At 40.8% G+C, this 144179-nt stretch overlaps 3 protein-coding genes across 42 annotated transcripts in view; 2 read left to right on the plus strand and 1 right to left on the minus strand.

Annotated features, from left to right (window-relative positions):
• The first annotated feature begins 221 nt into the window (after positions 1-221).
• si:dkey-174i8.1 (arylsulfatase I) lies at positions 222-10046 on the plus strand. Of its 2 annotated transcripts, XM_039783182.1 has the most exons (7): positions 3441-3489; positions 4176-4231; positions 4793-4899; positions 5945-6004; positions 6513-6652; positions 7403-7735; positions 7830-10046. In XM_039783182.1, exons 3-7 carry the CDS (start codon positions 4855-4857, stop codon positions 8911-8913), a joined length of 1662 nt encoding a protein of 553 aa, XP_039639116.1. In that variant the 5' UTR covers positions 3441-3489; positions 4176-4231; positions 4793-4854; the 3' UTR covers positions 8914-10046. The 2 variants fall into 2 exon arrangements, with proteins under 2 accessions (XP_039639117.1, XP_039639116.1); XM_039783183.1 differs by lacking the exons at positions 3441-3489; positions 4176-4231; positions 4793-4899; positions 5945-6004 and adding an exon at positions 222-280 and having other exon boundaries at positions 6404-6652.
• Positions 10047-20214: 10168 nt separating this feature from the next.
• On the plus strand, positions 20215-84092 carry camk2g2 (calcium/calmodulin-dependent protein kinase (CaM kinase) II gamma 2). Of its 39 annotated transcripts, none has more exons than XM_039784052.1 (24): positions 20215-20419; positions 21436-21530; positions 45634-45693; positions 47562-47616; positions 49058-49123; positions 50560-50632; positions 54954-55056; positions 55669-55752; positions 55905-55999; positions 58133-58255; positions 58902-58985; positions 59096-59138; positions 59940-59999; positions 63998-64038; positions 64916-64948; positions 66400-66480; positions 70573-70617; positions 72214-72268; positions 75545-75643; positions 76011-76136; positions 77405-77480; positions 77692-77786; positions 79791-80042; positions 82083-84092. In XM_039784052.1, the coding sequence occupies exons 1-23, from the start codon at positions 20355-20357 to the stop codon at positions 80021-80023; spliced, it is 1890 nt and encodes a 629-aa protein (XP_039639986.1). In that variant the 5' UTR covers positions 20215-20354; the 3' UTR covers positions 80024-80042; positions 82083-84092. The 39 variants fall into 39 exon arrangements, with proteins under 39 accessions (XP_039639986.1, XP_039639987.1, XP_039639997.1 ...); XM_039784053.1 differs by having other exon boundaries at positions 72214-72259; XM_039784063.1 differs by lacking the exon at positions 76011-76136.
• An 8264-nt stretch (positions 84093-92356) lies between these two features.
• The window catches only part of LOC120548092 (girdin-like), a 67193-nt gene continuing 15370 nt past the window's right edge, over positions 92357-144179 (minus strand). Inside the window, 34 exon segments of the mRNA XM_039784094.1 lie at positions 92357-94085; positions 94087-94692; positions 95282-95559; positions 95993-96082; positions 97868-97921; positions 98017-98253; positions 99852-99929; positions 103170-103217; positions 103639-103841; positions 104326-104418; positions 104581-104726; positions 104958-105144; positions 105268-105411; positions 105697-105974; positions 107650-107811; positions 107950-108126; positions 108762-108900; positions 109318-109442; positions 110444-110722; positions 111272-111454; positions 112142-112435; positions 113233-113363; positions 113523-113706; positions 114532-114669; positions 116472-116650; positions 117250-117394; positions 117559-117705; positions 118304-118462; positions 119103-119184; positions 123306-123478; positions 124536-124676; positions 124894-124977; positions 125468-125526; positions 132331-132400. Coding sequence (XP_039640028.1) covers positions 93777-94085; positions 94087-94692; positions 95282-95559; positions 95993-96082; positions 97868-97921; positions 98017-98253; positions 99852-99929; positions 103170-103217; positions 103639-103841; positions 104326-104418; positions 104581-104726; positions 104958-105144; positions 105268-105411; positions 105697-105974; positions 107650-107811; positions 107950-108126; positions 108762-108900; positions 109318-109442; positions 110444-110722; positions 111272-111454; positions 112142-112435; positions 113233-113363; positions 113523-113706; positions 114532-114669; positions 116472-116650; positions 117250-117394; positions 117559-117705; positions 118304-118462; positions 119103-119184; positions 123306-123478; positions 124536-124676; positions 124894-124977; positions 125468-125526; positions 132331-132400 — 5802 coding nt within the window. The 3' untranslated portion in view covers positions 92357-93776.

Consider the following 144179-nt stretch of genomic DNA (forward strand, 5'->3'; position numbering starts at 1 on the left):
GTTGGTCTAGATCTGAGTTTTTTGGTGTGGCAATCAATTCTCTTTACTGTGTAATGTGTGTTAGCACAATGTTACTGCTTAAGTTTCAGCCACTTGAATTTGCCTCCACCTTTTTCCCCCTAATGCGCTGAACTGCTGACCCCAGTTTGTGACAGACTGTGCTGCATCTCTCCCAGGACTCCCGCTGTCCTGGGAGAGATGTGTCCTGTGTCATCTGTTTCATGGCACAGAGACGGCATAACGCCAGTTGGTCCCGCATAACCTCTATGTGCTGTCACCAGTGTGTCTCACTCACACACACACACACACACACACACACACACACACACCTGCAGACTCACACAGAACAATGGCGTAACAACAAGTAGGCTATGATTGTTTTAGTTTGTTTTGCTTCTTATTTCTGTTGGAAGCCTGGATTTCAGGTAGTATAATCTGGAAACTAATCGTTGCATGAATAAACATCCTTTATCCGTATTTGTATATTGATGTCACAGTGACCTTTATACTTCTTATCCAGTCCACTAAACTCATATTTAGTAATACAGTATAACTATTAAACCCATAATGATGGTAAAAAATGTCCTTATGGGTATTTGAGATTAAGTAAATAAATACTATATACTATAAATAAAAAATGTGTTTTCTCAAAATATTTTCTGGAATATTTTGTGAACCATCCAAGCCATATCATGGCAATCCATCCAATAGTTGTGAAGACATGTCGCTAAAAAACAAAAATGTCAACCTGCCTGTGGCAGTGGAAGAAAAGTCAGGGGATCACCAAAGTCGGTAGGATTCATTCTCTGGGTACCTTCCAACAGAAGCCACCGCTCTCTGCAATATGCATAACGCCATCCTGTTAGCATGACTAAAAATACTGAAAAGGAAAAGAGATGCTGTCCTCAAGCAACAACATTTTTACGAGGCAACATTTTGACCATCAACATCAGGCAGAGAAAGAAAAGAAAGCTGTACCTGCATATACAGACATAAATCACAGTTTAGATCACACAATGCATCATGTGGTAATGGGTTTTATAGCCTGCTCTTTCTTCACATGTTGACTGAGACCTTACTGGTTGAAATGTTGCCTCATTAAACTTCAGAGAGCTTACAATATTTAGCGTAAAAACTCCCACTCTTTTTCCTTTGTGTGCTGCTGTCCTTTACCCAACTGGGTTTATAATACTGAAAAGACCATACTTTTAGTCTGTTGAAAAAGAAAAGTTTATTTTATCTAATTTGGCAGATTCTCCTTTAAAATTTTGCCTACTTTAAACTGTGAGTAGTTTGAATTAATAAAGGCACCTAATTGCAAACTTAAATACTTAGCCGACGTCCGTATACAGCCATTGTACCAGTCAATCTCAAGTGCTGCAAATTTCCATTCCAACCTTCTGAATTTACTACATATTTCTGAGAAGCAGGGTCCTTCTCTATCGTATTTGCTATCAATTTGCATGCATTATTCCTTAAATCCTCACGGTGGCACTCCCCGCTGACTGTACCACAACAGTACACACACACACATTAACCTTGTGTAATCCCTTTAATTTTTGATGAGTCAAAGCCAGCACTCACTCTCCACGGGGAAAATGTCTGATGGGATGGAACAGCCTGGCCAAAGAGGTACTGTAAAGAGCAGGAGGAAAAGTTTCCCCAAAGTTTATTAACTTGACAGAAGGCCACCAGCATCCTCCGTGTGGGTGGATGGTCTGTTTGATGTGATGAGACTAAGTTGTCCCCCACCCCCTCAGCTTCATCTTGTCAATCCATCGCTAAGTAAGGCGAGGAGAAGAGGGAGTGGATTGAGTTTCTGCCGACTGGAAGATGATCCTCGAGTATTTCAGGAGCAGCAGAGCCAGCCTCTGTCAGAGTCACCTCCAGGGCCAGGAGTGACAATGTTTGTGTGATGTCTTAGAGCCCACGTTTGCCTGTTCACAGAGACAGTAAGCTGTAAACTTGGACCACCTAGCCTTAGATTACACTGTCTGTGTGTGCTTGTATGTCTGTCACCAGTACTTTATATAGTTCCAGGGCACAGTAATGGAAATTGTCAAATTATCCTAAATGAGGTATAAACATTAAGCTGTAAATGTGCTTTGAATGAATACCTGTTTCTTAATTTGTTGCATTTCACAAAATGTTTCATATTTATTGCTGTATGTATAGCTGCTAGCTAAAATGGTACTATGTAGCAGTTATTTGTATAATTGTAAGCATATTGTGAAAGGGCAGTGACAGCAATTAAAACCTGACGTTGATGCTCTCTGTACTAGTTACATTCATAAAAGTGTCAAACTAGAGCTGCGAGACAGTATTAAAGTTGAAGTAGGTAAGACTTATAAAACTAACTTTCTGTCATATTTGCTGAAACTGACCCTATGTTCAAGTAAACTACATGAAGTAGTGCACTGCTCATGCACACGCATTCATTCTCCCTTGTGGGAGGAGGGGCTTAGGAGACCATTTGGGCTTTAGCAGAAAAGGGGGGAGGGACTGAGAAGTTGTTGATGTTCAAATTCTTTGGGTAAGTCCTGGATCTTCACAATCCTACCTACAGCACCTTTAACCAAACAACCTTAGAGCAACACATTTCTCTGAGAGTTGGCCACTATGCCATTGCTTATGTCTGCCTTTGGGAAAACATCTGATGGTTATTTTCTTCACCTACAGTATTTTGCATCCAGGTGCATTTTGGGTCAGTGTATCTTTTGGTCATTAGATTTTCATTTCATAAACAGGTATTAAAATGTTTGAGCAGACTTTTATTTCAAAATGTCACATTTATTTATTTCCCTCTCCCTGCCTCCCTCCGACTCTCCGTCTCTTAGTAGGCCTTACCGGTATTATGCAACATGACCCCACACAAATTGCAACAGAAACTCTTTCAACTGATCTAGTCTCATAAAAGTCTATGGTGCTGGGTCTAATATTAGCTGCTGCCGTTTTCTTCAAGTTGCAGCTAGCTAGCAGCTAGCCATCAGCCCGTTGTGACCTGGGACCCCCGGTGCTGACTGATTCTGGTCCGTGTGTGAAGCTAGTGTGACCTGTGCTAGCTAATATTAGCTGGGTATCAGTTTAATCTGCCAAGCTCGTGTTTTATTCATGGGTGTATTAAGGTTTTATTTCCTTTGGCAGATAGTGATATGGTTTGATGCACTATGCCAGGGAGGCTATCTAGTTGCGTTTAGTCTGATCCGTAAGATAACCAAACTTAATTTAAATATAACATGCAAATAGGGAAATAAATGTTAACGTTACATATAAAATAAAGTCCACTGAAATAAATAAGTAAAACATATGTATTTAGGCTATTGAACTACACTCACCTAAAGGATTATTAGGAACACCTGTTAAATTTCACATTAATGAAATTATCTAATCAACCAATCACATGGCAGCTGCTTCAGTGCATGCAGGGGTGTGGTCCATGTCTAGACAATCTCCTGAACTCCAAACTGAATGTCAGAATGGGAAAGAAAGGTGATCTAAGCAACTTTGAGCATGGCATGGTTGTTGGTCCCAGACAGGCTGGTCTGAGTATTTCACAATCTGATCAGTTACTGGGATTTTCACCCACAACCATTTCTAGGGTTGACAAAGAATGGTCTGAAAAAGGAAAAAACATCCAGTATGCTGCAGGCCTGGGGGGCGAAAATGCCTTGTTGATGCTAGAGGTCAGAGGAGAATGGGCTGATTCAAGCTGAGAGTAGATCAACTTTGACTCAAATAACATTACAACCTCATCCCCTTTTGACCATGAAATGGGAAAAAAACGCCTTGTATTTCAATTTTCAAATTTTGTATTTTAAAACGAAAATCAAATAACCATTTGTTTTTTTGTTTTTTAATACCTGTTTATGAAATGAAAACTGAATGACCAAAAGATACACTGACTATTTTGTCACAGTTTTCTGCAGTCCAAAAAATAATGTTTAAATTCTACAGTAACATCACAACGAACATGGCTCTACTTTTTTGTTATTTGCTGGACATGTTTGTACAGATTGTAGCTCATTTAGCAGAGTACAGTATATAGTACAGCAGTAGCCAGTACTGACACCATGAATACATGTGTGCATATTGTGGACTATTTTAAATACCAAAACAAAATAATATATAAATAGGCTCTTTATTTTGTATGTTTAATAAATGAAAGTCATTTTCAGATGCAGTTTGACACACATTCCCTCCCTTTAGCTCCAGCAACAGAGATCCAGATCAAGTGAGTCAAGTATTCGTTGTCATGAATAAATCCCACCCACTGCTACTCTCTTCTAGTCTGCATCACTGCTTTTTCCAAAACACCAATACACCGACACATATATACACACACACACACACACACACACACACACACACACACACACACACACACACACACATGTTCACACACTATACAAATACACACTTGGCTACAGGTTGCATTCTTTACCCTACACAGAAATTGACCAATTTGTTGCACTGTATAAGGGCTTTTGTTGATAAAACTGTACAGAATGCCCTGAAAATGTTGCAAAAAAAAAGTGTTGTAAAAATGTGCCCTTTTACATAACTTTTTAAATGCTATTTTATATTTGACTTTATTTTCCTTTAAAATTAAGATTTTATCATTGGGTGCCTTTTTAAAGTGCACCTCTGCAGTCAACACAGTATATACAAAATAATCTATAACATGAGTTTTCACTTGTATCACTTTTGTGATATATACGGACAGTTGAGGAAAGAACACAATCCCTTTCTCTCTTCTCCTCAAGAAGACATTTGTCACTTTCCATTTTTACAGCCCGCCCCCTCACAGCGGTAAAACAGAGTTCATGTCACCCTGCATTTCCCTGAGGCAAACTGATGGCTACACCCAGAGACCCAGACGTACATACACAGCAAGACAAGGTGACTGTTCCGTTTATGCCACTTTGTTTATGCTGTACTGTCTCACCTTAGATAGTGAAGCTTTCTTTTTCCCGTGTGCACATTATTGCTTTCCGTCTCATTGTTATCCCCCTTTTTTTCTCCTTTTCAGTATCCCTTTTGTCGTTTTCACTTACTGCTTAATTTATCTTTTTTATGCCATGTATTCCTTTTCATATGTTCCCATTTCTCCCCAATTCTTTCATCTAATCCACTGTAATGTATCACCCCAGCCCACTTTGTCAGCCTCATTCTTACCTCATCGTCATCTTTCCCTCTCCCAGCATATAGATTTCAATCTCTCCAGCATACACTTCACTCTCACTGTGAGCAAAAAGCCTGTGAATTTTCCCACAGGGTGAGGCAACGTTAGTATGCTTCTACGACGTAGTAAATGGACTCACATCTGAGGCATTGATTTCCTCTCAGCATTATGGGAAGGAGATGTCAGTAAAGTGAAGGCTAAGAGCACTTCGGTCAATACACATTCTCATCACAACACCGGATGTTCCTCCGTAGTCGGATTGGTTTTATTGCCCCGGCACGGGCAGTAATTGTCATCAGGTGACTTTATTAGTTGAGCAGTATCATGCAACAAAAGACAGATGAAAGGGGTTATTTGATTTTCATTGGGAATTTACAATATAGTTTGGAATATACAGTACGGGAAATTCTAGTTGATATTTTAGCTGTAGCAGTTGTAATAGCACTTTAATTGCAGTGGCAGTCAGAAAGGAATAGCAATAATGACAGTAGAAATGATGGTAGTAGCAGTAATAATACATTTTGCCTTATTATGGATCAGCTTTTAATAGTCAGTTTCTTCTAAGTTACTATTAGGCTACAATGACTAGAGTGGAAAATTACTTTTTATCAAAGAAGTAGTCCCTGTGAAAACAGTTACAGCGAGTTCAGTGGATTACCCAGAGCAGTGATTGCCAAACGTTTTCTGTCATTTCCCACTTTGAACACAAGCAAAAGGGGTCACACTTGAGTTTGTGTGTCTGTGTGTGTGTTTGTATTTCAGTTGCCTAGGTCTTCCCAGCCATCGTATGAGGCGCCTGAAAATACAGAGGAATGTAGCAAGGTACTGCAAAGAGAGAAGCCTCTCTCGCTCACACACACACATACACACACACACACACACACACACACACATACACTTCTACGAACTTCTTAAGAGACAGCAGTTTTTCTCCACCCACCACAGCAGCTGGCCTCAGCTCAACCCCATCTCACAAAATCAAGAATAAGCCACAGAAAAAGACGACAACTCATACTTAATGGGCAGATAAGACTTTCGGACGAGCTCCTTGGGCACACAGATCTGCCCATTTCTCAGCAGAAGTGATCCGGCTTGAGATTAATTGACTGCAGACTAAGCAGAAAAGAAAATACAGACAAAATCTGACTTTAGTAGATAGCTGGAAATGAGGGGAGGTATCTTTTCTGTGTTTTTCTTGGTGATTGGGGTGACCTTGCTCAGTGGCCTTTCCTGCCTGGGTGAACATGAGTCTATGGATGACAGTTTTGGCACAGAGAAGGTGAAAAGGTTCAGGCCTACACACTTTATCTTTATCATGGTGGATGACCAGGGTTACGGAGACATTGGCTACCATGGCTCAGACATCCACACTCCTGTGTTGGACCAGCTGGCGGCAGAGGGGGTCAAACTTGAGAATTATTACGTCCAGCCTATCTGCTCACCCTCTCGCAGTCAACTCATGACAGGGCGGTGAGTAATTTCTTTATCATTACATAATTGCTAGAATTAGAAAATTCAGTTACTGCATCTGTTCTCATATAATATAATTATGCATAGGCTTTATTGGCTTTTTGTCTTTTGCTAACATCTCTAATGGTGAATTCAGTGACGGGGCAGCTTTCAGTACAAAAAAAGGCCATAAAATAAAAGTACTGCCAAGATCAAGTAGTAAATTATTTATCTTATCTAATCACTAGAACGAAATATATCCATATTCTGAGTTATAGATGGATATAAAAGAAACAAAGAGATAACTCCCATTATACTGGAATAAAAATACAATGTGTTTGATCATGATATTGGTTACAAAAATGATCTGTGTTTTATTGACTTTTCAGTGTGTATATTGCTGGAGAGGTATGTCACAGACAGCTGTCTCACATCATAGCATTTTTAAAACTTAAATGCTACAATTCATCTAATCTGTACGATCCTGAATAAAACACACTGTAAATATATGTATATCTAAGTCTGTTCTGTTGTTTGATACTGAATTTTTATTATTCCCGTGGATAACTGGCCACATATTTTCAGTGCAGATTAAATAGTTTTCTAGTAGAAATGTTGCAGGTTAAAAGTAGGTACCACAAAAAAGTAAATAAAAACATCTCTCCTTAATGTGTAACAGTGTGAGAGTATCCATGGGTGCAATATTTCTTATTCCATCAGTGAAATGTCCCATTATTGTGTTACATCTTATCAATATACCTATCTTGCCAGCTACCAAATACACACTGGACTCCAGCATTCGATCATCCGATCACGTCAACCGCTCTGCCTGCCCCCGGGCATCCCTACACTACCAGAGCGTCTGGTTGAAGCTGGTTACGCTACACACATGGTGGGAAAATGGCACCTGGGCTTCTGCAGGCCAAGCTGCCTACCCACAGGACGTGGCTTTCAGAGTTTCCTGGGCACACTGACTGGCAGTGGGGACCACTTCTCCTATCGGAGCTGTGACGGGGCTGAAGCTTGTGGATTTGACCTGCATGATGGAGACAGGCCTGCCTGGGAGATGGCCGGCAACTACTCCACTCTGCTGTACATAGAGAGGTGAGCATCCAGGTATAAATTAAATTAAACAGATTCACACATACAGAGACAAAAAGCCCTTAAAAACCTTCCTATTTCCCTTCTGTTCAACCAGAGTGAAGCAGATCCTGAGGAGCCACGACCCCCATAAACCACTCTTCCTCTATCTGTCCCTTCAAGCCGCCCATACACCCTTGCAGGTACCAGACCATTTTTTGCACCGCTATGATTCCCAGGAGAATCGTCTCAGGCGCAACTACGCAGCCATGCTGAGCTGCCTGGATGATGGGGTTGGACAAGTTGTCCAGGAACTGAGGACTAGTGGGCTCTATCAAAACTCCGTACTGATCTACTCATCTGATAACGGTGGGCAGCCGCTCTCTGGGGGGAGCAACTGGCCGCTGAGAGGTGGCAAAGGGACCTACTGGGAAGGGGGCATCCGGGCTGTGGCCTTTGTGCATAGTCCCCTCCTGAAGAAGAAGGGTGTAGTCAGCAGAGCACTGATCCATGTTTCTGACTGGTATCCCACATTATTGGGGCTGGCTGGGGCCCCACAGTCCCACCGTGGCCTTGATGGTCACGATGTGTGGGGGACCATCAGCGAGGGCCTACCCTGTCCTCGCACTGAAATCCTTTTCAACATTGACCCAGTCTCCAGGAAGCCTGGGGAACCATATGACAAGGCGTTGGTACTCAACGGCTTTGGGATCTGGGACACAGCCGTAAGGGCAGCGATAAGGGCTGGGGACTGGAAGCTACTGACAGGAAATGTGGGTGACGGGGACTGGATACCCCCACAGGCTCTTCCCGGTGGTCCAGAACGGTGGCAGAAACTTGAGAAGCGGCGCAGTGAGCTAGGGAAGTCAGTTTGGCTGTTTAATGTCACCTCTGACCCCTACGAGAGGTCAGACCTGGCAGAAGCTCGTCCAGAGGTAGTGAAACATCTGCTGACAAGGCTGGCAGAGTACAACCAGACAGCTGTGATGCCCAGGAATCCACCAGATGATCCTATGGCTGACCCTGAGCTCCATGGAGGGGTGTGGAGCCCCTGGCTGGGCCTGGAGGGACAGGAGGGGGATAATGGAGGGGAGGATGGCAGGAAAGAAAGGATGAAGATTAAGCACTGCAAAGTATGCAAATTAAAAGCCCTGTTTAAGAAGGTGGAGTCACGCCTGCAGAGGAACACCCTGTTTTTCTAAATGTCTCATCTAGCTAAATTGATTACACTAAAGGCTTCAGTATGCTTCAAATTAATTAGGTTGTACATGTGTTGTCTAAGCACATCTGAAGGCAAAACTGTTAATACCTGTTCCCATTGGCCACGCTCAAAGTTGGGGCAAAAAGCCTGCGGTGAGGTGCAATGAATCATACAAATGCGGACAACGGCACACAGTCGTATATAGTCTCTCCTCAAAGGCATTCATGGTGTGCACGTGAAAAGTTGCAGAAGTAGTTTGAAGAATGAAAAAAGAATCCTGCATACTTTTTCATCTCCAGACTCCTGGTCAGTCACTGTGTAAGTTGGCGTGCTAGTATTGTCAATTTTGGAAAGTTGCTAAAATTTGCAAATGCAGGTGGGTGGCGTGGGGGGGACTGTTCAATCATCTGGCAAGGACTTAATTTGAAGCATACTGACACCTTTACCAGGGGGAAGTTAAAGGGAAAAGGAGATGGAGACAAACAAAAATACAGACAAGCAGGCAGGTCAGATAGACAAGATAAAGCCACAATCAAATACTGAAGGTCGGCAGATAAACAGGCAGCCTGATAGAAAAGCAGAAAGGGCTGTGCGGCTGGCTAAGCAAGCTGACTCACACTGCCCTGCAGCCAAACTGCAGCAGGGTGACTTTGGGCCGTCGTTGGACTGCGTAAGGAGCAATCTGTGTGTCATTGTGCATGTATGCCTGTATTTGTGAATAGTTTGACTGCAGATAGAGCGCATGCATGTGGAAGTGAGGCCTGAAGAGATGGAAAGAGGATATAAGGGTGACGTCTCGATGTCTCATCTCCTAATCATCCGAGAGAACCCTTCAAGGACGACACAAAGACACCCCGGGGGTGGTTTTTATCAAATGTCACCTCGTTCTTTTGTTAAGGGGTTATACAGATTCACTTCTTTTCATACTATAGCACACTCTTCTGCCTTTGAAAGCCCTTTGACCACCACACAATATCCAGTGCCAACCGTAATGACTAACCAACGAAAGCTCAGTAGCTAATGCTTTCAGTCTTTTCTGGACTTTTAAATGTTAAATAACTCATGTACTGTGTTATGGAATGCTGGAAATCTAATTCAAATTATCTAAATAAAAAATCAATGCAAAAAGATCAATCTTAGCATCTCATGACTTCAGAATGTTTTCAGAAACTCATGGACCAAAGCTTGCTGTGTTGTGGCACAAAACACGTAATGTACTGGTTATAGGGAAAATAGAGAAAGAGTGTCAAATTGGTACACGCTCGGTTTAAACCTACCTATGCTGGGGGACCATAGGCAGGCTGGGGTAACGCATATTAATGTTAAAAAACCTCATAAAGTTAAATTTTCATGCCATGGGACCTTTAAGGTTAGGAAAAAATTGTATAGGAGTGCAATGATAAATCAGCGGGGTACACTTTTAAGGTTAGGGAAACTTTATGATAATTTTTTTTTTTAAAACATGAATTGCAGGTCTGTGACAGGATGCAAACTCAGAGAAGTCAGATGTGTTTAATGCCCATCCACCCCCCAACTCACAACATAAAAGGCACACTACTTCCTGTGTTGGCACTGAACATTGGCAATGGACCTACCTCGTGAGGTGCAGAATCATCTAATATGGATGTAATTCCTACTGTAAGGATACTGGGCTGAAGAAGCCATAGTTTAGGCCATACGATTAGGTATGATGTGTCTGCCTGCCCTGCTGGTGAAGCTGCTGCTGTGCTACTGATCTGTATCTTAATAGGAATGAATCATAGGTGATGTTGCTTGGTCTAATACAACATGTAACATGTAAACAGCTTCAACATTAATAAGTACTGAGTGCAGCATCAGATTCCTTGACCCCAGCCTTTAGCTGTGGCTCTTAATCTGATCTGTGTGGATGTTGATGTGCATCTGTGTGTGTCAGCAAGCAGCAATCCCACACACAGTAGCAACAGAGCTGTAGATTTCTCCTCAGTGGCCTGATAATGAATATTCAACTCTTCTTCACTATTTCTTCCCCATTTTGCCTCCTCCTACCTCCCTGTCACCCTGCCTCCTTTTATTCCTCAGCTCTTTCCTCATCCTACCCACTTGTTTGTGCTCATTTGCGAGATCAAGTTAGAAGCATTAGCGATGTTTTTGCTCAGAGCTCTGTGGCGTGCAGTTAAATAAAAAGAGCGGAGGAGGGGGCTGCAGAGGGCTGTCATGTCTGAAGTGCTTGTAGATCTGATTAAAATATCTTGTTTAGTGAAATAGCCTCACTGCATACATAATCAGAATCAGAAAGGGCTTTATTGCCAAGTATGTTTTTTACACATACAAGGAATTTGTCTTGGTGTTGTTGGTGCATGTCACATTCTCTAGATGTAAGAAGGATAATAAGAATATAAACAATATAACTATACATATATACACACAGTTTCTATTAATAAAGATAGAAAATAAAATGTAAAATAAAATAAGTAAAAAGGAACGGTACAGCAGAGTAGGTACAGTGGCATGAGGAGCCAGAGGTGGAGTGTGGGGAGAGTCAGGGTGGGTTCCGGGCCTTGTTGATAAGGCTAGTGGCGGAGGGGAAAAAACTGTTCATGTGGCGTGAGGTTTTGGTCCTGATGGACCTCAGCCTCCTGCCAGAGGGGAGTGACTCAAAGAGTTTGTGTCCGGGGTGGGAGGGGTCAGCCACAATCTTTCCAGCAAGCTTCAGAGTCCTGGTGGCATATAGGTCCTGGAGCGGTGGCAGATTGCAGCCAATCGCCTTCTCTGCAGACCAAATGACACGCTGCAGTCTGCCCTTGTCCTTGGCAGTGGCAGCAGCGTACCAGATGGTGATGGAGGATGTGAGGATGGACTCGATGATGGCTGTGTAGAAGTGCACCATCATTGTCTTTGGCAGGCTGAATTTCTTCAGCTGCCGCAGGAAGTACATCCTCTGTTGTGCTTTCTTGACGAGGGAGCTGATGTTCAGCTCCCACTTGAGGTCTTGGGAGATGATAGTTCCCAGGAAGCGGAAAGACTCCACAGTGTCAATTTTGGAGTCATCACCATGGGTGATGGGGGCAGGTGAGGCTTACTTCTTTGAAGTCCACAACCATCTCCACTGTCTTTAGAGCGTTGAGCTCTAGGTTGTTTTGAGTGCACCAGGTCACCAGGTGGTCAGCCTCCCACCTGTAGGCGGACTCGTCACCATCGGAGATGAGTCCGATGAACTGTTGGTGTACAGGGGGCAGAGCAGAGGGGAAAGAACAGCCCTGAGGGGGATGCAGTACTGATGGTCTGTGAGTCGGAGACGTGTTCCCCCAGCTTGACATGCTGCTTCCTGTCAGACAGGAAGTCAGTGATCCACCTGCAGGTGGAGTCAGGCACACCAAGCTGGGAGTGCTTCTCCTGAAGCAGAGCCGGGATGATGGTATTGAAGGCAGAGCTGAAGTCCACAAACAGGATCCTGGCGTAGGTTCCTGCAGAGTCTAGGTGCTGGAGGATGTAGTGGAGGGCCAGGTTGTCTGCATCGTCTACAGACCTATTGGCTCTGTAGGCAAACTGCAGGGGGGTCCAGGATGTCTTTGAGGTATGAAAGCACAAGGCGCTCAAAGGACTTCATAACCACAGAGGTCAGCACTGCGACGGGTCTGAATTCGTTAAGTCCTGTAGTCCTTGGCTTCTTGGGAACAGGGATGATAGTAGAGGACTTGAAGCAGGCTGGCACGTGGCATGTCTTCAGTGAGGTGTTGAAAATGTCTGTGAACACTGGAGACAGCTGGTCAGCGCAGTGCTTCAAGCTGGATGGGGAGACAGCATCCGGTCCAGCAGCTTTGCGGGGGGTTCTGTCTCCTGAAGAGTCTGTTGACATCCCTCTCGTGGATGGAGAGAGTCGTCACTGAGGTGGGTGGGGGGGTTGGATGTGGAGGGGGGGACCTTTAAGGTGGGCATTGGTGGGGGGGCCCAGGCCCCTGCTGAGGTGGGGGAGGTGGAGGTGATGCACACAGTGGCTGGAGCTGTAGGAAGATGTTGTGGGGGATGGTTTCAGGACTGTCTTTTTGTCTTTCAAAGCGACAGTAGAAGTAGTTAAGGTCGTTGGCTAGGCGTCGGAATAAAGGGAAAGTTGGAAAATCTTTCAGTTAGGATAAGGCTTTTATTATTGTCAACAAATCCCATTAAAGGACCAAAATGCACTACATTATCTCTCAATACTTTCTGACTTCCCTACTGTCTGTGGCTCTCACGGACTAGATTTATGCTCAAATGCGGTGAGCTAATGAGTATTTACAGCACAAGGACAGTGTATGTACGATCGACTCAAAACAAACCACGATGTTCATCGTAATGAAGAAACATGTTACCCAGTGCAACTGTGTGGATCATCGATGTGTTTTTAACACTTTTGGACAACAATGGTACAATGAGAAACTCAATCTGTCATTTTAAAATGTACTATGTGTAACAATCTATCAACTTTGCAATCTGAAAAGAGAGATGCTGGTGGTTAGGAATACACTTTGTGGATTTGTGTGTCACTGTTTAGCAAAGAGTTTGTATCTGTGATTCTGCAAGGATGTGTGTACCTGAGCGCATTGGTGCAAGATAACAGCTTAAGTATTATTAATGGGTACAGCATATGCGGTCGGAAGTGGACAAAATAGAAATCACATTAGAAACTACTTTAAATTTACTGGCTCACAATTACAAAGGGTGTGCAAAGTTTCATTGCAAACTTGTATAGTAATAGTAGTTGTTTCTTTTGTCATGCACATACAGTACAACTTTATGGATGGAAATGTCTGGAGATTGGTCGGTCTACTTTGGTAGATAAGTATCTCAACTACTAGTCGATGGATTGGATTGATGAAACTTTGTACAGACATTCATGGTCCCCACAGGATGAATCCTACTAACTTTGGTGATCCCTGACTTTTCATGTAGCACCATCATCAGGACAATATTATTTCAATTTATCCAATACTTTGGTTTATGACAAAATGCTAAACTAATGGCATTCCCATAAGCCTCAGCTGTACATTGTGTTTAGTGCTAACTTGCACATGAAAATCTTATGTATTAGCATGCTATCACTCTAAATTAAGTAAACATACCTGCTTAACATCAGCATGTTAGCAAGTTCCTATGACGTGTTGTCCGATCACATCAGAAATGAAACGTTTTTTACATCTGATCCAAAAGGCCACACCATGGTGTTAAAAGCGGGTTGGGATGTTGTTTAAGTATGCGGAAAATGGCGCACATTTTCAGAAAGTCTACCCTGGAAGGCAGTCATAGTGTTGCACTAGGTTGTTCACATGAAAATTGACAGAAAGAGTTGTGTAACAAATGAAAAAGAAGTTCAAACCCTGGCAACATTCTAACCCACACAGAGCTGTCAAACCCCTGTGTCACGTGGGTGTGAATGTTGGATTGTCGGTTTTGGAAAATTACAGAAATTGCACACAGTACTCCCCAAATCCGACATCGGAAAGGTGTTTGCTATTCGAATATCTGTCAAGCAGTTCTGATGGAGTCGACTGGTGCCTCACAGAGCCGCTAGCATGGCTGTAGACTGTTAGTCTTATTAATCCCTCTCTAAAGACACAGTATTGCTCTAGCAATTCAAGAGCTGTTTCACAAATGCCAGGAGAAACTCAAACAATTTCTGTGACCTCCACCTTTTTGAGATGTACTGTACTGAAAATCAAACAACTGGTGGCTTTCTATTCTCAAAGAATATCCATCTACACAGAGTTAATTACTTCCATGACATCACTCCAAGGAGCATTGAAGCTAGGCACTTTGTTCACCTCCTGTATATGTGTGCATGCAACAAACATACACAGAGAAAACCTCACACCATCAGAACTAGACCCCAGTGATGAGATTTGATGAGACTGCTTTGGGTTAACAGTAGGACTGTTGCTCAGAGAGCCTCAGAGTCCCATACATGTGAGAAACTGGTGAAGACAATCGTTAGATGCCCACACATCTGATTCCAAGTATACTGTGATGGCCCGCAGAAATAAGGCACCGTCAGAATATATAAATCACAGAGGAGGTGTCTCACACACACACACACACACACACACACACATGCACACACACACAAGCATGCACGCACACACACACACACACACACACACACACACACACACACACACACACACACACACAATGCTATCCAATACGTGGGAGGGAGCTGTCATATCCACTGTTGGGTAATAAGTTGAAGGTAAGGCTAACTTCAGATCTTAAGATTCTTTGGTGAAGTTGTGAAGTTAAACACAATAGGCTCATGAAATAAATATAACTTTGTAGTTCCTTGAGATGGACACTGTGTTCTAGATAAGGCACACTTAAGTAAATGCAGCCATTTCTTTACACTAATTCAGTGAGACAGAGACTCGATAAGAAGACTCTATTTATTTTCTTGCACTGTAAATTGCAGACTATTACGTGCTGAAATAGCCCTGATGTGCTATTAAATACTTATTTGGGACAATGTGATGGTTTAGTAATTGACAAAGAAAGGTAAGAGATACCCTCTAATGTACTGTACATGACATACTGTTCCCAAGGTTACCCTGTTAAAACCTGAAAAGAGATTTACTGAGTGTCATCCAATCTCAGTCTCAGTGTAGCGCAGCAGCAGATATGAGGTTTTGACCTCTGGGTGTTGTGTTGAGGAATGATAGTGGTCACTCCCTGAGATACACACGCAGGCACACACACACGTGCATGCGTGTACACACACGTCAAATAGGAAAATAGTACAGTGAATTATAAATAATGAGAGGCAATTACCTCATCAAAATGAAGCCTGTTGAGCATGTGTATGTTCTTTCAATTTTTTTCCCGTCCTCTTTTTGTATTCTGACCTCCTCACTTTACAACTCTTGTATCACTCCCTAACCGGCTTCTTCCTCCCAAGGTCTACCTCACCAGGGGTTTCATGGGGTTACAAGATGAGTCTGAGTGGTTGCAAGATTATTAACAGTAAGGCAAAAGAAAAATGTCCTCAGACACACAAAATGATATTCACTTTTTCTAATCTTTGCTTTTTTTCTGTAATACTGTTTCCATTGTTAGGCTTCTAACAATTAGCGTACTTAAATAAAAATATCCAGTTAGAGGTGAAACCACTTTTTGGGGAAATTGCTCAGAACTCATAGGGATATGCAACTTGCAAGTACACACTTCTTCATTTTGTTCAAGCCTGAAAGGTTGAGAATGGCTGCTCTATTCCATTGTTACCACCCACTCTTCAACCTGCCACTGCACAGCCTGTCCAAGACTCGTCTGACAGGCACATCACCAAGAAACACAGCAATTCAGCAATTAATACGACAGTACCTCTGCGCCCTCGCTAATTAGGCTTTCATATCAGAGCGGCTCTCTGTAATTATGGCAGAAACTGGTCGCACTGCTACTGTGCTCACTGCAAACACTCATTAGTCGCCAGCAATGCTCTCTAAACACTGTTGTAGATGTACACTCACAGTTCAGAAGCGAGGCAGAGAGAAAAGAAGAGATTGAGAGTTTGCATTTACACATATTGAAAATGTCAAAGGCATTGTTCTGTTTTATTTAGCAAATAGCTAGAAAAGTCTCTAAGTGTTTGTCTGTTTTACCTCTTGGTACTATTGTACATGCCATCTTTCAGTAATGCTGGCAACAGGAAACAGGACCAAAATGCTGACCCACAGGCAGAGAGGGACGGTTTTAAGGGAACTTTATTGAAAAAGGGTGGCAAGGTTTCAAACTTGAACAGACAAGCAGGCAGAAATGGCCCGTTTTTTGGGAAATCATTTTATTTACAATTAATTTCCTACTAAAAAGATACTAGAATTGAATCAGTCAAATACAAGACGTGGTCCGTTTGATCATATATTTTAAACTAACATGGATGAGAAGTCCTTAAACCTGCAGACTTGTTTGGCAACTTGGGGCTGTGGAAATAAACAGTACAGACCATGGAAATATTATCAACTTAAATTAAGTTGGTATGAGGAACTTTAAAAAAACAGTTGCTTATTTATTTGTCCCACAGTCATGTTTCTGGTGACCTGTTGAATTCAAGCCCGATTTTTACTCTTTTTTTAACTCTGTTTTTGGTCACCGCCAGCCCCTGAGGGAAATATCTGTCTCTTCAGCTGCTAAATGCTCCACTATGTTCACTAGCTAGTTTCTAACTTAGTCGGCAGTTTGGTGTTGGCCAGGTAGTGTACAGTTTTTAAAACGGAAACAATGTTGATGAGATCAGTGCGCCTGAAACCGCAACAGTGAGGGGGCTGTGAAACCAGAGAGTGAGCTAAAAGACACTCTGTAGAGCTGAATGGAACAGTAGAGTTTGTCCCTGGTGACATCTTTTTGTCATTTGAACCATTGTCAAATAAGAACATTAACGAGAGCAGCTTTTAAGTAATCAGAAGACATCTGTAGAGGAAGATGATGTGATATGACCAAAATGATCAGAAAGTACTTCTTCTTTTTATCTTATAGGACTATAAAAACATAAATGTGTCTCAAATCCTATGCAGATCATCGAATCAAAACAGAAATATGAGAGACAAAACATGTTTTGCTGACATACAGTAAGCTTGTCACATTACCTCACTGGAGCGTGTGCAGCTGTGATCACCCACCACAAACACACATATATTTGAACATGGTGCCAAGATGATATATTAATACCCTGCATGAGATATTCATGAAAGCTCAGATAAAGCTTTACAGTGCAGCCGGCCGTTACATAACGTATATAATTCCCTGTCTTTTACAATGATGCTCCAGTTTACAGTTAAAATCCCTAAAACTGCATATGAGTCCGATCGAAGCCTCGACTCCACGAACAGATCTCTGCTGGCTGGTCTAGCTAGAGATAATAAGGTATCAAGGCTCTTGGAACACTGATTTTTGTCTCTCTTTTATTAATTTTAAATTCTGTGGTAAAATTGGATTTTTATAAATCAAAGTGGGCATGATGAAATGGTCATGACTAAATCATGATGACAGTTATGATTGTGAAAAGGTAAGACATTGTGGAAATACTGTGATAATGATGAAGATAGAGAGGTATTCACGGGGAAGCTTTGTCCGCACTATGAAGGCAGATACATGCGGTGTTAAAGGATACAGAGGAAGGCATGGGCATTTAGCTGTGAAGCATATACTAATGCTCTGTCACAGGGAAACAGCCTTAAGGACAACACTAACAGTGTGAGATCATCATTGTGGTCTTTCAACAATGTTGTGCTGAAGCTGTGCAGAGACATTAAAGCGCCTCTCAGATATGGAAACTAAATGATACAATACAATATTGTGTCAATTCTTTAAATATACTCAGAAAAATGTCACATTTCAATGAATAAATCTCCAATCTTTTCTTTTTCAAAACAAAATGTCATTACCAGCATAAATTCAAAGCACCTTTAGAAAAGGTTTATAGCACTGTCAATATTGTAAAAGCTTTAGCTTTTAAAAAGTAAAAAAATATATAGACTTGGTTTGATAGCAAGAGTTACGTAATAGATCTGTGATGTATTGTTCTGTTCTGAGCAAGAGGTTTTACAATGATTTAAATTAACTACAGGTGTCTGTTACAACAGATTTCTTTTGTTGAATATTAATATATAGCCTATATACAGTATATACACATTTGGTTTATATTAGGGAGAAACAAACAGTAGGTGTGAAACAAAATCTAAATAGTTAGTCATTATTGTCTCCTGGTGCCATATTTTAAGCGGTGATTGATCCTCCTTTTTTGGGAGGCCCAGTTTAGGAAATGAAAAACATAATACAGTGGGCATGCAGCTTATTGCTCTGTGCCAATATTAAAAGATTGCGGCATCACATCTCACTACATGGTCTTTGAAGGATGCTGCTCTTTTCAGCTGTTCTGGAATCAGCTTTATCTTTGTGCAAATATGTCAAAGATGGAAGGGAGAGATGGTGAAACTGAACCTGGATCTGCAGCTCCTGGTAAACCAGAAAAGATCTCTCGCGCGGCTTACATCCTACCTCTACCACTACTGCCAGAGAGAAGACAGCTGAAAGAGGTCTCACTCTGCCATTATTTCTGGTTTGAACCAGCATTTAACAAACAGACTGTGTGAGAAGACAGACTGATGAAAGCTTAAGGGAAATACATTTTCCTAGGCTGATGAGCCTAGAAAAGAAAATGTTTATTGTTTTATGTATTTTTTATTTATCAGAGTATTTTTAGGACATCTAGCCTCCGCTAATTTGCAGTCCTTGTCCTTGGTCAGGCTTTTACAAAAACAATCACAGCAACAAACAGTCTATTGAATTCTCAAAGAATAAAATCAAATAAAAACACCATTAGCGCTCACATCTCTGTTGTTGTTTAAGCCATAGTTTGGCTTGTGTGTTAAACACTTTTAGTTCAAAATTCATATTGTCAATAAGGTCATTGTTAGTTAAAGGGATGCGCCACCGTTTGTTGAAATAGGGCTTATCACGGTCTCCCCTAGCTGTAGATAGGTGGGCCAACGCATTTTTTGTGCATTCATTGTTTTAGTCCGGTGCCACACCGACAGCGTCGCCACTAGTTAGCTTAGCGTAGTGAATGGAATCCTATGTTGCCGGTTAGCATGTTGTGAGTAAAAGTGAGCCAACAAAAGACAAAAAAACAACCTAATTACTTGCACTGAGACCAAAAATGTGTTGGCCCACCTATCTAAAGCCAGGGTAGACCGTGATAAGCCCTATTTCAACAAATGGTGGCGTATTCCTTTAATTTTAGAACAAAAAAACAATTAAAGCCACACCTGGCTTTAACTATTATCTAGTGGCATGGCTCTATGGATGGTGATGTCAGTCGGTCCCCCACTTTGGTCCAGACTGAATTATCTCCACCACTATAACAAAATAAAGTTGGAGATTTCTCTGGGTTTGAAAATTGTTGGAAACATTTGGGATAGTGTAAGTACAAAACTCAACAAAATATATAACATAGGTATAGTCATTTTTAGACATTTTAATGCAGAAATGTTACACATTGTACCTTACACATTGTACCTTTGACATCGAACTTTGTTCGTTGAGTGTGACTTAAAACAAACACTTTTACAAAGTAAAATGCTCTCTGCACTACACTATTTCAAAAAACTTTAAGATGGGTTCAAAGTAACGCAATATTACATGAGGTGAGGCATAGTATAAGATGGTTAACTTTTGCAAACCAGTTTTCACTTCCATTTATTATTTTTTCGACACAGAGTGAGTCATCATCCTAATGGAGGATCTTTGTTACTACAGCCCTTTCCCCCCCTCCCTCCCTCCCTCCCTCCCTCCAATCTCGCCTCTCTCCCCTCCCACTCTCTGCTCCTCTGAGCTCGAGAGCCTCTTCCCCCTCTCTGCCTTTTACGAGTTCTCCTCCCGAAACCTGTGCGAGGCGGCCACTGAAGCGCGAGGCGATTCCCCCCCTCTCCCCTACAATCAGTCAACATGGCTACAGTTGTTACCTCGACGAGATTTACAGACGAATATCAGCTGTACGAGGAACTCGGAAAGTAAGCAACCGTCACCGCCGCCGCTCTTGTTGCATTCAGTGTGTGTGTTTGCACGTTTTTTCCTCCTCTCAGCTGCTGCTGCTGCTGCCATTGTGCGCGTTTACTTCAGTGTTGACAAGGCAGGAGAGCTGCTGTCAAAAAAACAGGGAAGGGTAGGAGAAGCACCTAAGCAACAGTAAGCTGTAGGCATTTTCATGTTAGCACTACAAATGCGTGTGTATAATCTGTTGAACGTGTAGGCTATTTAAAGGTGTATGTCGTACCTCTGTTGCAATATTTGTAACGCAAAAGGTGTGAAACCTCCGCGTATTGGACCAACTTGTTTGACAATTTATCTGCACGCGTCGAAAACTCGTTAGCACGCATCCGTTGACTGGTGGCATCCTCGCGCTGCTGTTAAATCATTCAGCTGTTTTCGTGCATTTCTAAGCGGACTGCAGGGCTACTGTAAATGTAAAGAAAAGGAAGATAAGGCTTTGCTGCCAGCAAGACTGTAGCGGTTGCACCTTTGGCTATGCGTATCACACACGTACTGCATTCAGGATTAAAACATGAAAGGACACAATTGTTGTGTTACGTTACAGTGTATATTCTGGTAACATCTAATCTCTGCGTGTGGCTAATGGAGCTGCTCCACCTTTCAACACAGCCGACCGCATGAGTTTAAAGGAGGCGTCTGTGCAAAAATGCAGCCAGGCAGAGAAGACACGGTTCAATGTTAATTCTACCTTTCAGTGGCTTCATTCTCCTGTACTCCCGTTAAGAATGAAACAACCCCTGTCACACACTAGTAGCCAGGATCTCATCTTCTCACATCTTATACACAGAATATCAGACCGTATTAATTATGCAAAATGGATTCCTTTTCCCCTCTCTTTAGCTGTATATGATTCATGCATGCCCTATAGTGTGTGACAAGTTTATGCACTTTCCCCTGCCACACACCAACGTGATGGGAAGTTTTGTTATGTTTTGAAATGGTTTCACTGAGCTGTCATCGATTTCTTCTGCTCCAGGGGTGCCTTCTCAATCGTTCGCAGATGTGTCAAGAAGTCCACCGGCCAGGAGTATGCTGCTAAAATTATCAACACAAAAAAGCTCTCAGCCAGAGGTAAGTAGAGCAGATGCGTAGCTCAGCATTACAGTCCCATTAATTTATGCAGACTAAAAGCTGACGACGTTACACGTTGCTGTAGTTGCTCCATGATGTCGGTTCAGCTGCAGGTTTGGTAGTTTATTTCCTGAAGAGCAGCGATCCAGGCGCTCTGTCCTGTCCCTGTCAGCGTGGATTCCTGAAGAGCTGGCAGGGCTGGGCTGTTGCAGTTTAAGTTGTACAGTGAAGTTCAGTGGGCTTAGGCAGTTGTGTGCAAACATTTTTGGTTTGTTATGGTTACCATTAGTTTCTTGCATCAGCTTGACCTTTAACCTAAAATATCCTTTTACAGCAGCTCGCAGAATGAGATAAAGGAAAGTTCTGGGGTCTTATTTTAATAGTTTTGGCCACGGTTTGACCTGGTTCGACTTTGACCTACTGGACTTGCCGTAGTTGTGAGTGCACACAGTTTCCCTTGGCTCTGTGTTTGTGCCTCTATTGTATTTGAGTCACAGATGCATAGTTGTGTAACTCAAATGTAATGATAATACACAATTGGCGTACATTGGGGTTAAGTAATTCTGTGCAATGTGTAGGGGTGTCATGATTTTTGATTCTAAATCGAAAATCGATCGAAATGAGCTTTCGATTTTGATCATCGAAATCAAAAGCAGGATCTGCCTTTCTCCAATTACAATTACAGTTAGCAGTTTCGGCCAGCCTGTGTTTCTGTGTTCACATGCAGCAGTTTAACACATGTTGAAGTATCACCACCTGTGCTACAGTATTTGTGGCAGATTTGTTGATTGTCATTGTCATCAGTCTGCCTGTTGCTCTGTGTGTGTTCGTGTCATGGCGTTCCTTCTGCCATGTAGCTGAATCCAAGCATTTCTGTCTGTCGATGTATTTTATCTTTTTTGTTTGCACATGAATTCCGTTGATCCTTTACTATATATCTCCTCTTGTCTTGGTGTGTGAGCATGTTGCAGACTCTGTGTGGGCATGTGCAAGCATCAGAAGGTTACACCAAAGGTTGAGTGATGATATGCAGTGCAGATCAGGGCCACTTCTGGACTGATCGGGCTGCTCTTTTCCCAGAGGATGCAGGCTGAATTGCTATGTCTCCCTCTCTGTCTCTCTCAACCCCCCCCACCCATGTCATTTTCCTTCCTTTTGGTGTTGTTTTCTCACTTCCTCTCCCCCCTCCCTCCCTCCTCTGTAAACAAAAGATTGATTTAAGGAAATATCTTAAAAAACCCATCTCAGGAGGCGATTTGTGTGTGTGTGTGTGTGTGTGTGTGTGTGTGTGTGTGTGTGTGTGTGTGTGTGTGTGTGTGTGTGTGTGTGTGTGTGTGTGTGTGTGTGTGTGTGTGTGTGTGTGTGTGTGTGTGTGTGTGTGTGTGTGTGTGTGTGTGTGTGTGTGTGTGTGTGTGTGTGTGTGTGTGTGTGTGGAGGGCTGTGTAGTAACCTGGCAACAGCAGGGGTGAAACTCTTCATCCCATAGGCTGTCTGGCAGCGAGACGTGTGTGGGGGTGTCTCTGTGTCGTGGTCACAAACACACACGCACATAGACGACTGCTCTTTTCTCACATAAAGCACAGTTTCATACATTTTCTCTCACCTACCTAACAGTTCTCACACTTAACTATATGCGTACAAGGCCTGTCTGTACACAGTTTCACATTGTGAAATACACACACATTAGACACATATACATACACACACACACACACACACACCCACACACACTACAGAACTGAAAGAAAGGCGAGGAGAAATGTGTCACTGGGACAGTTAAAGAATGAATTTTGTTATTACAACTTAATTTGTAAGAAATACAATTGTATAAAAAACTTATTTTCATTGTTCAGGTCATTGTTTTTTTTTAGGTCATAGTAAATTTGCACTCGCCAAGTCAATTCCTGAAATCTGGGAATGCAGCAACATCACTAAAAGGAAATCATATATGAGGCAAGAAAGACGAGCAGTCAGGCGATTGGACAGGTTTTAAACAAACCCCCAGACTGGCCAAATTGATATGGAGTGGAAAACAAAGACGAATAGTACACTTATTCACCAAACCATTTGTTAACTGACACCTACTTTCCATAGTTTTGCGCGTACACAATTTTCGTTTGTCCACAGCATGTGCCTCCATTATATTTGAGCCACAGAGCTAATGATACGATAAAATCTGTTTGTCAGTGTTGTCAACATTCATCACAGTGTCCTTGGTGGTGGTGAGCCTGCACTGTAATATACTTTACCTTGAAATAAAGTGGTTTTGGTAATCTGCCATAACTGTTGCTTTGTTTATAACGTGTTCTATCATCTGATTACTTGTTTCTTCTTCCGTATCAGACATCGTTGTAGCAATATTGCGGTGTTCCCTCATCTCCGCAATTACTTCAAGTACATTGTAATCATAACTGATTGAAATGTTGAACAAAAATAATCCCAATTCCTAGCCAATATAACAACCATTATCAGAAATGTCTTCATTTACAGTAATGAATGTTGTCTCCATAAACACACACAACATTAATTTGTCAGGATTGCCCAGCACAAGCATACTGCAGTACTGCAGCAGCCGGAGGTTTAGTGCATTGCTCTTTTGGCCTTTTTACAGCTCTAAATGAACAAATCCATGATGATGATCTCTGCTTATGTGTTTTTTGTTACAGTTTTCAAACACTGAACATACAGTTAGTATATTTGCTTTGGTGGTTTGACGTTTGTGTGTTAAGCCTTATTCTGTGTGGCTCAGGGAGAGCACATTGGCTTGCGGTGAGGTCAGCAATTATGGCTGGGTCATGTGGTGTCGCATGCATGCGCACAGTCGCTCAAGTGTCACACGTGTGTGAATGTCACTTCCACTGACATTCACACACGTGTGCATCAACATCACTGCACATCGTTAAGAACACACTACATTTGGTAACGGTTGTAGTTTAAATTTCATCAGTTAAGTCATTTTTTTTCGATTATTGATGCATTTTCTTTTTTTTTTATGAACCTTGACAGTATATTATCTTTAAAACCAAAAGTTCAGTTTATTAATTCTAAAAAAATATTCTTAAAAAGATGTAGAGATCACGAATAAGGATTATAGATTTCAGTGATGGATACAAAAATGTACAGATAATGCATAAGAAAACAGGAAAAAGCATAGAAATGTTAAGACCAGAAAATTACCAGAGGTACATCTTTAAAAAATGTTGATATTGCAGTTGATAGGATAGCAAAGCTTAGTGTACTTTTTACCATACTTTAAAGTTTAGTGTTTCGGCTGAACATTTGATTAACTGATTGATCTTCATTTTCAGACCCAGTCAGATAAGAAGATCGATACCGCTCTCATATCTGTCAGTTTTAAGGCTTCAGCCTGCTGCCAGGTAGCTGAGCTTAGTATGAAGACAGGAAAAAAGGACAAATAGCTAGCCCAAAGTAACAAAACATGCCTACAAGCACCAATAAAGCTCACTAATCAATAGGGGTGTCACGATTCTATTGTAATACTTTATTTCACAAGTGACTTCAACATCAGTTAACAGAAGTAGATAATGATGACAACTATTGTTAGCCTGAAGCAGCAGTAACTGCCTGATAAAACCTGTGGGAAGCAGAAGTTAAGAAGGGAAGTGTGCTCAAAAGCTTATGTTAGTGTTGCCTTCGTGGTAGAGGGCTCTCACATGCTCTCATGCACACTCTGATGAAAAGGGGAGATCAGAGTGGTACAGTCCTTTCCGTGGCTTTTGTGATGAGCCATGACTTCTGTACATCTTGTGTAGAGGCTTTAATCCATGTTTGTACAAAGATACAGAAGTCAGTGGTTTGATTTTAAGAATACAATAAAAGGAAGTTTGAAAGATATATCATATCTCTTTTCTGACAGGATGTTACAGTAGCTCATCTCATTGTGTAAAACCCAAACCTTGCATCTACATGTACAGTATATTAGCAAGTCAGCATTTGCTTTTGACCACTTAGTTTTCGTCTGCAGCTTTCTATCTATGGAGCTCACTGTCACTCTTCACTTCTTCTGCTTTTGCAGAATCCACTGATTATGTTGCACTAAATCTTCTAGTACATGTTAATGGTAAATGAAACAAAAAGCACAGCAGTGGGCTGGTAAAGGTTTTCAATACTGAGTCACAGAGGGCTGACATTTTATTTAAAGAAATTCAGTGATGTCAAAATGGGGATTTCATTATCATTTATTTGGAGTGTTTTGCTCCGTTTTTGGTCTCAACCAACTCCTGAGGGGAATAACTCTGTAGCTACTATAAACCAGCTAGTCGCTAACTGTGTCTGTCTGCCATTTGGTGCTAAACAGGTAGTGTACAGTGGGTTTTAGAGCTTTCTTACTGAAAACAGCTGCCTGCTATGGCCGAGTACAGAGAAAATGTACACACAGTTAGCAGATTTATATCGTAAAATGTATACATGTCCCAGCTTTGTTGTATAATGGCAGTTCTCCCAGTAAATGTAAACATGTACAATGTTTCACTTTAACCAAACAATACAATATGTTATTCTGAACTCATTGAGTGTCAAACTCAGGTCTTACTATATAAAAACGACACTGTATGGACTAAAGCATGTTGTGTACCTGCTCAGTCAGAGTTTTTGGTTTCAGTTGCAGGATTTACTCTGTACATCTGAATCATGTCTGTTAGTTGTTAGCCACTGAAGCTGTGAGCCAGCAATTGTCCTCAGTGGCGCCAAAATTGGTACTATCTCAAGGGACTGTGTTGATGGAAGCGTGTTGCTACAGGTAACCGTAAGAACACAAGCTGGGAGGCCGGTTATATCAATATAGCCATGGGTAACACTGCACAGTAGTTTATAGGACTATATGACAGGTTTTACAACTCTGGAAATGACACAATGACATTTTTATCCTCTATCCCACAGTTGTTAGGTAAACAGTATAACTGAAATATCTACTAGGAATGTGTACATGCATGTATTTCATGGACTAATGTATATGCTGTACTATGTACTGTATATACTAATGCTAGCTAACGCTAAAGCTCAGCCAAGGAGGACGCCATTAATGTTTACATCTTGCACTGTCACAAGCAAGAGCCTCTAGTCCATGAGTATGCTTCCTTCTGCGCAGTGATATGGTTGTCTGGAGTAGTTTGTTAGAAATAAAACTTTGGATCTGTGGATTATCTTGAGTAATTGGGTCATGGTTTCTGGAAAGAGATATTTGCTGTTGAGGTTTTCAAATGTATTTTTACAAGCCGAGTGCCATCTATTTGAATCATATTCGAGAGAAGGCAGACATCTCTACGGCCAATATCTCCAACACTGGGCAACTCGCACCAAAACAATTTAGATCGATAAATAGCACTGCAGGTAAGAGTAAAAAATATGTATTTTTGATTTTGGGGTGAACCTGTAAGTGCCCATCCAATTTTGGCTCAGCATGTAATCCTGTCATACAAAAATTCCAAAAACTCTGGTTCCAGATTCTGAAATGTGAATAGTTGCTGCTTTTCTCAGCAGTTAATTGAATATCAGTTAATTGAATTCAGGCCCAGTATTGAATGTAGGTCACCCACGTTTGGCAGTGCTCAGAGCCCAATCACTGTAGTTATGCAGTCACATAGTAAATGGAAGAAAATGGACTTGAAAGTGTAAACATTTGCTCCAGGTTGCGTTTACCAGTCTATTTTGCGAGTGAAACGCGAGCTGTTGCGTGTCCTTTGTTGACAGCTAGATTAGTTGAAATAGGAGCATATCTCTTCGGTCAGGCAAGAATGAGACTGAAACACACGGCTAAAAAGCTTTCTCCATAGACACGCCGTAACACCCAAAGGAAACCATATCAACTCTGTTTTTGGTATTTTTAGCTACAATTACGTGTCATGTGTTGTGTGTGAAGTGAGTGTATTTTTACACTGTTATTAGGTAAGGCCTTGTGATGTCCGGAAAAGGGAGAATGAGAAGGAGGGGAGGGGCTGGTGGCACTCGTCCCGCTGTTGAATTATTGAGGTGCAAGGCTGCTCTGCTTTCACTGAACGTGGACACGAGCTGAGAAGTGGACCCTCAGTCTCCTTTCTTTGCTTCCTTTCTTCATCAGATTTTTTTTCATCTGTCACCCTTAGCCACATTCTATTCCTTTTTTGTCTCTTCCTTCCTCTTTCTAGTCCTCTCCTCTACATCGCAGGCCATGCAGACAGACAACGTGTGTGTGTGTTTTCAGGCTTTTGGTGGGCTTCTAGTGCACCCACTGGAGGCTGATTGGTGCAGGCAGATGAACGTAGCAGTGCAGCGCGGTGAATGTTTAATGGGACCAACTGTGAATATTTGATGAGAGTGAGAGAATGAGAGAGTCATTTATGGAAAGAGAAAGATGTAGATATGGAAAGAGAAAGTGAGACGGTCAGGGTTACATGCTCCAATGCAGAAATAGTGCACTGTAACACTTGAATGGTGTGAGTCCTTCCACAGCATGCAAACCTTCCAATTTACTTCTCAAGGCTTAGAAACAACTGTGTGTGTGTGTGTGTGTGTGTGTGTGTGTGTGTGTGTGTGTGTGTGTGTGTGTGTGTGTGTGTGTGTGTGTGTGTGTGTGTGTGTGTGTGTGTGTGTGTGTGTGTGTGTGTGTGTGTGTGTGTGTGTGTGTGTGTGTGTGTGTGTTTAATATTCATCATGCCGTCTTTTCTCTTATCTGCTCAACATTATCCCCCATGACCAAAGCATATGGCACCAGATGGGAGCATATACTGAAGTGCTGGACAAGGAAACTGGGTGCTGATTGTTACTTTTGAGGGCATTCATTTGTCACCAGAAAGTTAATCTACAAGTCAGTAAGAGGTGTTTGGTGTTCTAAGCCCCCAACATCATGGTTAGGGTTAGGTGCCTTGAAGTCAACAGTCGCAGCGCTGCCTTGAAGTCCACGTTGGGGGCTTTAAACGCCATTGAGCTCAGCAAGACTGCAACAAAACAATAGGAAATGTAAATATAAAAATAGTAAGCAGGGTTCAACGTTAAGGTTTTTTTTTTTCACTTTGGACTGTTTGATGGAAAAAAACAGGGTATTTGAAGACATCAGCTTGGGCTCTGGAAAATTATAAACTTTAATAAAATGTTTTATAAACACAACAACTAATTGATTGAAAGAGAAAATAATTGGGAGATCAGTTGAAAATTTAAATAATTGTTAGCTGCAGCCCTACAGTGTTTACATCCATTCTGCCTGCACTCCTCACTCAAGGAAACTGGCAAGTTTGTTTCAAAGAGAAGGCTTCCTGCCAACACTTCATTGGATTACACTACATTAGAGAATCACAGGTGTGTGTGCTTGCGTGTTCATCTGTGTCTATGTGTGTGTGCGCGCATCCTTGTCAGTTGCTGTCACATCAGTGTGTGTGATTCATGCAGGAGGTCTTGTCCGTAGGTCCTTCAGTGGGAACAGTGGCAGAAAACTTGTTCATGTGTGGAGCTTGACGAATGTCCTTGACTGAAAGAAATTGCACAGACTAGAGCGTGCAGATGCGCATACTTTTATTTCTGTTGTATTCTGGCTCCAACATCTCTAACAAACATTTAACTTGTGCAAGAAGCGTGCTCACTTCCAAGTAGCTCTCGGTCACCAGTTTATTTGGTTGAAGCTTCTTGAGGAGGTACAGCACCAGATTCATATTTAGTTGTGAGATAGGTGCAGTAATTACACTTCACAAGTGAAGCAGGTTATGTCAACAGTGAAGTAATGCTGTTCTCCAAATAGAGAGGCTTTTTATTGAGAGTATTTATTGCGGCAGTTGGATGAGTGAAAAGGCAATAAAGCAGGGCACACACATGGGAGAGGCATCCAGCAATAAGTGTGTGTGTCTGTCTGTCTGTCTGTCTGTCTGTCTGTCTGTGACAATGAGATCCCGTCAGGGCGGTAAGTTCTCAACTACGGCAACTGTTTCTAAACTTTCTCTCTACCTCTCTGCCTCATAAAAGTACCATGTGAGCTAAATGAAAATCAAATTTATTTTTGGTTTGACTTTTACCCCCAAAGAAAGGAAGTAAGAGGTTAAGGAAGTAAAAGTGAAAACCAAAGCAAACAACCGATTGGTTAAACTATATAGTATTATTATTTTGCTGATATATTTTTAAACCTAATTTTCACACAGACATTTGTATCATTAATCTTTATTGTAAATCTCATTTTCATCTATTTTTTGATATTCAAAATAATCACTGATTAATTATTGAACAATAACTATGTCCAGCTGTGTGTATATGTGTAAGTGTGTATAAGTGTGTCTGCGGCTCTCCAGGCTCTTCAGACATGCCAGGGGAATAATCTCTTCCTGAACACACAAACTCACACTGTCATGCTGTCAATCAAGCAGGGTCTCCATGGTTACAGCTGGCTCACATGCATCCTGTTCTTCCCACCTGACAGCCAAGATTACATAAACTTGGCCACCATATTCACTGGGTGTCATGCACAATGCATAGTAACATAGTGCAGTCCAATTCACCATGTAACTCTAAAGTCCTTAAGCGACATTCACAACTCCCAGCTGTCAATCAGACAAATTTAGGTTTTCCATAAAATAGACCTCTGTAGCCCGCTCCTCATATCTGCTTGAGGCTAGCAGCTCGAGGCTACATTAGCCTCTACTAGCACGACCCACCCATGTGTTGCATTGTGGGTAATGTAGGTGCCAGATTGTGACAAGGGAGAAGAGTGCATGGAATAAAAAAAGACTGCTGCATCAATTTTGATTCTTTTTAAATTTTCCATCGTAAGTTAGTTATAGAAGTGGACTGTATTTGGGCATATTCTCAAGTCTTCCTACTGCTGTCTGTGGCACTCCCCAAGCCCATTGGTTCCTACTTAATACCCAAATCTTTGAAAATGGGTCACAAATATGTAGTTTCCTTTTCAGTAATACACATATCGTTCTTCTTAGTTTTTTGCACTGAAGTGTATTTGATCCGCCATTAGCCTTCCTGCGTGGTGTTGAATATTGAGGTGTGAGGTTGGAGGACGTGTTTTAAATAGGTGAAGATCAAAATGTAAAAGCCTTTTGAGTAATGGGAACAACATGGAAAATAAATCAACTTAAAAATATTTTAGACAGAGTGGATGTTTTGATTATTTCAGCCAGTTATGGTTGCCTTAAGGGGGAACTTTGGTATTTCTCAACCTGCACACTATCTTCCCATGCATTTATGTGTAAGTAACTAATGTAAACAAAAATATTTGAAATTGGTCCAGTATTGAGCGATAACACTGTAACCGGCAGCTGCGAACCGGGCTGCGATGTAACCCTATGGGGCAGTAGCAACTGGATGTACGTCCACTAAAAGTGCACAGATTGTTATTATAAGTTTCTGACTACATTATGGAAAGATGGTGAAGTCTCGTTCTGAAAAGCGAGGTGACCTGTTGCCGGAAGACAGCGGTGTGGAACCGTAGATGTATAGTGTGGAACGTGAGTATAAAGCGAGGAGTGATCTCTGTATTGATTTTAAAAATCGTGATTATCATTTTGGCCATAATCGTGCAGCCCTATTATGCAAGTATATTCACACACAACATGGTGATCTCTGTAAATATTTGTTCACACTTTGTTGCCATTATCTCCATTTACATTAAGGTTTATTTGCACAAGGCCACTATTTTCCCAAGAAGAGGACGATTGACCAGTCACTCACACCTCTTTTCTATGCGGTTCCTGGTCAGTGTGGTCTGTCAGTTGTTTCACCTTAACAATTGACACCTGCCTGCAGGCTCTTAGCCAAGTTAAAATCATTTGATAATCTCTGCTGAAAGCTGCTCTTCAGCTCTTAAAACAGTTTTTAGCATCCCAATAAAATTGTCGAATGGAGTGTGGCGTGTGGCTACATCATTTGGTTAAAGTGTGTACTCCTGTTGATTGGCACACCACCACCGCAGTTGGTGTGTTTGTGTCTGCTTCCAAGGTTACAATCAAAACATTCTTTCATAATAAAAGACTTCTCACAGTACTTATGTTCAGGGCCCACTGCCTTGACACACTCTTGTGCCCGTGTGGGGGACGCAGGTTTTGTCAAGGCTTTAGTGGAATGAAGCACAACTTCTATTTGATCACCAGTGGATTATAATTACAAAATGAGCTGCCACAACAACAGGGGTGTTTGATATTAGCACTTTTTCCAGTGATCCAGGACTAGGATCATTTTTTATTACAAAATAGTAACTTACATCATATTTTTCTCCTTAATTGGCTAAAATTAGATGCTTTTTATCTTTACGTTGGTATGTATTTAATTAATCAAGCCATACTATGAAAAATTACTTTTTATATCTGTCATTGTGTCCCATCCTTCCAGGTACACTGCAAATCTTTATTTAGGTAAAAATCTTTTAATCACTTTTGACCTGCAGGACGACCAAACATTTACATTTTTAAACATGGCTACAGCTTTAACAGCTGAGCAATACTTTCAAATGAAATTATAAATGAACAATAATTATTGAATCACTGGCGAGTGGCCATGATATACTGTATATGTAAGCAGAATAATCAATTCCAACCTGTGCAACAATAGAAAACACTCCTCAGAGGAGAGATAACAGCACACACAGCTCATTGCTTACACAAAGCGTTGTAAGCCTGCACTGTGTCAAGTCCATACAATGTCTGATCTGGTGTGTTAGGGTTAATATTTGCATATACAACAAACAGGACTTGTTTTACAACATCGTGGTTGCTTAATAGGAATGGTAGAGAAATCTGGTAAAATAATGTAATTATTTGCTTTTGAGGAGGAGTAACTCAAGGCTGTACAATTCACTGCGTAGCTGCTGTCAGACTTGATCCTCGTCAGCTGTCACTCTTTACACAGCTTAACTGGTTGGGTTACATTTGTGTTGTACTCTGGATGTGTGTTCATGTGTCGCTTCAGGTCTTACAAAAAGGACTGGCAGCCTCAACACACAATGGAGGCCATTATCCTTTCTCTGGGAATAACCAAGAGATAAGTCAGTGTATGTGTGTGTGTTTGATCAACTCTCAAAGCTGGTCATTGTCAGGGTTGAAGCATGACTCCCTTGAAACAGCCTCTCATCAGTGATTAGTTATCACTAAGCGAGGATCAAGGCTGCACTCTGACACATCAAGGCCGGGAACTCGGGCAGTGTTATTTATGTGCTGGAATAAAGGTGCCACTATTTTCCTCCAGATCTATTCTTAGTACTAATTTGATTCTCATTCTCAACACATTTCTTTTTAACGTTCCTACAGCCAAATGCAATATGGACATGCAGTTTTGAAAACACTGCTGTCATACCTTGAATCCTTCAGTAAAAGCTGGTATTCAAATATGGCCACCACAAACAAATGATGGTTGATTATTAATAAAAGCCAAGTTTAAAAAAAAGAAATATTGAGGGGTGGTGGAAATAGTTGTACTCAAATAGTTCACATGGTAATGAACATTTCCACTAAAAGATGACGCCACTGATTCAGCATTGCACTCCTGTAAAATTGTCGGACAATGCAGCAGAACCAGACATATCATATTTTTTCCCATGCATTTTTCTTCTTTGTCAAAACCTGACGCCTACATTACCCACAATGCAACCCGATTGCAGACAGTTCAGTCGGGGATTCGTGTGAGTTATTCTAGCAGCGAATATTGCCTTGTGCCACTAGCCTCAAACAGAGATGAGAAGCGGGCTACAGAGGTCTGTTAAGCTCACTTCTTTCTAACCCAGCCCCAACAACGCTGACTCAAGTTACATTTCTTGAGGCAATTTATCAGACCTCACACAGCCCCCTCTGGAGCCACGAAAGGCTGTATACAACGTTTTTCACATATGCATTACTACCAGAGGCGCAACTACCCAGTGTCAGAGGGGTTTGGTTTGGGTTTCTTAAATCAGCCTAGTGATGGCATCAGATAAGACAACTATTATGCAGTTGAAATTACATTCACATTTGGGATTTTAAAAAGTACAAATATGGAGAGCCACTTAGCACAGGCCTTTTAAAAGAGAGAGAGAGAGAGAGAGATGTGACCCTGTAATTACAGCTTCCATGTCACCCAACAGATGTAACTATAGCCTGTATATCTGACAGCACAGCTAACATGAACAGCTAATGGTAAAACAAAATCTATTAATGATTCCATGGTAAACCATGTTATTAAAGTTATTGCATAAGTTATGTTTTCCAGCTTCTTGTCATTTATTGTGCATGCTGCCTTATATTTACCAGTTGTTATTTTACATTAATAAAATTGAGATATGTCATGCATGGGATGAGTACCATAGGGTTTAACCAAAATCTAAATGTAGCTATCGGCAACATTGGTTTGCCTTAAGCTAGCCGTAAACCCCACTTTAGCTGCTAGTGTTAGCAAACACTAGCTAGTCTGAGAACAGTCTGTTATAGGGTGACCAGATGTCCCAGTTTGACTGGGACAGTCCCGATTTTAAGTTGCTTGTCCCGAGTCCCAACAAAAGTCTGTCGGGACGCTAAAATGTCCCGGTTTACACCAACCTCTATGAAATTTCCCGGTTAAACGGTTAAAATGCTGACAGCTAAATGGTGTACAAGTGTGACTGTATTGTAGAGGATTCCAACAGCAGGACGTAACAGTCTGCCGCTAAAGCTATGAGCTAAAAGACACAAACTAGCTAGCGCTTGGTCACTGCTGTTGTTGGAAAAACAACACTGACGTGAATAAAGGTTGCGTTTACTTAAAACTGGTCAAACTCGTGGTGCATTCACAGTTTATTATAAAATACCCTTTTCTCATCTGTTTTTGTCTTTTAACAGCAATTTACTTGTGAAAGAAGTTATTGTTAGAAGTGATTATTACATTGTTAATAAATCATTTATATTCCCCCCTTTTTTTGTGCTGATCCAAAAATTGATCCAATTTGTGACTCATAACCGTGATCCGATCCAACTGTGAGTTTTGTGATCCGTTGCACCCCTATACAAAACCATTCCAAATAATCAAAGTGATGTAAGGCAAAACAGGTTATTGAACTCGTGTCAATTCCTGATGATTCATAAGATATAAAGGAATGAAGTAATGCACAAATCATGAATTAATTCATGCATTAATTCGTAATTCATGTACCCTTCCCGTAAAGTGTTACCATAACTTTAGTTCAAGCCTGTGGCAGCAGTTCCAAATAATTTGTTTAGTGCCATGCAATGAAAAATACATTTTCACAAGTTCAGTGGGTGCATTTTCCAAAAGAATGCTTTAATTCTGAAAAATAGTAAAAAAAAAAAAAAAAGTTGGTCCCCCACAAAATTTACGCAATGTCTTTTCATTTTATTTCTTAGATATGTAGGCTACGTACCAAGAAAATTCATGAATATTAACTGAGATAACCCATTATGTTGTGAGCAGTAGGCCTACATGTGCTGTTGGCAAAATTGAGTCTAATCTGTCTGTGTCTATGTCTGACCTTGGCTGGCGCATGTTCATGTTAAAAAGCGTGTGCGTGCACGAGCACTACGGTCACGCGCAAAGTGTCCCGGTTTTAGTTCCGGTAAATGTGGTCACCCTAGTCTGTTATCATGGATATTTGCAAGCTTCCAAGTTTGGTAGCAAATCTATGCATGCATAGATTTCTAATCATGCATGTACATGCTACCTTATATTTACCAGTTTTCAGCTCAGCAACCTGGGTTTTGCATATTCTAAGCTAACCATAAACCCCCATTTGGCTGCTACATTCCCAGTGTTAGCAAACGCTAGCTAGTCTGTTAACATGAATATCTGCAAGCCTCCAAGCACAGACTTCACACTTTTAAATCCTACCTGTTGCCTTTCACCATCCACTTATTTAACTGCTATCACATCCCTTGACATGCCATCTCCTTTTCCCTCTTTCTTTTTCTAGCCCCCGACAGCTTTCTTGCTTTATCCATCTTTTTCCATAGACGACAACTCACTACTCGTACCTGCTCGCTCAGCGCTCATGGCACCACCCCCCTATGGGATCAAAGAACAGGCGAAGCAGAAAATTTGTGAATGAATGTTTAAGAAGAAAAACTCAAAACAACAGAATAGTCTGTATGACACAACTTTATTGTTGTACTGACTAGAATTAGTGTAGACATGTATCTTGCACTGAATTTATCAAGACAACAGTTAAACATAGATTAGTTATTTTGAGTTGTATAAAACAACACGTGCTTCTGGCAACAGTAAAACAGGCTGCTCTGTGAAGTTGAATGACTCAAACCATGCCACTACTTAAATGGCTTCTTTATTTAGTAAGAAAAACGGAACTTATGAACTCAGTCATAGTATCTGTATAGTCGTTGATTGAACTTGCAACAGGGTCACAGCTCACACAGCTCTAATGCTTTAATTTGACATGACACGGTGAGTTGGCAGAGTAGTTGTAATACATCTAATTTACCTTTAATCTCATGATGTATTTGCTTAGCCACAGTGTAGTTGAAATAACAAAGAGGAAACAAGGACTTGTGGCAGCTGTTTATATTTAGATGTTGTGATGTCAGTGTTTTCACTTCCATGATGCAGTAATGCCAAGTTCATATTAATGAAAAATGAAAGTTTAAAAGGTATTCTACACAAGTAAGCATGCAGAAAATAATGCAGAACAGAGAACATTATGCTTAAAAATAGAGAAGGATACACAGTGTGACACCACATGTTTTGGTTGAGCCCCACCTTTCAAACCCCAACACAGAAACATGCAGTACATTCAGAGAACACAAAAGAATGTAAGAACATTGACTGAGCAAGTCCAGGGGCCTTCATTTATAAAACTGTGCGGCGAATTTGCGTCAGAAGTGGCGTACGGATGAAACATATGTGAGTACGCACAGAAATATTCAAATTTCCAAAGGATTCCCTTTATAAATCACAATCGACTCTAAATGTGGCGCAGCTTTGTTTATTAGATAGTCAGTGAAAGGCCCCAAATTAATATTCATCAATACCGACCTCATGCGCGCAGAGGAAAACAAAGCAAAGGACTTTCACTCAATGTGAAGTTGTAGTTCTTGTTAGAGAGGTGGAAAAGAGGAAAATATGTTTGGAAGGCACAGTGTGGGCATTACTAATGCCAAAAAAGCTGTAGAGTGACAACATGTTGCAGACGCAGTTAATGCCACAGCCTCAGAGGTCGGACCATGGCCCAAATTAAAAAGAAATGGTCCGATATTATTATTATTATTATTATTATTATTATTATTATTATTATAAGTTGATGCAAAGAAACGACTAGCGCTACCCTGAGAAAGTGTTTATGCCACGGGACACCGGAGTTGATCCCTGTTGAAGTGGGACTAGCATGGCGTGGTTTCTCCGAGTGCTCCTCTGTAACGCTGGGTCCAAAACAGCACAGAGATCCAACAGGACACCTCAAGGAAGTCGGAACTGGCTCTGAGGCCACCCGGCCCCATTTGGTCCCCATGCGCCACCCCCCCAAACCCGAAAAACCCCCCATTGTCTTCCCCCCCCCAACCCCCCCCCCCCTTATTCCTTTTTTTTTATAAAAAAAAAAAAGGTGTCGGAATTAATCTAATTGTAAATGACAAATAGTTCTGCGCAAGGAGCACGTAATTAGTAAAACGTTCTATTGCCCCTTTCACAATGGTTAAAACATGCTTTAGACCTGCAATAAAAACAAACATTTAAACAAAAATAAAACTATCTAAAGCCATAAAAATAAACTCTGTGTAAAACACTATGATACTGTAGGCTATATGATGACCATATTAAACGACGTGCTACGCCAGACGGAGACATCGAAAACAGCATCAGTCGATTTGTCCTGTTTATCGTATTATTCATGAGAATAAATTTCATAACATGCCAATATAATTACAGAACATTTGAGTTTTCTTTGCAAATATTTCGTTTGAATTTACGATAGTATCTTGTCTGTTTTTCACCGCAGATGGATCGAACATGTATTTGTGTAGGACATTAATTGTAAGAACGGCTTTGTGAATTCTTCATATCATCAATAAAGGGATTTTTTCGATTTGTTTAAAATAATGGTCTCAGATTCACACAGTTTCACGTGTTTCATCCATCTGCCGTTGGTGTCGCCGTTTCTCATTTCACACGTTTCTGTGCGTACGCCTGGGTCAGAGAGTGTCCGTGGAGGACCCCAATTCTTGCATAGAAAGCGGCGTACGTCTTCTTTTGTGTGTACGCCACCTTTTATAAATGGCCACTGTTCTCATAATCATTTCACTTGAGCAACCGTGCATTTCAAAATACATGACTTTAAATTAAAAATTAGAAACGACTGGGAGCAGCCACGGGGTCAAAACAATTTAAACTTGAATGACAATATTTTGTAGACGAGGCATGCGTGAGAGAATTGCAGTGGACATAAAAGAGCAATTTTTCCACAGCTGTGCAAAGCTGTGTTTATTAATGCAAAGCAGAGGTCAGGACAGCCTCATTAAAAGCAGTGAAATCTGTTTAATTTCTGCATCACTGCATGCTATGAACTGAAACCATCAGGAAAAGGAGGGGAAGCAGGTTCACCTAAACATACCGGTATGTAGCCAGGAGAGAGAGAGAGAGAGAGAGAGAGAGTAGGAAACTGGGAGCTTTTCCGCCGGATACTTAACAAAATAAAACAAATTTCAAAATAAAACACCCAGGTTTATGGTGATTTTGGCTGTCTTGACTTCTCAGCTGTGTAAAGAGCGAGACAGGCGATCAGGCACACAGAGCGAGACTGACGGATGGACAGACAGAAAGACGCACAGAGAGGCATTATCGGAGTGCTACATAGTTTAAGAAATAATAATGCATCATATTTTATTTGTTAAATTTTTATGAGTAGAATCTGAATATGCAACGTTCTCTGTCAGGTAAATGTAGTAGTGCCATGTTTTCCTCTGTAGTACAAGTACACAGTAAGGCAGTAGTATACAGATAGTTGCATATTAAGTGCTTTGGGGTCACTCTGTAAGTTATTTCGGAGTACAGTGGTTGTGGAGAAAGCTACAAGCTGCAATACAGGAGGCTAAGCAATCAGCCCATTCCAAACTGGCATGTTTTGAACTGGCACTGCACTAGTTAGATAAAAACATGCTCATATAGATAAAACCGCTAGACCGGCAAAGGCAGAGAAAACACGACGGAACAAGAGACATATGTGACACAAATTAAAACAATATTGTTATGGAAAGGGAAATATTGTATAAATTACAAGTTATAGTGAGTAAAGCAGGTTAAATGGGTGGGATTTGAATGATCATATGGTGTCAGATGTGTGGGGTCAGCCGTGGAGCTGAAAGCCCTCGCACCCATGGTGCTGAGGCATGCGGTGGGGTGGTTAGTACCAGCTTATGAGAATTGTGACATTATTAATATCATCTCCTCCAGCCCTATCCTCTTTGTCGTGTTTGTTTTAAATCATTACGGTGTTGGCTTTAAGTAGGCGAATAGAGCCTCAGCATTGGCCCACTGACACCAGACTGACCCCTCACAGCGACGAGACGCCTGACTGGAGTCACTTGTTGATGGAGGAAGCTGTGACAGGAGGTGGAAATGATCAGTGTCAGAAACTCGCCTTTGCCATTCTCGTTTCTCTGTATGCCTCCATCTGTCAGCCTTCTCTGTTTCTGTTTCGGTGCCTCTTACTTTCTGTCTCATTGTGTCTCTGCCTCTCTGCTTGGTGATGCAGGGCGGGCCAGGTCACTGTGATTCAGGGCTGTAAGCCGGAGGAGGATTGAATCTATTTATAGTCTTGTCTGCTCTGGGCCACACTGACCCGAAGTCTCTGTCTGTTTTTCTGTATCTGTCAGTCTGTCATTTATTTATCTCATCACTTGGTCTTCCTTTTATCCTGTCATACCTCCTCAGATAGGAAGACATTACCCTCCAGTGTTTAACAAGCTCTATCTTTCTGTAGTTCTCTTGAGGCAATGTCTTCAAGATGCTCACACACATACTTGTTTCTATAAAATATCCATTTATTTTTCTTCCTTTTCTTGGGATAAGAACATAAAATAAATTTCCCGAACCAAACACTGATCCTGAGATGAAATGCAACTAACAGTGTTTTATATATATATATATATATATATATATATATATATATATATATATATATATATATATAAAAAAAAAAAAAAAAAAAAAAAAAAAAAAAAAAAAAAAAATATATATATATATTTTTTTTTTTTTTTATTATATGGATTAATCTAATGCTTTTTGGATTAATCAGTCAATTAATTTGTTTATATAATGTCAAACATGATAACAAATGCCAATCTCAACATACTTGAGCTCAGAGTAATGACTTAGAAGTTCTTAATTTGTTTAGCCAGCAGTCAAAAAAATGAAAATATTAAATGAGGAGGAAATAAATCTTTAGTTAGGGAATCTTTAGTTTTAATGCATTTATCAAGCAAAATGCCAAACATTTGCTGGTTCTAGCTTCACAAATGTGAAGATGTTCTGCCTTTCTTTGTCCTATATGATTGTAAACTTAATATCTATTGGTTTGGTTGGTTTTTTGGGGTCTTTGGCAAGCGATTAGAGGGCGTCACCTTTGGCTCTGAGAAGTTGTGATCAGATTTTTGCTGATAACTTACCTTTTTATATGTTGCAGCTTCATAGCAGTATCAATGTATAATTGGATCTGATTTAACTTTCTTTCATTTGGACAGAAAACATTTTGAAGCTTTGATCAGAGACACACCTAAGTTCATCCAGTAGTTTGTTTTTCTCAGAAGGGAGAGAGAGAGAGAGAGAGAGAGAGAGAGAGAGAGAGAGAGAGAGAGAGAGAGAAAAAACAAAGCTGAGAGCCATGCTTTTAGTCTTCATTGACGTCTGGAACGTCGCTAAGGGCTTTAAATGGAATTACTAGGTTATTTAATGGCTTTGTTCGAAAGAAAACGATGTGAACAACCACACACACACACACTTCAGCCACTGAAATGCACATAGATGATCATGATGAAGTTCTTTCAAATAGAGAAGCTGTTCTGTGTGTGCTAGTTGTGTCTAATCAGCAACTCATCATGCTAATATCCTGCTATGCTTACAGTGCAGGTTGCCAGGTCCAATCAGAAGATGGAAAACTGTACCGACCATGGTCTTTTGTTGAGGCAGCTTGTTCTCTGACAGTCCCTGGAGGACTTTGACGGAGCAGCAGACTGACATGCTGACTATTTAAAGCCTGGTAGTGGCAGTTATGACCTATGACATACAGGGCCCTATTTTAACGATCTAAGCTCACGCCTTGAAGCACCTGGCGCAGGTGCGTTTAGGGCATTTACAAATCAAATTGTGCTAGTTTAACAGCGGATAAAAGGGTCTGGCGCATCGTTCAAAAGGGTTGTACTTAGTGTCTTAATTAATTCATAGGTGTGTTCATTTGGGCGTAACATGCAATAAACCAATCAGAATGTCATCTCCCATTCCCTTTAATAGCCATTGCTTTTATGATGGCGGATTTGCTGCTTAATATTTTAAATTTTTTATCGTGTGTGTGTAACAAGCATAGTGTGCACGTGCTGTGGACGAGCCTAGGTGCATTTTATTAACAATAATAACAAGAAGAATAACTTTTATTTATAAAGCGCCTTTCATAAAACCCAAGGACACTTTACAGAAAGGAGGTTGTAGGCTCCAGGGGATGTAGCATTTCGGATAATGTGCTGTTAAAATAACAATGAAATGCTACGTTATTGAATTTAGACCAGCTTTAAAATGGTCAATGGTGTGATAATTTTCAGCTGCCTCAAGATAGCAATAAGTTATGATATATTTTCTATTCTTTCAAAATACTTAGTATATGGTCAGGGAAGAAAATATATCTGGTTGACAGGAAGTTTGGTACTACTAAAAGTAGAAAAAGAAGCCATGTGTGTTAACTGCTACATTAAAGGTGCTCTAAGTGATGTGACACGTTTTTTAGGCTACAGCATTTTTCGTCACATACAGCAAACATCTCCTCACTATCCGCTAGCTGCCTGTCCCCTGAACACACTGTAAAAAAACACGGTCTCTGAAGACAGCTCAGGCTCCACAAATGGCAACAAAAACAAACTTCTTTTTTTTTCACCTTTTAACGCCAAATTCAGCAATAAAAGCTGCAGACAGTGCAGAGCAAAAATGCCACAACCACGACCACTTGTCAACAAATAGAAAACTATCAATGTCAAAGTGTTTTGGGCGTGTTTTGGGTGTTTTGTTTGTGTGTTTACTCTCTGTGCTCAGTTAGTTGGCATTTATCGTAAATTATTGTCTGTCTCTTTCCCTGCAGGCAGAAGTTAATTGATGTACATGGGGGGAGGGGGTATGGATACTTTTTCAAACAGTGGATGTGGGATGAAAGAAGCCATCTATCCATCCACCCATTCATCCACTGCTCCAGTCTGCTCAGAGCTTCTAGATGAGATAGTAATAAGGGGGTGGGCTGGATGGATAAATGAATATGATGATGTGACACGCCGTCGCTCATCACTCAATCAAATTGGGCCAAGTGCTGTGTTACTGTGCTTTTCGGAGCAGACCCTATGATATCACCGCATCTCTCCGGAAAGATGTGCAAAGGGTGTGTGTATGTGGGTGGGGATTGTAAAGGCAGGCAATTCCTACGAACTGAAAGAAACGTTACCAAGGAACGTTACACACCAGTTCACTTTTAAAATAGTTTGAATGCTTTTACCTGGTATTCTAAATTGGTCACTTCTCAATTAATGTCCCAAACATTGTTGTTTTGGTTTGGCATTTAGAGAGCAAGCTTTACACACACCCTGTAGCCACACACTTTAAAACTTTCTATCAGTTTTTGAGCTTCTTTCACAGTTGGATACAACAGCCTAGCAATAAATCCTACCTTCATGAAGGTTATAATGTTCAGTTTGGTGAAATTGTTTAAGAAAGTTGTTGATTCAACCTTCAACCCATTGTATTTCCTGAAGCTGAGCAATATCTGTTGAGGGCCCTAGTGATGCTCTGTTACTCTAATATGTGATATTTGATCTTTAGGCTTGATGATCAACTTGTCCTTTCTGCTGATTTTATTGAAGAATATAATTTTTTTTTCTATCATAAAAACTTCTATTTTTAACGGGGTTACCTTATGTATTTGACAACGATCAGCTTCTGTTAAGCTGCAGTCAATTTCTCTTGTTTCTGTTCTTTTCTATACAATATGTCCCTTTGAAGCCTTTACATGTTCTCTCATCTCAGTCAGTTTCTAGTTTTTTAAACTGCCACGACTGTTTGCCATCACAAGCATAATAAAGCCGTTATCTCAGGCCAGCATTAAAAAAATAGCCCTATTTTTGCAGACTGATCCAACTTCTAAGAATACAAGCAGCTAAAATAGCCTGTTATGGCTCTGAGAAGAAGGTTGTGGAATGTCTGCATAGTGCTTTGATTTCTCATCCTCTGAACACAGGTCAGATTAAAGCGTGCGTGCGTGCGGTGCGTGCGTGCGTGCGTGCGTGCGTGCGTGCGTGCGTGCGTGCGTGCGTGTTTGCGTGCGAGGTCCCAACAAAACCATACCGGATATTGAACTGAACAGGATAGGCCTACACGTCTGAAACATGCAGAATAAATACTGCAGCTGATTGGCTTAGCCCTTATGGGTCAGAGGTTTGGGGTCACACTTGGGATAGCATAGCACAACTCTCCCTGGGGTTTCCTGCAGGAGCTTGTTGGTGGTGAAGGATTTAATAGGAATGCAATGCACCAACCTTTTCGCCGCTAATCAACATCTCCTCCCTTTGCCGACTCTCTCAAGGCTACTAAAAAACAATCTGGAACGCAACAGTTCAGAACCAGCAGATTGAGATTTTTGATACATATTGAGGTTTGTCTAATTAAGATACAGATAACATTAGCCACATGCTTGTAATGGTAGCTTTCCACAAGGACAGTACTATTAGATAAATAGTAATAAATTATTACTGAAGAGAGAGATCACTGATGTCAGTTATCACTGCCTCACTATAATCAGTGCCATGTTAAATACAGAAGTGTAATTTAATTGACATATGTTTTAAATGCTTTGTATGCACACAAGACCACAAATTAGAAATTTACGTGGTAGTTTTACATTTTCCGCTGCCTCTAAGGGCCGCTCAGTGTTTGCTGTGAAGGAAGGAAGTATTTCCTTTTCATTCCAGAGTTTTTTTCCAGCCATTCGGGGAGTTTGAACAAACTGAATCCTTCTCTAACCTCTGTACATATAACTCCATTAGGTTTGTGTGGAATTTCTGGTTTTGACCATTACTGCTACTTACTGTACACCTCTAAGTGATTGATGGCTTTGCCACCAGAACTGCTAATGATTAGGATACCATGTGTTGACTTCCATTTGCATTTAACTTTGTGTACAACACTTTTTATTTTTGCTATCTAGTTTGCTGACTCACCAGGGTGGAACTTGTCACCATACATATTTTCTCCCGACAAGTTTTAACAAGTCTCTTCTCTTGTCTTCTCTTGTCTTCTCTTCTCTTCTCTTCTCTTCTCTTCTCTTCTCTTCTCTTCTCTTCTCTTCTCTTTTCAATTTCCGAAAAGTCTTCGAAATAAACTTTAGTTATTTTTAGTTTAAATTAATTTAATTAGTTCTTGTTTCCATCAGCTGCTGGTGTGAAAATAAATTCAAGGACATGATAAGATTAGATAATTACTCAAGCACTAATAACATCGTGGCATTTCATTGCTGCTTTCCATCATAGATTGTGTTTATGCTATTTTAACAATTACATTTTTTGTCATCTCTGATTCACTTATACATGTAGTGTTTCTATTCGGACATTTTATAAATCAAACGATGAATCGATTATAGGAGGACATAATCTGCAGATTACTATATATTGAAGATTATTACTAGTCGTAGCACTAACAGATACTGACACTGTTTTGGATGGGATTATGGATGTTCAGTGTCTCTCCCCCTCTCACACACACACACACACACACACACACACACACACACACACACACACACACACACACACACACACACACACACACACACACACACAAATCAAACGCACACACAAAAATCAAATGCACATGTGTCCATGGAGGCAGCCCATCTGTCCCCTGAGACCAGCAGCTGGTAGATGGCAGGAGTGTACAGTATGAACTTGACCTCTGACACTCGGCATCAGGAGATGTCATCCATTGTATCTATCCACTGTCCTACAACCAATTGGCTGTCCTAAACATGCAGCTACACACACACACACACACACACACACACACACACACACACACACACACACACACACACACACACAACACACACACACACACACGGATATCCCCCCCTTGCCATTAGAATCATTAACTGGATGCTGATTATATTAAGGCCGGACCCACAAGACTAATTTCACTAAGTGCAAAAAGCGTGTGTGTGTGTGCGCGCATGTGTGCGCGCATGTGTGTGTGTGTGTGTGTGTGTGTGTGTGTGTGTGTGTACGCGTGCGTGTACACAGTATATAGATTTCTGTCTGTCCACTTGTGCAAGCTCATATTAGTTGACAGCCACTGTCTTGGCCTCTTAGCCTGTCTGGCTCGCCATGTGTCTTACCTTTCTGACATCCTGTCTCTGCTGTTCCCTCCAGCTCTAGTCTATTTGATGTTGGTCATAAAATGGCAGGTTTAGAGAAAAAACATTGCTCTGAATTGGAGTAGGAGGAGCAGAAGAGATTGGAGAGGAAGGGAATAAATTGTGTTTATGTGTTACAGTGGCACAGTTAAAAGAAAATGTTTAATCAAATCACATAGTAAGTAGTGCAGGCGTTTCTGAAATCCTTCCAAACAAGATATCAAGTTTTAATGGTTGCAAAGATCTTTGCTTTAGAAAAACTAAACAAATTATTTATTATTTATTAGCACTACATCTGTTAAAAATATGTAGAAGATGTTTCCAGAATGCAAGTTTCAAAAGTGCTATTGAACAACGTGAACTGCAGTCAGATTTAGTAAAAGAATTTAGCCCTTGTTGTGGTGTGCTTTTATGTTGGCTTTGTGTTCTTCTGTGTCCACTCTCTGTGGGTTTCCAAGAACTGTTTTTCCCCTTATGTTTTGGTCACTGTAGCTCACATGTTGGACAAAAAGAAAGTGTCTTGCACTTGTGTCCTTACTGTTTCCTCTCCCTCTTTTCTGTCCTCAGATCACCAGAAACTGGAGAGGGAGGCAAGAATCTGTCGTCTGCTGAAACATCCGAACATAGGTGAGTCATTTTTGAGAGTTTAGTGTATCAGTGGAACGGCTCTATTAATTCAGAACAATGGGAAAAGAAGTAAAAAGCATGGGGTCTCCAGTTGTAGTAGTGGCTGTGACACACAGCTCGTGGAGGCAGTTAAGGTACAAAACCATTAAAGCCTGATTGCCACAACTTGTGTCAAAACTCTCACTCATTCTCTGAGTCATAACTGTCAAATCTGAACACACGTGATACACTTATTTTTAGATTCAGTGTGGCTTACGCTTTCTGAGGATATTATTACTATATGTCCATTGTGCATTAATCTGCTAAGAAATCTTGGAAGAAAAGACTCTTTTTATAATATTATATTACTATCAAACTAATTCAGTGATAGTTGTCTGCACCACCATGGGTACATTGCAAACAGGAACTGCTAATTTGGCAAATTCCATACTGCCAATTTGCCAAAATGTCCCTGTAGCAATAGATTTTCAGGTAAACACAAGGCTGTAAATTTCTTTAAATGTCGTACATCTGTGTTACGTTTGAGTGTCATACAGTGTATCTAAGACTTGAGTTTCATGATATCTTTTACTACTGAAATTAACCCAGACAATAGGCAGTGGCCCCTTGAGAAAGAGGGAAATGGCAAAGTATCTTTGTGGCAGAATGTCTTATCATACAGTTGTGTGCTGCCCAGTGCGTGCACTCTCTCTCTCTCTCTCTCTCTCTCTCTCTCTCTCTCTCTCTCTCTCTCTCTCTCTCTCTCTCTTTTTTTTTTTTTCTCTCTCTCTCTCTCTCTCTCTCTCTCTCTCTCTCTCCCCCTCTCTCTCTCTCTCTCTCTGTGTGTGTGTGTATGATAACAGCATAATCAGTATGGTTTCATATATTTTCTCTTTCTTCTCCGTCCCACCTGATTCCTGCTTCATCATCGTCTATTCTTCCTTTCTTTTCCTCCCTCGGCTGCTCTTTTCTTATCTTGTTCTCAAGGGGAGAGCTTGTCAAGTTTTCCTTTCTCTGAATATAAGCCATCTGAAGCAAGAAGAGAGTAATATCTAACATTTCCAGGCGTAATTTAAAGCACCTTCATCCAGCTTGACACAAGCAGGTTTTTATATCTAACTGAACACCCTAAGCTGCTGGTTAAATAAAGCTGTTGGTTAACAACTTCTCCTGTATGAAAAAATATGCTGATCGATGTTTCCTACCCGCTTTTGTGCTTCTTTAACAGAAAGAAAATCTAAAAGGAAATGACCAGTATCACATTAATTATAAATGATTAAAATATGGCAACCATTCTGTCATCTTTGTCGTCCAAAAGCTGATTCCTGCTTGCCAACAGGCCAGGTGGCACTCAGGCTTTAGAAACCTACTGTCGATAACTAGAGTGGATAATTTCAGATGGGCAGGGAAAACTGTGCTGCTAGAAAACCGGTATCCTCAGAGGACCATGTATCACTTGACCTTGTGTGTGTTTGTTATGATTGTGTAATAAAATACCATAAGAGCATTGTGCTGACTTGTGTTAAGTGTGGATCTTGTGCTTTGTTCCCACTGGCCAGTGATCAATGATGTATTGATCGTCTGCCACATCAACAATAAGTTATCATTTAAAGGTTACAAAATACACAATGAAGGTTTTCCTCAATAACAAGCTTTACACAATTGTCACAAGGTATTTGCAGCAGCACAAGTTAAGTAATTTTGTTTATTTAAGTAACACATAAGTAAGTTATTTGAATCATAAACAATAGCACAAATGTATGTTGCTTCTGCTTCACCTGTCCTTATTCATCAATCGGTAGAACTAAATTAAACGCATCAAGAGTTTCTGTAAGGTCGTCTTACCTAATGAACTGATTTCTAATTGAAGTCTCTTTCTCCCTCACTAGTACGACTCCATGACAGCATCTCAGAGGAAGGCTTCCATTACCTTGTCTTTGACCTGTAAGTAAATCCCATTAACACACACACACACACACACACACACACACACACACACACACACACACACACACACACACACACACACACACACACACACACACACACACACACACACACACAGGTTCAAGCCAGAGTATTGCTCCAGGATGAATTGCTTCACCCAAGCAACAAGAAAGTTGACATTTTCTCAGCCGTATAGATCAGCTGAAAAGAGCTGCCATAATGGAAAGCTTCATTCTACTCTTAAATCGAACCCTATTTTAATAGTAATTGCACTAAGATGTTTAATAATAAGAGTTTGTGACTGCAACTTCACCACAGTAATTTGTTACCATGTTTTTCACGTGTAATGTACATTCACTGTACTCTCACTGCTCACCATGTTTAGCCCACAAATAAAGATTATCAGGAGAGTTGAGAGCGGCAAGCTTCCTTTTTCATAGTATGAATGTGCCACTCGTGTAACATGTACTATATTCTCTCATGGAAATGTTAGGACTGTCCCATGAAAATAAATATCATTTGTTATGTAACGTTTTACGTATATTCCCCAACTCAAAGTATATTTACAAAAAACTGTATTTTCTGATTTAAGTTGCAGCCAAATTACCTAAAATAAACGGGTACGGTCATCTTGCCGCACATTTATCTCTGCAATTGTTTCACCACTTGAAAAGTGATATAACCGTATCAGATTGTGTTGGATAGAATTCAGCATATAATTGTTCAGGTTAAAAAGCTGTGCTGAATAGGTTTTGCTTAAAGTTTCATGTCAAGCTCGTGTTTACGTTGGTGAAACAATCCATCAGTTTTGTATCTGAGGTGCATCAAAACCAGACCTGCAAGTCTTGAAGAGGGTGGTATTATCAGCAACCAGTTCAGTGGCCTCTTAAAGCACCACTTAGAGCACATTGAACACATTGACACAGAACATGTTGGATCTATATGGACGTTTCACCACAACATCAACATAAAAACCTTCAGCGAGTGTAAATTAAAGGACCAGTGTGGAGGATTTAGGGGGATCTAATGGAATATAATAATCATTAAGTTTTCATGAGTGTATAATCACCTGAAATTAAGAAGCTTTAAATGAGCCCTTCATATCTACTTAGGGAGCGGTCCTCTTCCGCGGAACTCGGCATGATGTTGCATCACCATGTTTCAACAGTAGCCCAGAACAGACAAACCAAACACTTAGAGAGGGCCTATCGCATTTTTATAGGTTCTACTACAAGCTTGGAAAGGAAAGGGTGAAAGGAGGGCTCAATGCCACTAAATCCTACACACTGGTCCTCCAAAACAAAATGCCAGATGAAAAAAAGCCAAACTGGTATTTGTTTTTCCATTTGTAAGAGCGATTTTCATTTGTATCAATTGTTTTTGTGAACAGAAAGGAGAAATAACCAAATCTCTATTTTGTGTGTGTGTCTGTCTGCAGCGTCACTGGAGGAGAGCTGTTTGAGGACATTGTTGCTAGAGAGTATTATAGTGAGGCAGATGCCAGGTACAGTATCTCATCATGCTAACGTGTGAACATGTTATGTAGTGAATATTTAGTGTCACTAGTACATTTTGGTGGTAAAATTCTATGCTGCCAAAGCAGTGACGTTGGGTTATGATAGCATAAAATGCCATTTGCCAAATCTGTGTTAATGTACTTGGTGCTTTAGTAGCAGAAGCTATGCTTGTGGTCTGTGGCAGTCCTATGAGGTTCTTTATTTTTGAGTGTGTGACTCAGGGCTTTTAAATTTAATTCCATTAATAAATAATGACAAAGCTGTCCTAGGTTTTGAAACATTATTTAGGCCCTGTTGCCAGACGTTGCAGTTGGTTTTTGCACGGCAGCACATAACTTGCCTGGAGTGTGCAGGCTAAACCTTATCTAATGCTCTAGCAAATTTTGGTCCGTCATGTGGCATTGCAAAACGCAATTACATAAAATGGTGCATGGTTCTGCTACACGGCTAGCAAAGCATAGACAAGTTTGTAGAAGGACTGCCAGGTAAACGTAAAGCAGACGATGAATCTACACCAAACTACCAAAACAAAGGCAAGACAATATGTAGTGGTGACCACAATTCAGTATGAAAATATTTGTATCTACAAAAGGGAGGCTGGGAGAAAAGGTTTGGAAACAAGTAGTCTATAGAATGGACAATTACCTTTGGGATTAGTTCTCTTCTGATATCTATATGTACAGGTGATCCTACACCAAAGGCTCCATTTGAGTTAGAAAGAATATAGAAAAGAAGAAGGAAAAGGCAATATAAGGTGAAGAGTATTTGAGACCGGGCAAGAGAGAAACTGTGCGGGGGTGTACGATGATAAAGTGAGTAAGCAGCAAAATAGTCTGATGGGCACTACAGTGTATTAGCTGCAGAAACGGGGAGGAGACTCAAATGTGGAATCAAGATGAAGCCTTTTGGGCATGTCAGGAACTTTTCTTTTGATTCTGTCTCTTAGAGAGAGGACAGCACTCTCCCAAAAACTGTCTTTGTGCCCTGACCCTGACTTCACCTCTACTAATCAATTCACTTTCAACTCTATTTACTTTAAACAAAATAATTGTAATTTGAACGGCTCATCAGACCAGCAAAATTGTTATGTAAGCGTAGGTAAGCTTTTCCCAGTTCATAATTCATCTCAGTGTTTTGACCTTGCTGGCCACAGTTGAGAATAAATGTACTTGTATTTATTTTGTTGGATTTCAGGGAGACTCTTATTTTTTCTTTTTTACCTTCCATGTCATATGAATTCACCATTCAAAATGTACATAAAGGGCCAGTGATAAGGAAATTGTGTTGAGTTCAAATATTAAAAAATTCTCACTAAACGTTTTGTTACTCTCTCAGTCTGCACTCCATTGTCGTCTAATTGAGCGTTTGTGAATTGACAGATGTGTCTCTTTTCTGTTTCTTATCCTCCTTCTGTCTCCTGCAGCCACTGCATCAATCAGATCCTGGAGAGCGTCAGTCACATCCACCAGCATGACATTGTGCACAGGGACCTCAAGGTGAGTTGTCATATACCAGTGGTGAATACTCTCTAGTTGTTCTACTATACACACACTCACACAGACATCAGTGTAATGTTGAGAACAACTGAAGAAATGAGCGTCATCCGTCCCTCTTTCCACCTGCTTTCTCTATTCCCCTCTTCCTCTATGTCGGTACCCCCTCCCTTTTTCCCTTTATCCCCCTCTTTTTTTCTCTCTTTGTTGTACTCTATTTTTTTTATTATTTTTTTTTTTTCCCCTCTCCTTATCTCCCCTCCTGCACTGCTGAGGAGTGACGAAAGCAGACCAGCTGCTATTAATAGCAGGTTGGTGGATGAGATGACGCTAAGTGACGATTTCCCTCGCAGCCAGTCTGTTCACCCCTAACAGAAACCAACAGCACATTGACCTCCTCATCTGTGTGATTACATTTTAATAATAATTAGGTGAATGGAGACAGCAAAGCCAATATTGAAACACTTGGATAATTGCACATTTCTTTTATTGCCAGTTCAGAGTCCTAAACTTTATTAGTTTACTTAAAGTGCTCATATTATACTCATTTTCAGGTTCATAATTGTGTTTAGAGGTTGTACCAGAATAGGTTTACATGGTTTGATTTTCAAAAAACACCATATTTTTGTTGTACTACACATTGCTGAAGCTCCTCTTTTCACCCTGTGTGTTGAGCTCTCTGTTTTAGCTACAGAGTAAGACATCTCACTTCTGTTGTATGAGGGCGTGCCACGCTAGCAGCTAGGCGAGCATTATAACGTGTTACAAAGTGACGCACATTCATCACGGAACGTTTCAGGACTGGTCCAGAGCCCTGCATGGACCTCGGACAAAAAACAATTGCACCACTAGGTGGCGCTATAGCAGAGATACACGTTTGGCTCTATAACTCCCAAACCGTACATCACACATTAAAAATACACATTTCCACGCGTTCCCTGAATTCAGCTGAATCTCGTGATATAGGCCACACCCATTTACACCTAGACTTTTATGCGCAAAAAATCATGATTTATCGTAATCCTACTTTTTCTAACTCCTCCTAGACCGTGCAACTGATTTGCACGAAACTTGTTAGGTACCATCTCCAGACCAACCTGACAAAAAGTTATCAAAAGAATCTTTTATCAGATAAAAATTGCGCAAATTACGCACGACCAAATTTGTGTAGCTAGCTACGAAAACACCAACTTTGCCATATCTAATTGGCCACTAGGGGGCGCTACAAGTCCCAAAAGTTTATATCTCATTAAAGGCTCATCCGATTTTTACGAAATTTTGAGGATAAACTAATGTGAGCAACTTCAAATTTACAGTGTAGATGTAGAATGGTTCATGGACCTCACATACCAAATATTACACATATGGACCACTAGGTGGTGCTATAATAACGTCAAATGTGTTTTTGCCTATAACTCCCACATTACACATAGCATTTTAGAACACCTTACATCCACGTATTCCTGGAATCAAGCTGAATCACAGGATATAGGCCACGGCCATTTCCACTAACAAGTTTTTTCGCAATATCGCCCAATGTGCAAAACTAACTTTTTGAAACTCCTCCTAGGCCGTGCGACCGTTCTCCACAAAACCTGGTACATAACATCTCCAGATGGACGTGACAAAAAGTTATCAAAAGAATTTTGCTATGTTAAAGTATGCGCAATTTACAATCAAACACATTTTCGTAGCTAGCCACAAAACACAAACTTTAACATATCTTGACCAAATTAATAGCTATCAGATCAAAACTATATATTATTGTTTGACATCCCACTCCGAGCCTCTTTACCAAATTTTGTGAAGATCGGCCATTAGGGGGCGCTATACTTGAGGTAGAAGCGTTTGGCCTTTTACTCAATGAATGGTAAATTTTCTATTGCATTTCACTACCGACTTTGGAGCTCGCACTTAGTGAAATTTCCTGACTTTTGCCTCACAGCTGTCGTGCTTTGGGTTCTCCTTTCGCAGACTCCGCTGTCGTGGGTTCCGCTTTCGTGGGCTCCGCGTGTCATCAGGGGCGACTCGCGCCGGGGAGGCTTGGACCCTGTCATAACTGCTTGCAGTTCTACTTCACTTTGTAAACCTATAACATGCACAAAAAGATATATAACACAATAAAGGAAAGGGTAGAAGCCAAAAAGCATAATATGAGCACTTTAACAATCTGGTCTATTACTTCAATGTGACAGAGCAAAGTGAAACCATTACTCTAGGGAAAGTAGACAAACATAATTGGATAATGAACAATCTGGTTTTGTGTGTGAGTGGCCTAAATGGATTTTTAGCCTGCATATGAATATCGGTATCGAATAAACTTGGAAAGGGAAGCGCTTTAAAAAGACGATAATGATGATCGATGATGAGGACAGAAACAAATAACCAGTATAGCCATTAATTGTTAATGTACAATTCTTTTTATATGTTTCCAAACTGCATCTGTGCTGCATCATTCTGTGCAGGCAAATATCATTCAGACCCACCAAAATGTATTTTACAGATCCCAAAGTTTCCAAAAATACCAAATATATATGAATTTGGAGAAAATGTGTCTAAAATCCTCTACAAGACATCTGGAATATTTTATTCTGGAGTATTTATATTGCCATTGCATTTAGCAAATGTTTTTGCCTGAATCGACTTACAGTAAGTGCATTATTTCCATGACAGCTTCAATGAAGAGCTGGAACAAGCTGATACAGATTATTTATCGAAACTGAGAACGAGTGCAGTGGAAGATTACTCTTCCAATTTTAAACCTGCAATAACTTAAACTCTGTTTTGTTTCTCAACACTCTCATCAACCTGGTTTCCAGCAGCATGTTGCTTCGTATCTGCTGGATGTGTAAATATGCAACTATTTTCTAACACGTCAGCCACCACAACTTTATACATTTTTTTTATGTGAATGTTGTGTTTACAGCGTGTGCCGCTGCCCCCAAATGGCCAAAAATAATAATCAGTTGTTACTGTTTTAAGGCATTAGTTTCTCTGTGAAAGATTCTTGGTTTTTGAACAAGCCATCCAATCATCTGACTGCTAAAAAGAAAGCAACATCTGTTTTCTTCCCAAGAACTTCCTGGAGATAAAGCTGCCAAAAGTGACCTCACGCATATCATATGTTTGTCTCCTTGTCAAATAAGGAGGGCCACTCGCTGCAGGGATAACAAGAACTAGAGAGAAAAGAGTTGAGTGCTGTTGGCTGGTGGCAGGCTGAGTTACCATGGCAACTGTTGGGTGAGGTCACCCGGCTGCTGCAGCACCAGCGTTCATTATGCCACCTCCCATCTATCTCTCTATCTGTCTCTCTCTTTTCTTCTGTTGCTTTCACTCCAGCTCTCTGTCCCAGTGCAGTTCCCCTTTTTTACTCTCTCTCTTTCCTATTGCTTTAGGTCTTCCCGATATAGTGGAGAAATGATAGGAAGGAAGGAGGGATGGATACATACATAGATAACTTAATGGAGAGGAGAGACTGACAGCTGAGAAGAAATGGACTATAAGCACAAAGACAGTGTCAGACATCTGTCTGTCTGTCAGCATTTTTACTGATGAGGATGGCTAACCACCGCAAAGACTTTTGCCCTCAAGACACACACAACCCACACATCAGTCCTGCCAGTTGGGACTTGTACTATGGAAGATAGGGTCACCACATTTGTAAAGACCCCATTTAGACCTGGTAGAAGTTTAAAACTGAAAATGATGGCAGGGGCAACTATATTATGAAGAAAAAACAAAACAACTGCGCAGCTGTAATCAGTAACTGACCTCGTGCCAAATTACACTTGACCTGACACATTTCCCTAAAAATCTCTTCCTTAAGTGAACTATGATGTAATGAGACACAACTGAAGCAGTTAAGACAACTGAATCACAGTTAATATGTCATTATATTCTGTGCTGAGTAAAAAAAAAAAAAAAAAGTGCTTTGGGGAAGCCTTTGTGGCCTGTTTTGACCAAATCATTCCTCATTCCTACTGTAGATGTCATCAAGTCATGCAGACATTTCCTAAAGGAGGGTACATGGTTATCTCTTTGCCCTTAATTAAATGTATTTATTTTTTACCTCTGTTTGCTACAACTTATTTTGTACTATGCAAAATGTTGAGAGTTTGTCCAAGGATACATTTAACGTGTTCTTACTAAAGGACTTGAAAATTGAAGACCTTTGGGGGGGGTTTTGTGTTGGAAAGGAAAAATACAAAACTAAATTGTGATTTGGCATGTGTCTGTATGCCATTTTTGATATTATATTGACTATAGTTGCAACCTGAGTGAATATATTTAATCCTAAAGAACTATTTATCTTTCTGTGTTGTAGCCTGAGAACCTGCTCCTGGCCAGTAAGATGAAGGGAGCAGCTGTGAAGCTTGCAGACTTTGGTCTAGCTATCGAGGTGCAGGGGGACCAACAAGCATGGTTTGGTAAGAAATAACACTCTGCTAACAACTTAAATATTTAACCTTATATGTATTTATTCAACAGTGTTCACTTTCAGCAGCAGTGTTTTGATGCAGCAGGAAAATCATAATCACTGCTTACGGATATAAGTAATTAAATTAGTGGCAAGCTAGAGTTTGTGTTTCAGTACATTATGATAATAATAATATGCTGTATTTTTGTTTCTTTATAAAATAAATACATCAACAAGAGCATACATTTAAGAGAAAGTATTCAATTTTTTTTAGAATTTGTCCTGGGGGAATTTCTTTTTAAAAGAATTGTCAAAAACAATTTTGTGTGCATGTGTTGAGGAAAGTCTTGTATGTTTTGCATTTTAAACAACTATGTGGTGTTTATAGTTTACTTATAGTAAGGTATTATTGTGAATATTAGTCTTATAAAACAGCAATAGATAGAGGATAGTACTGAATTGTTTTATGTAGTTAAAACATTAAAAAAGAAACCGGACAAGAGGAAGGTGAGGAGCTCAAACCATGCGATAATCAGAAAGAATGATGTATATCATTATTGCGTTATCATAAGAATAGCCATTTTCAGAGAAATCGAGACAAAGTATGTTTGTATTTCCACAGGTTTTGCAGGAACTCCAGGGTATCTGTCCCCAGAGGTGCTGAGAAAGGACCCGTACGGCAAGCCAGTGGACATATGGGCATGTGGTCAGTTAGTCTGGTTTCTGTCTGTTTGTATGCTGCTGAATTCATGCTCTCACAAATATCTATTAGGACAATTATGCCTCTGAAACTACTTTTTACACACTTTTTATATACAGTATGTTCATATAGATTTTGTGTGTTTGTGTGTGTGTCAGGTGTGATCCTGTACATCTTGTTGGTGGGCTACCCTCCCTTCTGGGACGAGGACCAACACAAACTGTACCAACAAATCAAGGCCGGTGCATATGACGTGAGTACTTCCCTCTCATGTTCTTGTAGTTGACTTCCTCAACATTTGTACTTGTGAGCTGCATGTGTGTTGTTTTTGTGCAGAGGTTCAGTGCAATTTGCCTGGAAACTGTTAACATGACATGGCCATGATTAGGATTGGGTACCGAAACCCTACACAACTGGTAGGAATCGGACCGGTTTAGAACGCAAATTTCAGTTCCTCATTTCGGTTCCACTTAATGTGTTGACTGAAATATTTTCCCTCTTATATAAATATCACACTTTCTCTGTAGTCTACCGTTAGCTAGCTGTCATTAATGTCATTTTTCAGTTTTTCAAGAATCAGTTTAGGAATCGGAATCGTTGTAAAAGTACCGGTTCGGCATCGGAATCGTAAAAATCCAAATGATACCCAACCCTAGCCATGATATGGAATAATTCAGTGTAGTGTTGTGGAAATGTTCGGTATACTGATTGAAGACAACAGGTAATTATGGAGAAAGTTTTGAGTGTAAATGGAGAACAAGGGTAATTAGAAAAAGAGGCATGCTTTCCTCTGCCACTGAGGTGAAGGCCACTATTTGAGAATTTACAGTACAGTTGATCCATTATTAATATAAAAATATTTATTAGTGCAGCTTAAATAAATGCCCTTCTTTTATGGGACTCATACTTGCAGGCTCATCCCAGGTTGGCTGACTGTTTGTATTTCTGAAAAGGGATCCATGATGAGAGTTACGGTCCACAGAGTCTGTTAGAGAGCTCCATCTGTGTTCACTCACCTTGAAATCTAATACATAATCTCAATCATAATTTATGTGAATGTGAAAAACAAGCACACCCTCGAGATGAGCCCTACTGGATACCTTTAATTTCAAGTCTCGTCAAATAACACTTTGAATTCTTTCGTGCAAGTCATTTGGAAATTTAATTTGAGTTTTGAATGTTTTACATTTTTTTTTATCTAGCTGTAGAGAAAAGTGATACACTATGACAGAGTGATAAGCTTATTTATTAGATCTTGCCATACTCCTCTGGGAGATAGGAATTTATAACCCGTATTAATTTCCATAATTGGAAGCAACCACATCTAATAAATGTGCGTAATGTGAGCATTGATATAAAGTGACAAGCACACTTGTATTATGACTTGTAATAATGTGCTTCTTGAGAATCATCACTGTCATGCAGATGCCTTGAATCTCATTAGTCTTTCTTTTTGTCAGTAAGTGACAACTGACACTCATGTTTGATAACTAATGTTTGAAGTAAATGTCTTTTGACAGTTTGGTTTGATTTTAATAGTAAACATGTTTGCTGGCACTTTATGCTACTTGGATGGAGGGGTGAGGGCAGCAGGTGTAGGTGAATGGAGTGAGAAAAACGACATTAACTGAAAACGCCTCCTGTTAAGACTAAAGGGCTTCATGCATTGACTTGGCCATCACAGTTTGAAAATGACTCAGCTTTTTCCTTTAACATAGAATCAATGAATGATTTTTTTTATTTGTGTGTCATATTATTGAAATGGCCCATCAAAGAGAGACAAATCCTTGAGTCATTACACATATTGTGCATGTTCCAAAACAAAAGAAAATAATAAAAAAATTTAAAAAACAGGCTAATATTGTCCAGATAAGCGAGATAATCGATAATTGAGTTTGCAGTGTGGGGGGGTATTCAGCAACTGGTTTAATAAAGATCATAAAATTAAGATTAAATATTTTTAGCATAGTTTGAGTACATTAGGAAGTATTTAACATGTTCATGGAAAGCAATAAGGAGATAAGGTAAGGTGAATCACAAAATATTTACTAGGCTTTCAAAAGAGAGAGAGTCCGAGTGGCACGTCTAGCACTTCAGAGCGGAGCAGGTGGAGATGGTGTTGATATGTATTTTAATACTAAGGTAACTGCAGTCAAATGCACTCGTAAATGTCTTAAATAAATGAAAGAAAAGTTCCTTTGCAGCCTGTAGTGATTTTACAGTTCATGAATCGTCAAGTAAAATAAAATTTAATCCCTGTCCGCTATTTGTTTGTGTTAGATATTTATTACATCAGTTGTTCCAGGATAAAATATTCAAATAAAGCATACCAGTGATATACATTCTCAACACTTCTTCCTTTGTTTTTATCTCCCTCTTTCTGCAGTTTCCTTCTCCAGAGTGGGACACAGTGACCCCCGAGGCCAAGAATCTGATCAATCAGATGTTAACGATTAACCCTGCCAAAAGGATCACTGCCGACCAGGCCATCATGCACCCTTGGATCTGCGTAAGTCACACTCCTCGTCTTTAAAATAAATCTCTCATGTAAAACAGTGGTGCAGTGTTCGTGCCATATTCCAAAACATTTTCACTCTCTACCTTTTTAAGGAGTACAACCTCTCTCTCTCACACACATATACTGCCAGAGTGACACTGTAAAATGGCACTGCTTTTCAAAACAACAACATAATCACTTCTAATAGTTTAGTGTTAAAATCATGAACTGCTAAACACAGAGGCCTACATTATGTACTCAAGCAGAATTTGTAGTTTTTGGTAAAATGAAACACATTCAAAGCTCTTAGGTTCATTTGTCTCAGCTTTGCTCAAAACTACATGTAAAAGCTTTAAACATTTGGATACAACATAATACCATGACCATGGAAATATATGGTTGTGATTGGCTGGCAGGTGTCCATTTAAGTCGTATAACAGGACAAAAAAGCTCCAGTAACTCGTAATTCCCATTGCAAAATTTCCTTTAATTCATAAGTGGTTTATTTATTAAAGAAAGACGACGCAAACACGATGTATTCATTTATCAGGACTCCTTGTCATTTGGGTTCGATATAGGAGTGAAAAGCTTTGACATGGTTTACATTGAAGTTAGGTTTACTGTATCTATAATGTTGTCTCCTCTCCTATACGTACAGCAACGCTCCACTGTGGCCTCCATGATGCACCGTCAAGAGACTGTGGAGTGTCTGCGCAAGTTCAACGCCAGGAGGAAACTTAAAGTGAGTGTGGACACACACACACACACACACACACACACACACACACACACACACACACACACGTCAATGTAACACAAATTCTTATTATGTTGATATGTGTGTCTCTCTAGGGAGCTATCCTCACAACGATGCTGGTGACCAGGAACTTTTCAGGTGAGCTTTGGCAGTGATACTAATCACACATCAAGCGATTCAAATAAAGCCGTACAGAGAAGCACTTGGATTTAGAGAAACTTAGATTTTTTAAAGATATTTTTAGTTTTAATTTTATTGGTAATCACTTTGTCCTGATCTGATACCTAATAGAGGCGAAATGATATAAATCGCTGTTGTTCTTTTACTGTCTTTAACTGCAAATTATTATTTGCTTGTCAGCTCTGTCTGCAGTTCTGATGTTGCACTTCAGGGGTTTGGCTTGGATTTCCTCCTTGTAAGCAGTTTGATCACCAAAACACGGTTCACTTTTGACTGAACACCCAATTTGTGGGCCAGACGATGGCCTAGCAAGCTAATGCATTGATGCTCTTGGCCCTGTGTTTATATGCTTTCATGTAAGTAAAGCAGCTCCTGTGGATTACAGCCAACTACTTTCTACAGGTCAAGATCAATCTAAAGAAAGCAGACGAGCCAGACCTCTGATTTGCTTAGCTGCAGGCATGTTTATCAAAGGAATGTCCACGGAAATAAGATTAATAATTCCGCAGTGCAGGTATTTTGGTGCCGAGAAGATTTTCCATCTGCTGCTTCACTTCATCCTAATAAAAAGGAGTTAGGTATCAGAGAAAAAAAATCTTGTCTTCAGTAAGCCTGCTTGATCCAAAAACTTTCGGGAAACCCATGTTTTGTCATCCTTGTCTAATACTCAGAAATTTAAGAAATCGAGAAAATAAAAAGGCTTTAGTGAGGCTCTCGACCCACCTGTGCCTCCACATTGAATCCCTCTCTGTCCAATAGTGGGACGGCAGCATACCAGCCCTGCCGCTACCACCAGCACGGCCTCAATGGCACAGGAAGGTACGTCTGCTTGAGGGGGTGTTGGAGTCGGGCACTGCCAACTTTGTACTCAGGCTATTGGCATGGGGCCTAGGCTGCTTGAACCCCTCCACCTGCTGCCTGCTGCCTGCACACTGATGAACCACTTGTGAATGGTTGTTGTTGCACTGGGTCATCTTAAACATACACAGACACACAAACAACTAAATGGAAACCACAAATGAAGCTCAGCTCTTGACCTTTCAGTACTGCTGCGTGTCTTGATGCTCTAATGAACAGAGCTCCTCTCCAGAACTGGCTATTTAATTTCCTGTGTCGAACACAACAGCCATTTAACTGACACCCAGCATGACCCTCTGACATCCCTCCAACTACCGCAACTGCCACCTAGTGAAACTCTGTTTACACATCTTTGCATTAACGCAACTTGCGCAGGCTGCATATATTTTCCTCTGCAGCATAAACATTGTAACCTTATATAGATAGACACGTCAGCCTTCAACCTCAGTACCCCTTCCAGTTTGACCTCCTCTGAATTGTTTTTTGTGCACAATACTTGATGCCTGCCTGTGCTCACTGCAACCTTCCCGCCGCATGGCTCTGGCACGAACAGCCAGCCAAGCATGTGTATGAGCGCACAGTACAGTATGACAACCTGCATGGGAAGCTGTTTAAACAGAATGCATTCCTTTATTATATATTTTTCTTTGTCTCCTCTCTCCCGCCTGCTCCGTTGTGCTTGTGTGAACAGACAAAACCACAAAAAACCTAAAGGTGTCAGTATGCTTCTACAAAGTGTTTTTAGGATCATCAAGCAGCGTCTGAAACCACCTCCCCTTAGATCAGCATATTTGGGGTCTCCGTCTGATATTTTTGTCACTTTTTGAAACCGACAATTCAAAGAGGTCAAAACTTTGGCAACTATGTATGTATGTATATACTGTGTGTAGTATACAATTGGTATAAAAACAAACTATTACGAGACCAATGTGTTTCTGCTTGTGAGCTTCATGAGGGTCCTCATCATACAACACATTACAAAGAGGATTTGTAATATGGTCATGTGGCCAGTTTTTTTCTAAACTGGTAAGGTTGTGTAAGGGGTGTTCCTAATGATGGACATGGATAACATCATATTTGGTCCATTAACAGAAAAAGTGCACCTATACGGAGGTACCCAACCTTGTATAGCAGAGGACTTCACCCAAAATGAGCCTCTTTAGTGTGGCATACATTGCAAACATTTTACACAGTGCTATATATATTTATTGTATATGAAGTCATAACTGCTAAGATAAAATAGAATTAAATAAAAAGGAGTACTAGAAATGAAATACATTATAAAAACACATGAATGAAGCATTTGGAAATATTTACGAACTTACAAACATTATAAAACATAGAGTAAATACCTAATAACGGAGGTTTTCATTCATGGATTTATCTTTATCTTTTGAGAAATTGACATGCATAAAAAAATATTGGCCGGGCTTAATGACTACTTTGCCTATAAAAAGACAAATTTTATTCAACTTTCAAGTTTCAGTAACAGAAATCCTAAATGCTGTTGGTGTTCCCTTTTAGGTTTAATATTTTTAATATTTGTTATGCTTATTGCCATTTTTAAAACCGACAATCCAACAAACACAGCCACTTCCGAAACTTCATCGGGTGTCGCCCCATTCTATGAGGGCAGCCTTTTAGTTAGACTAGTTTGTATGAAGCATACTGAACCATGACAGGGCGGGCTGCTTGCTTTAAGGCTGTTTATACAGGAATTACTATGGTATTATTAGGGTTCGATGAAGTGGATACTACGCCCATAAGTTGTTAATGATGGATTGCTCTTGATGCTCGATTACAATTGTTAAATTTCTTCACTTCCTGAGTTGCATACAGTGTAAAAGTGAAGAATATGGTTTTAAATTTGCAGAGATGATGTCCTGAACTTAAAGGTTTCTGCTCAGCTTGGGAACTGTTGGGAATGCACTCCTTGGCATCTCTTTAAAATAAAGACTTTTAAGTAGATGCTGCATGTTTATAAGCCACTGTCGCATCGCATGATCCCACCACCTCTGTGAAAATTATTTAAAGAATGCCTTTTAACACACAGTAAAAGCCTTGCAGGTGTTTTGTTCCTCCAGTTGTCATCTTCAGTTTTGTTTTCAGTTCAGATGTTAAGATGCAGATATGAAATAAGTTACTGTTTTCTTGCCTTCTTCATTGCCCTCCTTCCTACTTTATAAATGGAAGGTAAGGGAGGATCATTGGAACATGACTAACACAAAAATGAGTGTTTAAACAGTACATGTGTTTATTTTTAATCTGTGTGCGTGCATGCATTTGGAGATTATAATTCACTTGTGTGTTGGTGTCATTTCTATGCAAGTCTGCTTATAACTGTGGACAGGTGTTCAGGTGCACATGATATTATGTCTGTGTGATCAATGTGGGCTAACACCTAACATGCACTGGTTAGATTACAGTTGGTGGTGTTTGACCTGCAGAATATATGTCAAAAGTTTGAATATTTTTCTTCTTTTTCCATCTTCCACTTTTCACAAAGTCGTTCTAGTACTAGTGGTTAGGTGGAAAAGTGTTAGCTAAATTGCACTGAAATAAATTAAATGATCTAGGAGAGGAACACAAACAACAGGTTGTTTTGGATAGAAGCACCTTGTGTTCAGAAAGTAACTCATTCAGTCATTTATTTAATTCATTAGTTCCTTCATTCATTCATTCATCGATTCATACTTGCTCCCTCGAGGCCCTCAGGAGGGAGTTGGATTTTCTACAGCTCAAACACTAAACCAGGACCAATTTATCACTTATTAGTCATACTGCTTATGTTGTGTACATTGTGACACTGTGCTAAAATTAATGTTGGTGTTCTGGGGGCAAAGAGACTATTATTTTTTTTTTACCTGCTTTCAATGTTTATAGTTTGAACTGCTCCTAGAAAATGTTGACAGTATGGAGGATGATTTTACCCAAAAAAGAAAACAGAAAATGGTTAACTTTTTGTTGATCTACCGCCAGGAATAAATATGGATAAACACAAGTTCAAAATAAAAAGTAAATGGGAAGGGTAATTTCAAATTTGATTGAATTAAAAGTAACATTGGAAAGTAAAAAACACAGTGCTTTAATGTATATTGCTGACAACGATAATATTTATATATAAAACAACTGAAAATAGAACTAGTGCCTCTAAATCCCCAAATGTTCTGTCTTGCTGTTGTGATGTTTTCAAATAAGCAGTGTGTGTCAAAACTATGGAGGCTAATTTCTGCCAGTAAAAGAGAAGAATAGATGAATTTATGCATGAAAAAGTACTCTGTAAATCAAGATTAGGAGATACTGGGTCAGGTTATTAGATTGGATTTGCTAAAAGTTTTTAACTCATTTGACCTAGTTTTTTTTGTATCATAATTTGGATTTACACCTATTGTTGATTCACTGAGTCATAATTTTTGTACTATCTTATAATTCAGTCAAACATTTGTCTAATTTTCCAATCTTTTTTTTTCTTCTTACTTTTCTTGGCAGAACTCTGCTTCCATACAACATCAACAATGTACTGTGGAATAATTGTGGGAGTTGGGGGTGTTAATGGGCTCTATAACAAAATCAGCGAGTGTAGGCCTATATTTTAACAAAATAATATAATGGAAAAAGGATTAAAAAAAAACCTCAGGGCACATACATGTCCAAAAGCAGTTATTTTAATTTTAATTTTAAAAATGTTTATAATTTTTTTATCTGGTTTTCCATTTCAGTTTGCTATTTCTATATCCAGTAATACATATCAAAAGGCCTTAATTGGCCTGATTATCCCCAGTGGTGGAGAAGTAATACTTTGGGGTTTGATTGTCCGTCATACAACAGTTATATGTGAAATCGGTTGGACACACACCAGGCCTGATAAATCTTTATTGGACTTTAGTTTGTCCTGCTGTTTTTTTTGTGCAGTTACGTCTTAGACTGTGTCCTTACCATCTTGTCTCTCTTTCTTTCAGCATGCAAAACCTTACTAAACAAAAAGTCTGACGGTGTGAAGGTAAGTTCTCTGACCCATGAGGGTTTTAATGACTTTACTGCTTCTGTCTTACTTACTCTTCCTATCTTCTGTTGTCTCCTTTTTGGTCTTTCACCCAAACTACTCTCTAAACACATGTACCTCCGATATTATGAGCATATGGAAAAGCAATTCATTTAACTGGATTACTTTTGTGCTCTGGTGCTCCTTTGTTAGTTTTTCCATTAAATGTGATTTTAAAGATTTTTGTAGCTCAGGGAAAATGATTGATCTTTGGAAAAAAATGGCCGCTTGATCATGTTTATGAGTTAGCCATTAAAGGTGGGGCACAGGTAATACAAATGTGAGATTAAAGTAAAAGTAAGGAAAATCGTAAAGACCAGTAGGCTTTTAAAATGCTGTTTGTTTTTTACCACCAGGTTTTTCTTTGATTCACAGCGATTTAAACTACCGTCATGTCTTGGTGCTCATTTTGTTTTGATCGACAGCCAGCGCCAATGCATGCAGTGAAGTGCCATGATCAACAAGGGTCCAAAATAAAATTTCCATTACATATACAGTAACTTAAACAATAACTGAACTATCTCCCACCCCCCCCCAAAAAAAAAAAAAAAATCCCAGAAACATTTTCCAAATAAACTGCACAACCAATGATTTAAATCCTTTAGTTCTCCTTTTAAAAAAATGATTCCCTATATTGTTTTTGCTGCTGATTCTGTTTATCGGCTGAAGCCCTCTTAGTGTCTCATTGTTCCTGTGTAAGCTTGTGCAGCTGTTTTGTTTTTCCCTCTTTCTGGAACCAATCTGGCAGCTTCACTTTTTTACTATTTTGATTAGTTCCTTGTTTCCCCGATGACCCCTTATTTTTTTCCTCCTCCTTTCCATTGCTGTCTGTCAGAAAAGGAAGTCCAGCTCGAGTGTTTGTTTGATGGTGAGATCGGCTCTGTCGTTTTCGTTCATTTTTCATTCTTAGTCTTTTCAAACCTTTTCCCCCCTCTTGTCATCTCCTCCCCTTCTCTGTTCCCCTTCTTCGTTTTCATTTGTTTATTTAATTATTTTATTTAATTTTGGGGTAAGATGCTTGAGGCGTTGTCTATGACAGTTTTCGTCTTGTTCCGATTTCTGTTGGATTTCCTAACTCCATCCCTGCATCCCCTTCTGCCATAAGCGCCACCAAAACCATTTCAACCAATCACACACACACACACACACACACACACACACACACACACACACACACACACACACACCCTTCCACTTATCCTCTTCTGATGTCTAAGATCAGGCATTTTGGCTTACTTACCCTGCCAGCATCCCTGAACATCACAGGAGTGAGGTACATTTTAATCATGGTAAACATCAATATAAAATAATTTCCCCTTCTTCAATTATTGCATATTTATTGTACCCTCATTATTATTATTATTTTTATTTTAAATTTTTTTTTGAGTGGACTTTTTTTCTCTCCCTCTACCTGTAAATAAAAAGGCTGTCTTGGTCACCTGCAGATAATCAACACAGTTGAACTAGATACAGGTCAGGACTGATATACTGACGAAGTGCTGTGTATCTGTAGTAATAAAGTAAAAATACATTTTAATTTTATTTTTACATACCTTCACGCACACACACATACACTATTCTCCACAATTAGAGAGAAACCTGTCATCAAGGCCTTTCACTGCATGCACAGACTTGGACTGGTTATCATTATTATAAACGTATTTTCTGACTCAGTTACGCATATTTTGGCTGTGCTTCTGCCAGAAATGGTTCACCGATTTATGGTGCTTCTTTTAGATGCAAACTTGTGATTTCTCTTTTAATCCCAGCAGATGTTGATTTACCTATTTTTAAAAGTGCTGGGGAAAATACTTAAAATCCAATCTGAAAATATGTTCATTGTTTTAAAAATGCATGTGCTGATTAACTGTTCTGTATTTTTACTTTTTTAATGTTGTGACATGTCTGCAAAAGTTGTAGACATTAAATGCAGGCATAACCCAGGACGCTACACATAAAGAATCCTTCAATCACTCAATACACAGCTTTATAATAGAAAAATTATTTGCGTCAGTTAAACAAGTTAGGAAGCGAGTACACTCACATTGTTGTTGGAGCATAACACTTAATCTAATTCTACTAGTTCCTGATGATCAAAAGAAAAGATTATTTGGAATCTACGTGCTTCCATTTAGCATTGAACCCCAATCCCAGATTGTGCGGTTTTAAATCCTACACACTTACAATATGTTGAATGTTTATATTGGCCGTGCAATGGTTCTATTCCTGTTTTCCACCTGAGATTCCCATCAGCTGGTTTATGGTTTAGGCCCAGTGGGAGCAGCAGGAGTCATTCTGTGTTGTGTTTCTTTGCCCCAGTCGCAGGGAACCAACAGTAAAAACAGTGTAGTAAGCAGCGGCAGCACCAAAGACAGCAGCATGTCATCCTCAGCACCAATGGTACCTCATCTCTATTTGGTTTCTCTCACATTGCTTTTTTATGGCATAATTTCATTGTTTCCATCTTTTAAATGTTTAGTTCTGTCTCCTCCTCATCTTTTTGTGTCACACCCCATATTTAGTGAAATCTTTTCTGTACTTGGTCCTCTCCCTCGTCCTTTATCCTCTGCCTCTTTGCTTCTGTTTTGAACACAAACTGTGATGTTGGAAGTGGATTTGATGACTTTAAAATTAAACCACTGAGTGTCTCTCCTGGCTTGTGTTTTACCCAGACCTCCTTCAGACATGCTCCTATTTATATTTACTCAGTGCATTGCACTGACATGTAGACAAATGACTTTCATTTTTTGGTACAAAAGCAGACAACACTTTAATCACATTCTGCTCAGCCATATCCCAGTGACTCCTTGTTGATGTTTTTCTTTTTAAGAAGAACAGGTTTATGGCAATTTCTCAGAAAGCAGAGCTCAAAAAAGTTTAAACCTTTGCATTAAAAGAATGTCTTTTACAAATTTCTCTTCAATATGTGAATTGTAAATGATGAGGACTTCTGGGTAAAGCAGGAGCTGGAGTGGACGGGTATCAGAGAGATATTGTATGAGGATGCAGCCCCTGTGTTCATACTGTACATGTAATGGGATTAAGCCATGTATATACAACATACAATATAACTTAAAGAAGGCTTTCCCCAGGTTTCAAATATGGCAGCAAGAAAAAACATCTCAACTTAATGAAAGCCAAACCTCTCCTCTTATCAGTCAGTGCATCAGTAAAGTCTACTGTGTCGCCAGTTGCTTTTTAAAACCTGAAATGACTGTTTGGTCCAGCTCTATGGAAAATGAGAGAGGCCAGCACCCTCAGAAAACAAGAGGGCGAAGCCTTTGACCTCTGCCTGCCCCAACCACCCCCTGCAGCAGGGACAGAAGGGTGGCTTTTCTGCAACAGCAGTGAAGGTAAAACACAGGGCTGCAAAGCCACAGAGACAAGCTGCTGGTCAACAGACTAGCCAGCAGTCTCAGTCAGACAATCCCAAGCCGTGGGGGAAACACTTCTTCGCTGCTGTGGCAGCAAGGAGTCGCCCCTCCCACCACGGAGAGGGGAAAAAGAAGCGTCCAGACCCCCCCAGCTTCTCTCTCCACCCCTCCTACAAAGAGGAGGAAGGTTGTAGAGGTTTGTGGTTCAGGGGCCCTAGTGTTTCACAGTTCTCCAGGGGCCCCATCTCAGTTTCTCTCCCAGAAAGTATCCCACTGTCACCAAGCACTTCCACCATGTTCAAAAAGGCAACAAATAAAGCCTGCATTCTCGCATCCAGCCACAGAGCCATGGGCGAAATGCTCCCCTCAAAACAAAATAAAACACAAAATAAAACTGAGCCAATGTCAGGGCCCCTTAATCCCTGCAGGGGGAGCGCATGCTCCTCCCAGGGCAGAACGCTCCCTCCAGGCCGTTGAAGTGACGTCACTGCAGTGTGACTCCAGGAGCCCCCTCTCTGCCAGACACACAAGGTGCTCTGTCGTTCAATCCACCCAGGGAGATTGGTTTGTGACGATAGATCTTTCAGATGCACGTTTCCACATCGCCATTTATCCCATTCGGACTGTTGTTGGCGCCGAGGGTGTTCACCAGGTGTGTGGAGGCAGCGCTGTCTCCGTTAAGGAACAGCGCTATCAGAATATTTCCGTACATAGGCGACTATCTGGTCTGCTCCCACTCATGGGAGCAGGCAATCAGAGATTCCACTACGGTGATAAATCATCTCAGGGATTTGGGGTTCAACATAAACTGGGCAAAGAGCCGAGTAGAACCCGCGCAATGTCCGGAATATTTGGGTCTCAAAATAAACTCCCTCTCCTACCTCATCACGCTATGGGAGGGGAGATTAGCGTCTCTGGTACAATGTCTTCAATGTTCAGCAAAGCTGTTAGGGAGAACAGTGAATGGCACATGGAACCGGAGGTTAGCCCAGGCTCACATAAATGTCTTGGAGCTTATGGCGGTGTTTCTGGCTCTGAAACATTTTCTGCACATTCTCCACGGCCGTCATGTTTTAGTGAAAACAGACAATTCCACTGTGTTTGCGTACATCAACCGCCAGGGCGGCACTCGCTCACTGCAGTTGCACAAGTTCGCTCGCACAGTGATTTTGTGGAGCAGCACGAGACTGCTGTCTCTTCGAGCAACCCGCGTGCCAGGCGTTCTCAACAGGGGTGCAGATATCCTTTCACGGGGGAATCCTCTGTACGGAGAGTGGACTCTCCACCCACAGATGGTAGCACAGATCTGGCAGAGATACAGTCAGGTAGCCGTAGATCTCTTTGCCTCACAGGAAAACATGCAGTGTCCAATGTTCTTCTCTCTGTCAGGCATCAATGCACCGCTGGGTGTGGATTCTCTAGCCTACCCATGGCCGAACGTGCCACTCTATGCATCCCCCCCCCCCTCAGTCTGTCGTTTTATGAAAGGGGCACGCCGTAAGCTCCCAGTTTCCAGGCCCCTGGTTCCTCTGTGGGATTTGTCGGTCGTGTTGGACGCCCTCTCTCATCACCCATTTGAGTCTAAGGAGGCAATAGGGATGAAGTTTGTCTCTCTTAAAACAGCTTTGCTCTTGGCTTTAACCACTGCAAAGCAACTTAAATGCTTGGTCTATTCGCCCTACATGTCTGCAGTTTGCCCCAGGGCTCTCTAAAGTCTGTTTGCGGCCCAACCCAGCCTTTGGGCCTAAGGTGGTGGAGTCAGCATACAGGTGTCCCTCAGTGGAGCTCTTGGCTTTTCACTCACCTCCTTTCTCCTCAGGAGAGAAGCAAATAATTCACATGTTAAGCCCTGTCTGGGCTCTGCACATCAGAAAAGTGGACCAGCTGTTCGTGTCCTGGGGTACTTCCCATAAGGGCAAGCCATTGTCCCGCCAGAGGCTGTCCCACTGGATTGTGGAGGCCATATCATTGGCCTATGAGTGTAAAGGTTGGCAGGCCCCCCAGGGCCTGAGAGCTCATTCCACAAGGGACATGGCTACTTCATGGGCCCTTTTCAGGGGTGTGTTCAGTGAAGGAAATTTATGCAGCGGCAAGCTGGGCTACGCCTCACACTTTTTTGAGGTTTTACAGGCTGGATGTTTCCGGTCTGTCCTTGGCACAGGCTGTGCTGGAGGCTACGCCGCCGGCGTCAGTGTGACTCTCGGTTCAATATGATTTTCTTCAGGAGATTCATGCAGTCCGGTGGTGGTCTATATCTCCCATAGTGAAACACCGAACGAAGTTAGAAAAATAACTTTTAGGTTCCTAAACGTAACCCCGGATTCTTTGATGAGTGAGGTGTTTCACCAACACGTCCCTCCTTGCAGAGCCACGGAAAGAAACCTATCTGGAATGATTTGTAAGTAGCTGGTCGACTGTAATTATATGAGGGGGGCGTGGCCCTAGCACAGTTCGACCTGTCTGTCACAGACAGACATGGTGTCATCGGAGCTTCCACTGTTGGTCACGCCGAGGCGATTCCCATAGTGAAACACCTCACTCTGTTATCAAAGAACCGGGGTTACGTTAAGTAACCTAAAGTTATAGCATTTTTCAAACTATTCTGCTAAAGAGAGAACAGCTTATGAACTGGGATAGTAACATTCTTTGTAACTTCCAATTGGATATTGAAGCAAAATGCATTTCAACACTGTTAAATAACTTCCAGGTGACATAAATGGGGCATAAGATCTGCACTTACTTACATGCACATACAGTCTATCATAGAAACCCTCCTTCTCAGGCTGGCTGGTGGTGTGTTTACCTGTTCACTGCTGTTTTCATGCATTTGGAGACTCTAAAATGATTCTGTGAACACAATGCTGGGGACAGACTGACACTGAGCACCTTGAAATCTACAGCCATCTATTTAATCACCATAAATGCTCCACAGCCTCTGTACTGTAGCTACTGTGCTTGTTTTGGCGTGCGCACATGTGTCTGTCTGTCGTCACTCAATTCGTTGGTATTCCCTGGCATCTTCCCTGGTGCACCCACGCATCCGCACCCCAACCCCCACCCCCACCCCCACCTACACATTTTCTCCCTGCATGGTAAAGTGTCTCCTACCTCCCCCCAGGAAGCCCAGACAACTGTTGTACACAACCCAGCTGATGGCACCAAGGTAAGGCCCTCCTCCCACCACAAGCCACTAACACCCACAGGTAACTCGTGGAGGATTTTCTCTAAATATACTCCATACATTGCTGTCAATACAACTGTAATGACTCTCTACGCTTCTTTGTGCACATAATGTGAGCTGGCTTCTGTCAGCATGTTTCATTATGTCTACTCCTGTTTACCAGAAGGGAGTTGAGTCGAATCCTGTGAACTCTCTAAATCTGGAAGCAGATTAGTACAGATCCTTCTTGTAGTGAGACTAGCTGACATTTTAATCAATGTGAAGGTGCACTATTATGGATCCACTGGAATAAATGTAGAGTGTCAGTGTTTTATTGTAATCAAATATTAAATAAAAAAAACACCATACTGCTTATCCAGGTCTCAAATGAACTGGGATAACAAAAAGTTAATTGTAAAGATTAGAATACATGTATTAATTCATTTATAGATATAACAAGGAAATAGAATTACTAATTGGCAAATTTAATGATATGTTAATTATAATATGTTTTTGTTTGTTTTTACCTTGAGTTTATTAAAGTGCTCATATTATGCTTTTTGGCTTTTTCCCTTTCCTCTATTGTGTTATATATCTTTTTTGTGCACGTTATAGGTTTACAAAGTGAAAAAGCCCAAAGTCCACCCCAAAGGGACCATCTCCAACAGAAAACACTGTTCACAAACTGCTCCAAACAGCTCTATTGTAGTCCAGCCTTTACTTCCGTGACGAACGTGCGTCACTTTGTAACACACGTTATAATGCTCGCCTAGCTGCTAGCGTGGCACGCCCTCATACACTGCTTCTGATTTGGGTAATAGTCCTTACCTAGCTACTGCATATGTGCGACTCCCAACAAAGATGGAACAGAAGTGAGATGCCTCACTCTGTAGCTAAAACAGAGCTCAACACATGGGGTGAAAAAAGAGGAGCTGCAGCAATGTGTAGTACAAAAAAAATATGGTGTTTTTTGAAAATTAAACCATGTAAACCTATTCTGATATAACCTCTAAATACAATTATATAAATATTCTGGTTTTACCCTTCAGGTCTATACAGCATCACAGCTAATTTAAAATGTATAAAAGAGAAAATCCTACATGTACAGTCTTTAACAGCAGCACATGCACACTGACAACTATATACTATATCAACTACTCATGTCAGACTTTTTATTAAACATGGAACCAACTTCCATGCTGCTTGTGCAGTTATGTTGGTGTACAAGCTTGCAAATTGACACTTTGCTCACAAAGGCTTGCTTCCTCTTGAGGAGCAGTTACGCACCGACATGCACTGTTACAATCAGTCACACAATTTCAAATTGCTCATACCCTTTGCTGCTCATATATGTGTGGCTCTCTGCACTTCTCCTCGCTGCTGTCCTAGCTGGTTTGTGCTCCTGGGAGGGAGTTGTCCACCCGTCCATCTGTCCGTCACGTTGTCTATGTGTCCGTATGGGCGAAGTGTGCAAAGCTTTCCAACCCTGTTTCACTTGCACATTAAAACATTATTTGTCTTGCTATTTCCCTTTTCTCCCCTCATCCATCTTTCTCTTTTTCCAACTCCTTTCTCTTTCCATCTCTCTCTGTGTGACAGGGCTCCACAGAGAGCTGTAATAACGCAGAAGAGGAGGAGATGAAAGGTAGGAAAGGTACTTGTCCAACTTTCACCTACTCTGCATGCCTTTTTTGTTCACTTAATGTGTTGTTAAAGTTTTGTCACTGTGCTTAACTCCAGATCAGAAAATATTACAATATCTAGGGTAGTTGAGGCTTGGAGATCAAGTAAGTTTAGTAGACAAATGCCTTTGAGCATCACAGGAAAGACAAATGTGAGGGGAAGAGTTGGATGTAAACACTGTGCATGTATGGGGACTGATTATAGTGCTGCCATGCCAAAGGATATACTTTTGCTCTTGTCTCCATTTACATCCTATTCAATTGCTCCAGAGTCAAACGTCAAACCTGTTTTGCCTCATTTTCATTGTGGAGTGCGTGCATCATATACACATGCCACTTTCGCCTTTAATTAGTCGCCTTTAGCTCGGGGATAACCCTTCACTGCTTTCAGGTGAATAAAGTAGGACAGAGCTACCTCCAGAAGAGAGTTAATCCAGTTACTTAAGGTAGTTTTCTCTGGGTTTACCGGCACTGATCTTATAGTGGATCATCTCTGACATGCAATCAAGAGGCTGCTCTGTGTTTCTGTCAGGTTGAATGCACTTAATTATTTTAAGTTGCTTTGGATAAAATAATATGATAAAAGAATGTGATGTAATTTATGTAAGTGAAGTTACCTCTAACACAAAGGTGAACACAGGAAATGTCACTAAGATGAAGCACAGAAGAAAGCGACCTGAATGTCATTCTGTGACTGCATACCAACAATTCTGCAACTCACAGGTTTTTATGCAGCCTGTTGCACCAGCTGTTAAGTGTAAATGGACACAAACTACTAAACTGTAACTAGTTAGTTTCACATTAAACTCAATTTGTTGCAGCATCTCTGCTTACGCTACAACATAACTAAATAAACCAAACCTTGTCGTAAAGAGTGACGTTTCATCTGCAGCACTCTGCAATCAAGCAATAAATTTGGAATTAATGCATTTAAAAAAAAAAAAAAAAAAAAAAAATCAATGTTTTGCAGTCCTATATTCCAAATAACGGGGAATACTTAACTTTTAACACCTGGTTCTCTTTGACTAATCAACAACATTGAAGTTAAAATGTACAGTATGTGTATGGGATAGTAGCTCTTTGGTTCCACAATGGAGCAATAGTAAGTTCAAGTGGTTTAAACTAAATGGTACACATTTTAAGTTATATCTAAACTCCTAAATCAAATTAACTTGTATGGTGAAACCTGTTTTCAATCCCACACTACTTTCAAACTAAACTACAGTACATTTGAACAAAGCGAGTGCAACAGATTGCTGATCTCCATGTGACGTTGATGCTCGTGCTTAAAGCTTCTTGGAAGTTATTCAGTTTGGAGCGACCTGAGAGGTTTACCTTGTCCTGCTTATTTTTTTCTTACTTTCTGGTGTCTGAATCAGCTGGTTTTTACTATTTCTGTCTGTGTGTGTGGAATTGGTTGCTCTTGGGTATCAGTGTGCCCTCTTTAGTGTGTTGTAATAAGTACTAGACTGTAGGGGTGGTACGGTTCACAAAACCCACAGTTCGGTTCGTATCACGGTTTTAGGGTCACGGTTTTCGGTTCTGTACGGTTCTTGTTATTTTTTCTTTTAATCTTTAACACTCCAGCAATATACTTCAGCATATGATATATATATATAGCTTAATTATCCACAATGTAGGCTACAGTATTACATAATTATATAGTTATATCATGTAATCATGCACAAACTGAATTTGACTTGACTTTAAGCACATTATTGGGACCATCTCTGAGGAAAGCTAGGTGAGATGTTGATACAGCAAGAGGGAAGACATTGATGATTTCAACATGATTTTAACTTATTTGGCAACAAAAGGAGAATGTGTATTGCCATCTACAGGAACTTATGTGCCATTTTAGCACATGAAGATTGAAATATTACAGAATATCAATTGAAATGACTTTTCATTTATCAAACTGCCAACTTCAGTGTAGCTCTTACAAAAATGTATCCTTTAAAAGAAAAAGAGGAACTCTTAAAGCTCCGTCTTTTGCAGTTTACATTGTTATTTCCTATCCTGGCCTGGGCTGGGACACACAGTCATACGGTTTGATAAAGTACTTATTGGACTTATCATTGCACTTACAATAACGAGCGTAGCTGTCAGGTCCTCCTGTACGTCACATCTCCGTTTTTTCTGCGATTTTCTGCATCCACCGTGTTTGTGTGTGTGCGTGCATCAGTTGCGGGGAGAACTGAGCAGCCCCGCCCGCTGCAGAGACCCGACAGGATCTAAACTGCAGCCGCTTCAGCGACTTTAGAGTGAAAAAAATGTTACAGTAGGTTAAAATGTATACAGGTTGGCCTGAAATGTTTTGCACGGTCTTTCGCTGTACGTTTTGTTGGTAACTTGTACGAACCTCTTATTTCGGGTGAAAAGGAAACACGCTGTCTGAGGTCACATACGGGCACCTGACGGGCACGAGGCTACATTGCGCATGCGTCGAACCGTGCGGCACACACCGAACCGGACAAGCGGCGGGCGCGGTTCGGATGTTTTTTCATGAACCGTACCACCCCTAGTAGACTGTCATGTTGAAAAATGTGGTCAATGAATTGAGTAATTGGTGGATGGAAAATAATCAACAATAATTATTTTTTTATGAACAATTTTTAATTGTTTTTATATTAATAAACATACAGAACAGACAAACACAATTGAACAAGAAATCAGCAATAATTTTGATAATTTGAAGCAAACATCTAGTCTCAGATCTCAGGGGTTTGTGGCTTTTCTTTATTTTTATGTAAATTAATAATAATATAAGAATAATTTTGGATTTTGCTCAGACAAAACAACAAGCAATTTGAAGATGTCTCATCAAGCTGTGGGAGTTTGTGATTAGGGCTGCAATCAACAATTGATTACATTGTCGATTAATCTGCTGATCATTTTCTCAATCGTTTTGTCTGTATAATGTCAGAATAAATTTCCCACAGCCCAAGGAGATGTTTTGAAATGTCTTGTTGTAGTTGGTCAGCCGCAGTCCAAAACCCAAAGATACTCCGTTTACTATCATAAATTACAGAAAAGCAGCAAACCTTCACATTTGAAAAAGCTGGTACTATCAAATCTTTGGTATGTTAGATTAATATATTATCAAAATAGTTACAGCATAAACAATTGATTAAATGATAAACTATTGATAGATTCAGTTATAAAGAATTAGTACGAGATTGTATAAACATCCTCCAAGGCTCCCTGTCAGTGTGCTTGTATTTGTGTTTGTCTTGGGATGGGGGCAGTGGCTGCCTCTGAGTCTACTGGTACAGACAGTGCCGTTTTAAGCCAGTGCAGCCCTACAGAGGAACAGACCCTGTCTCCTCACTGCGCACCACCCACGTGTAAGTCGGCAGCAGTTTACCTGATTCAACTCTTAGCCCTGACCTTTGTGTCCTGACCTTTCTTCAACAAACAAATCTACCCTACAAGCAAGCTAAGACATTTTGCCATTTAAAAAGGCTCCTTCTCTTCCCACCAACTTACTGCACCAGTTCCCCTCTGCCCTCCTGTGCTGCCACCTACTGGCACCCAGGCCTGCCTGCAAGCTACTGTTCCCCCTCTACGCTGAGTGTCTGAAGTCTAATTTCCTACAATAACTTTTTCATATACTTGGTACAGAATTAACTGTTTTAAATGCCATGTAAATACTTATATACATGGCGTCTCAGCTTTGCTAAATATAACTTTATTTCACTGGGATGCCTGCAGCTGGTCCCCTGCAGGAGGCTGCTAGCAGCCCCAGTGTCCCTCAGACCAGTCCAGCTCAGAGCTCCTGTCCTGAACCAGAGTCCGCTCTGTCACCCCACGCAGGCATCGGCCGCAACCTGCAGCAGAGTAAGTGCCAGGCAGGTTGTGCAGTGCTTATGCAAAGGCTCCTGAAGCAGTGTTCATACCATTTGTTCTACCTTTCCGTGCCACCTTATGGCAGAAGGTGTGAGGACTTATGAACACAGAGATACATGCAGGTGTGAAGGATTTGCTAGCTGGCTTTTCTGGCTCAGCAGCTGCATGTGCACAGTGTATGCATGCAGTATGTGCTTTTCTGGTGTGATGTTTTACAAATGAATTAATGCCACATTCTCTGAATTTGGATTTGGATGTAATGGTTGTGGGTTTGTGTGTGAACAGAGAAAGAATTTTGTCTTTCACTGTGTTTGAGTTGACTGTTCATCTTAGTTGAAGTCATTTCAACCATTTGTTAGGGCATATTTTGACCTGTGATATCTTTAAAATGCTTTATTGCACTTAACTCAACCTGATTTCTGACCAGACGTTACAGACACCTTCCTTTCAGGAAGTTAGCGGCAAAAGTTTCACTGTTTGCATGTATACAGTTTGTGGTGACATTCTCATAAGTAATAAGTTTACTTTTCGAGGGTTTAATGAACAGAATGACGTAAATGACGTAAATGACGTAAATGAAAAAAAAGTGATGACTTTGACATAATCTTGTAAAAAACATGATCTGATTGTTTTAAAAAATTTAAAATAAATTCAAAGTATTCATACTGTCTGCCGTATGATAAATCTAATGTTATTACATTGAATATTTTTTAATATTTTTAAATGAGTGATCTTTTTTCTTTTGTTGAGCGTAGCTGCTCGGGAACGCAAAAATTAATATCAATGTAAACTGATTTAATAATGCCAAATCTAAGCATAATATCAGTTGATGGACACTGACAAACCTCACTCTGATCATTGGGGACAATACAACTCCTGCCTAAAGGTTGTGTCCAAATGTGAGTGATGGTTTGCAGAAAACGGAAATGAGATGATTTATCACCCAAAAAGTGTTGCTTGTGGCCCAACAAACAGATTTGATCTGGTTCTATAAAGACTGAACTGCAGATTACATGATATTTTTGTGAAGACTATTAGGCATTTTTTATTTAGTTATCTTTGGTGTATGTTATATGTAACATGTTTTATGTCTCCAGTTCCTGACTTTAAATGTCACTGTTATTCCCAGAGGCGGTTCCCAGAACTTATTTCAAATGTCAGAGGTTTCACAAAGCGGTATTTGTATGTTGAACTTCCAAATTATCTTTAACCTCTTCTGGTTGTCTTCCCTCTATTTCTTTCTATCTCTATGTTTTCAGCTCGTAAACAGGAGATAATAAAGATGACAGAGCAGTTGATTGAAGCTATCAACAATGGGGATTTTGAGGCTTACACGTAAGTTTACATAACGTAAACAATACAAGTCATTATCTTTCAAGTGCCCTTTTGAGGCTCCGATTTTTGCCTTGAGAGTATTTTTGTCACTATATTTTCCTGTGAAATGCATACATTACCTGTCATGTACTCTGCAGTATTTAGTCCTCCACATTCTTCACTGCAGGATAAATTCTTAAGGTTATCTCTGGTTGTGTTTCTCCTCTGACAGGAGAATCTGTGACCCTGGACTGACTTCTTTTGAGCCAGAGGCTCTTGGAAACCTGGTGGAGGGCATGGACTTCCACAAGTTCTACTTTGAGAACCGTAAGTTGCCCAGTGTTGTAACGCAGTCTTCATCGATTTACTGTAGTGCTTGATTGGTCTCTTTGAATCTAGTAGAACTATAGTATTACTTTGTAATATCCTAAATTGTGCTGTGTTTACATCCATGTTTGCTAGCTTGCGGTCTTATTCACTGCTCACATTGCTACGTTTCTTAGGAGTATTTCCGGCACCAACTCCCAATCAGTGGAATAGCGTTAAACCATCTGTGGGACTGTATCCTTGTGCACATGTACGATACAAACAAAACAGGGAGATAATGTCTCTGCCTACAAGAATTAACAATGTGAAACTTAGTGGTGAAATACAGTTCACCATTATAGAAGACTAAGAAAATATAGCAAATATTCATGTTTGAGAAGCTGGACCCTGTGAGTTTGGGGCATTTTTGCTTAAAAAAACGTATCGACTATCTTAATTATTGCAGATTAATTGACTAATCATTGCATCTGTTCTTTTATCCCTTTAGAAATCTTTGGTATAAATGTATCAGAGTGGCAGGAATATAAACCTCTTAAAGCCTGCAGTGTGTTCACCTTTAGAAACGTGTATTGTAGGATCAAAAAGAGAGAGATTCCAGCACTTCCAGACACACCTACTGTCATGCTGAATTTTGGAGGAAATGTGTGTAAAATGATAAGTGAGATATGATGAAACATGAAAATGTCCTCAGGGCTCTAGAGTGTAACCAATTTGGTCGCAAATGCGACCAAAATTTGTAAGGGTGCGACTAAGATTTTTCCTAGGTCGCACCGGTGCACCTAACGTCCTCGCATCCGCTGCCTCTCCACTAACGAAGCGATGTCGTTTATATGGATATGGTTTAATGTTGCGTTACATGACCCATTCCTTCTGGAAAGCCGTGCCTGTGTTTGGTCGCTCCTCTTACTCTTCGCGCAGCCCCGCCCCCATTCACTCACACACGGCTCCCCTGAAACATGGAGAGACACAGCGCCGCCGGTCCACATGCTGACATTCGTCTACAGTTTTAATTGTTATTAACACAGCTGTATATTGTTAAGTATGAGAGGGAAACCTGTATTGGTACCAGTGTTTCCGCTGGTAACTCTCTGTTATTGCGGCCGCCACGGCGAAAAACACATTAGAAGTTATTAAATGCAACTAACTTCAGTTCGTTGAGAGACGGAGCCTGCTGGATCATAGTTCATAAAAATGCAGCGCAGTGACGATACAGACATTTCATAGCCTACACAAGACTGGTGTAACGCCGCTGATGAGTCAGCCGTCACTCTCTGAGTAGCATATGCTTCAGTCCATCGCACTCCCCCTGTCTTTCGGTCGTTTATTTTTTTTTTTTTTTTTTTAAGATTTCGGCCTTTATTTTGATAGGAAAGCTGAAGACATGAAAGAGGGGAGAGAGGGGGTGGATGACATGTAGGAAAGGGCCGCAGGTCGGAGTCAAACCTCTATATTTACCAACTGAGCTATCCGGGCGTCCTCTTTCTTTTTTAATCAGTCTGTTATTGTTGTTGAAAACAAGTGAAGTAGCTTTCTCAGATATATATATATTTATTTATTTTTTTTTTATATATCCTAGGCTATTTATTTTAGATAACTTTCATTAACATGTGTTGCAGCTGTATATTTTTAAAATGGAAAAGGAAACCCTGTCTTTGCATTTTATTTTAATCACAATCTGTTTTAATAAAAGAGCTTGTGAAAAGTGGCTTTGACTTAAAACTGAACATTTAGCCCACTTTGTAAAAAAATACAGCTATATATCGTGTATCGCCATTCAGCGTTAACGTTAGCGTTGAAAAATTTGGGTGGACCTAAATTTTGCGCTGGTCCACCTAAATATAAAAAGTTAGGCGCACCAGTGCAACCAAGGCAAAAAGTTAGTCTGGAGCCCTGGTCCTTTTTATTCAAATACATAAATTATAAATTTACTTTCCCCTCAGTTATCTAACACTTGGCTCCTCAGCTACACATTGACACCTGACCTGCACATTTCCCTCCCCACAGTTCTGAGTAAAAACAGCAAGCCAGTGCACACCACCATCCTCAACCCCCACGTACATCTGATCGGTGACGATGCTGCCTGCATCGCCTACATCCGCCTGACGCAGTTCATGGACGGCCAGGGCCGGCCGCGCTCCTGCCAGTCGGAAGAGACGCGCGTGTGGCATCGCCGCGAGGCCAAATGGCTCAACGTGCACTTCCACTGCTCAGGAGCACCGGCTGCACCCCTGCAGTGAATTGCCAACCCAGGCCCAGGTAAGGTGATAACTCCTCACTGTTGACAGTCTGAAATGTTAACAGTTTCCTGCTGCATGTAAGGATTGTGGTAGACCAGGGGTTCTCAAAGTTTTGATGACTCTGTGCCTAATTTAGGGAGCTGGCATATACATTTTAATGACATTATGTACAATGACATTTTTATAATATACTATACAATAACTATTTAATAGCATTTTGTCACATACTATACAATAACTTCTTTGACATCTTTTATGACTTTTATAGCATTTTTATGACATACCAGAGATGTCCAAGTCTCTCATGGTTATAATGAGTGTTATATCACCTGCTGCGTTCCATCCAGGCTGCTTAGAACACTGTATATCAATAAATAAGGAATTTAAAGCATGTAATATGATATGACTCCTTTATGTATTAGCATACAGTATCAGCTTTAAATAGTTGTTTGGTATATATTTAGTATAAAAAGGCTATTGCAATATGAAAAAACAAAAAACAAGAATGCTTTACTTTCAAGTTAATAACTGTATTTTGCCTTGTAACATGAACATACAGTACAGACCAAATATTGAGGAACTAAAAAAGAAAGGACTCGCTTGTCTGTTGCTGAATCAAAATGACAGACCTTGCCTACTATTGTGCAGGCTCTGTGGGGGCATAAGATCAAACACAGAAAATGGTATACCTAACAGCACCATAATTAACATCCCATGGTATAAACTAAATAACATCACATTGTAGCTAAATGCAAAACAAAATTGCTGCCAAATGTGAAATGTAAAGTTCACAAAAATGTTAACACGCTGCAGTTAACTTCCTTATCAAGTATGTTATTTACTAAGTGTCTGGATAGCACCACCTTTAAATGCTTAAAATGTTTCACTGCTTAAACTTTCTATAAATTCTAAACTGACCAACTTAAAATGCTTATCTATCTAGTACTAAGATCTGGATGATATAGCTAACAATTTTATGTGCAACAAAACCCATCTGGAACCACATGGTTCTGAGAGAAGAACTGGATAAATGGTAACAGAATGTTACACAGGGTGTCAGGAAAATATTGTTAATTGTTGTAATTATTAGCAAGAAGAACTAACCTATTTTTCACTTACAGAGCACAACAATGTAATGTGCACTGTCTACAACTATTGACTGCTTATTAAGTACTGTAAGTCAGCACATCCCCAGACTCTCAAACCCAGTGTAACATTAACTAAATACATAATGAAATAAATAACATTCAGCTCAGACGTTTCCTAAAAATAAAGATTGTTCACCAGTCCCACATCTCGAGTCTGAAGTCTTTTGAGGACAAGTCTCAAGTCACTGTGTGTGCGACTCGAGTCAGAGTTTAAAACTCGAGTCCCCATCTCTGTGACATACAATAACTTTATGACCTAATATACTATGACATGACTTTTTCTCACATTGCTGTTACAACAGCACAAACAAAATTCCAGTCACCTGAATTTAGAGCCTTACAAGGTCAGGCACCCCCATACATCTCTGACCTGATACAGCTGCGTACGTCCTCACGTAGTCTGAGATCTACAGGTCAGAGATTTTTAGTTGCCCCCCGTACACATTTTAAAACTAGAGGGGACCGTTCGTTTCAAGCTGTGGCACCTAGGCTGTGGAACGCAATGCCTCCTTCCGTACGTTGTTTAGACTCAGTTACAAATTTTAAAACTGAGTTGAAAACTCTTCTTTTCAAAGAGGCGTTTAATTAGACTATAGTGTGGTTATGCCGGTTTTATGTGGTTTTCTGCTTAGTTTGTTTATGTACTGTAATGTATAAATGTTGTGTATCCTTCCATTTGTTGTGAAGCACTTTGTGATTTTTATCTGTGAAATGTGCTATACAAATACATTTTACTTTACTTACTTACTTACTTACTTACTTACTTACTTACTGAATTGGAGTAAGGGCAGAAATCTCACAGATGGAAATCTCAAAACCTCAACATATAAAACCTAAATCATCTGCATGGCCGTCTGCAGACCAAGGCTAAGAGAGTTTCCACACTAACCGTTGCATTCTTCCATCTCCAGCTTTGCCTGAACTCTAAAGCTGTTTGGAGCATTATTCTCCGCGGTCGGACCGGTGCCTGGATCCTGGCCGGGAAGAGGCTGCTTGGAAAGTTGTAAAAACAGAAAAGTGGGGAAAATACATATAGAAAAAAAGTTTAAAAAAAAACAGAAAAAAAAACAACCATATTTCAAAGCTTGACTGAATGACCGACCAACACCAATCCAGTCCAACTCTAGCTAGGTGATGATGGCGCTCGGCTGATGTCAGCCCCTTCTTGCAGATGGTGCATGCTTCTGGTGGCGACACAGGGGTGATGCTGTCCTGGTCCTTGTCTCCCATGGCCTTTATTTCCCCTTTGTTTGGTCTGCTGGAAAAGTATTAAACCTGTTTAAAAAAACAAAAAAATACATATATATAACAAAAAATCAAATACACTTCACATACAGTACATAGTGAACACCGAACTGGGGGCGACAAGTATAATATCTGAAAAGATTAGATTTTTTTGTTTAGTCTTGAGAGAGCAGCAGAACGTCTACTTTTAATAGAAGTATTGTTTTACAGTTCACAGCTGAGGGTTGGATTTATGGGAACGGGAGCAACAAATATCTACTTGCTGTAATATCAGAATTTAACATCCAAGTTTAAGTGTCAGGTTTGAGCATCTGTACACAGTTTTTTTTTTAAGGGGTTTAGAAATGATTCGTTACTGAAGGGACCTTTTTAATTTTGTGTTTTTCTATTGTGTTCAGCTGTTTTTTTGTGTACATGTGTTTCAAAGTATTGTTTTGAAAAAAGAATTGTCATTTTTAATCAAAAGGGGTATTTTATTTAATAGAATTGTGTATAAATAGATATTTATATGGGAGTAAGGGGAAACATGTACTTTCAGGGTGTAGGGAGGGGATTTGAGCATGAATGGGTATTTTGTTTCTGTTTTGAGGTCCTGGGGTGTATATAAAAACTACTCACACACCATGCATGCACGCACGCACGCATGCGCACACACACGCACACACACACACATTTAAGGTCCCTGTGCTCCAGCCATTAGGGTTGAACCTCTCTTGAGCTTTAGACACAACAAACGTCCAGGCCAGCTCATCCTGAAGTTGCAGAGGGCCTCCATCTGTCTGCCCTGCGGTGTTTGGAGACAAACACTGAGAGGCGCCATGGGTCAAAGTCTAAAGCTCCTCACATGTCTGAACTACCTAATCTGAAAGCACAGACGCACTCTCACACTAGGGCTGCACGATATTAGTAAAATATCTAATTGCGATTATTTTGACTGATATTGCGATTGCAATACGATTCATGATATTGGAGAGATTGATCGTTTTTGAATCATTCTCATTTTCTTTTTTTAAAAGGATTTGAGGATCTGTACCAAACAGATTTTATTTTTTTTAGTCTGTAGGATACGATTTGTAGGCACCACAATACTTTATTTTAAAAATGGTTTGACACATATTTTGCCTTTAACAAATATTGCGCCCCCCCTGCGATTTGGATATTGCACTAGTTCATATTGCGATTTCAATAAAATTGCGATTAATTGTGCAGCCCTATCTCATGCCAACTTTTTACCTTTCTTTCATCTGTTCTTGTGTATTTGTGATGTGAAGCGTGACATATTTGAAATATCTAATGGCCTGTACTGTTTTTGCAGCCACTTACGGCTCAATGCTGTTGTGCTCGCTCTTCTAAGGGAGTGAACCTTTCTGCAACTTCAGGTTACGCTCACCAAAATCCTTCCCGCCCACCCTACCTCTACCCCTCTTACTTCCATCATTCCTGCCTCTTACTGTATACTCTCCACATCCTTCGCTAACCAGCCCCATTACTGTCCTAGTAGCGCCACGTCGTGTTATGATGATTATGATGATGATGTCACCCTTATGCCTGTCTCTTGTTCTGATTGTGTTCTTGAAATTTGTGTGTTGTCCGTCTTGGCTTGCTGTACTTCTGTGTGAAAGCATGTTAAAAAGGTAATGCAGCCGAGGGATTGGACAAAAAAAAAAAAAAAAAGGCATAATGGGAAAAGGGCTATGCTGGCTGGAGGGCTGTGGGACCTTCGCTGATGGCCATCAATGGCTTTGGTACCTTTTGTCACAGTTTCTGTAGTAAATGTTGTAGTTGTTAGTGTTTTGATGTTTTTATCAGTTGTTTTTACCAGAACTATAAAAGAAAGAAAAAAGAAATTAGGGGTTGAAATTAATTGAGGCGGAGACTGCCACAACCCTTTTTTTTTACTGCCCATTTCCCTCTCACACACACACACCGAATGCTGAAATATTAAGACAAAACACTTAATACACACCTGTGCTAACTATATTGTAGCTCACAACATCATATAAGCACATGAGATCAAACATTTTCCATTAAAACACAATATATCTCGTCAGTGGTTAAACTTTGCAGCACTTTTTTCACCTTGACTTTGTGACCTTGTACCAGCGGAGGGGTGTCCGGACTCTAGGCTACGCTTCTCCACAGTAACTCGTGCTCTACTTAGCTCTGTTGCTGGTTGTCATGATGATGCTTCAAATCATCATCACCGTGTCTTTGAACGCACACGGACAGTCAAGTAGATTTAATAAGAAAAAGGAAAAAAGTTAATCATATGCGAGACCCATCCTACTGTATCAACCGCCTGTGCTTCTTTCTGAGTGCTGTGACATATCTGACATGCCATGAAAACTGTGTCCCACCCCCCCCACACACACACACACACACACTTTTTGCACCATGACGACGATGCGTTGTGAAACCATTACTGAAACTATGTGATGCTTTTTATGGCTCCAAGTAGATCTGTTTGTGCTCTGGCCACAGGCCCAGTTGTTTGTTGATGCCACCAATCTGACAAGATGCTTTTCTTTTCATTATGTATTTCCACACAATCATGAGGATGTTTTAAATGGAAAAATAAGATGCAGTTAAAACTTTACAGGTTTTCTAAAAGGGGGGGGGGGGAACTGATCTAAGGGAATAACCAGCTGCATAGTCAAGTTTGCCGAAGTATTTGGACAGTTGGATCAAGTTCAAATTTGATCGATTGATATGAAGACAAACAAAAAAGATCTTCACTGCAGACATTTTGACATGTAGCAGGAAAAGCCCAGTTATAAACAATGACATTGTTAAAGGCTGCATCCCCTTCAGTTCTGCTAGTTCCAGGGTCCTGGTATTGCTCTCGAGTTAATGGAACAGAGCCATCAATATTAGTTACACCCGTGCTTTTCTTGCCATGACACTAGATTCAGAATGGACAGATTTTACCTTAAAGGAACACACCGACTTATTGGGAATTTAGCTTATTCACCGTAACCCCCAGAGTAAGACAAGTCGATACATACCCTTCTCATCTCCGTGCGTGCTGTAACGCTGTCTGACGGCTACAGCAGCATCAGGCCAGCAGAACAGGCAGGTGAATGGTTCCAGTAATCCTGCTGCTCCGAATAAGTGACAAAATAACTCCAACATGTTCCTATTTACATGTTGTGATTTGTAGAGTCACAGTGTGTACAAAAAACAACGTAACATGAGACACAGACATCTTCTAACCGTAAACAAACCGGGAACTATATTCACAGGCGGAAGAATATAGTGCTTGGGCGGAGTGATATGCTCGCAGCAAGCCTGTCTGAGAATATAGTTCCCGGTTTGTTTACGGTTAGAAGATGGCTGTGTCTCATGTTACGTTGTTTTTTGTACACGCTGTGACTCTACAAATCACAACATGGAAATAGGAACATGGTGTTCATTTGTCACAATTCGAGCAGTAGGCTAGTTGGAACCAATTACCTGCAGGATCTGTGCTAGGCTAAGCTAATGCTGGAGCCGTCAGACAGCGTTACAGCACGCACGGAGATGAGAAGGGTATGTATCGACTTGTCTTACTCTGGGGGTTACGGTGAATAAGCTAAATTCCCAATAAGTCGGCGTGTTCCTTTAAGAATTAGGCAGCTGGTGCAGTGAGCCCACTCATACTTTGACATTTTTTATAGTTCGTTGCATAACAGTGATTCCCAACCTTTTTGGTTCATGACCCTTTACAATCCAGCAGTATCTACTCACTTTTGATGTTTTTAAAATTGCACCATTTTAAAATTACCCTCTGGAAATTTCTAATTTACAAATACATGCACATTGTTGTATTCAATAGTTCAATGTAATGCATACAGTGGCATTTCAATTTTATTTTTCCGAAATAATTATCAGTTAGGTGTTCACTTGCTTATAAAATTGAAATGACATGGCCTGTCTTTGCTTCCGTCGAGGTACCTCCCTGCTTCAGCTGAAGTGGCATTGAGATCCATTGTAACATTGCAAACATGACAGGGTATCGACTTGAGTCTCACTGATGTAAATAGGATATGTGACCAAATATAAACTTAACTTTACACAGAGAACATTGGGCTGATTGCTGCTACAACCTACAAAACAAATATAATTCATACTAGGTATCAGTAAGTTGCTGTCTGCGGTGCTTCATATAAACTTCTGTAACGTCCATAGTTGAAATACTCCGGCAAATGTCTTATATGTGTTAGATTAAAACGGACTGAACGGGTGGGGAAGAAAAGATCCTTGAAATGGATCATTAAAAAACAACTATTTTAAAAAGCAACACTATATATGCAGTTCTACAAATGGAAGAAATATGCATGTCTACTTTCTGGTAATTTTTCACTGTTTATTTGATAAAGAAATTGATCTATGTTACTTGCATCCTCGAGGTTATGAAATGGCTCCGTCTGAGATATCGAAATCAAGTGATCGCACAATAAAATGCATAAATGATTAGCAAAAGACTTTAGCTTGTATGGAAGTAAATTTGTTGCATTGTAACCTTATATTAAAGGGGCTACATGTGTCTATACTCTGAATTTCAATTGGATGCTGGATTTTTTTGCATGACCATACAGTTAATAAACATACATTAAAAACTATCAAGTGTTTGTTTGGATGTTTGTTCTTCATAGCCTTGTTATTGGACAAAGAGGGTATTTCAATACTGGTGTCAGTTTCTCTCATGTCGCAGCTTAAAAATCTCTTTAAAGTGCTCATATTATGCTTTTTTCCCTTTACTTTGTGTTATATATCATTTTTGCGCACGTTATAGGTTTACAAAGTGAAAAAGCCCAAAGTCCACCCCAAAGGCACTTACCATCTCCAACAGAAAACACTGTTCACAAACTGCTCCAAACAGCTCTATTGTAGTCCAGCCTTTACTTCCATGACGAACGTGTGTGACTTTGTAACACACGTTATAATGCTCGCCTAGCTGCTAGCGTGGCACGCCCTCATACTCTGCTTCTGACTGGCTAGTAGTCCTTACCTGGGTACTGCACATGTGCGACTCCCAACAAAGATGGAACAGAAGTGTGATGCCTCACTCTGTAGCTAAAACAGAGAGCTCAACACACAGGGTGAAAAGAGGAGCTGCAGCAATATGCAGTACAGTGTTTTTTGAAAATTAAACCATGTAAACCTCTAAATACAATTATGAACCTGAAAATGAGCATATGAGCACTTTAAGTGGTGGATGCAGTTACCAAAATATCCAATACTGTGGTTGATCAAAGAACGCTAAAAAGACAATATACTGATAACCTGCAACTGTATGTTTGCTCAACTTTCAAAAGGTATTTAATTTATATATAGAATTTAAATATCTAAATATATCCATAAATACCAGCACATTTTAATGAAAAACAGCTATTTAGGGAGTATGTAAAACACTGGAATACCGTTAAATGCATTCAACATTGTTTTGATGATTTAACATGTGATTTTCATGCACTTATGTGACATTTATGTATTACTTATTATCACATTGATTTCAACCACTTGGTCCAGCTCTATCAAGAAAAACAAGGTCTTATGTGAGACAGGGACAAAAATCACCCATTTTTAAAATGTGTAAAAGGAAGGTTGTCCCTCTCATATTAGAGCAGAAATCTTCAACAGGGGTCCTCCAAATTGTTGATTTTTGAAAGTTTTTTCAAAATTTTGAAAGTCTTAACATTAATCCAATATTATTAGCAAATATAAATTCCTATTGCTTACTGACCGATAGTCAGTAAGGTAGTCACTAAGGCAATCCACACACGTGTGCCCTGTATCTTTAACATTAAAACTTGATTTATAAAATCATGCCAACAATTATTAGGCTATTTCAATAGCTTACTATTCTATGCAACAAAAAAAAAAGATATGTATAAAGGCTTTAGGCTGCCCTACAAGTTATTGTTGGCCCAATTTAATATGAAACTTAATTCAATAAAAGATATGCAATAGGGGGTCCCTGCTCCATCTCTCTTTTAGTAAAGGGGTCCTTGGCTTAAAAAACGTTCAAGACTCCTGCATTAGGTTTCCATTCATACAGACCCATATCTACTGTGCATCACATCTGTTCTAACTGTAGTACTGACAGTCACCTCTAGGAGGTGCCAAAGACCAACCAAATCAACCTAAAGCTGCACAGGTATCTTTTTTGGTAGAAGCAGTGGAAGTTTTTGTTTTTAAATTTTTCCAGGTCTCTCGCAAAACAATCAAATGCCCATATGTGCACTGAAACAGTGTTTGCCTGCTGTAAACATTCCTCCTCTTCATACTGGCCATGAAATAATTAATTTGTAATGCACTTCCAATGTAAGTGATGGGGGACAACATCCACAGTACTCAAAACTTAAGACAAATCAATTAAGTTGGTATCCTCTAATCTAAAGTCTAGTCTTTTAGTGCAGAATTTCCTCTTAAAAGACTTTGGGATGGACGAGGACTGGATTTTGTCCAATGCGTAGTAGGCCTAATACGGGCATGTGACAATAGTTTTAAAACAGACTTGGAAAAAATGTGAACCTATCCTTAGAGCTTCAGTTCCTTGGGTGATGGGTGTAAAGACATGCAAGTGTTTCCATACCTATGATTCATGGTGATAGGCAGGACATGGTGCATTCCCCATTGGTGGCTCACAATAGGCACTATGTTTCCTTCCTCGGGGAAATGGCAACAACAAAAATTGTAAGCTCTTTCGCAGATCCTGTTCTTCTACCCGTCTGCGTTTTGTTTATCTGTTGTTAGAGGCCCTGCAACCCCTCAAAAGGTGTTCTCACTTATTCTGGATGATTGCACCTCTGCTCAGTTTAAGTTGGGCACAGTAATGCTGGGAATCGCGGTGTCAAACACAGTGTATAAAGAATTTTTTTTTTTTTTTAATTTAAGTTGTTCACCCTAACAGAACAAGATGCAGAAGGAAATGTCAATCGAACACTGCCTGAACACCAACACAGTGCTGAGAATCAGCCAATAAGTGAAAACCCCTAGGTGAGCAGTATAGCACAGGAATGTTGAGTGCTTTAATCAATACCTTTTTTGTCAAGCAAGGAGCTTCTTTAATGTAAATCAGTTCCGCAAAAATGTTAAGCTTTTAGTACAAGAAATTGATCTTGCAGATGGAAAAAAAAAAATACCTGAAATCAGACCTGAAAGTATTTATAATTACATTTTTAAAAAGGGCAACTCTACCAATGTTCTAATTTAAAGTCTGTTCACAGGACTGAAGGAGATCTGCAAGTTTAAAAATAAAAAAGTCTTAGGGTGTGGATTTTTGAAAGAAATGAGCTTACCAGCCAGCTCCTCCTTGGCTAGTGGCCCGAGACTACATCAGCTGCTACAAGCATAACACCTGAATCTCCAACCCAACTGTTGATGGTTGAGTTGTATTGTGGGAAATGTAGGCAGCAGGTTTGGACAAGAATAATGCATGGAATAAAAAACAGACAATAATATAGAAATGCAATGCTATACTGGTGGTACTCCACATTAACAGGGCTCCTAACATTGACACCTCCTAATATTAACACCACACTCCAACATGACCATAGAATTGAATCAACATCTCTCTGATAGTATAAAAAAAAAAGACCCAACAAGGTAGGATTTCTTTTAGGGCTGTTGCAATGGTAGCATTAGATGTAATAAACTAGTAACATGTATTATACAATGTACTGCTATACAATACAATGTTTGTACTACATCAACCATTTTAGCACGAGAGCTGAAATGGATCAGAGTAAAAAGAAACTAAACTTTTAAGAGGAAACTCTACATTTCCACAAAGGGAATGTCAAAGCGCTCAATTGAGTGCAACACTGAAAAGGAATAAGAAAATGGTTAAGAATGGTCAAACTTGAGGAATCTTCTGCCCGCGTCGCTGAAAATAACATGGCTGTATGTTCTGGAAAGGCTCAGCATACAAAACACAAAACAAGAGCACACGGTAGTCTTGATGAATTTTAATTACATCAAATGGATTTATGTAAAAAGTGGAAAAGGAGGAAAACACTGGGTCTCATCGTCACCATCATGTTCAACACAGCAACAGAAATCTGCATGTACTGGGTAGGTCACAGGTCACCTATACTGAGTGCCTTCTCAGGAAGTAGATACACGATACTGTGAAGGCATGAAGTTAATGAACTTTAGTGTTACTGTTATTTTCCTTTTTTCAGAGCAGGATGGGAATCAAGAAAGGAGATGATTTAGTGATATAGGATTTAAGCTAAGATGAACAGTGTGTACAATTTGTTTCAGGGCGTGTGGTGGTATGAACCATGGCTGCAAACTGTTCTATAGGTGACCTGGAACACTCCCATGATTGGTCTCTCTCTCTCTCTCAGATCATACAACCTTCACTCATGATTGGCAGGCAACAGGCGCCAATCACACAGCTGTCATGGCTTCCTGTCCAAGTCCATTTGGCATCCTGGCAAGTAAAGTCCCCACTGAACGCTGTCCTCCTCTTTGATTGGACAAAGGTAGTGGGGTGATTGGCTGATTGATTGCTCCATGCAGATTGTGAGTCTAAAAAGCAGGTTGAGTCGGAAATGTTTGGTGCCAACATGCTTTTAAAATGTGAATGAATGCATGTCTTTGCTTGTCCATGCTGCCCATTTACAAAAAGACTTTTGATGGTCATGGTGTTGGGCAGAAGAAGGTCCGGCTGACTTTAAAGTTGCACAGAAGATCCAAAACGGAGTCATCAGTTTGGATTAAGATCACCGTTTTGGCTGTTGGTGTGAACATTGGCACTTAATCTTAGTACGTAGAGACTAGTGCACATCTAGCAGTCCGTCACACTGAAGTACACCTGGCAGTGCAATCTGCCACAGCTTTAGTCTTTATAGGAAAAAACAAAAAACTGTCACAGCAACCTTTTCTAGTATTTTTCGGTTTCCTTGATTCAAGGAAGAAAAACCAAACAGAGAAGAAAGCCACTTTTCTCCACTGAAGTGTCATGGGTTAAAAAAAAAAAAAAAAAGGGGGAGGGAAGCAAAAGGAAACTGGGATGTACAATCTTTTCTCACTGTAGATGGTCTCTATTAGGCTTCAAAAACACAGCTCCAAGGCCACCTTTCTCTCTGAGCCCCCAGGCAAGCAAAGAGGAGTGGATAGAGTAAGATAAAAAAAAAATAAAAAAAATAAAAACAGGAGACAGATTAGAAAGTAAAGAGACAAAGTGGAAAGAAACAAAAGAGAACACAACACACACAAAAAAATAAAAAATAAAAGAGAGGAAAAAGAAGATTAAAAGTCAGAAATTGTATCAGTAGACAGTGATATACAAGAGTAGCTGCAGCAAGCCTGGATCTACATGCATTGTTAAGGGAACAAGGAGTGGGAAGGATTTCAACGCTACACTGAAGCCATGCAACAACAACAACAACAAAAACAGCAACAGAAAACAGCAAAGGGCATATTTTTCTTCACCAGTAGGAAACACTCAGCAGTCACCTTCACCAACAACACAAGAAGCATCAAGGAGGAGGGATACGGTGAGGTACTGGAGTCCTAGAGCTCCTCTTGTTGGGGGATTTAAGACAGACAAAGCGTTCATCCACTCGGAGCAACATGGTTAAACGGCCCATATGCCATGCAGACCAGGGTCCCATCAGGCTATGTGAACAGGCGTTGGGCACCGCAGGGACAGGGGGCGCGACAGGGGACAGTAGGGAGGGGAGGGGGGCAGGTTTGGGCTTAGAGAAGCAGGGGAAGCAAGTGCATGGCAGGATGGATGACATCTGTTACACCATGTTTTAGGTTCCCATGGAGACAAGACTGGACCCCCCCCCCCCAATCCTATTCCTCCCACTCGAGCAGCACTCACTCACCACGCGCTCACAGCATGGTAGCAGACAGACGAGGGTGGTGGGGGCGGGGTTTAGCAGTTTTGCTGCGGCTCCCCGCTCCTGCTTTTAGACTTTCTGCCCTCCACATCTGTAGGACAAAGGCAATGTTTATGTTACATCTGTAGACAGTGACGAGAAATGTTCATTTACTTTACACCTGCATATACTGTAGATTAAGATAAATACATTAAAGCAACTTCAAAACAGCAAGTGCGGAGTACAAAAAACCCAGAAATAAATAAGGATCTATAGGCGGACAGTACTACTAGTATTGGCACATAAAGCAGTGCTGGTCTTTGATTATAACTTAATGATTACAACAATCTGTACAAGATCTTGTCGGTCTAAAATACTTAATCAAATATTATCCATTCTCAACTTGTGGTGCGTCGGGATAAGTCAATTTAAAGTTTCCAGATACCAAAAGAAATGATGTTAGCTTCATTCACAAAACAATCTGACCACTGAAAACTATTCTCAACTTACTGTAGCGACTTCCTGTTTCAATATCTCGATCAAGGGTCACCTTAAACTAAAATATAATAATCACCTTGGTCCCACTCCACTAACTTCACTGTCAACTTTCACTTAACCAACTATCCCTTCCCTCAGATCATTTTTGGAATGAAGCTTGCATCATTTTGTCACCAGCCCAAGAGGTCCGTTAAGACCCACCAGATCATAACCCGCAGCACAAATGCTCCTGTTAATAATTATATAAAAGAAAATACAGAAAAGGTGTCAGATGTACAAAAACAAAAGTACACACCATCAGTACAAACAAAAAGAAGATTCACATGATAACCATTTTGATCACAGCAATCAAAATGAGCGCTTCAGGTCGGACAGAACAAAGCCGTGCAATTTAATGAATGATGCAACAGAGTTAAAAAGCCGTGAAAAAGACAATCAGTCACCCATAAATCATCAAGACATCACAAACAGAAAATGGAAAATGATGCTATTATCCGACACATAACAAAAAAATAAATTGCAGCTACTAGATCTCTCCCACAATGCTTTGACACTCCGATGTTTTTGGTGGGTTTTTTTGTTTTGTTTTTTTAAATGGATCCTGGTGACAAATTTATTGAATCTTCAATATTTCTGCTCACTGCTAAATAAAGATGTAAGCTATTAACAGATATAATAAGCCTGCATTAACCCCAAACTGCAGCTAATAGTATAGTGTTAGCCAGTGAAACGGATTTGATGAGGAAACAATAACAGGGCCGTCGTATTAAGGAACATTCATCAAAGTCTCACCTCAGAGATAAGAACAAGGCAGAAAACAGGAGGTAACAAAAAAATAAAAAATAAAAGAAATAACAGCGATTCACCAACCAGCACCATGGCAAACAGAAAAGAACGAAACAAATACACCAGACAGAGATAGTGCTCCAATAAATACATGCAGGGGAGGAGGAGGATTTGTCATTTATCCATTCTTTTCATTCTCCTCTCTTTACCGCAAGTCTGGTAAAAAGATCAGCAAGCCAGAAACCTCCCTGTCATTCACACACACCCGTACTCATACCACAGAGACTGGTTGTCCTCTGGGCTCGGTGACTGGTCCGGATTATTCACACAATTGGGATCAACGCCCTCGCTATATTCAGATATGGCTGGGCTGGATCCCATCTGGCCATTTGATTGGCTGTGATGGGTTGCCTGGTTTTGGGTGGAAATATGGTTGGGGATAGGAGGGGGGTGTGTTTTAGTTGGAACAGGAGGCCCACTGATGTTGCTGACTAGGGTGGGGTTTAGAGACAGGAAGGGGAGGTTTTTGCCCGCCGACTCACTAAAGATGGAGTCCATGAACACGAGACTCTACGGTGAAGGAAGGGCCGAGGAAAGACTCGAGGGTGGAGAGGTCTGGATCCTCCAAGCTATGGCAAGGTAAGCTGAGTGACTTGGGCAGGGGGGTGATGGTGGTAAGGGGTCCCTTTAGATTGGTGCTGTTGGGGTGGTACTCACTGGGCGTAGGCTGGGAGCGTACCCCAGCCTTGGTGGAGGCGACGGGAGGAGAAGCGTCAACCGACACGGGCTGCCGGCTGTCCTTTGAGAGCAGGTCGTGGATGCTGGTGCGCCGAGTGGTGCCCTCAGCAGTGGAGATGACGCTGCTGGCCCGGGGCAGCGTGGAGGAAGCAGAGTCCAGGCGTTCAGACACAGACGTGGCTTTGCCCTGCGATGATAGGCTGGAGCGGACTGGGACGGAGCCTCTCACACGGGTGCTTTCTGCCTTACGCAGGGTTGGGCGACCCGGTTGTCCGGCCGATCTCGGTGGGCGATCAGAGCTGACCGTCGGCGCTCTCCCACTGGAGGAGCGCAATATGCCTCGGCCCTTTGTGGAAGTGCGTTCTTTCTGCACATGCTCAGAAGAAGTGGAGAGGCGAGGAGAGTCTACAGTGAGGTTCTCCTGACTGCCGGACTGCAGAAGACAGATCAAACAAACCGTATCAAGTAGAGCGCCATCAAAAATAGTCTACAATTCTTACATATTGAGGTATTCTTATCCCTTGGTGAAATTCGAGTCTTGAAAACATTATCAGCATACCATTTTAAAATTGATTAACCATTCCAGTCATTTTTTTTAAAAACAAAAATGCCAAACATTCTCCAAATTGAGGATTTGCTGCTTTTCTCTGTCATGTGAGGTAGTAAATCAAATATCTTTGGGTTTTGGACTGTTGGGCAGACAAAACAAGAAATTCGAAAATGGGCTCTGAAAATTATAATGTGAATACTTTTTTTTTTTTTTTAAAAATCACACTTTGCAGATAAAAGCCATTAGAAACCATTGATTGAGAAAATAATCTGCAGATTAATTGTTAATGAAAATATTTAGTTCCAGCTCTAAATGGATCCCTGATACGATTGAATGAAACCAGCATTGTCATAACCCGGGAAAATATTTCAATTTTGTTTTCATAAAAGCTTCATCTGCACGTTTATATTCTAAGAAAATCATAAGAGCAACATTACACATCAGTTATTTATAACGGAGTTAGAGGCCTCACCTCTGCAGGATCAATACCCTCATCCAGGAACTGCTGCAGGGAAAGCACCTCGTTGGTTGGGGATCCCGTCTTCCTGACCTGGGTCTGGCCCGGGACGCCTGCAGCGTTGGACGGGTCGAGCGACCTGCGCAGCTGCAGGGGGCTCTGGTGGGAGGAGCGCGAGGAGGTGGGCTGCTGGACTGGGCTGCTGCCGCTGCTGGACCACACCTCCTGGTCCAAACTCAGGCTGAACTCACCGCTGCTCTCACTGTGAGGCCTGCTGAGGCTGCCGTTCGTGCCTGTGGGAGGGGGAGGCAATGATTAGAACCATGGGGAAAGTAATCTATGATCATAGTTACGTTTTATCATTCATTGCTAGGAACTGCATTAGTAGGCTACTACTCTTCTCCTACCCCCTACATTTTCACTATATGCTGTATATAGTAATGATCGTAGTCATTTATGAAACAAAATGTAAAATGCATAATACTGTAATATAAAATAAATACAGACTCAGACTTAAAGGTCACTGGATCATCCTAATGTATTGATTTTGAACAAGAAACTTAATTCTTTTCCCATAGGAGGAGAGAAAAAAAAAGTAACCCTTAACTTTTAAAATCATGAAAGCATGAAAGAAAAAGATAAAAAGGAAGCAAAGGTGGAAGGCGAGAATGGTTAGTTGAGGAGGACGAGGAGAAAAGGGGGGAGTTAAGGGAAGGAGGAGCATACCTTTGCCCTCCAGAGGAGAAGAGAGTTGGGAGTTATTGTTACTATTACTACTGGTGATCCTGTTGCTATGGAGACTGGTGGGTCTGGAGGCTGGGTAAGGGACAAGAGGGAAGACACACACACACACACACACACACACACACACACACACACACACACACACACACACACACACACACACACACACACACACACACACACACACACACACACACACACACACACACACACACACACACACACAGTTAGGATATACACTTACATGTATCCACACATACATGCACTAACACAAAGAGTAACACGTAGGTATACGCTAACAGTTTGACAGAACATCTCCTGCTGGGGCAGCAGATGGCACATGCCAGGCAGAGGGACAGGAAGGGTGGCCAGTGGGGACAGTGCCAGGCTGCAGCGCCAACATGTCCAGTCAGTAAACAAAGAAACTACTGACAGAGAGGACGGGGATGTCTAAATCCAAGGACCAACCAACCTTAGAGAAAAAGGGGGAACTTCTACAGACAAAACTGATTCTGAACAGACGATAGACGATAGACTACAATTAGTAATAAAAAAAAGATACAAAGAAGAAAGGGGTGACCGTGAGACGGAGAAGGAGGAATTGAGTAAGAAAGAAAGAAAAGCAGTGAAAGTGTGACCTTGCTCTTCACCGTGTTTGTATGCAGTTTTAGCTGGAAACCAGGGACCATAAAATCATTTCAAACTGGTTTTCAGGACATGGGTGACACCAAATTAGAATTTAAAATGAAACATTACATTACTGATCATTGTCAAAATTCTTATTTGGTCTAGGAAACCAGCCCATTGTGGCCCAGAGTGGGATTCAGTGCCGAGTAGTGGTCACTTACAACAGATGCTACAGGGCACCCTGCAAATAAGGCTCAGCTCAACAGGAGGACACTGAGCCAGAGCACTGCTATACACCTGCAGGCCTGATAAAACACACACGTGACATGACATGACATGTTTAAAGGATACAGCACACTATTCAGTAATGCCGCCCACAGTGCAAAACAAGTTTAATATATCTCTTTATGGTTCAAAAACACAGACAGAAACACAAAACAGCAACATAAAAGTTCAATAGGTATCTGAAAGTACTACTAAACTATTAATTACTTTAAAACATAACCTCTCTAGAAGATGACCTAATGGCTGATACATTAGAAGCAATGTCTGGTGTGTGAGTGAGAGAGGTTCCTCCACAGACATACTGGAAAATGGGTCTCACGACAATGTATTGGATTTTATGTGTGCATTCTGGGAAATCATCAGCTAAGTAGAATCCAGGTTCGGCAATAATGCTTCGCCCATGTCCCGGGGAACCAGTGCAATGACATGTTGGGACTTTAGGTAAGATCCAGTAAAAGTCTGGCATATAAACATAGGGCATTAGTCTAAGAACAGCTGCTGACAGACTAAAGGAATAAAATAAAAAGTATTTTTAAGAGACAAAACTGATGGCAGTAGAGTGTAGACCTGGCTTTAAGTGTGAGGAATGTGTCGTGTAGTTTTGTGGCTGTTTAACAACTGGGTCATCTTCATTAGAGTGGCACAGAACTGATGAATATTTGCCTGGCCGCAGATTAACTGCCCTGGATAACGTCCTAAAGCCTGAATTAGAGTCAATCCTACTTTTAATGGAGATCTCTCTCTCTCTCTCTCTCTCTCTCTCTCTCTCTCTCTCTCTCTCTCTCTCTCATCGAAGAACAGAAAGGCAGCCCAAAGATAAGCAGTGGGACTGCTGAGGACATGACCTGCTTTTTTGCGTCTATTCAGTCTTTTCTCACTCCTCGTTTGACAGGCCAGCTGCAACTACCCATCCTTTTTCTTTTCTAAAGTCATGTCAAGTCTTACCTTGACTCTTGGGGTCATCTAAGGAGCCAGCAACATCCTCACAGGAGGCATTATCTGAGGAGACACAGAAGAGAGTGATGTTCTCAATAGGAGATTCTCGATATGCCCGTTTGTCCCTATCCTCACACAAATAAAACCAGCATCCTGACCTTTGACCTGAAGCCGGTGCTTGGCCCTGCTTTGCCTTGCAGTAGGCAGGGTGAGGGTGGCACAGTCGATGGCGTTGGTGGAAAAGGCGAGCTCCTTCATGCGCTGCCCGCTGCGCCTGCTGCTCCCCGTCATGACAGCATCCCCGGCCTCAGCGCCGTCTAGGTTCTCGATGCTGTTCGCCCACTGAGCCCCGGGACCGCCCGCCACCGCCATGGTCTGCAGCAGGTCATTCATGGCTGAATAGACGTACGGAGGAATGGAAATTTTGACAGGAACAATAGTCACCCACCTCACATCATGCTTGTCTAGTTTGTTGTACCCAAACGAACTGTTAACTTAATGTCAAAGACATTTAGTGTTCCCTTTAAAGATAATTGGTTGGGGATGTAAAATGACTCAGATTAAAGCAACAATTTCATAAGAAGCCTCATACAGGCTACTAAAGGGAGTACTTTCCACTCAAAGAGTATGTAGAAAAGATTAACATTATTATAAGGTCTACTTGATTATTCATCAATTCATTCATTTTGTAAAATACAATCAAATCAAGTCTAGGCTTTTTGGAAATCAAGGCATGTGCAAGGAAACAGTATTACAAAAAGTGATTTCAAGAATATCACCCAAAGTGCATCAAGATGGCAGCTGCATGGTTTTTTAAACAGGTGATACATCACCTAAAGAGGCCACTGTCTTTATGCACTTTTTACTGAGTCATATGCGACGGTAGAGACGCACGAAGGCATGCAATGCTATGAGCAGCAGCGGTGCTGTACAAAAACGATTAGAGCGAGGCAAGTCCATGTCAGCAGAATAGGATCTGAAATGCAGCACACTGACAGAGAGAGAGAGAGAGAGAGAGAGAGAGAGAGAGAGAGAGAGAGAGAGAGAGAGAGAGAGAGAGAGAGAGAGAGAGAGAGAGAGAGAGAGAGAGAGAGAGACTCCATGGTTGAGTGCGAGTGGAGGCGATCAGGCAGTTGGTGATTTTTTTTTTAAGTCATGCTGTAATCAAAGATGGAGGAGACACCACAGGCTCATGAAAGGCAATCCCACATAGTCACACACACAGTCACACACACACAGTCACACACACTATACAAACAAAATGAAACCACAGAGCACATGACAAAGCTGCCCAATAAGTTGACTGTTGCGTAGAGATTTCCACAGTGACCAAACTGACAGATAAGGCTTTGGTAGATGACACCAGGACCAAGAGAGACACATCTACAGGAAGAGGAAATTCTTACTGTTACGTCAGTTTTCGCATTATTGTTTTTTGGAATTTAGCCCTAGACAAAATTCTGTCACTAATACATTCATTTTTCATTCGTACATCTTTGCTTTAAGACAAAGTTAGTGAAGTTTGTGTTATTCATTTATCTGCAAATAGTGACTCTACACTGGTAAAAGATGAAAGCCAAGAGCAGATACTCTACAGGAGGGAGTGGAGGCGGCAGACACAAGGCGGAGGAGGTGACGGAGGGGTGGGGGTTAGGCTAGGCAAAAATGATAAGGACAAGTCACTGATGTCACCAGGGTATGCAGGGAATGTTTGGCAAATCTTGTGTCTCTAAAAGATATCAGATAACATCACCACTGAAAACTAAAACGCTGTCTTAAATATTAAAATATTAAATGGAAGTTTACAGACTGCAGGCCTGAGTTGGTTTAAGAGCTGTGACTGAAACCTTAAACTGCCAAACTGTCACCGTCACACCCCTACACTGCAGCCACCATGAAATCAGTGACTGTTCCTTCTTTGTTTCTGCTAGTGTGTCGATGAGAGGGAGAGGAGGCGGAGGAAGGCTAGCGGGGCGGCTAACGGAGGTCTTACACATGGAGCGCCGGTAGATGGCCTTGGCCTTGTCTTTGTCCTTGGATCTGTTCCTCATGAAAGGCAACCTTTTTATAGCTGTCGAGAGCACAGCCAGAGACAGACAGACAGACAGACAGACAGGGGAGAGACAGAACAAGCCCGAGGGAGGTGGAGGAAAGAAAACAAAAGAAAAAAGGAGGGCAGAACAGAGGGATGTGGTTAACGTTTTAAGAAAGAGAGCCAGGGGAGAAATGCAGAGAGAGCTGAGCCCCTGGACACTCAACTGGACAACAGACAAACGATGTAATAAACACAAGCACTCAAACATATGAGTTAGATTGGGTATTCACATTAGAAAGCATATTTGATTTATCATCAAGTGTAAGGTATTCTTACCTATCACTTCTTAGTATTTTATAGAAATACAGCTAGAAATATATTAACAATGCTACATTGAAGTTGATTGTACATTTTTATCTCTATCATTTCCCCAGAGAGATTGTGTTCAACTCCACTGATTTGGAACTGGCTTTTTTAATAAACCATCATTTATTTTACATTTCTAATTCTTTAAATACTTCAAGAGCTTTTTGGTTGGACTGAAATGCCTCCCACAGACTTCTTTTAAAACCTGAATAATACTTTTAAAAGGGCAGACTTCTGTACAAAGACACATTATGCAAACAAACACAAAAATGTAAACACATTATGCAAATATACAAGCACACTTTCGCACAAAATGTATCTACACACAACAACACACACAAGCACTCATGTTATTGGGCATGAGTGTGGTCTTCTGCAATACCAACCGCATTACATACTGTACACAACAACACAACTGTCAACACATTACCACCTACATGAAACACAGGATGAAGAATATTAAAGGGTGCAATCAGGAGAGTGAAAAGGCCAAAGGACAGCTTCACAGCATCAGGGAGGAGTTTTCATAGACATAACCAAGATCTTTATTGTTGCTTATTACACAACCTTGTTGAAAATGTGACTCTGATCAATAACGGCATTCTACAGTCCGTTTCTTCTGTATAACAGACCGTTGCTAAGTATAACAGACTGTTGACATGGATGGTGTTCGGTTCATAGACTCTGGTGGACTATTTTTAAAATCAATAAAATAGTCTTAAAATCAATACTTCTGCTCATACAGCTGATCAGCGGATCAAAGGGAGAGAGAGCGCGGGAGAAAAGGGGATCGCCAACAGAACTAATGGCAACAGTGCAAACAGAGCATTAGTTAGCTGCATCATGGTTAGCTCACGCACCGGGGCGACCTGGCTTCCGCCGGAGAGACATGCTCGTCAACGGTAAAGTTAACCGTCCCGACCGGGACGCAGGCGTTCTCAGCGGGCAACCTCTGTACGAGTAGCCGTGTAATAAGCTGTGTAATAAGCAGGATAATGTAAAGCGAGCCGGTCATTATTGAAGTCCTGCATCACCCTGTGGGGGTTCTAATTTGTAATAATGACCGGCTCACTTTACATTATACCTTACACATTTGACTGTGTGATGTCTTTGTCGTATGTATATATGATGTATGTATTATTTTGTTATAGTCTATTCCTTTTTTTTCTTATAGCTTTACTGCTCACTTAAAAAGAAAAAAAAAAAAAAAAATGTACTTACTGTATACTATACTACACATTAGGGCTGTGACGATAACCGCATCACCGCAATACCGGCGGTGACGGTCATGACGTCATTTTTTTTTTTTTACCTTTAGCTCGCATAACTTACAGGAGAACAGATATTGTGTGATATGACATATAATGAAAGCAATAATCATTGTGTAGTTACCCTCATCGACTGTCTTCTATCCTACATTCAAGAGTTTATGGAGAGAGAAAAAAAACGCAAGTTGCCCGTCACTTCAGCTTTGCACACGAGGATGGACAGTCCATTGAGCTGAGGTGGACGTGGACACATTAACGTTAACGCTGCAGTGTTTACCATTGCACATTAGCCTAGCAGCTAGCGGAGTTTCCTTCTGCTTATAGCTTAATCCTGACAAAACCGAACGGTTGAATCTCAGCCTGCATGCACGTTTTGTAGCCTAAACAGAGCAGCTTATATTGGTTCTCTTAGACAGAGCACTCTGTCTGCTCAGCTGCTAAGACCGCTGTGCTGTGGAGCGTCTTTCCTTGGCATTGTCGGCAAACCTTTTTTTTTTTCTTTTTACTTTATTGACAATAGAGCTTTCTGTGGAATAGATCAACGGAGACGAGAGAAAGCAGAGTAGCCATAAATGACAGCAAAACACAGTAAAGACTCTCACATTGAGCTGAAATGGAAACACTGTGCTATGGGTTAAGCCGATGTTTATCGGGGGGTAACGGCCATTCACTTTACCGGCGGTATTGACAACAGATAAAGCCACTGTGTCTTGAGAAGCTCAAGCTTGTTGTTTTATTGTTTACTTTACATCATCTTTGCCATCTCTTTTTCCTCTCGCTTTTCCCTCACAGCAGCACTCATACGCTGCTCTCCGTTACCGCTTGCTCTCCACATGGGCACTGACGTCAATCACTTAAGGCCCCCGGCCATTCTCGCTCTAATTTACGCTACTCTTGTAAGGGGGTTGCGGTCAACCGCCATACCGCGGTGATATGTTGCTTCGTCACCGCGATAAGAAAAATACTATACCGTCACAGCCCTACTACACTTGATTTTACATGACATATATTTTTACTTTACAAAACTTACCAGATTAAGAGACCTATTTATTTATATGAAAATGTAAACCTACTAGCCCACGTACAACCTGTATTCTTTAGTCTATAGCTTGTACCAAATACAGACAACTTGGATTTTAACACATCTTGCATTGACTGGAAGTCAGCCACAATGCATTGCACCTTTTAATAGATTGGATGCTACGTTAGGCGGCATTTCTTTGTTATTTACAGGTGAACTGCACAGATCAGCAGGTTGACTTGACTGGAACTAGGAGCTAATGAGCCTAAGACTGGATGTCGTAAAATCGGTGGAGTTTTTCTTTCAAACTTTTTGTCACTAATTTGCACAAAAATATATAGTTCTTAGGACTAAATTAAGTGTCTAATGGTGGTGGTATTTTTCATAACTAGTAGTTAATTACACAAGGTTACAGAAATCAAGCACGCTCTCTGTTTACAAACAAAGGAAATCTACTTTTCGAACCAGGTCCGAGCTTGAGAGTCAACCTTGTGGTGCTGCGCAGCTCAACCGTAACGTCTAGGACAGCTGAGTGACAGACAAAGGACTCACGAAAACATGCCCTGAGACACGTTACAGTCGGGTCACAAACCCCGCCCACCCTCCCCATCCGCAGCATACCATTGGTGGAACCCTGCCCTTGGGCATGGGGCTGCTGCCCTCTCCTCCCTTGGCAGAGAGAGAGAGAGATAAAGAAGCAGAGGAGCAGTTAGGGGAGGAAAAACCCATTCAACCACTCAACCAGTACACAATTGTACAAACCAACACACGCACACAACACACAAAGTAGCAGTGTGTTTTGTGTCTTTGTGTCTGGGTATGAGTATGATTATGTGTCTGTAAAAGAGTATTCAGCATTAATTAAAACTATGTGGCAACTACATTGCTCACTGCTTTCTTTGCATGTGCGTTTGTGTATGAAATATTGTCTCATTAGTTGATATTTGGGCAAGTTTATATTTATATAATTTATATTGAGCATGCCCAGACTAGTTCCTTCAGTCGTTGTTGAAACCGTAACTATGCTGATTTTGATTCTTGGGTCTACGTCTGTGTGTGTATGTATATAGGGGTTTCCTTTTGTACTCACTGCTGCTCCTCTTTTGCGTAAGTGTGTCGTCCAGCGAGTTGGAGCCAGAGCCTATCGACGAGCTGTCCTGGCTGTCCTGGGGAAACATCAGGAAACCGTCGCCAGACTCTGAGCGAGAGGGAGTCAGCGTGAGAGAGCGCATTCTCTCCCGGCTCTTCGGCTTAATAAACTTCCTCATCTTCAAAGTGATCCAGTTGCCACGCCTACAAAAGGGAGGACAGGGCAGAGAGTGAGACAGAGAGACCATCAGGAACACAAGTAGAGGAGAAAAGAAAATTATCCGTTTTCTTTTCTCCTCAATACATACGGACATAAATTACATACTGACATAAAAAGAACATGTTGGATTTGTTTTGAGTGTGTACTCAGCCACTAAATCCTCCCATAGATGATAAAAAATGTTGCAGTATACAGCTGTTTAAAGCTCTGCAGACCATAAATATTTGATGCAACCCTTCCTGAGGCTGCAGTGGAGTGTTTTCTGCCATTCCCTTGCCTCAGAAATAAGAGTCAACAAGCAAACAGAGTTGTGAACATCAGACTTTGCTATGATACATGACTTGTTTGAGTCACTCGGATTCAGGGGGAGCCATTTTGACATTGAGGTGTTCCAAAAAACAAATTAAGTCACAAATTAACTTTGTATATTTTTTTTAACTCACAGAACTAGATGATGCTGCTTTTTACCTGCGTGGAGGTGAGGGGTCGTAGAACTTGTACTGGTCCATGATCTTCTCCTCTAGCTTCTCTTTCTGTCTCCTCAGCTCATTCAGCTTGTCACTGATAGGTGGGGAATTAAGAGATGAGCCGGTTAGGCAGGCAAAAGTGAAACTGCATACAATCAAAATATAAATGCAACCAATTTGAAATTAATATATTATTGCGGAAAGGGACGTGTTTGCTGTCCGTTTTAAAGAAAACTTAAAGTCATCAGCGCTTTACATGTATTGTCTTTGCTCTACGTGGAACAGGTCCTTGCTCTCCATGGTCTGCTCCAGTAGAGTGCGATTCTGTAGCATCAGAGTCTGGATCTGGTCCAACAGGTGGCGATTCTCCTCTTCCAGGTTTCCTTTCAGCTGGCTCAACAACTAAAACACACACACACACAAAAGAGACACTAAGACACCTGGCTCAACAACAAATATGATACATTAAAAGGGGTAAACCATCCACAACACAGCTGGCTTAAGAAGTCGTCTCAACAAATATTGTACATTAAAGAGGTACACCAGCCATAAGACAGCTGGCTTTAAAAGTGTCACATAAACACATAACGGGAAACTCCCACATACAGAGAAGAGACATGTGCATCTCCTCACCTCACACTGGTTGGTGAGCTTGGTGGAGGTGATGTCCAGCTGCTGGTACTGCTCCTTCAGTTTAGAGAATTCGGCCTCCAGCTTGGTCTGGTCCAGCTTGGCGCTGTTCAGCTGGCTCTTTGTGTTTTTATGGTCCAGTTGGAGATGCTCGTTGTCCTTCACCAGCTGACGATAGGTATTATTCAGCCTGAGGAAAGAGAAGAGGATGAGAGGAAGAGAGTTTTAAGTTTGACGCACTTTGTTACCATGTTATTCATACATTTGCATCGCGTTTATGATTGAAACAAATATTGATACAGGTTGATCTGACCTTTCATTTTCCTCTTTGAGCAGTTTGTACTGGCCAGCTGTGGCTTGGTGCGTTTGATTCTCCAGCGCCATTTTTTCCTGCTGCTCCTTCAGATTTTTTTCCAGATCCTCCAACTCCCCCTTCCTCTGCAGGAGCTGCTTGTACCTGCACACATTCAAATACACATTAATTAAAAACACTGTAATGGGTTACATAAAGAAAGATTTAAGTCAGACAGAATTGAATACAAAGCACATATTTTATTATCCCAAGCGGTCTACAGTTTCCTCTAAGATTTTCTGCATGAGGATTTCTTATGATTGTTTAATATTGCCCTCGTAAGAAAATTTACCAAAGAAGGGCAAAGTAGTGTATTAAGTCATAAGTGAGACTTGAACTGTAATGAGACTTGAGCATGTGCCCATTCCATGTTCCTAAACCCAGTCTCACTTGTCCTCCAGGTCTCTGTGCTGCTGCTCCAGGCTCTTGTGGGAGCTCTTCAGGCCCCCATGCTTTCCGATCAGGGTTTCATACTCGGCCGCCTGCCTCTCGTGGAGCGCCGCCAGCTTCTCGTGATCGCGGAGGAGCATCTCGTAGGTGGACCTGAGCTCCTCTTTCTCCTTCAGAGCACCCTCACGCTCACCCTCCACGCTGCTCTGCTGGCTCTGGAGCTGGGCGTTCTGGGCCATGAGGGATGCACTCTTCGAGCTCAGAGTGGAGTTCTCCACCTAAGGGACAGGACGAAGACAGAGAGGAATTAAATAAGGAGGAGAAAAGAGATGGGTGTGGGAGGAGAAGAAGAGAGGGACAGATATGAAAACAATTATTGGTGCACGAAGATGAGAAAAAAAGGAGAAAAGAGGAAAGGATAGACAGATAGACAGATAGACAGATAGATAGATAGATAGATAGATAGATAGATAGATGAGGCTGATGGGAGACTTGGGGAGAGCAAATGGAGGTGAAGATGGGGAGCAGACATGGAGAGGAGAGTGGGGGAAGGAAACATTGAGCATGGAGTGTGAGATATGAGAGCAGTTTAAAATAAAGATTCTCCACATTTTGTCATCTGTCTACACTTCTAAAAATCTTTTTTACTGTGATCTGTTAAGAGAGCTGAGCTCCTCAAACATCAAAGGACATAAAAGGTAAAGTAAGTAGGGGTTATTGCTGTTTTTGTCTAAAGGGGGCACTGTGTCTCTGTTTGTTCTCCCCCTTTGCTGTAAGCTCCATCTACAAAACATTTGCAGGGAAACTGTTTCTTTTCATGTTTCCTTTGTGGTCACAGTGGTTTCCTGTAAGACACACGTTCTGTACCTTTAAATAATGACAGCTTTTTACCTCCAGTGTACACACACACACACACACACACACACACACACACACACACACACACACACACACACACACACACACACACACACACACACACACACACACACACACACACACACACACACACACACACACACACACACACACACACACACACACACACACACACACACACACACACACACACACACACCAAGAGACGTATGCAAACACATAGAAACAGCTAGAAGCTACTGTATGGTCAGTGTAAATCCTGTTGCCCATAAGTAGGTTTGAATTGCTGCCAAACAGGGAGTACAAGTCTAAATCCATACCAGGAAGCTAAGCAGCCTGGCAGGGCAACTGTACAAACAGAGCAATGTTGAAAGAAAGCTGGCTAGCTTTGCATTGTGTGTTTAAAATGTATAATTGTTTGATGTTTTGTATTAAATACATTATGTATGTATTTATATTATATCATATGTACCAAAATAAGCGTATGTACATTACATGTGTGAGCTGTTCATCAAGTATGACTGAAAGCTCCAGAAAAGCTACTAAATGGACCTTGAGGTGAGATTGTTTTATCAACAGCCGTTTCTAAAGGTCAAGCATTAACTTTGAACTTCAACTTTGAAGCCAACATAGACAATAATTCCTTAAAGTGATCAGAGAAAAGGGAAATTGAACACCTACAATACAAATACTAAAAAAAGGGACCTTAAGGTGGGATCGTTTTTTTCAAATTCAATGCACTTTAGAAAGGGTTATCTGGTCCTTTGCAGCAAAATAAGTCAAGCTAGTGTTGCTTTACACAGTTCTGCTCTGTATCAACTGGGTGTCATAGATTGTCATCTTTAGTGTCTTGTAAATGTGAAGCAGATTATTATAACAATAATATAAACTTGCAGTCTATTTATGTTAATGTATTTTAGTTTGACACAAAGTTATATTGATTTCCTGTTAGAGTTTAGTTGTACACCACTAAACTGGTAGCTTTGTTATATGTATGTGTAATGTTTTCCTCTGTAAGAAAGTAGTCCCATTGCCTACTGGACACTGTTTTGTGTAGGATGTGTAGGGGATTACCTGCAGCTTGGCGTTCTGTGTCTGTAGTGTCGTATTGTTTTCCTGTAAAGAAGCAGTCTGTCTCTGCACTGCTACTATCTGAGCCTGCAAATTGGAGCTTTGAGTTTCCAGTTGTTTAAGTTGGCTCCTCAGGGCCGCCTTCTCAGCCTGTAGCGTGGCATTCTGGGAAAAACAGACACATAATATAAGATGCCAGGATTTACAAGGATGCATTCAGAGAAAAGTGCACAACCCAAATGCGTGTTCATCATTCATATTGGAAAAGTCACATAAGCAATACTGATTTTTGTGCCAACTTACATTCCTCTCCACCTCAATGAGTCGGTCTTTGACTTTCAGCAGTTCTCTGGTGGCTTCGTGACTCTCTTTCTCCCATTTACTGAAAGCCTGAGGGTCCTCCCCTCCTCTAGGGGGAGAGCTCTGCACCATCCTCTCCTCCTCCTCCCTTTGACGCAGCGCTTCGTAGTTCTTCTTTACCTGAAGAGAGACACACGAGTCAACGCTTAACTTTGAGTAGTTTTTTGTGCTCCTTCAGTACAGTATAATGTATTCCTACAACATAAACCCAGGCTTGACTGTAAAATGACTAATGATAAAAGGATAATTTTATAGTAGAACATGGCACGAGTAACGCTGAAGTACAACAGCAGACAGAATCCATTATTGTTTCGTTTTTTCAGAGTTCATCTACAGAACCCTCAACTTTTCCACTCAGCCCTTCAGCTTTGGATCGGATTTGTGTCAGCAAGTTCAAAACCCTTACGCCTCCCTAAAGGAAAACAGACATCCACCACTCTACTCCACCTCTTTCACAGACTCCTGCCGCCTCATGAATAGATAAACTGGCGATAGAAGTTGATGAGTGGATGAATAAATAATGTATCAGCCTTGAGAACCCCTCAGTGTTTTCAATGTTTCTAGTGTTTTGGACTGCAGGGTAAAGATTTTGGGACACACTGTTCTCAAGTGGACGGGCTGGGAAATTAGTGTTTGGAATGTGTTTTTATACTGGGTCTTCTGTACTGTGGTTGAGCTACGTTATCTACATGGAGCCAAAGTACTGTATGTGTGCATGTATTTCTATGTTTAAAAGATGGATTTGTGTCACTGACTGTCTTGAGCTCCTGCCGAAGTTGCTGGTTGAGGTTGGAGGACTCCTGCAGTCTGGCCTCTAGGGCGGCGATCTTCTCCTCTTTAATCTCCAAAGATGATTTCAGAGTCGACTCCAATTTGGTTTCCAGGAGCCTAAACCTGAAAATAAATCCTCAAGTTAGCTCTACGTGAGTGTATTTGTGTCTCCAGTCTAGAGTGTGATCACACATTTGTAATCCTGGTATGCATTACCTGTGTTGAGGATAACAAATGTATCGTAGCCACTGTGTAGCAAGGCCAGCTGACTTCTTGGCAAGAGTGTGGCAGGGGGGGGGAGATATTGGCTCAGAAAACTCCCCACAGGATTATTCTACAATAGACTTGGATTCATTTAAACTACAACAAATGATCTAAAATGGGCCACAGAGCTTGATTTATTTGGATTGTACTGATCACTTTTAAATCATTCTGGCTCCAAAGATGATCAACTAAAGTTCTTATTTTTAGTTCTAAGTTATCCTTTTCAAGATCCATCACAGGACAGTGAACATTGAGGCACGTGCGTGAGATGATTACCTGTCGTCAGAGCTCTCGTCATGCAGCAGCCTTTCCTTGTTCAGTCCAATCTTTTCCAACTCATGGGTCAGTTTCTCCAGATCATTATTCATCTGCTGAGTCCGCAGCTTCTCACTCACAAGCTCCTAAACACACACAGGCAAACATTGAGTAACTCTGACATGTACGACCACCTTCCATTTATTCATCAACTACAATTACCGCCTTGCGATTGAATGCCTCCACCAACCAGTCAAGTTGCAGTTGTACATCCATGTCTGTCCAGACTCATAATACATGTAGTGAAGACTTTGAGGCAGTTTAATAAAAAGTAATAAGTGTATTTTTTTGACAAAACATGGAAGCTTAACACACACACACACACACACACACACACACACACACACACACACACACACACACACACACACACACACACACACACACAAACACACACACACACACACACACACACACACACACACACCACAGAAGATCTATACAATCACCACAGTTTCAAGGTGGGCAGTGGGCACCCATGATTAGTGCCCAATTCAGAATCTGACCAACTGCCTCCCCTTCCGTTCCTGAGGTATGGCGTTGAATAATGGCCAGAAAAGTGTTTTGTATATAAAAATGTCATAATTTCATTATTTTAGCCTATTAGACATTTGTGTGTAATGTTGTCATGATTAGCGTAGGAATTGTTAAGTTGCCAAAAACACGTTTTGTGAGCTCACAGGGACATTGACCTCCAATATCTGTGCCAAATTTGAAGATATTCACTCCAGAGGGTCCCAAGATATTGTGTTCACGAGAATGGGACAGACAAACAACACGCAAATATAATGTCTCCGGTCATTGCTATCACCGGCCCGGAGTTATACAAACTAATAATGAAGATGCATGATTGTATTTAAGAGTCAACACTGTACTGTATAAAAAACGGTTATTCACTTCAGCAGTGATTTAACAACAGAAACCAAATTTAGTAGAATAATAAGAAAAAAAGCAATGTTTGTCTGTTTCTTCAAATACTTTCAGGAGATTCCTGCACCAACAAAGGATTATGATAGATAATGGAAGCATGGGAAGATCAATCTAAAGACATGTTGGAAAAACTAATATTTGCAGACTTCTATTATACCTCTCTAAGTGCATTGAGGGTCTTCTTATCGATGGTGCCCAGTTTGACCAGCTCCTTGTTCTCTCTCTCCAGGTCTTTGACTCTTGTGCACGAGTCCCTGAAGAAGATCATCTCCTTGCCCATGGTGCGATTCTCTTTCTCCAAGGTGGAGATCCGCTGGTTGTTGTCATCCAGCTTGGAGTCGCGGATCTCGGCCTGCTGCCTCAGCCGCTTGTTCTCCTTCTCCAGTAGCTTCTTGTCTTTTTCTAGCTGGGAGCTTTCCTGCTCCAGAGTCTTGTTCTGTGGGATAACGGGACGTAATGCACAGCAGGTGGGATTTACTTTTAGTCTAAATGCCTTGTAAATACATGTTTGGCGAAAAGTGGACAAAGATTAATTTTGAATGGCCAAAAATCACTTTTGACGAATAATCTGGGATAATCCAATTTTGCTGGGAAACGCGCTGTAATTTTATCAGAAGGAACTAAATGAGAGGCAGTGCCAAATAACACATTTTCCCTTTTTTATTTTAAAATATAATATTCTTTAGACTGCTGTATCACAAAAAACACTTTCAGTCGGCCTCAGCTACAATTTTTGGCCAATCTGATTGACATCATTCTGCCAGACAGAATCAGTCCATCCCCAAAAAAAGAAAGTCACTGAAACTGTAAGTAAATCACCTACAGCTATCCCACTTGTTGTTGTTGTTGTACCTGTTCTGTTCCAGAGAAGACTGCAGTCCAAAAATGTCTTAAAACTGAATCAAAATTTAGTTTGTATTTTTCAGGCTGCCAATTCAGCACGTGATTATTGCTACTGAATGAATACAATAATTTTTTTGCCTACCTCCTGCTCCAGCTGCTCCAGGCGTTTACTGGAGATCTTGAGCTCCTCCAGGTTGCGTTGGAGGGTTTGGTTCTCAGTCTCCACCTCTTGCAGCTCTGCCTCCAACTGTTGAATCTTCTTGCTGCTGTTCTCTAAAGCCTTCTGCAGGCGCTGGTTCTCTGTATCTAGGCCCTGGTAACTCACCTGGGAGAGGAAAAGCCAGATTAGGATATTAAAAGCATCCATGAACTAGTTGTGCTGCTCCCTGATGCCATTACATGCCAGATCCCCTGTAACGTATCTATAAAAGTATTCATTGGTGACAATAAATCATAAAAATGTAATGTCTAAGGTGCCTTTAACTCTACAGCTGTTTTTGTACAACTTTGTGTAAAGACACAAGTTGTCGCCGTAACTTAAGCCACCTACACTCAGGATCCGCGGTAAAATCGCTCTGTGCCGGCTGTGCCATTGTTTTCCTATGGGGTGAGCAGTGGCGACAACTCGGAGTAAGCGCCAGCCTTGGCGTGGCGCACTACTCAAAATTTCCGCCGAGCGCTGTGCTTAAAGTTAAAATTATTTCAACTTTGACCTCATTACCGCTGACCTTTCAAGGCACAACCAAAGCCAGAAGCAATGATGATGTATTCCTGAGTTTGTGCTTTGCCTCTGTGCTTGCAATATGCCCTGCGCCCTTTTTTTGCGGTTTTACCTCTGAACATGTGTAGGCGGCTTTACACATAAGCACCACTGGTGCAGATTAAAGCAATAGTCTGCTTTTTATTCCTCAAAGAAAGCTTCTTGCCGCATATGGTTGCATTTTAACGGTGTCTTACTGCTAACCAATGAACGGAAGTACCCGCTGTATAACTGGCAGTGCTAAAGTCTTACCTCTAATCTCTCCGTCTTTTTGGACGAGGCCTTGAGCAGTTCCAGGCTGCGCTTCATCTGGCTCCTCTCGCTCTCCAGCTCCCTGTTCTCGGCTTCCAGCTGAGCGGCTTTAGCCCCCGCTGACCGGAGACTCTCCGCTGAGCGCCGAAGCTCCAGGTTCTCCTGCTCTAGCTGCGAGTTCTCCTTTTCCAGAGCCTCCAGCTGGAAGGCCATGTTCTTCAGAGTGTCCAGCTTCTTCTTCAGACGACGTCCCTCTGCCTCCAGCTCAGTGTTCTCCTTCTCCAAAGAAGACACCTACACACACGCACACACACATATAAGTGATGCATGAAGATGAGGAGTAAAGCGTTTCTGTCCGGCAACACCAAGGTGGTCCTGATGGTGTTGTGTAATAGCAGCCTAAAACTCTCTGCAGTCATATCCATTTCATTGTAACTATGCGGTACAAAAGTAACACAAGTAGTAAATGAGACAGAGAGACAAAAAACACACAGCTATTCATAGCAAAGCTATTCCATTTCAATACACGGTTTATTTTGTATGTTTACTTAAATGATTTGGAGAATAACTAATATTCCACATCTGATTTGATAACATGAAACTAGGGCTGGGCGAATCAAAATATCAGAAAATCAAATATCACAATATTGTTGACCAAATAGCTAGATATCGATACCACAACGATATTGTAGTGTTGACTATTGGTGCTTTCACAAAATATTTACACAATGAGATTTTTGATAAATAATCATCAGTAATGTGGATATAATGACTAAGTGGGTTTAGGCAAATAACAGAACAGTTACAACAGCCTGGTAAGTTCAGAAAATGACATCACTTTACTGTAATGCAGCCTTTAAAACCAGGAAAAGATAACACTTAATGCCATATTAAAATATCCAAAATCTAAGACGATATCTAGTCTCATATAACGATACTGATATAATATCGATATATTGCCCAGCTCTACATGAAACTAAGGGTACTGAAGATGAACCACGTGGAGAAACGTACACTGACTGACTAACGGAGCATGCAGACACACTGACATTTCTAAGTACAAACCAGGCAGAAAACAAAACACACCACACCTTTTCACAGGTTATTCCAAGGTTGGCAACTTTCTTCTGCAGGCTGTCATTGTCCCTTTCTAGCTTCTGAATCTGAATCTCCAACTCTTCTGCTCTCTCGCCTTTCTCCTTCACCACTTCAAGCTCCTTACCTGCATAAAAAAAAGAACAAAACACCCAAAATGTTGATCCTATATATTCAAAATGAAAAGAAACAAGGAACTTTGTATGTATAGAAAAGGCAGCTGTCAAAATACCAATTGTAATGAACCACAAACACATATTTTGTGTACAAATGACATGTCACTCACGTAGTTGTTTCCTTTCAAACTCCATCTTGTTGAGTTTGGCGGTTGTCTCGCAGATGGACTCGTGGAGAACGCGATTCTCTTTTTCCACATCCTTGACCCGGGCCTCAGCACCAACCTGGCAGCGCTGACGCAGGGACGACACCGTCTGGCTCAGGTGCTTGTTCTCCTGCTCCAGACCCTTCAGCTGGAGAACAGAGACGTCAGTGTTTAAAATGAAAAACAAAGAGGTCCTGTCTAATAGAAGTGATTTTTACTTTTATTTTTTTTATTTTATTTTGGCAATGCATTAGTTATATCTCATTATGTCTACAACAACTGGATAAAATTGCCCAGAGTACTTTGCAGCGTGTTGGGTTTTCTCTGCCTCGTCAAAGCCGGATTTTACAAATCAGACTGTTAAACTAATCAAAGGTGTTAGATTTGGGTCTAACAGATACAAAGTCCCCGCAGACACGCAGCGAGCGACTGCATCTGGGCCACAGACTGCCATAAAATCGGTGTGATCAATAAAACATAGTGGTAGTTCCACTTAATAGTTTTTTGAGCCAAATCAATTGCACAAAGACTGCTCTCAGGAAAACTCTGCACAGACTTTGGTAAATGACACAGCTTAGTCATTTTCTTGGAGCTTCCTGGAACGAGAATCAATGATGGTTTTGTAGAGAGCAGCGTGTATGACACACAGTCTCAAAGCCCGGTTTGTCTGAATGTGTTGGTGTATCCGACCATATGCCGGTCCAGTATACAGACCGTTAACTATATTTCAAAGCACATGAATGCTTGATGTGATTATAGTCATTCTCAGAAAAGTTGATCTGTATAACATATTAGGTTAACTGCACTAACTTGTTCTGCCATCTTAAACACAACAGCCCTAATAAAGTTTATAATCAAATAATAATTGAATACACCTACATACTTTCTACTGATGGCAAAAATCAAAAATAAGTGACCATCTGGTTTTGGTATAAACTTCCCAAATTAAATCTGTGTGTGCGTTTGTGTGTACCTGTCGCTCAGAGTTTTCTCTGAGTGTTTCCAGAGTCTTCTCCAGTAAAGCCTTCTCCTTCATCAGGTCAGTATTGAGCGATTCAGCGCTAAGGAGCGACTCTCTGTCTGCTGTCAGTTCACTCCCCAGCTGCTCCAACTGTAAACAATGATTTAATGAAGATGTGCTATCCTGACTTGGACGAACCGGTACTTTTAAAAACGATTCCGATTCCTAAACAGATTCTTGAAAAACTGCAAAATGACATCAAAGAAAAGCTCTTTTATAGTTTTTTTTTTTTTATTGAAAATTATTTAAATGTAACAATATATTAACGTTTTAAAGTACTTAAATATATAATAAGTAAACCTAACACCTAACACACAACTACAATGTGATATTTTTACGGAGCGACAGAGGGAAAATATTTCAGTCGACCCATTAAGTGGAACCGAAATGAGGAACCGAAATTTGCGTTCTAATCCGGTCCGATTCCTACCAGTTGCGTAGGAACCGGTTCCATAGTGGAACTGGGTTTCGGTACCCAACAATAATCGTGACTGGGTTTCAATGTTCTGGTTAGTGTTCATGACGAAACAGTAATGATGGCTCAGTAATGACTGTAAAATATTGTACATGTGATTCCGAGTCACAAAGAAGCCGGTGCAATATTGATCCATGATACAAACATAATATCGCCTCATTCTTTCACAACTCTGCAGACAACCACACACAAGTTCATGTACTCACACACTCAAACAAATACACACTATATGAGACTATTTCTGCTGTTCAAGTCTACCAGGAGCTGTATTCACATTTAAATGTGTTTCGGCTCTAGAGCTCAAGTCACTCGGAAATACATTTCTCACTTTTGATTTTCCCTTTGTGAGAGAAAAACACAATTTTATGCTTTTTATTCACAGAACACAGAGAGAGGCTTATGCTTCTGAAAATAGCTGAGAGACTTCTCTTAGCGAGGGGCATTCGGGTGTCAAAGACTGGAAAAGAAAAGGCAATGCAGGGCTGACTGGATTTACAGCTTTGCTTTCATCCTCCTATCCCCCCCGCTCTTTATACTTTCTCCTTTTATTTTTCACTGTCACTGTGTGAAAAGGCCTAAAGCTTAAGTGTTAGGGTGATATATCATGTATGTGGGAGTGCTCGTCCTTTATGCTAATCTTGGTGGTGACCCTGATGAGGGGCAGAAAATTAAACTGCAATTCCAACCGAGAAGAAAGAAAGAAAGAAAGAAAAAAATCCTTGAAGAAAAAAAACATAATTAAGAGTTCACATGTACACTTGTATTGGAAATAATCTAAAAGCATTTAAGAGATGAGGAAATGTTAGAAGAGTATATCTGTGGGTGTAATTTTTCCATTGACCAAATTTACGTAATAGGTATGTTTCTCTCGAAGAAAAATTGTCAACCTAACCCTAGTCTATATCCACGACGTTCCACTTCCGGGATTGCTCCAGTGCCGCAGGAAATTCCGTTAGATGCATGTCTTTTCGCACATGTCCGTTTCGTTTAACTTTCTTTGAGTTGGAATTTTAAACTCCGGTGGATTTATGAGGACTATGGTTTACTGCTCCTCAGATCTCTGCAGGGTAAATCCAGACAGCTAGCTAGACTATCTGTCCAATCACAGTTTTCTGTTGCACGACTAAAACAACTTTTGAGTCAAAAGTTTAAAACAAGTTCCTTCCCGAGGTTATTTTGCAGCAGCTCCGTGCGGAGCTTAGCGCCGCCCATGACGATTGTGATTGTTTTAAAGAAATGCCAATAAACCAGAGCATGTTTTCCTCCCATCCCGGAATGCTATGTGGAGTGGCCGGACCCTCTTTCAGTGTGCTATGGAGGAGGGTGTTGCAAAGCCAGACTAGGCAATGCGAGACTAACCTAACCCTTACCCAACCAGAAAAAAAAAAAACACTTAAATGCACAGTCCATTGCTTACTTTCTGGTTCAGTCTCTGGTTTTCCTGGCTGACTTTGGCCAGCTTTGTCACGGTGTCCTGACTGGCTGCTCCTCTGAGCTCCTCCACAGTCTTCAGCAGGGTCTGGTTGTCTTTCTCCAGCTTCAACAGGCGGCTCGAGGTCAGCTCATTCACCTCCTCGCCCAGAGACTTCTGAGGGGCTAATTCAATGACGGCAAGAAGATGTGGATTCTACATCAATGGTTTAACAAATACTAACAAATAAATCAAAGTTCTGTTTAGACTTTTGGTGTTCGAAGTCTAAACCACAGATAAATAAATCCATCAAAAAATAAACACAAAGCCCAAGGGTCTAACCTTGCATGTCTTAAAGCTTTTAAAGTGTCATTTTAACAAACACACAACACAAAGTCTTTATCCAGATCCCTGGCTAGTTAAACCTCTTAATAGCTTTTATAATCCAAACGCACAGATTATCCTCCAAGAGCCACTGAATATAATTACAGGATTTAACAAAGTGACAAGAAATACACAGTGGAGGCTGGCAAATACAGAAAGGCCATGGGGATGATGCCAGGGTCAAGAGCCAATAAGCAAAGCCTGGTGTGTTGGCCTACTGAAGTCTTCAACCTGTTCAACTCAGATGACTGTCAACTGGATGATATTTTAACTCCATATCCTGTTCTTTGCTTTCCTTGACACTCCTATTTGTCCCATTTTTTTTTTTACTTTCGGTCAAAATACAGAAACTTGTTCTCGTTCTCTGCTTTTAGAAAGATCCTTCGCTCCATCTTCTTACCTTCAGTCAGATCTGGTGTCTTGGATAGTTGCTCCAGCTCCCAGCCAAGGTGCAGGGACTCATCCATGCTCTGTTTCTGGGCCATCTCAAGCACAAGGTTCTCCTCCAACAGCTCCTCCATACGCTTACGGTCCATGTCCCGCTCCTGGAGATAACAGAGAGATATAGATAAACAAATGATGAACACACGACTGCTGAAATGACTGCCTCTGCCGATTTTACTCAGTTTTGTTTTTACCCCTACCACTGAACCCCAGCTTGTCTAGCTCCAACACTCATCACACTGATCTTATAAACCTGTCATCTCACCATCTCCAGGTCGTGGATCTTGGATTTGAGCTGCAGACTCTCTTTCTCCAGGAGGTGCAGTTTGTCGGAGCGGGTACGGCTAGCATCCAGCTGCTCCTCCAACATGCTCTTAGTCTCCAACAGGACCTGGTTGTCCTCCTTCAGCTCCTACAGAAACCACCACGTCAGCAGAGAATACAAGTTGAACAACAAAACATAAAACACTAAAGCTAGTACAAAAGCATTATTTTGGAGATCTTTTTTATTATTACTTTTAATATCAGTAGAATTACTGGAATCAGTAGTAACAGTATTAATAAAATGAGCAGTAGTAAAAAGAAGTTTTATCTTTGTAAAAAGGTTTGCACCAAAATACAAAGGGTTGTCTAGAATAATGATTATAGTTAAATATACAAATATAAAGTTAATACTTAAATGGTGTAGATACTATGTATGTATGTATGTATGTATGGTGAAAAAAAATAAAAAATAAATAAATAAATAAACAAACTTGAATCATGAGATTATGCAGTATGGACAGCTGCTAGGGGCTCGCATATTGGTCACATGTTGCTTGCATGCTGTTCATAACATGGCCAGTTTGAACTATTATTATTAAGACTTGTTTATGTTTCAAGGAATAGCTGGTTCTTTTAATGTCAGCTACATGATGAGGTAGCTGACATTACAAAGTATCCCGGGGGTGTCCTTTAAGGAACACTGTCTTCATGGATTGAAGTAATGCTCTGTGCGTTCAGTTGTGTACCTCGACTCTGGCCTTGTAAAACTCAATGTCGTGAAGTCTCTCTTTGTATCGGCTCAGCTCGCTCTCCAGTTTGTCGACACGGATTGCTTTCTCTCGGAGTGCGTCCAGCTCATCACGGTAGGCCCGAGCCGACCGAGCGTCCGACAGTAACTGGTAGCTCTGCGGGAGTTGACAGCCAAATATAGAGCATGAATATGTGGATATGCATATGTACAAGTGTATGGATAAGGGAGGACTCGCATGAACAAAGTATGTAAACAGATATACAATCATGAATCAAAAGCTACAGATGTTTTACAAGTCAGTGGACTGTAATCTTGTAGGACTACTAGATTATCTATGAATAACTAACAGCCCAAGTCTTGTCTGTTACATAAACAGATAAAGAACTGAACAAACTCTATCCACACTATCAATTATCACAAGCATGCATACATACACGCTAAGAAATTTGTGTCCGAGCCCGACCCGAGCCCGACACAGTTAAAATCTAATTTTTTTCCCCCTCATACTAATGACACATGTAGGCTACGTTTGTTTGTGTGGAAAGCCCGCTTTTGTTAAGCAGTCAGCCTGCCGCCCACTCCAAATCAAAAGCCATGTGAGCCTGTTGCTCAACTAAAAATAGCTGTAATAGCCTTTAATGAGCTAAGTCACTAGCTAGCTGATTAAAGCCTGGCAGCACTGCAGAAACAATGAACTTAAAAAGAGGAGGGAGCAGCAGGTGAAGGAGAGATGATGTCATATGAATGTTTCTGTGTTGTGGAGGTGTGAGGATCGCTGTGACTTGTTGAGTTACCTCTTGCTGAAGCCTTTTGAGCTCCACTTCCATGTTCTCAAGCTCCTGCCTGGTGTCCAAAAGCTGCTCACTCTTCTCCTCTCTGAAAAAGAGGCAGGGAGGGAGAGGAGTTAAAAAAAAAAAAAAGAGAAAATGGAAAAAAAAAGGTCAGAGGATGTAACCTAAAGAGAGGAAGGAGAGAAAGAATGCCAGGAGGTAGAGTAATATACATATTTCTCTGCAGCAAAAAAGCAAGAAAAATATGATGTTATGTGTCTCTGCTTGTGTGATTAGAATTAAGGCTTACACTGCACAAATAGTTTTTTTTTTGTGTGTGCATCATGTGTGCGTGCATGTGTGCGTACCAATTCAGACAAGGACAGTCCTTTAGGGCTGTTTCCATTTCAAAGCTTGCAGCTAAACCATTTAATGGTAGTGACCTATTAACATAGTTGCACAGAATAGTTACATTTTAAATAATCTGCCTGAATAGCTTCACCATCTTAACTTTACTTTTAGTACTTTAGTGTCTCTAGTTTGGCATTTTGCTAATAGTTTGGCCTGTTTCAGTAAATGATTGCTATTAGTCATGCAAGAGTATACAGTTTTAGCATTTAAACTGGGTTACATAGTCAGACTAAAGTGTGAACTAAAGGCTCAACTAAAAATATTTAAAAGCAATCTTACTTTACTATTTGGAGGCTATTGAGTCAGCATTAAATCATAGCAAATGCAACATCCCATTAGGCTTCATTGGACTTTGTTAGCAAGTTATAAAAATCAGCAACTCAAATGTTGATCAATAAACACAACAACCCATTTTCTTATGTAAAAATAGCCTATTGTGTCTGAAGTCTGAACTGTGATGATCAGGACTCGGAACAGGACTTTTTTGTGTCCTGCTTTGAATTTTGCTACAAATAAACAACCTTCTTCTGTTGGACATCACCCTCGGCACACAATGACAAACAGAAAGGGGAAAGACAGCAGTTAAAAACAACTGAAGAAAACATAGTACCCTGTGACTACCTTCAGGGGTAAATATATGCAAATCTGCCCCCTAAACCCTTATTCTGGAGAAACCTCTACAACACATAAGATCAGAAAAGGAGAGAATAAAGTTTTGGTTGCGCAAGCGGTACCAAACAGAATTAAATGTCATTCTTTCACTCTTAATAGTAGGGTCTTGCTATCTGCTATCTAACACGATCCTGAATCCATTTGTTTAGATGACAGCAAAATCAGGCAGCCTGACATTTGCTGTTAGTGTGTATTTGTGTGTGCAAATTCTCCAGGCTCCTACCATAGAGGGAGAATGTGTCAAACTTTTAAGGAAAACGACTACATTCCTGAGATACTGTTCTGTGTGTGTGTGTGTGTGTGTGTGTGTGTGTGTGTGTGTGTGTGTGTGTGTGTGTGTGTGTGTGTGTGTGTGTGTGTGTGTGTGTGTGTGTGTGAGAGAGAGAGAGACACCGCTCCACTGAACATCTGATGGCCTATTTGATTACAGCTCTCTAGAGACTCTGGGTGCATCTCAATAAGAAAAAAGGCACCCTTATTTACCTCTTATTTTCTTTCATTTATATCCTCCTTCCTCCCACAGCTGTAGTTAATATGCAGGCCCGATGTCACTTTACCCATTTCTGGTTTTGTTTCATCAGTTAACCCCCTTCACCTCCTGTAGCCCCTCCCGTCCCCATGCAACTCCCCTTTTCTAAACACCTGTCAACTCTAGCATGGCAGATTAGTTTTGGGCTCATATTATGGACGCAGCTGGCTCTGCTGCTTATGTTAATGGTTTTACATGCCTTGTATGCACTGCTATATTTGAAAAGCCAAGAAACAAATGCAACCTTTGTTCCTAGTCTAGTACATGTACTGGTACCCAGTTAGACACATTATATTTTTTTTGTAACCCTAAATCTTTGCCCTATTCAAAAACAGATCCTTGTCTTTCTGGGAACCACCAAAAAGTATTTTAATACTTATACATAGTGTATACATTAAATATGAAGTTACAACAATAAATGCTGTTGTAAGCCATCGAATATCACATCAACAGCAAAAACAGCTCACATTTGTCTACACCCACCTCCCATACTTATATGTGCTGTATATATAAAAATGCAGCTTTTGTGATAAACATTACCAAACATTTCCTCTGTAATATTTTGAACTGTTTCTTAACTATAATAGTATGGAACATTGGGATGTACCTGTACTCCTCAGTGAAAAAAATTAAAAATACATCATCAAACATGACGAATGAAAAAAAATCTCCCTTACCTACAATAAATTAAAAGTAAACAATTAATGTTTATAATGTCTTAATTAGTCCTGCAGAAACATGCGTTGGTTAAGTGAGGATTACAATACAGCGGACTGGTTTAAAATACTAACAATCAGTCTAGAACAAAATGTGCACATTAAGTTTGGTTGTGACCAATTCCAGCATTACAGAACATTCCTGCCATTCATCTCACTGAGTTAGTTAGGATTTGGAGCAGTTAATGATCTACTGGCATTCAAGTTGTATATGCTGTATGACCCCAAACCCAGACATTACTAACGGTTAATGGGTGAAGATTTGCCATTGCTACAATTATGTTGTGAAATATCCGTGAGTGTGCTGAAAAACAACCCAGATACAACATATCTATAAGTAAAGCCAATAAGAGACATTTAGAGGCAGATGAAAGAAAGCAGTACAAAATATAGTCACTAAGGAAAAGCAGCTCTAATATGACTCTAAATGTGTTCCATATATAAATGCAGTGTGTGTGTGTGTGTCTGAGCTTGAACAGGAGGAGAAGAAGCAGACAAGACTCAGAAACATTAACAAACAGACCACTGTGGGAACACTGAACCATAACCCCTGGCTCTGATCTACACACATATTTGTATGCAGAGACAATATCTGTGCATGTGCATGCACCCAGACACAATAAACACACTCCTATTCTGCCTTAGAGAAGAAACCGCAATCATGTGACCAGACCACATCAGCTCGGACTGCCATCAAGCCCTTTTTGTCCCTTATCCCTGGCCATTCACAGCAACAAGTAAATAATACTATGGCAACCAACAAACAATAACTCATTGGCCTGTCGGGTGTTGTTTTGTAGCCCTATTTAGATATAATGAAGAAATCGTCATAATATAGGTCAAGGAAGTATAAGGGAGAGGTCTACAGTGATGAATGTCAGACCTGTTCAGCACGAGTACTACAATAAATTAATTTAGGCTCACTCAAGGAGAGATGCTTTTCCCTCTTTTCTAAGACCAAGCAGAGAGTGACCTGAACTCAATTCTGAGTTATAATCAATAGTTGTTTGCATTAAGCCCTCACACATGCCACTGCCTATTGGTCAAAGGAGAAGAGAACAATATCTACTGCAAAATAAAAGGGCAGAATGATACCACATTCAAATATGACCTAGGCCATTTCCAAATCATCAGGATCACTAGGAGCTAAAATTAGCATAGATGACTTGTTTGAATACATTTTTCTACTTGCTAAGGTGATGAATAGCCCTCTCGTCTGGAAATCAGATCCACTCAAGCATGCAAATGATTCCCATGATAAAAGAATTACACATTAATCGGACCTGATGCAGACCATCATTAAAATACAAGGATAGACTATGAAGTTCGCAACACCTATTAACCTTCTTACAAAACAGTTTCTATCAAAGCATTCAGTATCGAGACCGACCTCATGACGCCAGCCGGTCTTTTTAGATTAGATGTAATGTTTGTGCAACATTTAAATGCTTCCCCTTGTCAGAATGTGCTCCCTTTCTTCTAAGTGATCCGTGTTGACCATTAAGCCTTTGTCTGGAAAGGGATTATAGCACTTTAAAAAAGGAAGCTCTATTATTCATAGGCAAAATTTTAAATGCCTCACCAAGGTTTGTGAGAGTGATGGGATGTGGTGTGAGGCTCTCTTGGGCTGTGTGTGTGACATCACAACTGTGAGTTCCGTTGTTGTATTAAGCCTCATGCTTCAAACTCACAATAACAACTAAGAGCACACGCTCATACTGAGTTCCTGTCAGGACCATAATGATTTTTTTTCGGTGGTGGGGGTGGGTGAGTTGATTTGACATTTAAAAAAAAAAAAAAAAACATTTAGCTGGGCTGGCGAGGGTTCACGGTACAATTATAAGGGAAACACTGCAGTCCATATATTAGAACTTTAAATTTACAAATTATGGCACTCACAGTTCCTGTCGAAGGCGTCTGATCTTGGCCTTGGCATCAGCCAACTCCACTGAGAGGTGCTGTCGGCTTTCGGTCCTCCTGATACTGGGGGAGTCTCCGGGAGACTGGGTCGGACAGGGAGCCAGTGGAGACAGCTGCACACAGTCTCTCTCCTGGGTCAACTCCACTATAGTCTGCATGGGGGGAAAAAAAGAGAGCAGGGAGTGAGATTTCTAGCTGTGTATAGGAGTACAAAAGCTCATTAATAGAAGCCAGGCTGTGTGAGCTAACTTTTGATTCCTCAAAGCCAGACTCAGGAAGAAAACCCAAAACGTGTTAAAACACAAAAATTATTTTTGGATCTGTATTTGGGGGAATCTGTACAGAACTAGTGTTGCTTTTTCCTACAATGGCAAAGTTAGAAGTAGGATTCAACAATTGTGCTAGCATGGACTAGATGAAAAGAGGAGAGTAGATCCATGGATCCACCCATAGCACCCCCACCATACAAAACTAGAACACACGCATTAGGGCAAAAAGTACATCCACAGTCCCACACAGCCTATTTTGATCTACTGCCTGTGATAGGAAATGGGACTTTAATTGAGAGCGGCTGGACTACACAGTGATAATCTGGAGGCTATTAGAACCCCTGACACACAAACACAAAAAGATCGGCTATATCAGTTGTGGGCATCTGCACCCTATGGGTAGGGAACTAATTTAATGACACACACACACACACACACACACACACACACACACACACACACACACACACACACACACACACACACACACACACACACACACACACACACACACACACACACACACACACACACACACACACACACACACACACACACACACACACACACACACACACACACACACACACACACACACACACACACACACACACACACTTCCTGAAGCTGCTCTTTTGTGGTAATGGCAAAAAATGGCAAAGTTTCCACACAGTGCTGACTACAAGTAGCCTATCATTTTCATTAGCAGAGTTCTGTTCATAGAACTGTAACAAACCTCTATAAACACGCATCCGCTCATAACAAACTCCCCCCCACAACTAGAGAAAGAGAAAACAAAAAAACACAAAATATTCCACACTCTCCTAGATGTGCTTAGCGCGGCCTTGTTTATTGCCATTTGGCTTACGTTGCTTTAGAAAATAAAAAGAATTTCCGACAAGGCTTAAAGCTATAACAATCTTCATACACAGGTCATTACCTCCAGCTGTGTGTCCCTCTCATCCACCAGGCGTTTGAGGTGAAAAGCCAGATTTCTGGAGAGGCTGTCCAGGTCTTCAGGAGGCATTTCCCCACTTTCCAACCACTGCATGTCCACTACGTTCTCCTGATTATGAGTCACCTAAAATCAACATAATACCATCAATAACAAGATTTTGTCCCTGATGTAGAGAACACATTTTGCATTCATAACACCTTGTCAGACTGGTACATTTATCAATTCATTATTCCAATATTAGCATATTGTCCATAAGATGAGTGGTAATTGAGCTAAAGGAGGTCTAGGAGGTTAAATATCTTAATTCTCTCCAGTTTTGTTTTCTATGAAGAAGAAATACCTCTTGGATGTGGGATGCTATGGCAGCTTTGGTGTCAAAGTCCAGAGTCTGGATACGCTCAATATACTCTTCCTTCTTCTCGCACTGTAAACAGAGGAAGGAGGGAGAAGAGATGGAGAAAGACATTTTTGTAATGTTAAAGAGATCAGACAAAGACCATGTTCCTCTCTTTGCACTGGATGTAGGCTGTAAGGACGATTAGCGTGTCCACCCGGTTGCCTGTTGCCATCACTGCCGATCAGACCTGTAGCCGATAAATACCCCGGCCTACTGCAGAGTTATTTGTCTGTAATCAGGGGAGGCTGAACCAAATGGTCTTTGGAATTAAATTGGTACGAGATGGCCAATAAAAGTAATGAAAATTTCAATAACTAGCTCAGTTGAAAACCTTCACAACATACATAAGATCATGGGGTGGGATCCTTTATAGTATTGAGATTTTCAAATCAGGAATCACAGGCACAAAATGTCTCTCAGAGTTCCATTGCCATTGATTATGAACTTGCTTGGTTCTTATTCCTTGAAACCGGAATTACATACACAGCTGTTTAAGTGGACTAAACTGTGCTCTTACCTGGACAGCACAGCCTAGTAGCAGCAGCAAGAGTTTTTTCATCTCCTCCAGACCTTGCTCTAAAGAAAACAAAACACAAAGATAAAGAGTATTATAACTACAGCCAAACCGCTTAAAGTATGTCTGCATGAGACACCAAACAAAATGACTGTCAAAATAAACAATTTGCAACCATTAAATGTAGTCTTGTTTCGGTTTTGTCTTGTCTGACATTCTGTTCAATCAGATTTTGGGGTTTAAGGAGGAGTCAAAACACACGGAGGTTAATGAATAAATTCTATTAATGGGTTTTATTGATAGCAGTAGAAACCTTTGCCTCAAGCACTTTACCGCAAAATGAGAGACCTGGTGATTGATGAAGGGAAATAACTGACTTGATTACATTTGTAAAGCCCCCTTCTTTACAATGAAGTCTTACAAAGTGCTTTGTAATTAAACATTGCCATTTTTTCAGTTAGAGCTATACAATTATATATATATTATAGCAGGTGACTTCTAGGCAGGTGGGATCTTACTCATGTGCCTGCTCTGTTCAAATGTATTTTCCAATAAAAAAAAAACAAAAAAAAAAAACATTTGAGGTGCCACCTTGGAAAAATCATCCATCTATCCCACATTTACTTAGGCATACCAATTAACTTAGATTCCTAGGTTGTTACAATTTCCCCCTAATAAAACCCCCTCCTCTAGTAACAGTGCCACAGAGTTTTCCACTGTGCATAGATCTGGCAGGATGAACTTACAGTTCTCTTCCACATGTTAAGACATATTGGCAGAAACCACTGACCCGCACAAACAGCTGCTAGCATACTCAACAGGTCTGAGCTCATCTGTGGGATTTGTTGCTGAACAGCAGTAAACCAGGTGGTGCCTGTGTGTGTTACACTGACTAAGTGGTATGGTATATGCAGTGTGTGTGTGTGTGTGTGTGTGTGTGTGTGTGTGTGTGTGTGTGTGTGTGTGTGTGTGTGTGTGTGTGTGTGTGTGTGTGTGTGTGTGTGTGTGTGTGTGTGTGTGTTGTGTGTGTGAGCCGATAAGCCAGCTCATCACGTTGCCCAGGGGGTAGTGAGTGCTAACACTGTCCGGCTCTAATAATAATAAATCCAGATTAGTGACAGCGTGTTTTCTGTGTAGGGTGGTCTCTCAGTTTAATGGGCCAATCATCAGAGCAGGAACAGCTAAATGGCTGGCGTACTGGAAGACAATTTTGACCCATGACTTTATGCTTTGTTGGACTTTCCAAATGATTTTGAATGAAAATCAAATGAGATGAATAAAACTACTTCTCAACATTATCACAAATGCTGGAGAAAGGAGTCAGATTGTCTGTGTAAAGCACCAATTTAGTGAGCGGCAAACAGACGACCAGGCTGTTCCTTTGGAAAAGCTTAGTATGCTAATACAGAGGATCTATCCATCAATTTTACAGAATCCTCCACCCAAATCAATCTCCCTTCTCTCATTCCTCTTGAATCAATGGAGACACACACGTCAATGTGTTATTTAGCAATCGAGACCTCCATGTGGTCATGATGTGGCAGGCTAAATCATAATCTTTGAGGTGCTGGACTCTAAATATACTCATGACAGTTAATACTTGATCAAAGGTCCAAGCCAGTAGTTTAAAAGGACAATCCAACACTGATAAGGGAAAGAAACCTGCTGCTGCGCTGCTCGTTACACTGAAACTTTGATCATGTTGTACTTTTGGCAATGTCCCAATCAGTGATGTCACAGCATGTTATTTTGCCTTACAGCTGGTGGAAAACTGAGGCTATGCAGCGGTCTTTTTCCTCTCCATGTGATTAGGACTAAGACTGGATAATGTTTGGATTTGTCTATCGTGATATGGAAATTCAGCTGTAATTACATTTGTTCTGTACTGCAGCCAAGGAAACATGGTGAATTTTGTTTTTGCTAGGCCTCAGTGAAACTTTCCAGTAGATGAGTAGAAAACACTTTTGCCTTCCACCGTGGTCAGACGTCAAACTACTTATTTTAAAGCATAGTGCGTCTTAATGAGGTCCACTCCTACAACAGCCATAACTATCTTGCTCAAATAACTGCACCTGTAGAGGACTGATTGTAAAAAGTAGCACCGAGACATGAATTACATGGCTTTATGGTTGTTAACTGGGACACTATTGGAAAGACTCAATTGAAGTCTGAGTTTCTTGCATTTTATCTATCCACCATTCATGCTTTGATGGTGTGCTATCAATCACTGTTTTCTGCTTAGTCAGCACTAGACAATTCCTCATTAGCACATGCACATTCATGATATAAAAAGACATTAAGCATATAGAGAGAATATGAGCAAATTTGGGCCTAAAAGGATGACGGTAGATAAAACGTAATTCTTGCTTGCAGCTGCAGGGCTTAATGATACACTGTTAGAGCCATAGGAACCTATTCGAGTCAGGGAAGGGATTTAGCTCAGCAAATCTACTGAGGCAACGTAGAAAAGATAAGGACCTTCATAGGATAAATAATTTATACAGCTAGAGAGGGGGGAACAAGAGGGAGAAACAGTAAGAGGGAGAGATGAAAGGAAAAGGGAAAGCACCACAGAGCACAAGCAACACAAACACAAGGGATGGATATAGAAATAGAGAAACCAAGAGAGAGAAAGAGCAGGAGGAAGGCAAAGAGGCAAGGTTGAAAATAGAAAAGAGAATCGCTCTCCAGCAGCAGCAGAAAGGAGGCTTAAAAGGAGACGCACCAGCCTCTCTGCTAGCCGCATCTTTTCTCCCTACCTCTCTTCCTCCCCTTTTACACACACATTTCATCCATCCATTTATTCCCAGCAAAACGCACCCACCCATCCTTCCTTCCTTCCTTCAACATTGTTACAAATCATCTGCGCCTCCCGAGTGTTTGCATTCACTCATCTAGGCATCCTTTTTCACCTCCTGTCCCTCCTCCCTGCTCTATCCTCCCAGCAGGAAACAAGAGGTCAAACGGACAGTGACTAACCCTTCTTCCTGCAATGCCATTGTTTATCTGTGTGAGGATGTGAGCGAATAAAAAACTAAAACAAATGTGTGGCTGTGTACATGTGCAATCAACTGCTTCAACCCTCTCTTCTTCCATGATGAAAGAGTCATTGAGGACCCGATGACTTGCATGTCAGTGGTGAAACTGGTACAAGCAATCTGATATTGCTTTGACAGCATGCCAGAGTATATTCAGCCCATCTCACTGGAGCAGAGGACCGAGTTGGCTGAACCTTGTTTTCAGATTATTTCAGGGCATTTGTGCTTCATAAGACAAATGGAGTGTCAAGTGACATCAAAGACAGACAGCCCGGAGCGGAGGTCAGTGTCCTGAGCAACAGTGCACGCTACACAGTCTGCCTTTATACAACCAGCTAAAAATGAGCATAACAAAGAAAAAGGATAAAACACAAAAAAAAACATATTTGTCAAATTGGCATTTTCTCCCGTTTATATTCATTGTTTCAGTCTATAACTTAGCCAACCCAGCACTTTTGGCTTCATCTTCGTACACACAAACAATCCTGTCTATTCTATTCTTTCTTATGGAAACAATGGACACCACAACACTGTGAACACAGACTGTATAAACACACAAAACAGTCGCCTGCATGGAACACTGTTTAGTTCCGAATAAAGTCAGGCCTGCTATTTTTACTAGAAAAGTTACTCCTTTGCATATGCACACAACTGTCAAATCCCTCAGTTAATGCTTTCCGTCAGCTGTCAACAGTTGTCTTGTGTCCAGTTACTTGTTGCTATGGTTTAAAATTAATTCTGCTCGTGTTTATCTAAAACTACATTTTGATTTGTGTCATCCATATGTTTGGCCATATTTAGGCTTAAATTTATTTAGATTTATAAAAAGACAAAAAATATAGACTGCATCTGAAATTTGCATATGGTGATCTGTCAACTGTGCAGTGTTCTCCGTCAGTAGTAGTGGAGACAGGTTTTTGTAGTCTTTTTGTAGTCTGCAAGAGACTTGAGTGAGGCAGCTACAGACCAACATCTGACATTTTGGGGTGAGAGGGAAGGACTTAAGTTTTCAGAAGATCAGAACCGATCACCGCTTAAAAATTCACAGGCTTTAAGACCGACTAAACAAAAGCATACTTACTAAACACGACTTGCATGCACAAGAGTGCGTGTGCCTGTGCATCTCAGTATGCATGTATACAAGGCAGACTAAAGTAAATCAGAGCCTGGGGGGGGTACTACAGTGCATTTCCACTGTTCACTGTTTTGAAGACACCCCTCCCCCATCCAACAACTAAACACATACACACGTGCACGCACTCACACACATGCAGAGTCGTCCCCTGCCCCCTAATGAGAGCATAATAAAAGCCACATGGCCAATGACTTTCAGCTGGCAGCAGCTGAGCCAGAGATCCAGACTCCACAGCCACCGCTTGTCTGACTGACTGACTGATTATCTGACAAGCCAGAGGGTAAAGGGCAAAAGAAACCCTGAGGAATGCCGTCTAATGCTTTCTGCCTGCTCTGGTCCACTTGCCCGGAGCTGCCCTCCACTCTTGTCTGTGTTGGGTCGACTTAATATTCACTTCAGAAATGTGTAAGGCTGTTGTGTAACGCAGTAGATCTGGAAGATTTTCAAGTTGCTGTACGCACAGTAGATCTTCAGAAATGCACTGCTTCGAAATCCAAACAGCAGACATTATTTTGGGAGTTCTGTTCATGAAAGATTCCCTATTGGCTTCAAAATTGCTAGACTGGGTTATTATGGAAAGCAGCATTGAGAGGAATTAATTAAATTCTATCGCCAAAACAAAGCTGTTTAGGAGTTATGGAGTATGCTGCCGATGGTCGTTATCACTAGTAGTAGAACAAATACTTAGAATAACCCATTCAAAAACACTTACAAAAACCTGTTTTTACTGTGTATTTTGCAGAGCAGTGGTGTATTTTTTTACCGCTAAAGGTAAATTAACAACCATGTTTTCATTGCATGAAACAGAAACCCAGTCAAACACAACAGCGTGTGTACTCACTGCAGTCTGCTATTGTCCGCTTATTTACCCTTCATCCTTGTGGGGCCGTATGAAAATTAAAGAGGTAACTGTGACCATTGAAAAGTGATGAAAAGCCAAAAAATAACAGCAATGGCTGTGGTGAAAGTGTGACAAATGCAGCTGAGGGAGGACAGGGATTCAGAAGCTATTTCATCTGCTTAAAAATAAAAAAGGTACAAATATCAACATGCGCTGCCAGCTGAGGCTGGAAACAATTCACTTTGAAGAGCTGATGATTACATTTGAAGAGGTGCACACAAATGCTATGACTCTGTGGGCACTCTTTTCCAAAAGTAAAAACAACCAAAGGCCTTGAAGTGGTTTTAGCAAAAGTTTTGCAGTGGGGGCTACTGTGCCAATAATTGATCTATACAGGCTGGGAGGCAGGAAGCATTTTTTCATCACATAGTTATTTTTTTTTTTATCCATACAACCCTTTCATGTCCACAGCCAGCACACCATGATCTAAAATAATGGCCTTCCCCTAGTCATCTACTCTCCTCAGTGGCTTCATCAAGATCACTTTGGAATATCAAGTAGCAGTTCAGGCTACAGAGGTCAAGCTGAATGAAATGCAAACACTTGACACTGCGCTACGGCTGATCAAACATACAGTATCAAATAGCTAGGTTCGGTAGGTCAAAGATTTTGCTGTAAAATGGTTAAATGACACTTCAGGTAATGGATAAAAGAAATCTCTAGACTTCTCTCTTTTGAGAGCTTCATTAAGCCATGGCAAAGAAGTAAACGTTGTGGTTAACGTTAAACTTATAAAAAGAACATAGTGACGCTATTAAGCCCTGTCAAAAATGTTTTAAAGCAACAACTGTTTAGCAAATTGGACGATTCAATTTGACTAATGGCAGAAGTATAGTTATGCTTCTCACTCTTAGGAATTACTTTGCAACACTGTTTTTTCATGTTTTGTTCCCCAATTTATCTTAGCGTCACCAGTGAGAATCATCTTCTTATAATCGCATTCTTTGATAATGGTATGCATGAAACATGCTGTCAGAAGACAGTGGTCTGTATAGGGCTATTATAATAAAGGACATATCTGGGGAAAGGGCAACATTCAACCCCATACACTAAGTCATTTGTCTCTTTCCACTCTATGAGATAAAATATAATAAATATAAAAATAATTCTGCCAGATTGCAGCCAGTGATGTTAAAGGAATCCAAATATTGTCAAATGATCCAAATGTGCCTTCTTAGGAGCAATAGTTTGAATATTTAACATTAGAAATGCCTTTTGGCTAAGAATGTGGGTCCCAAAGCATTTTAACATTACCAACAGTTTTGTGTGTGTGTGACCAAAATGTTTTTTTTTTCCCTTGAAACCAATCAGCCAACCAACCATAAATCTGTCCATTTCCCAGCATTTTTCAAGTTCTTCTGTTAAGTCCCTTTTAATTCTGCCATCAAGTCCATTTTTAAATGTGTGGGTTATGAAGGACGGTCAAATAGGCAGTCATTATCGAGCACATGGAGAAAAAGAAAAGAAGTGGCTGCAAAATGAAATCTACAGCCAGAGAGAAAGTCACTTGAAAACATCAAAGCAATGTATAATTAAAAGGAGGTCTATTGTTGCATTTTAAAGTGACAAAGGCACTGCAAAATTGCATGTGTCCTCCTTGTGAACTGTACGGACGCTTGCTGCTCATGTGACTGATCAAAAGAAGTATCCTGGAGCAGATATGAATACTTTTTAGTTTTGCTTATGTTTAGAGGCAAAGCACACTCAATTTAAAACCTGCACAGAACTAGTCAAAGCAAAGTATTAGTCTGTAAAACGTTGTGGTTGTATTGTTTAGTACATTGACACTTACCAGACAAAGGGTTCCGGCCCAGTACCAGCACGTTTGGTAAAGGCATCATCACCAGCTGCTGGAGAGTCTCCTGTTACACAAAGAAATAAAAAAGAAAGTCAGGAAGAGAGTTCACTATTTAACATTGAAAAAGAATTACACATATGAATATGGAGAGATACAATTTACATGACCCTAACCTAGCCCAATTAACTTCTAACTTAACTTCTGATCTAATTATTAAAAAGAAGTTTTTGAGTGTTGGATTTTGTGACTAGGAGTGTGCTTGAATCTTCCATTGACATGTTGATCAAACACTTAAAAAAAGAGGTATAGTTTACGTTTGACGGTTACTATCAGTCATTCCGTTAGTCCAATAAGCTCACTATGAAAAGAATTTCAGCCTTCCACGTGTGCTTACACTAAGAGAGCAGAGGTTGTCATCGCAAATCCCCATTTCAAAACAGATTGCACACTACATTCAGAATATAAAAACACCATAATGACGATCCTCAGGGCTTTGAAAGTGTGAAAGGCTGCAGGTATTTGACCATAATATCATGGGGTATCAGTGTTTACAGTGTGGGAACGAGGTGTAGCCTTCAAAAGATTATCAAGACCGCCAAGGGGACGGAAAAATTAACAGTATCAATCTCCGTTAGTGGACACAGTGATGGTTTCATTGGTGGTGTGTGTGTGTGTGTGTGTGTGTGTGTGTGTGTGTGTGTGTGTGTGTGTGTGTGTGTGTGTGTGTGTGTGTGTGTGTGTGTGTGTGTTATGTGGGTTAAATTTCTGGTGTGGGTTTTGCCGCAGGGCCCCCTCTATTCACATGTCAATCATGAAACCTAAATGAAACCATGAGCTGCAGTTTTCAGCACTCATGCAGACAAATGCAATGATATGTACATGTGTACACGCACATATGCAGACAGACAGAGGATAATTCATTAGTGTTGATGTTTTGGTTTAAGTCAAATCATTAAATTATGAGCACTGCAGTAGAGCACAAACAAGCTACCGGAAACAACAAATTACTTGAATGTATGTCTTTACATAATTATATTGCCTAATCTTTGCACTAACTGACATGACACAAAGTGTATTCACTTAAAAACAACCAGGATAGCCATGTGGTATGGTGGTGCATTATATATCGTACATGGAAGTCAGTGTTTCCTCTATGTTGATTTCATTTCTATGTTGAATTTTGCCGCCACGGTATCAGAAATAGGGCAGACGCACAACAGGGTTTCCGCTATGTAGCAGCGGCGCACTGCCGCTCCTTCAGCTGTTCACGAAAAGTCATAAAGTCATAATTACACGACTCTGCAGAGCCGTCTGCTCTGCTGAACTCAAGCGAACTGTCATCAGCTCTCTCTGCCCTTTATGGTGGGCAACTGGAACAGCGAACGGGACATCATCACTCGCCAAGTCACGGCAACCAAATAAACAACAGGGCGAGTACACTTGTCACTCAATCTCAGGCAAAGTGACAACAGCGACGAAAGCCGCGACATGAAATCCAGACTCAAGCGGGTCCCGTGAAATATGACAGCTACAGTTTATTGGTAAATAGCGTTGTGGACACTGAATTTGATTAATTTACTGTTTATCAGACCCCAGATGAGACAAGAAGCTAACGTTAGCGAACGCTGCGGTCCCTCTGCCTCTGACTCCCGTTGCAGGAGAACACTGTATTCCTCCAACATGCTGTAACATTATGGTTTTAAAACCGTTTTCCACGTTAGTGGGGGTGAATACCGCTCAAAACCAACATGAAAAACGTAGCTATTAATGTTCACTCAGCATTTTGTTTTATTGTTAAACTTTGCGTAAAATGAGAGGCGAAAGCAACGCTATTGTTAATATTTTGGCAAAATGTTTCTGACCGTAGTAGTGGTCATAGTGACTGAAAGTGTGATGTGAGATGCTACAAAGAAACGTTTTTTCAGGTAACGTTAGTTTTTGATGTTCAACATACACACACCCCCCACCCCACCTGCTGAAAAATATTCTAGAGGAAACACTGGAAGTAATGACTCCCTGGCCTGCCAAAATATGTTTGTAGTCTTAACCTTTAGAGCAGTACAAACCAAGTCCAAACACAGTGGTACTCAAAAGAAAGGCTGGTTTCTTCAAGCAGAAATGACACGAAGGTCAGCTAACTTGAATATTTCATGTCTACCTGATGGCAGAGAGTCGTTTGAACTCATCTGACCCGACAGTTTGACTACTCTATGCAAGTTACTGCTGTTGTCATGACAAAGAGGCTTATATAAGTAAAAGGGTTTTAGAGAAACCTCCCTCCCGCCATAACCATCTGCCCTATACATATTGCATTACCTCATCGTGGAGGTAAAGGGGGTTAGGAAATCTGACATCATTTGCTGGTTTTGGTTGGTTAAAAAAAATAGAGCAACATCTGTGATTATTTTGAGAATGCTTGAAAGCAGCAACCAAATAAATTGACTGAGAGCTGAAGACTTCAAAACTGTATACCCAACATATCTTCTACACATTTCTTATCTACCTCAAAATCCCAGGACACTGTACATAGTCTATGACTTTAGCGTCATAGACTTATCTACAAGCAACATATCATCTTTCTCACAAAGAGCTGTTCTTGTCTGAGATTTAGCCCCTTACCTTGAATGAATGAGCATCTGTCTCTAAAAAGTAGGGTGACAAGCCCCTAACATGATAAATTAAACCATATGGTCAATATTACCATATTGTATATATGTCAACGCAAACGTTTGGAAAACTTTTCTAAGCACATACAGTAGGTTTCCTTACTCTTAAGCTGCCGTTTTAATAAAATATCAAATTTGCATTATTTCTTCCAAGCTTTTCTTCATCACCATGATTCAGGTCTTCTTTTCTCCCACATTTCTGTGTACACAATGTGCTCACAATGTGCTTGTTTTTTTGAAAAACATACATGTGTCATTGTTTCTCCATGTCATGGGAAATTTATTCCGTACAGTTGCAAACACAACTTCAGATATACCCTCCTTATCAGGGCTTGCAGCAGTGGCGGCAGACACCTTTGGTCGTCTAAAGCTTTGTTGGCGGTTTGATTTGATGCGGAGACAGAAAACCACTGGTTTATAGAGGAAGATGTGGAGAATGGGGTGGTAGATTTCCAGTGCATCACTCACATCTGGTTTCAAGTAGATAGTAGCCTACTACAATCTCTCACTCTTGACAGTGGGAAATTAATTGTTACAACACTATGAGACTTACTTACATAAATAAATATAAATGTTCATAAAAAAAAAAAAAAAAAATGAAGCCGTTTTGTAGGTGCTTATGTATTCAAGAGGAGACCAAAATCATGAGGATCAGACCCATGCTTTAACCTCCACACACAAACCCACAAAGACACTTCTATGTCCTGAGATTAAGGCCAAAGTTTAGGTCTCACTGATGATCAGTCACAGTTATTAAATTAGGAGCATGGTTGCTACGGTTTTTCACAGGGTTAGGGTTCATGGCAATGAGAGCACTGGTCCCATTTGTCTCGTCTGTCTATCTCTCTGTTACACTGGTGAACTGGGCATGCTGGGAGAGAGGTTATGGTGTGTTACGATGTGTGCAATTTCAAAACCTCTCAACAGAAAAAAAAAAAAATGATAATCCATCAAAAACAATATCATATGGCACCCCTGTTACTGTGATGACTACTACTGTATCAGGCAGTTCCAGTCAGAAATGACCAAACAGCCATAATGTCTGAGGACTGAGACAGATTGATTCAACAAGCGTCAGACAGAATAATCAGCGTAGCTCAGACAGCCACAGTTGGGGTCTCACAGCCAGGCATTTGGTGTGCCTGAAAAGCCAATCCACCATGTAGAACTCATGACAGCCGGTTTGGGAAAAATTATCCAAGACTTTAAAAAGAGCCAAGAAACAAAAATCTGCATCATCAAAGAACGCAATGGAGCCTAGAGTCGCTTGAATATCTAAAGTTTTAGGACACCTCCCGAGTTGTGTGTTAAATCAGTTTCAGAGAGAAACAGATTTGAGGACGACGCTAGCAGAAGAGCGTTGTTTGTACACATCTTGCAGGCTTGTGCAAACTGCTACCTGTGCTTTTAGCTTTGTAGAAAATGAGTCACCACAGAAACGAAAATTCAAATCCCCAACACTATACCCCCAGAGCTCCAACAGGGTCACCTCTGGGCCTTTCAGATCCTCTTCTCAACCAATCCTAATAGCACACACACACACACACACACACACACACACACACACACACACACACACACACACACACACACACACACACACACACACACACACACACACACACACACACACACACACACACACACACACACACACACACACACACACACACACACACACACACTGTCTCACTTCTTCCCATCAACACATGCTCACACCTGCCTCCTTAAATGGCAGCCATGTGTTAGCTGTGCCAGCATATATTTTCAGGCTGTGCTTCTTTTTAGTAAATTTTTCTGTTTTCATACCACCCAAAAACTATTTATCACTATAGGTTCACAATACTAGGAATTCAAATATTCATTTTTCAATGAACACATTTGCAGGGTAAAATCAAAGGCTTCAGTGCTGGTTAGGGTTGGGCAGTAATACGTTATACCGCGGGGTCTTAAAAATAACAACAGTATCAGTTTCAATACAGTCATTAAAAAAAATGCAATGCACTTCTATAGGAGACAAGGATTAAATATTAAATATAATTTATGTAATTATGTGTGGTTGTCATCATGTGTTGTTATGTTTATAGTTTCAGTATTAGTGTTTGGTATTCAGTTTCTGAACTGTGCACAAGCCAACAGTTTGGTGACGCCGTCTGAGCCTTACGGCATAATTTTTAATTAGTCACGGTAATACCGTATACCGCGGTATTACCGTGACTGGAGGTTTGACGGTATCAAAATTTCGATACCACCCAACCCTAGTGCTGGTATGATCGGTACTAAGTCAGAGGCTTTGTGCAACACTATGCCTATTCAGTACCACTTTTGCTCCCTTTCCTTCCCTTCTCAAGGGTCCATTGAACTGAGCTTGGAGCTTTCTGAAAAAAACCTGGACATCATGAGCTTCTAATGCATTTTCTCTCATTTTTAACCTGTAATCTGTATCTGACTTTAGAGTTAAAATGCAGATTGTAGCTTGACAGGACTAATGTGGACTATATGCTAGATAGATGTTCTGAGTGCTAACACCACTGTGTCTTTCCTGCAGAGCATGGCACCGTCAATGTGCACAGAGTGGTGTGCAGCACAATTTTGATATTTTATGCCATATGGAGATAAAAATGCATTTCCCAGCAACAAACTATAGGGTTCTGGCTGCTTAGATAAGGAATTAGCCCAAACAAAGAGGCAAAAGCTACAATATAAGGCCAAATGTATTTATGCACTATTAATACAAAACCTTAAGTATACTGCCAGTCAAATTCCAAGTGCATGTACTTAAAGAACTGTATTTTGAAAAGATGTAGGTAATAACATGCTTTGATGATTAGCTGCAGGCTAATAAAGCTAAAACTACAGTATACCATTATGCCTCTTGCCGATTAGCTGGGGTAGGCTTAGCGCTCATAAATAAAATATGATAGACACCGCAGGAGGGAGACCAGTCACCACACTGATCATATCATGACGATGTGCACGTGCACACACACACACACAGCTTTCAAATGTAAAGCTTCACTGTAGCTGTGGCAGCAGAAACGTCCTTAGCTCAGTCACACTCCCCAATATTCACTATCTAATCATATCCAATTTACACATGGGGAATGGGAAAGAGTCAGTCATCTACATTTTCAGAAAAGACAATATTCACAGAGAGTGAGTGATGATGGAGGAAAAAGAAATAGAGAGGGAAAGGGAAGACCGAGAGAAAGAGAGATGCAGCTTTGAGAGAAAGAGAGAGATGAAGCTTTGATTCAAACACTTTTCACTCCAGGCACGCAGGGCTGAGCCGTCTCCTCCCCCCATCCCCCTCCCCTTCCCCCCCCTCCATCCTGACACTATTTTGCTGTATTATTGATTTCAGCAGGATGCACAGCTCCTCAACACTGGCTCATCTTATCATCCCACAGAGACATTTAGACAGACAGACTGACAGAATGAGGCGTTGGTTAAAGGGGAGCCTGTAAATGGTTATTACTCATGTAATATATTTTGTGCAAAGAGATGCGGTATTGGGCATGCACCTTTATGTATATGTAAGCAGAGCAAAAAAAATCTTCAAATTAGCTCGTTACATCTGTTAAGCTTATTTACATTAACAAACATATGTATCTGTCTCATTGACCTGATCATCCTCCCTGTGCTGTTCAGACATTTCTTCTGACATCCTTAGTTCAAACCTAAGCAATAGCTATACTATAGGATATTGTTTAAAGATAATTATGAGGCAGACCTATAAAACAAATGATTCTGAGGTCTGCATCCTGCTCTATTCTCTTAAGCTAGATGTGGCTGAATGGACTTCTGACAAGAAATAATATTCTGCGGATCCATCAACCTGGTAGATAATGCCCACACACTCAGCTATGAATGCAATACATGGCAAGGGCCATGCTAAGAAAATTTGTGCATGTGCTCTTACAGTAGGTAGGTGTGTACGTTTGTGTTAAAGTGGTGTCAGTGGAAAGGTTATATAGGCTGCTGTGTTTCTGTCTCACAGGAGACCTGCCTATTAAACTAGCCCTCTGCAACACACACACACACCTCCTTACTACTCTTTCCCATCTACCCACCCGAGCACAAGTTCCACTGCCAGCACAGCTTTAACAGGGGACTAATTGTACTGCCATTCTCTGTGTGTGTGTGTAAATCCTGAATTACACCCATTCTGCTGACATGGAGCGTTACCATAGAAACGAGGAGATGGGTTTATTCTCCCCATGCTAGTCACACACACACACACACACACACACACACACACACACACACACACACACACACACACACACACACACACACACACACACACACACACACACACACACACACACACACACACACACACACACACACACACACACACACACACACAAACTTGAAAAGGTTATTACCGACCGCAATAGGAAGGAGCACACTTCTGCTTTCTCTCACCTCTAACACAAACACAGAAACCACTTAACACCAGATCTCACTACGTCCCCATGAATTCAGTCAATGCAAAGAAAGCTTTTCCTGCCGTTCAGCACCGTAATAGACCCATAACAACACAAAGGGGGTTGGCACACTGCAGTTCCACATCCCTCCGGTAGCTTATTGGATGGATGACTAAAGGCTTTCTTCGGATACGCTTTTTTTCCCCTCTTATTAAGACTCACAAAAATAACAATGATTTAAAGAGTAATTGTCTATCGATACAAGCTAGTCACAAGCAGTCAAATGAGAGTTTAATCAACAAGGCTATTACCTTGTGGAATACTAACGGATCAAACAACATTGTCTATGAAGCCCTGCAGAACGACAAAAGAGCTTTTAAATAAAAAATAAAAAAGAATGAATTATGGAGAAGAAAGAAGGACCCTGTGCAAGTTCAATTAATCATCACATAGCCTAATTCCGGGTTGTGAAATAAGGCTAAAGTCCTTACGAACTACTAATTAATTAGATTTGACCTAACAAAAAAAATTTCAACAGTTGCTCTTGGCTCAACAGTAAACTCCACTAAAAACAACAGCAGTCGGGGTCTACTGATGGCCAGATGGACAGATCATCTTTTACATGAGGAGGAGGAGAAAACGAGCCATTAGTACCCAGTTTCTTTTGTTCTGTGCTGTTATCTATCAGCTATCTATCAGAGTGCTTTTTACAACAGACCCCTGAGGCTGAACGGGTTGATCCTGCTGCTCGCCTTAAAAAGGTGGAGGCAGGTGGGCTGGGGAAGCCCGACCCCTCCACCCCCAACCCCATCACCCCAAGGCTCTACTTCACACTGCCTGGAAAGGTTCACATAATCACACACATGCCAGTCTGTGCAATTTAAGGCATTGCAATTATTGCTCGCTTTAAGACAACATTGTTCTTTCAACTCTAATCTACGGTTTTGTATTTGGTTTAGTTTGCTTAATAGCTTCGTTGGACTTGAACTTGCAGAGCGCCTGTGATAATTGTTTTTTGCAATGATGGTTTAAGGATATTAAATGTGTTTACTTGCTACAACCTGGATGTTGTTATAAAACGTGGTCAATTTAAAATGGGCTTTTTTTAAGATTATTTTTTGGGGGTTTTATTAGATAGTGACAGTGGATGGACAGGAAAGTGGGAGAGAGAGAGAGAGAAGGGATGACACGCAAAGAGCCACAGGTGGGATTTGAACCCGAGCCGCCACAAAAGGACTCAGATTACATGGGGCGCACGCCCTACTGGGTGAGCTAGAGGTCGCCCCAAATGGGCTTCATTTTATCCACACTTCGAATTATAAAAAAGGTGCAACTGCTGAAATAAAACCATATACACCTTCAAACTACTTAAAATTTTGAATTTTAAGGCTGGATTTTATTTTCACAGAGCAGTTGTGGACACAACCCACATGTAGTTCAGTGATTGAAAAGAAGAACCGAACTTCTAGAACTTCCCCTTAATACAGAAACTGTGCTAATGCCTATAAATAGCTCCCATTGAGCATATGGGAACCAACTCTACATCATAACTGCTGCAAATTCCTCTTCACAAGTACTGTATCTCAAAGTAAGTGCTTACAGAAATGTACGTGTTATTTAGTTGAGCCAATTTTTAGTTCCCACTAAGCCAATGTTCAGTTCCCACTCTGGGTTGTGATTATATGATGCGACTGGTGAGGGATTCTGGGTTTAAACGTAAACGAGAACACCGCTCAATATGAAGGCCTTGAAAGTTCAAAAACAGTGGGGATGTCTGTGTACAAATATGGCTCAGGATAAGGGAGTGCTTGTTAACAGTAAGCGTGTTCCTGTGTAGTTTGAAATCAGAAAAAGTAGAATGTATGACTGTTCAGAATTAATCATATTAATGATAGGAATATGAAAGCAGAAAAGCTTTGCTTTTAATCAATTCAAATCAACTGAATTTGCTTTTCATCAAGTTGAATCAAACTATACTGAACACTTGTTAGCTTGTTCAAAGCAGCTTTTTTTTTTGGCATATACTTAATCTAACAAGAAACCAGTAACTGATATCAACTTTTAGCAGCGCTGCACAATGAAGCTAAAAGATAGTCCTTATTCATATAGTCAGGTATTTGATACGGCACATGATATCTGGTAGTGGTCATTTTCTTAAGTGATCCTGCAATTTTTCTTATTGTGCTGCTAATCAGTATTTACAACTACTCAAAACCAAACACAATTATGGTTTTAGGAACAGAACAAGAGCCATCCAATTCACCCCTGAACTTCCTTATACTTTACTCCATGTCTATGTGATTGTTTAAAAAGATAGCTAGCTGGCTAGTTAGCTATGTGTGTTAGCTGCTGCATCATCATCATCATCATCATCATCATCATCATCATCATCAAAACAACAGGATATTCAGACTAACTAGCATGTGAGTCTGCATGACAACACACATTAAGCCTGCAGCTACAAGCACATGCCCTAATAAACTGATTTGCCCATGACTGATGCTGAAAGGAGCAGCCAGACAAGAAGTCAATAGGGAATTCCAGACTTATTAAACAAACATATATAAAAACTATTTGTATATTTTAAACGAGTTCTAGTTGAAGGCAATAAAAATAACTGCTGGCTTGAGGCAAAAGCTGTAATAACAAGGATTCTCTCCATTTTTGATGAAGTTAAACAACAATCATCCATAGCTGCAGTATGCTGCAGCAGACTGTGTGCATGTATGTATGTGACTGAGAGTGTGTACTGTATTGGTGTTTCAGCTTCACTCTAGCCCAGGAACAGAGCATCTTTGTGAGGCTTTAGGTCAAGAAGGAAAAAAGCTAGTCTCTTAAGCCCAAACCAGCCACAAGTTGAGCACGCTGAATTCCTAAATTCTTCTTCATCTGAAGAAATTCTTAACTGGGAAGAACATTTGCAGAAAAATAAGTTAGCGCATGATAATTCATAGTATTTTAGATAGTGGGTCAGAAAAAAAAGGAAAAAAGGCCTAGGGGCATCAAAATCCAACTATTCTCAGGCTGATCTCAACATATCCTAAAGATGATAACAAATGAAACAAAAGCCTGATCACCTATCCAACATTATCTATTCTCAGAGCCTTGCCAAAGAACCTTGCAAAGCTTTAGGGAAAGGCCCACTCAGCATGAATGGTGCCCTCTGTCACCCTTTAAAAACAGTCAAAACAGAGCCCAGCCTTTACGCCACACCCCAAACCAAAGCAGTTGCAAACAGAGGACAGAACTGCTCTTATTTCCAAAAGTAGGATCTTGAGCTTTTTTAAAAGGATGGGAGCAGAGAGAAATGTTGCTTTTAACTGCACAAAAGTGCACATCAGCCTATAATCAAACACATTTATATTAAATAACATCCACTGAAGCTTTAAGATTTTTATAAAGCTAAAAAGTACTCACATTTTTGTCATAGGAAAAAGGGATCACCATCCCATCAATTTGAATTCATAGTTTGGACATAAATGCCCCCAGATGCTGTCCGAACCTGATTTTCATAAACCAGGATAAAGGGATTCACTTAGCAAGCTTTGAGAAAAGCCAGGAAAAGCCCAAAGAATTTAGTATTACACCTTACAAAGGAATGCCAAACCAAGGCCACTAAATTACAAAGGAGGCCATTATATATTTGGACTGACCACCAGAAAAATGAAAGCCTTCAGTGGACTCTGCTGTACAGAAATGACCAAGTAACCGGAAAAGTCAATAACCTACTCAGGAAACAGAAATGCGAAAATTGCTAGCATGAACATTTACTCTCACTAACGGTTAGGAAATATGTTACTACAATCATCATATATGCTTCAATGAAACATTAAAAATCATACGGACAAGCACACACACACTTATAGCTGTTAAAAGTCTGAAGCCTGTCTAGACATTGACCTCCTCCTACACAATCTACTGTACCAGAACAATAACCGAGACTTTGATCACACACACACACACACACACACACACACGCACGCGCGCACGCACGCACGCACGCCATCGCACGCCCAAGACAGCAATGAAATAAAAAACCTTATTATTGAAATTCTCGTCTTGCACTAATTCACATTTCACAACCTCTGGACAAAGTCAATCTCCATTGGTTTCCCATGTGGAAAATGTCACACACATGCGGTTAGGATTACATCTCGCACAGAAGTGAAGGGGCAGAGAGGAGGAGCAGAAAAGTAGGGAAGGTAATGGATGGGGGAGGAAACGCCCTCAACTGTCTGACGGTTCAAGAAGGTTAATGAATTAGTCATTTCTTGACACCAGAGGAGCCTTTGGGAGGAAGGAGGAGGGGAAGACTTTATTGAATTGGAGCCCTTGCTGACTCGCCAGACACTCTAAATGAACTATAGAGCTTATATAGAAGAGACAACATACTGTATCTATGGACAACAGAGTTCACAGTACCCTTCTGTTAGACAATGACTTTATGGGATTAAATTCAGCTCATGATGATGCATTTAGGTTTATCTCAGTCCTCTTATGCTCCAATGAAGAAAACATACTGACTATTAGCTCTGTGACATACAGTGATATCCTTACCTAGAGAGTAGTTTCCAACTGATTCTGGGAAAATCTAGGTTAAAAAGAGTTGAAGTCAGATCAATTTATTGAATCACAGGAAGCAAGCATGGATTCCCATCAAGTCCTCTTTCAAAGTGCTGAGTAGAACAGTAAATTGAAAACCTGCTAAGTCCATTAGCCTAAGACCTGAATGGTTCTATCTTCA

The sequence above is a fragment of the Perca fluviatilis genome, chromosome 19, assembly GCF_010015445.1.
Source record: "Perca fluviatilis chromosome 19, GENO_Pfluv_1.0, whole genome shotgun sequence".
Taxonomy (NCBI): Eukaryota; Metazoa; Chordata; class Actinopteri; order Perciformes; family Percidae; genus Perca; species Perca fluviatilis.

What these genes read in the sequence shown, in the direction of transcription:
- si:dkey-174i8.1 (XM_039783183.1), top strand. Translation starts at nt 222, where the DNA reads ATGGCACAGAGACGGCATAACGCCAGTTGGTCCCGCATAACCTCTATG. An exon ending in ACCTCTATGTGCTGTCACCA is followed by an intron (nt 281 to 6,403) that starts GTGTGTCTCACT and finishes GACCTTGCTCAG; the next exon opens with TGGCCTTTCCTGCCTGGGTG. An exon ending in ACTCTGCTGTACATAGAGAG is followed by an intron (nt 7,736 to 7,829) that starts GTGAGCATCCAG and finishes CTGTTCAACCAG; the next exon opens with AGTGAAGCAGATCCTGAGGA.
- camk2g2 (XM_039784052.1), top strand. Translation starts at nt 20,355, where the DNA reads ATGGCTACAGTTGTTACCTCGACGAGATTTACAGACGAATATCAGCTG. An exon ending in AGTGGACATATGGGCATGTG is followed by an intron (nt 55,753 to 55,904) that starts GTCAGTTAGTCT and finishes TGTGTGTGTCAG; the next exon opens with GTGTGATCCTGTACATCTTG. An exon ending in ACGCCAGGAGGAAACTTAAA is followed by an intron (nt 58,986 to 59,095) that starts GTGAGTGTGGAC and finishes GTGTCTCTCTAG; the next exon opens with GGAGCTATCCTCACAACGAT.